Raw genomic sequence first — 144,179 nt, forward strand, 5'->3', positions numbered from 1 at the left:
TTGGCAGCCCCCCACCCCCCACCCCTACCCTTAGTGTGTCCTTCTTGATCCTGCAACCTCATCAATGACACCCTGCCTATGGACTAACTGGGACTTAAATTGCTGGGCCTCTGTTAAATCACATGTTCAAGAATCTTATTACACTGTTTGCATGTATAACCTTAAACTATGTTGTATAACTTTGTGCTACCTCTCTGACTGTCGCACCATGTTTACATTTTATGTATCTCTATTTATTGTCCACCATTGCATAACATGTTGAAACTTTATAAATGCAATAAATAATCACAACAACAATAATAATAATTTTTTTGTGTGCAAAAATAGACCAGTTCGACAAATTCATAAAGCCAATATGGGAAAAAATCTCACTGTCTATGACTATGAAGCTGGATAAACATGCACAGAAGTGGGCCATAAATAGCATGACCAAATGGAAGAAGTACTTCGCAGAACAACAACTAGTAGAGAAAATTTAAGCAGGTCACTTAGTTGTGTGTAAACTAGTCATCAACGAAACATGGAGGTCATCACACATACTACTATTGCACGAAACCAATATGCTTTTATCTTGAACTACAAAGAACCTCCTCAGAGATGAAAGCCAGAGTGCACCAAATGCAAGCTACCACAGGAAAACCTAGTGCATTGTTTATGGAACTGCCCCCAAATTACTCACTATTGGGACAAAGTAACAGAATTCATAGACAGACTATGCAAAAAAAAGATAACTTAAGATCCTCTGCAATAATGTCTCTTCAATTACTCTACCTCTGCCACTGAGGGAACAGTGAAAGAAAGTGTGATATCTGATCTCGCACATGTTATTCTGACTGCAGCAATAAAAACAATATTTAACACATGGATATATTAAACATATCCCACAATATGGGATTTCGAAGAGGAACTGAGAGAGCTTTTTTTTCATGGACAAACTGGAAGCCCTATTTCATAAAGAAAAAGGAACCAAAAAATCCCTTAAAAATAGAAGCCATTTATAGTTAAATAATTCACTAGAACAGAGATTGACAGTCGGATGGACCCATTTAAATATACATCCCGGTATGCTACTGCACAGCTGGCAGGTATACTAGGAACTCTACAAATCTCTACTGAATTAAAAGATTGGTCAAGACTCTAAAGCCGGGTCTACACAGAGTGATCCGGCGGCTCGATTAGCCGCCGGATCAACTCTGCCGCATCCCCGCGCGTACCCGCGCGTGCATTGGATTTGATCCCCCCTCGTCCCCGCCGGCGCCGCTTATTTTCCGCTCGATTCCCCGCTATTGTTCGCTCGCGGGGAACGAGCGGGGAATCGGCCGCGGCGAGATCGGACCTGTCAGATTTTATCAATCGAGCCACATCAGCGGCTCGATTGAAAAGACACATCGTGCCGTGTAGACCCGGCTTAACAGGATTACCTCATGACCATTCTGGGGATACAGGCACAACCAAAAACACCTAAATAAGTGATGACTGTTTTTGAGGGTAGAATGGGGAGGTGGGAGGATAAAGTTTACCTTGTTATCAAGGTATTTTCAACTGAACAAACTTTCCTATAGTCTATTAGCTGCGAGAAGAAGCAGAAAAAAATGTTTTGCATATAGCTATATATATACTATAGGGCAATTTTGTAAGACTTATTGAAAAATGTAAAGAAAACATTTATTAAAAAACAACTACTCTCTGGAAAAGACCACCCTTTATTGGGTTCAGCTAGGTGAGGTGACTACAAGACTCACCCTATTCCCAGTAAACCTGTGAAACCTAACATTACTAAACAGCACCAGCCATTCCTCCAATTCAGATCCCATCTTTCTAAATCCTGTATGCTTTTCCTGTACATCTTTTAATTAATACAATAAACAATAATTTATATTACTTTTTTATACTGTCAATTTCTGCTTTAAAGTGGACCTAAACTCTTGCACTATGTTTGCTCTATGTTTGCAGAAGGAAAACACAGATAGGTGCACCCTGTAGGTATTTAGAGAGTTTATCCTGTTTAATTCCCCCTCATTTGTGTCTAATCACAAGTTGTTATTTGATCTCTTCCCAGTTTTACATGAATGCCACGGCAGAGATGGAAAATAAGCTCATTTCAAAGCACAGGCTGTTAACAATATGTCTGCTTCTGTGAATCAGGAAGTAGAAACAGTGCAGATTTATTTTAGGATTTGTATCAGCTGTAACGTTAAAGGGCTCTTTCACACTAAGACGTTGCGTTTGATGCGATGTTAAGGTTGCATAATGTGCCGCTAACCCAACGCATGTTGGCTTTGAAGTTGGAACTTATATTGAACTGCGTTATGCATCTCTTGATGCGTACTTGATGCATACTTTTTGACGCATACTGATCGAACGAAAACGGTGCATGCGGCACATTTTTAAAAAAATGAAAACATTACTGAGCATGTCCAATGTAGCTAATAACGCAGACAACACACAGCATTCAGCACCTTCTACATATTGCTACACGTTATACACAACGCAATGTGAGCACTGTGAATGTAACACATACTTTGTGCTGCTGTGCGTTAGCCTGCGTTATTACTTTGTGTAACGTGCGGCTGTAACGTCGCACTGTGAAAGCAGCCATAAGGTTATTATGCTTTTGCCTATGTTTTAGAGCAGAAAGGGCGTTCTGAGTTCAGGTCGGTTTTAAAGGGACTCCGAGCAGTGCAGAAACTATGGAAAGATGCATATCATTTTAAAGCTCTCTTTCTCCTCTTTCCAATGATATATAAACCGCTGCCTTTTAGTTTTCGCTATTTTCGCGATTGAAATTGCCGCGGCCGCGACTTCAATCGCGAAAATAAAGAAAACGAAAAGGCGTAGGGCAACGATTTAGGGGTCACCAGAAAGAGGAGAAAGAGAGCTTTAAAATTATATCCATCTTTCCATAGTTACATTGTATTACACAGGCCAACTTTTTCTGCTGAATGGAGCTGCTGACACTGAGGAAAGTGTCGTCCTGTGTAATACAAGTAACTATGGAAAGATGGATATCATTTTCGCGATTGAAGTCGCGGCCGTGGCAATTTCAATCGCGAAAATAGCGAAAACTAAAAGGCGTAGGGCAGCGGTTTATATATCATTGGAAAGAGGAGAAAGAGAGCTTTAAAATGATATGCATCTTTCCATAGTTTCTGCACTGCTCGGAGTCCCTTTAAGGGGAAAAACAACCTACAGCCAAGTAGAGGAACATAATGCAGATATATTGGGGAAATGTAGAAAATAATATTTCTTTAAGAGCATAATAAAATTATGACTGATGATGCAGAACTTCAATAAAAAAGAAATCCTGGATTCATCAAAAGCAGTTCCATTAAACTGCTTTAGACCTAAAGCATTTCAGTTTTATATTGATTCAAAACTTGCATAATTAATTTTCAAATTTTCAGAATGAAGTGCCTGAAAAGCCTTAATATAGACACTTAGCTTTCAATGCCTAATGGAAATATTATTCATAATTTTAGTTGTCATTATAAATTACAAAGAGACACTGAGTGTGAATATCAGAGAAACCATTTTCAATTTTCTAAGTGCAATTTATTAAGAATATATTTACTATAAGATTATAGGAATAATTGAAAACTTTCATGACATGAATACTAGACATTCACACAAGTGGTATAAACTAACTTGGCTATCCTATGCCAATATTTTTCATTCTATGACAGTTTTTTTTTTTATTCTCTGAAAAGTACAGCTTAAAATGAAATTATATAAGCTTTGAATTTAAGTTATGTCTGTCAAATGTGAAAACTGTCATTGAATATGCTATTTTTATTATAATTTGTTATATTATATGATGATGTTTCCACTGAGAAAATGCTGGGGAAGACAAATTAGACTATATCTCTCTAATTAATGCCAGATTCTCAAATGCTCTTCTTCAGATGTTCACACTCAGCTTCTCTTTGCAATATCATATAGTGAAAATAAATGCTGTACATGCAGAATGCAACATTTTTTTTTTTTTTTTTTTACTATGTATGCATTTTCAATTTTTACACTACTATGTTAAACGTATGTAAAAAGTATCAAATGCAAAGATAACAAGCTTGTCCTGAAAACTGCAAAAACTGTGGAATTGACTGTGGACTTCTGAAAGTGCCCTCTCTCACTCAACCTGGTCTTCTACAAAACGGTCATCAGGGTACCAAGCATTCAGGTTCCTGGGCACAACCATCACTAACAACTTGAGATGCAGTGAGGTTACTATCAAAACCTGAAAGAAGGTTCAACAAAGGTTGTTCTTTCTGAGATACCTGACAAAGTTTGGTATGCCGCTGGAGCATTTTATCAGCTTCTACACTGCCACCATCTAGTCTATCCTCTGCTTCTGCATTATTGTCTGGTATTCAGGGGCAACCACAGGCAACAGGTATAAACTTCAAAGAGTAATTAATGCTGCAGAAAGGATCTCTGGGTCTCCCTTACCACCACTGGACCTCCTTCACGCATCTTGACTGAGAAATAGGGCCAAATGGATCACACCCAATTTCACCCAACCCAGTGGGCTGGTGGGTACCACACACAATTCAACTGTTGCACTCGGCAAATAAATCTGATTCTGATTCTGAAACAGATGACTGAGATTACATAAAAATACCTTGCATAGCTTTAAGTCAGTGTTTTACTTACCAACAGCAGATGACACAGCATATCCACCCAGGATATGGAGTACAAGAATCCTGAGGAGTTCTTAACATTGAGTGTAATCTGCAAGCAGGGGGTTGTAAATTATCTCCTAAAAAATCTCATTTGTCTAAAGCCAAAGACAAGGAAGATGGCAGCAATTACCCTAAGGCATTTGAGGAGTGATTTATGGTGAAATCTTAAAGCCCCCATTAAACAGGGAGACCCAAAATATTGCTACTCCAGGAAGAATTAGTACAAGAGTACATGAGTACCACTCATCCATTTCACAAACTATATACAGTGAGTGAAGCATGAAAATATTTCTTTTTTATACAATATTTTAATAAAAATTAACCAAAAATTAAATAGACAGAACATCCAGCGTAGCATTGGCCAATTTTTGAAAATAATTGAAAGCAATTTTAATATACACATATGCACTCGCCATCCGGTAAGTTTGGTGCAGGGTGAGCTGATTAACAGCTCACCCTGCTGCCGCTGAAATACTGGATGGCTATAAATACTATTCTCCCTCTGAGTCATAGCAACTTGGAGGGAAAAGTAATTTGGGGTCCAGCTGTCACTGGCACCTGAATTACACTTAAATCCCGCTGCACTTCTATAGGTGTAATAACAAAACATGTATGGCGGCACCCAGACCAGGCGCAGTGAGCAAGCGCCAAAATGACCTACTTCAATTTTAATATGCCACAGAATGAAGAAAACCACATTATGTGAGATAGCTCACACCATCATAACCAACTTCCAGTTTTATTACAAATTTTAGGTGACATAAGCATGGTTGTTGTGTATTAGAACTTACTTTCTTGAACCATCCAGAATGCTCTATATAGTGGCTGACCTCTTTCACGTAAGGTCTACCAATGGAAGGTTTAGAGCTACCCATGTCAGATCAAGAACCCAGGCTACCCAGGTACACAGCTGTGATACAAATATCTGGCTTTTCTTTTAAAATGTATGCAGTTTTTATGTAAGTTCAGAGCACGTTTGTATTGATAAGCAGACAGACACTATTGGCATTGTTGGGGACATGGTGAAGCAATGGGAACATGACTGTAATAAGCTGTTTATTCACAATGAAAGGCATTGTTGATATTGATAACAGTGGTTGGTGTGGGTTCTCCAAGAATGCAGAGTCTAAGTAGCTATAGCTCTTCACCAATGCAACCCCAACAAGGGATGAAGGGGTGTCACCATAATTGGGCATCTAAAACATTTTACCTCCTAGTTTCCAACAGGTTGCAACTCCGGGGAGTACCCCACCACAGGCAGAAAAAAAAAAGATGATCCACAGGGCATAGAGTGGGCAGATGTACAGAATCAGATACCTGTTTGGAGGGTGTAGTTTGGAGCATGCTTACTGATTAGTGCTGGCAGTAAGAATCATAAATGGTAGACAGACTGGAATTGGGTCAAGTGGCAAACCAGTATACTCAGAAGCCAAAAGTCAGGGCATTCAGAGTTTAAGAAGAGTTGAGAACAAAAGCTAGGTTGCAACAGGAATCAAATTATTATCATGAGTCAAGTTACAGAGGCATGAACACACTTTAAGCTGCAGATTAAGCAGCACTGCAACAGTGCCCTGCTGTCACCCTTGCCCTTAAAAAGGAACCGTCGGGAATATCTTAAAATTTAAAACACATACAAATAAGTACATTTCTTCCAGAGTAAAATGAGCCATAAATTACTTTTCTCCTATGTTGCTGTCACTTACAGTAGGTAGTAGAAATCTGACCGACAGGTTACCGACAGGTTTTGGGTTAATCCATCTCTTCATGGGGGATTCTCAGCATGGCCTTTATTCTTTATAAAGACATTCCTTGAAAAAGATTTATACAAAGATGCTGGCCAGCCTTCCTGCTCACTGCCCACTATTCTGGTAGTTGGATGGAGCAAATGCCATTCAGTAAGTGCTATTAAAAATAAAGAAAACCCTGAGAACCCCCCATGGGAAGTTGGGCTAGTCCAAAATCTGTCAGTAATGTCAGATTTCAACTATTTACTGTAATTGACAGCAACATAGGAGAAAAGTAATTTATGGCTTATTTTACTCTGGAAGAAACATACTTCTTATTTGTATGTGTTTTAAATTTTAAGATTTTCGTGACAGTTCCTCTTTAACCACTTTCGGGTTTTGGGTGGTTTTGGTGATCTGTGCTGTGGGGGCTCTTCAGCCCGCAGCACAGATCAGATAGCAGCCACGGCGATCAGACTTCCCCCCTTTTTTCCCCACTAGGGGGATGTCCTGCTGGGGGGGTCTGATCACCGCCGGCTGTTTGCGCTTGCGGGGGGGCTCTCTTCGAAGACCCCCTCCGCAGCGCTTTCTGGCCTCCTCCCCCTTCCCTCCCTCTCCCTCCACCTGTAAGCGGCGTAGGACGGATTTCCGTCCTGCGCAGCCTCAGATAGGCTTCAGCCTATCAGATTCCGGCGATCCCCGGCCAATCAGAGGCCGGGGATCGCCGATCTCCTCTACGGCGCTGCTGCGCAGCAGCGCCGTATGTATGTAAACAGCGGGGAAGATCTTCCCCGCGTGTTTACATTTACCCTGCGAGCACCAATCGGAGGCTCGCAGGGTGTTCACGGAGACACCCTCCGTGAACTGACATGGAACGTTTCCATGGAAACCACTTCAGGATTCAGGGGCGTACTTATGCCTACGCAGAATCCTGAAGTGGTTAAATAAGCTAGGTGAAAGCTGGATGGGGAATTACCTGCATTTGGGCATGTTTGAAAATGTTCACACTGATTTCATTTCCTGCATGGCAAAGAGTACACCTGCACATTCTCAATACAAAATTCTATAAAAGACTGATGATATGCAGAGTGCATGAGCAAAGATGGACCTGTGTGACCCAGGCATCTCTGACAAATAGGGATGGTCGGAAATTTCTGCGTGGAAACGATTTACCACAGCTTTTAGGCCATTCAAAGCCCTTTGTTTTCCATTTTCCATTTTATCATGAAGATCCGGAAAATCAGAAATTTGGAAAATTGGAAATCGCATTACCATCAGTATACTGAGATAACGGAAATCGGCATTTGCGGAACTTGGAATTTGTGCGGAATCGGAAATTGGCATTTCCGACCATCTGTACTGACAAGGTGAATCATGGCATCCTCATGATGGATTATACCATTCACCACCTTTGGGTCAGTGAATGCTGCATAGTATTTTACAGGGTAAAAAGAGGCCATCAAAGACTATTAACCTCCCTGGCGGTAAGCCCGAGCTGAGCTCGGGCTATGCCGCGCAGGAGGATTTCTCAGGGCCTGCTGGGGCGATTCGCCCCATTCAAAGTGCTGTGCGCGCAGCCAGCACTTTGCTAGCCGCGCGCACAGCTCGATCGCCGCCGCTCTGCAGCGATCGCCCGCATGCAGCAGTGGAAGAGCCCCCCCCCCCCGCGCCAGAGCCCTGCGCTGCCCGGATCAATGAGTTCCGGGCAGCGCTATGGGCTGGATCGAGTGCGCATGACGTCAGGACGTCGGCAGGACGTCGCGCTCCCCTGTTAGCTATTGATGCCGGCGACGATCGCACTAGAGGGCCACATGCGCCCTCTAGTGGTGTTTCATGTAGCTACCACTCTGGTAGCTTTACATGAAACAAAAAAAAATACAAAAAAAAGGATTTTTGCCCATTTTAAAAAATAAATTAACCGCCAGGGAGGTTAAGGATTGAGGTTCGCATCAACATATCGGGATTTCTGGGTTTGTGAAATCACGTGTCTGTGAATAATGATTCACCAGTTTGCCATTCAGCAGACAAACGATAATGCAAGAAGTTTGACTATGATTAGTCACAATGCACGGCAAGATGGAGGCATAATTTACATTTCAGCAGCTACAGGGGGCCTGTAGAGAGGAAAATGGATCAGCTGGACTAGCACAGAGAAATAAGTTCTGCTTGACAATGTAAAGAAACAGTAGGGTTTAATAAAATCAGTGCAAAGAAACTGAAGCAGGTGCAGACGTCCTGATCAAGGATTCTGACTCTCTACACCTGTTTTCCACAAGCTGTGATTTAATTCTCCCTGCACTGGTTTTGTGTAATTCTGTCCCAGTGAGTTTATAGCACAGCCTCTACTGAACTCCTGTGAAATACTTTTGTGAGATACTGTACTAAAAAGCACCTGAAAACTGATAGTTAATCAGAGCAATGCAGTATGAGGATTACAGTGTACTGTGCTGATTCTTCAGCCAGCTAGGTAGAACATGGTGCACTCTGAAGGCCAAGCTGAGTCATCGCAACCTCCTCTGCTTTAGTACTAATAGCATTAGTGTAGCTGAGAAATAGAACATATGATTTCCCTATGTATCATTAAAGGGGTCCTTCAAGAGACACTTTACTGACTTTTAGTAGAATCTCCATCAGCAACATCATAGAATGTAATACTTAATTCAGGATTCCCAATTGTATGTTTATTATCCTGATTTCATCATCAGAAATGTTTTCCATATGTATATATTGCTGTATATTGGTATGTAACTCTGCCCTCCCAGTTAGCCTAGTCTACGATGTCACAGCGTTCTACTCCAGAGATCTCTGGGAGACCAGAGCCCTTATTCAATTCACTTCTAGAAGATACATTTTCATCTTCTGTTTAAAATAGCTTGTCAGTACTCTGCAATTGTAAAAGTAGCAAAAAGTGGGTGAAAACGTACTGTAAAAAATTATTTGGAGCATTTTCTTGCTTGATGGTGGGTTAAAAGGCATTTTATTGATAATGGGCAATATGCAATTACCTTTTACTCCTTAGTTTTCTCCAAGTTGATATTTTCACAACTTATATAAAATGCATTTTAAACCCCCAAAAAGCAAGACAATCCGTACAAAAAAAAAAAAAAAAAGATATACTGTAACTTTTTTTATTCCTTTAGGTATTTTTTCGATTGTGAAATGCTGAGTTATTTTAAAGAGAAGATGAAAAATTATTACATTGGAGAAAACTTAGGAGAAAGGGTAAATCTTCTTCTACTCCCTCTAAAATCTTAGCCTCAAGCCCTCCATGTAAGTGTCAAGAGATGAGAGATTTCTCATCTTGTTCACTGGGCGAGATGCAACAGGGGAGCACAGCACACAACTAAATAAAACATTCAGTATGAATGTGTCAGGAGGTATATCGGAGCCCTTTTCCCCTGACCTGGTCCACCCAATTTTGCTTATCTGAGGCAGTGCTGGTCGTAATGGAAAAATCTACGCTTACGGATCATTACGCATTACGCAATTACGGTTACGGCGTAGGAAATTATCTATGGTTCATCACTGTAATTACGCGTTAACTTACGCAGTTACGCGTAAGGATACCGTCATGTAGGCGCTTACGCTACGATGTTACGCGTAGTGCCTTAATACCCATTAATGCGTACTTTTTGATGCATACGGACGATGTGTATGCAATAGCAATCAATGTGACAGCTATTGCGTACACATCATTCGTATGCCTCAAAACATATGCTTATATACTGAAGGGCGGGAGGAGATACTATTGGTTGCTTAGAATGTTGACTGATTGGCTACTCTTAGAAAAGGGGAGTTGTACATTAGTAATTACGCGTTAAATTACGCGTAAGTCATCGTAAAATTACGCATACCTAGCAATTACGATAGACAGTGTAATTACGATACTGCTTTACGGCTTACCCGTAAATAATTACGCGTAAGACCGTAAGTTACGCGTAGCGCTTACACGTAATTTTTCATTGAATTAAGATGCGTAATTACGCTCATGCGTAATTTCGGCCCAGCATTGATCTGAGGTCATTTTAGCTGTTGACTGTAACCAGGCTGCTCGGGGTGACCCAAAACTACAAGGAAGGAATAAGGGACTTAAAGAGACAGAAAAGCCTTCCTACTAAAAAGCAATGCTAAGTGTGGTTTGCTTTCTTCAAACAGAAGGTATTTTTAATAATTCAGCTTAAAGTTAACACCCATGGTTACCCACAAGGCACCGCTACTGAATATGCAAATTATCTCTTTATTTCCCCCAGAAGCCAAGCTTGCATCCAGAACCACTAGTGTCTAGCAAGCCTATAGCTTTACATTTTTTTTAGAGTCGTACCAACCCCACATGCAGACAGCCTGTTTTGGACTTTTGGTCCTCTTCAGTGCATGGCAGGGATTGATATGGCTGTATGGGATAGGGTTTGGACCAGTACAACACAGTAACAAAGCAGCTAGGGTTGACCCAAAACCACAAGGAAGTTTTAGGGGACTTAAAGAGACCGAAAACCCCTTTAAGTCCCCGATACCTTACTTGTGGTTTTCAGTCACCCTGAGCTGCTTGGCTACTGTGTTGTACTGGTCCAAACCCTGTCCCATAGAGCCATATCAATCCCTGCCATGCTCTGAAGAGGACCACAAATCAGAAACAGGTTGTCTGCATGTGGGGTTGGCATGGCTCTGTAAAATGTAAAGCTATAGGCTTGCTAGACACTAGTGGTTCTTGGTGCAAGCTTGGCTTCTGGGGCAAAATAGATAATTTGCATATTCAGTAGTGGTGCATTGTGGGCAACCACAGGTGTTCACTTTAAGCTGAACTATACCAAATGACTTCTGTTTTAAGAAGGCAAAGCACACGTAGCAATGCTTTTAACTGTAGGACCAACAAAGCTTCACTTCAAGACAGCAGATAAAGCCATGCAAATCACTGAAATAAATAACAGGGGGGTACATTCCCTACTAAGATAAAATGAGGGCACTGGTCAATGATTACATGGAGTCATAACCTAGTATAGATATATATGCCTTATACATTTATTTCTAACTGTGCAAGGGGAACTACAGCATCCAGTTAAAATGTATTTTCATTAAACTATAAATATCAGTTAAAATTGAACTGGATTGTGAATGCCTTCTCTAAACAATGCTCTTGCAGGTGTATTATTTTAATGAATAAAACCATTGTACTTTTTAGTCTTTAATTGTTATTATTTTTTTTACTACTTTCTTATTTGTTTTGTGTTGAATATAATTTAGTTATGCCTGTTAATGAATACATTTTGTCTTGCATTTTTATATATCAGCATGTTTCTTTTAGTTGCTATATAATTAAACTGACACCTGTTTGACATGACTTGTTAACATTATTTTTAGATGGAAAGCCAAAGCAAAGTTGTCATCATTATCTGTCATATTTTCACTGGAGCACAAAATTAAGATTGATGAATGTGATGGCTGAAAGTTGGTTATCACTATCTAGGTATTAAACAAAAGTTTCTATATTTCTGTATTTTTAACAATTATTGCGAGTAAGGAATTGCTGAAAAATTCACATTTAACACTGCTGAGTCAGATCAGGGGAAACATAGGATTTTGCATAAGCCTGAAAATCCTTATTGCTGCTTATTCACAATTAGATAGGGCTGCGCTGTCCAATGATCTCACACCGCTTGTGGACTCCTCAGGGGCTGACGTCACTAGCGCGTCACGTTCCTCTTATACTGCACTACGCTCCGCCTTCTGTTCTATAATCTATGCGTCTCAATAAAATATATAGATTATAGAACAGAAAGCGGAGCTTAGTGCAGTATAAGAGGGACGTGACGCACTAGTGACGTCAGCCCCTGAGGAGTCTGATTGGACGAAACGCGTAGGTCGGAGCTACGTCCGTGTGCGTCTGACGTCACTGCAGTAGAGCGAAGCCGAAACTATCTCACTGGTTAGTGGGAAATCGGGAGTCAAAGACGGAAGGAATCTGAGGGAGTGTGGGACGCCGTGCCCAGCCAGATGCCAGGACAGACCCCACTGCCAGGACATATGATGTGCAATATTTCAAGACGAATTATGTGAGTGCGCAATTATAGCGCGGATGGCTTTTTATTCTAAGGCATAATACGCTATGATGGTCTTATGTGTTTTTATGTTCCATACATGGTGGAAACTTTTATTCGAGTATTAAAGGAGCATTGAAGATTCAAAGTGCCAGTGGGGTGATTTACACCATAACATGCTAGATCCACCTGGTTTTTGAGGTGGCAACAATTTAGTGAGCGCAATCTATTATTGGGGAGCAGACTCACAAGCAGTGCACATTTTCCACTATCACCTGGGTGCTTTATCATACTGCGACATAATTACGCTATGTACAGCGACCTTTTGTCTTATAGGTTTTATTGGTGAGCGCAGCTCAGCGGAATAAGATATTGCTGCTTATTGCTGAATATGAGGTAACCTTTCAGAATATGGTAAGCATGTGCAATTATTTCTAAATTATTTCTAAAACGTACAGTGGAACCTTGGTTTGCAAGCATAATTCATTTCGGAAACATGCTTGTAATCCAAAGCACTCTTATATCAAAGCGAATTTCCCCATAAGAATTAACCTCACTGGCGGTGCATTTCTGTCTGGAATTATGAGTCAAAAGCTGTGCATTTTTTTCAAGAATTTTAGGCCTCCAATTCTTAAGTCATAACTCACCAAAATATGCCAGAATAAAAGCCTGCTAGACATTCTACATATAAATAAAAGACTAAAGCACAAATTTGTTGCATTAATTACATTTATAAATAAACGTAAAAAATTGTAAATCTACAAATAAGGCAGGCAGAGAGAAGTCAAAATCCAGGCAGAAGTCGGTGCAGGCGGCAAGCAGATAGTAGTCAAAATCCAGGCAAAGGCTGGTGAAGGTGGCACAGAGAGTATTCAAAATCCAGGCAGAGGTCGGTGCAGGCGGCAGGCAGAGAGTAGTCAAAATCCAGGCAGAGGTCGGTGCAGGCAGCAGAATATATATATATATATATATATATATATATATATATATATATATATATATATACACTGTATATATATACTGTATATATATATATATATATATATATATATATATATATAGTCACATCCCTACAGCTTGCTTGGTAAGCAGAATGCACTGCTTCCTTTGTGAAGATGTAGTCACACTACGGTAATTGACTAATTGGATGGATTCCGCAGTAAAATCCCTTGGCTTAGTAAATCAGCTTCTAGAAAGCAATGGTGGCTTGTGCAAAGAAGCACATTGAACTGTGTAGAAAATATAAAGTAAGAGGTAGCACTTCAAAAATATTCCTTGATATGTGATAATTGCTTTTCTAATTTTATTGCAATTTATGAGAAACAATGCAAATGAAACTTGAGAAGCGCAGTGAAAGGTAAAATGCCTGAGTGTGTTTGACTGAAATTAATTATGTAAGGTAATGAACCCTTTTACATTTTACCGTGGCACTGAAATGTGCAGAATATTCCAACTTGTCATATCTGAAGTGTCTACAAGGAGTGGTAATAACATCATGAAATTGCACAATGTACTTCAGTTTGGTGGTGATAAATGTTCCTTTGTATGAAACATATGAGCACCATATCCAGCTTCTCATGTTTCATAATTCAAAGCATTTGTAACATTTATGATTTTTAATGAAGCCAGGTTATCTCATATTTCAAATGAGTGTGAAGCTGTGCTTGGGAAGTCTTTATTTCATAATATACTATAATTTGTAATAGAGGCTATCTAATGGATAAAGGAAATAAACAGGGAATGGAATTTACCTTTCAAAGAAATACATATTACATGCTATGCGGCAACTGCTATTTACTCAGCACATTAAAAATCCACTTCCTCAACCACTGTACACAAAGAAAAAGAATAACCATGTTTTTAAGGACCACTATCATGAAATCTGGTATATTAAAATATAAAATAGATAGTATATAGAATGGTAAAATTTAGACTTCATATGTGTGAATATCTATACAATTTACATTTGTCCTAGAGTAGATGAACTATAAATTACTTTTCTTCTATTTTGCTGTTATGGTAAGCACTGACAGATGTTGTATATTTTGGATTTGTCCATCTCCTCATTGGGGATTCTCAGTGTTTTCTTTGTTTTCAAAAACATGAATTGAATGGCAGTTGCTCAGTCTTACTGCCAAAATAATGTGCAGACGATTTGGGGAAACTGGTTGGCATCTTTTATACATACTTTCAGGGAGTGTTTCTTGTCAAGAATAAAGGTAATGTTGAAAATCCCCCATGAGGATATGGACTAAATGTCAGAATTTTACTGCTTACTTTAAGTGACTGCAAGGTAGGAGAAAACCATACAGGATTGGAGTGGCACACCTTACCCAAGTGCAGGTGCTGAACCTGGGTGACGGGCCAGGTCACCCTGATATCAACAGCACAGCATACACACAAAGTTTGGTTCACACACCTTAGTCAAGTGCAATTCTTCTGTGTTTATTGCATGATTAAGCACAGGTTATGACAATTGTTTCGGGGCCAAGAGTGGTCCTCTTCTTCAGAAAAGAGCAAAACATACAAAACATGTATGTTTTGCACTTTTCTGAAGAAGGGGACCCCTTGTGGCCCTGAAAAAATTATCATAACCTGTGCTTAATCATGAAATAAACACAGAATAATTGCACTTGACTTAAAGTGGACCAAATTAAAAATACAAGATTTCAGAAATAAAATCTATTTTCTAAATTATAATAATAAATAATAATAATGCCTTTTTTCAGATGCATGATGACAAATCTAAAATATTTTACATTTATTGGAGGAACTCCTCCTTTCCTTTCATATTGCCGGGACAGAATGCGGCAGACTGGTGGAGTAGGTGGTGTCCGGCAAAGGAGGAATTGCTAATGGCTGCCACCTGTATATCCCTAGTTATGGAAAGAGAATGGTGAAAAGCATGCACTGAAATGCTCATAGGCTTGAAGGAGTGTTTATTTAAAAATAAAAATTTAAAAAATGTCAAGACCCCCAAAAATCATAATACAGCAGCGTTTCACCAGAAAATCAGAAAATACACTTATTGCGGCATGGGTTCACCAGAAAATAGTTGTAATGCAGCAGAGTGTTTCACCATAAAATATACTTATTGCAGCATGCACTCACACACAGAACACACACACTATACCCACACACACACACTATACACGCACACGACACACACACTATACACAGTACACACACACAGTACACACGCACACTATACACACACGTACACACTATACACACACAGCACACAGTAGACATACACTATGCTGCTATCAGGGGAGGACTGGGACCTTTTGGCCTGGGGGGAAACATAGACATAAGGTCCGTTATCATGGCAGCCTCAGCCCAAATTATCAAGTCGCATTTGCAAATTGCTAGCGATTGCTATTGCGATTTTGTCGTGCACTAGCCCAGATAGAGGAGGAGTGGAGTGAGACTGAGAATAGCTGGAGATGGAGCAGAGAGCTTATCTTATCTTATCTCACACAAGTCAGAAAGCAGCCTCCTAGAGTCTAGGGACTGTCAAAACTTTTCAACCTGTTTAACACCTTATCTGCACATGCAGTCATTATAACAATGGGGAGAGACCAGACAGATTTTTTTCCCATGGACCCTCCAGGCAAGCTCTGCACCATGCTGTGTATATTTACCAGCTTGTCTGCCCTCTAATTGCACTTTTATCAGCTAGCCTAGTGTTTCACATTGCTGTACAACAACAAACCTGAATACACCAGACACCAGACCAGCCCTAAATCACTGAATAAAAGGCAGCCTCAGTCTCTAAATTCACAAAGTTACCAGTAGCAGAGAGAGAAACTGTATGTATTAGTGAATCAGTTAAGAGTGAAGAGTCAGGACTCAGGAGCTGATGCTGTACTTGGAGCCTTCTCTCACTGACTCATTACTGTGGTTCTTTGAATCATTGAGCTGAAGGAACTGAATGAATCAGTTATGAGCGGAGTCAGGCACTGCTGTTAGCTGCTGCTGTAGTATAAACTGATACCTGAGTGAGCTGAAAGGCATTTCTTCTCTCACTACTCAGCAGCGCTCCTGGCTCCTCCTGCCGCTCTAGGCAAGAATTTATAGCTGCCTGGTGGGTGAGACGCCGCTGATTATTTGTATTACTTTCTTTTGATCTATTAATTTGCTTCAGTTACACATTATAATGTATTCTAGACACCTCAGAGTTCTCTAGACCGTATCATTGGCCATCCACCCATTCAAACATACAACATCATTCCAGGGTTGTCCAGCTCACATCGTTTTGTCATGCCAGTATTTTGGTATTGACAAATACATATTACTTGGTGAAGCACATCTTACTTCATTCATTTTCATCTGTTAATTTAAGCTACCCCAAAATGTGTGAGGACCTCCCAAGCCTACATTACAAGGGACAGTTTCATTTTGCCTTACTGTGCATTTGGTGATTGCCTATAAGTAACCTGAATTTATTGATTAAAGTTGGGTTGAAACTCTATATATAATGAATAAAAAAATGGGCTTGCTATACGTTTTACATTTCTAATTCTTGTTTAACCCTTTTTTTTAACCCTTTGTGTAAATGTATAGACGGTAGTGATGGGCGAACACCTGGATGTTCGGGTTCTGGAAAGTTCGCCGAACATGGCCGAGATGTTCAGCATGTTCGGGCCGAACCCCGAACTTCCCGAACATCCTGCTTTTGGGGGCCCTATGGGGTCGCAGGCATAAGGGGGGAGCATGCCCCGATCGCGGGGGGGGGGGTCGGAAATTCCCCCCACCCCCTCCGCTAGCGCTCCCCCCTCTGCCCGCTTCCCCATACAAAAGTGTAAGCAAAGTACCTGTAATAGTGGATGGCCTGGCAGTGGCACTGTGGAGTGAGGAGGAGGAGTCCGGAGAGTGACGCGTTGAGGGAGGCCGGGCAGCGGGCGGTTCAGCGGTAGTACCCTTGTGGTACTTCCGCCCTTTCTCTGACCTCACGCTCGCTGCCCGGCCTCCCTAAACGCGTCACTCTCCGGACTCCTCCTCCTCACTCCACAGTGCCACTGCCAGGCCATCCACTATTACAGGTACTTTGCTTAAACTTTTGTATGGGGAAGCGGGCAGAGGGGGGAGCGCTAGCGGAGGGGGTGGGGGGAATTTCCGACCCCCTCCGCGATCGGGGCATGCTCCCCCCTTATGCCTGCGACCCCATAGGGGGGCCGTATTTGGCCGAACAGAGCCCTGTTCGGCCGAACAGGGGCCCTGTTCGGCCAGGTTCGGCCAGGAATTGAGCCGTTCGGACGAACGCGAACAGTTCGGCCGAACACCACCAGGTGTTCGGCCGAACTCGAACATCACCCGAACAGGGTGATGTTCTGCAGAACCCCGAACAGTGGCGAACACTGTTCGCCCAACACTAATAGACGGCTCCCAACCTCATCCTGGGCAATGGAGGTGGAGAATAGCCCCTTGTCCATGGATTGGAAGAGGGAACTGAGGGAGAGGGTGAGGCTTGGCTGCCCTCTCTTCCAGAGTCCTTCCATACCATGGACAGTGTGGTGCTGGTATAACTCATATACAGGCTCCACAATCTGGCAATCTGGCTATCCCAGCCTGAATGGGTGACAAGGGGTTAATGACTGGAGCTGGGTGGGTGGATCCAACATCATTTTTCATTTACATTTTTGATGGCCAAATCACAGCTGAAGTTGCCAGGGATCCTTATGCAGTAATCCCTGGCCAAAGCATTGCAAGTTCCACCGAGTTTCCAGGTGGTCATTACGCAGTGTGTACCCTGCAAATTTGGTGATTTTTGCATGTAAGGGAGCTTTGCTATTAACCACAAAATTTGGTGGCTTTTGCCACTTTTTAAAAGAAAAAATATTAAAAAAGCATTTGTGTAAAATACATATTTGGTGACTATTTTACACATTGAGTGCCCTTTGTGATGTTATGGATTTTTGGACACTTTGTACACTTTTTTTTTTTAAAGAAATTGTGGCTGCAGAGATGCCCCAAAGGTTTTGGAAGTTGCTCTACCATTAAATTCAATGGAGCTCATCGCAAATTATTCTTTTGCAGATTAAATGCATTCTCAAATGCAAAATCGGGATGTTCTTCAGTCCCCACACCCCACAATGAGAGCTCTACTTCCTTCTAATCAACATTGGTCACTAAGAGGCTACAGGACAGGTTCAATCAGTTTCAGGGCTGGCGCTACCATAGAGGTAAAGGAGGCAATTGCCCCAGGGCCCCAGAGCCTGTAGGGGCCCCCAGTGGCTACAAGAGGAAAACATTTTTCAAAAAGACAATAGTTTTTGAGAAAATCGTTTTTAAAGTTTCAAAGGAAAAAATACACATTTAAAAACCTGATGACTTTAACCGTTAATAGAAAATTCACCTTAAATGCTAAAAACCCTAAATTTGCAGGATATGTTAAGGAGATCATTGGGAATAAGAGGAAAAAACAATTTTTCAAAAAGACCTTATAGTTTTTGAGAAAATCGATTTTAAAATTTCAAAGGAAAAAAGTATACTTTTAAATGCAGTAAATGTCACTTTTAGTAGTAAACCTAACGGTAGTGTAATTTTACATGTATCAAAAGAAAGAGCAATGAATTTTCTGATGGGGTTTCCAGGGGGTCCATATGCAGTATGTATGGACCTCCTGGAAACCCCTCCGCAGCCACATTGCTTTGGCCAGGGATCGCTATACAGCCGCAATATGGCTGTATGAAGATCCCTGGCATTTTTTCCCATTTTCACCAATTTTTTTTTTATGTTTAGAGTGTAGGAAATAAAAAAAACATTATGTGGGGTCCCCCCTCCTGAAACTTTTTAACCCCTTGTCTCCCATGCAGGGTGGGATAGCCAGAATGTGGCGCTCCGACCGATTGGGGCTTCACACTCTGACTACACCAGCTGCAAAAAAAGGTCCCTTAATGCTGATTTTTTGTTCCGGGGGTATCTGTTGCTCCCCCCCCCCCAGGTTTATTTCGCCCTGGGGCCCTATTGTTGCTAAAACCGGCCCTGATCAGTTTTAATGCCATTATTTATTGGGGGGTTTTCTTGTGTGACAAAACAGCAGCATTAACCTGTAACATACTTCACCTTAGTTGGCTCTTTTATATCCACCCCCCCCCCCCACTTTATTGAAAGCATTTTAGTCAATTACTATTTTTTACATTGCATAATAAGCCATAGGGCTTTACGCAAAGTCATGTATTAATATTTGTTTTTATTTGTTTCTGGTTGAACTTGATTGACAGATGTCTCTTTTCAACCAAACTATGATACTATGTTAATTTATTCACAAGTAGAGATTAGAGAATAGTTCTTATACAGTGTGAAATTGCATTTTTTTATGTTATTTTGTTAATATTAATTTCAGTCTGTTCACTTTTAGCTTCCAGTCAGGTGAGTCAGGTGAACACAAGATTTTATACTTTTGGGTTTCATCAAAATTGGTATTTAAAGGAGAGCATGATGAACTTTCACTTCTGTTCATTACATTAAGCTTTAATAATTCCTCTAATTTAAAATCTAGTTAAAATAATATTCTGCAATTATGTTTTTATCTACATATTACATTCAGTTAACCATTTCCTTATTTGCTGGTAACAAAAAATCACTGTTCACTAGTTTGTTTATACAATGATGAGAGCATGAAACATCCTAGAATGACATTGAATGTTGTATTAATACAATTATGTTATGAAATTATAAGGTCAGACTGCAGCTATAAAAAAACCTCTAAACAATTACGTATCCACCTCAAAACTTTGCAGTTAGCACTATGCATGTATACAGGTAGAATTATCCAGGAATCTGCAAACTTAGATTTCCCCTCATACTGCCAGATGGTGAACTACTGCTATACAATATTTGTTTGTTTGTTTTTTTTGCTGCCTCATATTGCAAAGGTGTCTTGCTTTACACCACTGCCTGGGACTCTTGGCATTGTGCATGTTAATTTCGTGTAGTTTATGAACTTGATGAAGAACATTTTTTTTCCTGCCCTTGCTTCAAGCTACAGTGCTGCAGCTGAAAACAGATTATTTTTATATTCAACATGTTATTTTTCTGAGATCTTCCTTGACTTCCCTCTTCATGGTTCAGCTGCTGTAGCTTCTAGACATTTCCACTTCAAAACAACAGAGCTAATGGAGCAAGTCTTGTCGGTCTAGTTATAATTCTCTGAAGTATTTAGTATGACAAATTCAGCTACAACTAAGGTGATTGTATGGCTGTTTGAGTTTGATATTTGAGACCTCTTAGTAATTAAGACTAGTATTACACAAATTTCAGTGTATATTAAAAATACTGCAGCGGCAGCTGATATTTACAATAAATAAAGGAAATCCGAAGCGAGAGGGCTATGGATGCTGCCACATTTGTTTCCTTTTAGTTGCCTGGCATCCTGCTGATTTTTCTTGTATCATTAATGACTGAATCATACACCTGAAACAAGCATGCAGAAAATGCAGTTTAACTTAAATCAAACATCTGACCTGCATGCTTGTTCAGGGTCTATGACTAACAGTATTAGAGGCAGATGATCAGCAGGACAGCCAGGCAACCTGCACTGTTTAAAAGGAAATAAATACGGCAGCTGCCATATCCCTCTCACTTTAGTTGACCTTCAAGAGCAGATTTTTTTTTTTGTAAATACTCTTATACACAACAATCAGCTGCACCCCAAAATATTATTTTAAGAAATATCAATCACATTAAAAACTTTTCTCTTGCATGATGAGATGGAGGAAGATTATGAAGATGTGGAGTCCGTTTGGGTAAATATTCATGGTGAAAGTAAAAGTTGCCAATTGATTATTGGGGTATGCTACAGACCACCTCTTATTAATGAAGCTGCAGAACTGCGATTACTACAGCAAATTGAAAAAGCTGCAAGTAAAAATGAGGTCATAATTATGGGCGACTTCAACTTTGCAGACATTGACTGGGGTATTGAGGCTACCCATTCTGGTAAAAGCAGCAGATTTCTGGCAGCACTACAGGACAATTACTTGACTCAAATGGTAACGGAGCCAACTAGGGGGAATGCGTTACTGGATCTGATCATTTCTAATAGACCAGATAATGTATCAAATGTGCAGGTTCAAGAACATTTGGGAAATAGTGATCACAACATGATAACGTTTGATCTGGTGACTGATAGGCCATGGGGCAGCGGGACCACTAAAACTATGAATTTTACAAAAGCAAAGTTCAATGAAATTAGGCAGGCACTAACTTTGGTGAACTTGGATAATGTACTACAAGGGGAGCACACTGAAGGGAAATGGCAAGCTTTTAAACTTATTCTCAATCAATATTGTAGTATGTATATCCCATATGGAAACAAAATGTCTAGGAATAAAAAAAGGCCTCTATGGATGAATAGGAAAGGTTAGGGATAAAATGAAGAGAAAAAAGAATGCCTATAAGGTCCTAAAACAGGAGGGAACCGAGGCTGCACTAAGCAATTATAAGGAGTGCAATAAAAATTGTAAAAAATAAATTAGGCTGGCAAAGATCGAAGCTGAAAATCAAATCGCTAGGGATATCAAATCTAACCCAAAAAAAGTTTTACAAGTACATCAACTCTAAAAAAAGAAAGGTAGACTGTATAGGACTCCTAAAGGATGAGGGTGGTAACTCAATGGTGGATGACTAAGGTAAGGCAGAGTTATTAAATGCTTTCTTTGCTTCTGTCTTCACAAAGGAAACAGCACTGTTGCAAATTACAGAGCCAGAAGAGTCTCAATCTTCTAACTGTAATATTAAATACCTAATGCAGGAAGAAGTGAAGGCACGACTAAATACATTAAAAATAGACAAGGCACCTGGCTCGGATAGCATGCATCCTCGGGTCCTAAGGGAATTAAGTTCAGTTATAGATAAACCCCTTTATCTTATCTTTTGTGACTCTCTTTCAACTGGCAGAGTCCCAGTGGATTGGCATACAACCCACGTTTTCCCATTATTTAAGAAGGGCAAAAAATCAGATCCAGGAAATTATAGACCTGTAAGCTTAACATCAGTTGTATGCAAACTATTTGAGGGGTTACTAAGAGATACTATACATGACTTCATAGTAGAAAATAATCTTATTTCTCAGCATCAACATGGGTTTTCTAAATACAGGTCCTGTTTGACTAACATGCTCAGTTTTCATGAGGTAGTGAATGCTAATATGGATATTGGGAATGCTGTAGATGTGATATACTTGGACTTTGCAAAGGCCTTCGACACTGTTCCCCACAAAAGTCTGGTGCAAAAGTTGAGGGTGCAAGGACTGGGGAAGAGTCTGTGTGCATGGATAGGGAACTGGCTAATGGAAAGAAAACAAAGAATTGTGGTTAATGGATCGTACTCAAAATAGGAGACTGTTAGCAGTGGGGTCCCACAGGGGTCTGTACTGGTTCCGGTGCTCCTTAATTTATTTATTAATGACCTAGTAGATGCAGTAATGAGCAATGTTGCTATTTTTGCAGATGATACAAAATTTTGCAGAATCATCAACTCTCAGGAAGATAGTGACATATTGCAACAGGATCTGGATAGGATGGCTATATGGGCACATAAATGGCAGATGAAATTCAATGTTGAAAAATGTAAAGTCATGCATTTTGGTCGTACCAATGGTCTAGCACCATACAAAATAAATGGGATACAGTTGGGGACATCAAACTTGGAGAAGGACTTAGGAGTACTCATCGACAACAAGTTAAATAATCATACTCAATGCCATGCCGCTGCAGCTAAAGCTAAAGCTAACAAAATTTTGGGATGCATTAAAAGGGAAATAAAAACTCGAGATGCTAGCATAATATTGCCCCTGTTTATCTCTCTAGTAAGGCCACATCTGGAATATGGAATTCAGTTCTGGGCACCACATTACAAAAAAGATATTGCAGTTTTAGAGTAGGTGCAGAGACGAGCAACAAAACTGATACGTGGGATGGAAGGTCTCACTTATCAAGAAAGGTTAGATAAACTGGGTTTATTTAGTCTAGAGAAAAGACGCCTGTAACGGTCTGCTCAGCTGTCTGCACGGGCAGATGGCTGTTTGTCCATTTCTTAAGTCTGAGGGCTGCAGGTCTCTGGAAAAAAAGACCTGCCAGTGCTTTGCAAGTTTCAGACCTGCTCTGCTGCTGGGCAGTTTGCATACACTTGTCATGCAAACGGCCTAGCTGCCTCCTTTGAAGGCTTTCAGTATAAATACCATGTGATCCCAGAGTCCTTGGCTGCTCATAGAGGTTTGTTCCTGGCCTGCTGGACTCACCTGGAGTGTCAGCCACTGCTATCTTAGTATAGTTAATTCTTGGGGAGTGCTCCTTGCATTCCTAGTTAGTGTAGTCAGTTTGTGTATATTTGTACTGCCTATTCTGTCCTGTCTTGTCTGTCGCGATTGCGCTGTCGCCAGCGGCGGTTGATATCGAATCGCTCTGTCTTGTTTGGATCGCACTAGCCTCTAGCGGTAGCGGCTGTGGATCCTTCTGATCTGAGTTCCTGGAGTGTAAGCTGGAGCAGCGGTTGCTACTGGCTACCTCATCTGTCTGTCTTGTTTAGATCACACTAGCCTCTAGCGGTAGCGATGGGGATCCTGCTGATCTGAGTTCCTGGAGTGTAAGCTTGCAGCGGTTGCTACTGGCTACCTCATTTGTCTGTCTTGTCTGTTTGTGCTCATTTGTGTTATGTGTGGCTAGTTAGGGTGGCGTGCTTGTCTCTTTTGCGCTTTTCATGCGGAGACCGCGCTGTAAACGCGTTCGCTGTTGCGAATGAGTGCGGTGTTCACGTTTAGCTAGTGTTTGTTATTTTCCTTATCTTTTATTGTTGTTTGCTGTGCCTTTGCTACTCTCGTGCTCTGTCCTGCTCAGTCTGGTGTCACTATTTGGCAATCGCCATTCTTGCGATTGCATTCCCACTTCGTTTCCACCGTTGTGTGTTCACCGTCGCTGGGTGGCGACTACTTTGGTGGTCACACATTGATTCTGTCTCGATGCTCTCTCTCTTTGGGGGCTATCTTGCCTTGTGTTGCTTCTCTTCGTACAATTTCCATCTGGCATTTGTGGCAGCGCAGAGGGTTTATTCCTCTGCACTCCACAGCTCCATCTGCCGGTGGGAATTCCCCTCTACTGGTGCTTGCACCAAAACCTGGGTTTTAGTATCTTGACACGCTTGTGGAGGACTTCCGCAGTGTCAGCGCACATCTTGTGCGCTGACCATGGAGATATCCCACAATCGTTACAACGTCTTAGAGGAGATCTAATTAACATGTATAAATACATTAGAGGGCAATATAATAGCTTGGCGGATGAGCTTTTTGTCCCTAGGCCTTCTCAAAGGACTAGAGGACATGATGTGCGCATGGAGGAAAAACGTTTTAGCCATTTATTTAGAAAAGGGTTCTTTACAGTAAGAGTGATTAAAATGTGGAATGCATTGCCACAAGAAGTCGTTATGGCAAACTCTATACCTGCATTTAAAGGGGGCTTAGATGCTTTCTTTGCGTTGAAAGACATCCATGGCTACAATTACTAGGTAATGCCTAATGATGTTGATCCAGGGATTTTATCTGATCGCCATCTGGAGTCGGGAAGGAATTTTTCCCGTTTGGGGCTAATTGGACCATGCCTTGTAAGGGTTTTTTCGCCTTCCTCTGGATCAACACGGGTATGTGAGGGGGCGGGCTGGAGTTGTACTTTGTACTGGTTGAACTCGATGGACGTATGGCTTTTTTCAACCAAAATAACTATGTAACTATGTAAGTATGCACTTTAACTAATGTCATTTAAGCAATTAATATAAGCCGTGCATTGGTCTGTTCCACAAAGATGTTATAATTGTCAAATCCCATTTTATACAACCCATTGATAAACCTATGATACACAAAGAGATTTTTCCAGTAGTGGTCTATTGTCTTAAAAAAAATTCAAAACTACTGCCATTTGATACAAATGCTATAAAGTGTACAATTATAGAAAGTACTTCCACCTGAGAGCCTAGGAGAGGGATATGGGACTAACCTTTAACCTAGAGAGCTGATCTAAGCAATTTTCTCACTATATGCACCTTGCTCCCTAGCTTTTGGGAGCTTGTGCAAAAACTTGAGGTGCTACCGTACCCCAGACATGGTTGCCAGATATGATAGTTCACAGACATATAGATGTTGGAGAAATTGTAAATGTGTGGGCTACATGTTACATATACTGTATGCAGGGCCGGCCCGCTCATGAGGCGGGGTGAAACTTTTGCCTCAGGCGGCAAAATTCCAGGGGCGGCACCCGCCCGTCCGTGTGTGCGGGGAGCCGGCCGCCGAGCTGGAGGGGTAGCTGGCAGGACGGGGGTATTGGGCCTAGCGGCGGGGAGGGGGGTCGGACCCCCCCCTCCCTCGCCTGGGTCCCCCGTGCTCCGCTCCCCTCCAGCCTTAAATACAAGCAGCCGCTATGTGTAAGAGGCACGGGCGGGTAGGACTCACCTCTTCCTCGTTCCAAGCGTGCGCTCCACTGACGTCACTTCCTGCAGCGTTGCTGCAGGCTGGAGGGGAGCGGAGCACGGGGGACCCAGGCGAGGGAGGGGGGGGGGGGGTTACGACCCCCACCCCGCCGCTAGGCCTAATACCCCCGTCCTGCCAGCTACCCCTCCAGCTCGGCGGCCCCCCAGAGCGCGCCCCCCACCGGGGGGGGGGGGGGGTGGCGGCGGAAATTTTTTTTATTGGCCCAGGCGGCAAATAGTCTAGGGCCGGCCCTGACTGTATGGTGATAATGTCCTGTAATTGTTGATTTCTGAGTTAACATCAAACAATGTATATATGTAATTACAGGTACATGGTTAACTTTAGCTCCTGAAGTAATGTTAATTCACTTAAAAATTGATAAGATTTCGAGTAATCCAACTGTTGGATTGATGCCTTATCAGTCTTATCAGTGGTTTGAACAATAGCAAGCATCTTTTTCTGGTTGTTTTAATTTGTTTCACAACAAAAATTTGTGATAATTGTGCTGCATAAAAGACTGCTGTTAAGCGTGTGTATGGGGGTTAAGGTTTGTAATACCATACTAAATTTACTGCACCAGCAACCAGACTGGCTGCACTTAGCGGCTTGACACTCCACAGTCTGGCAGATATCTGGCAGTTATCTCTCTAAGTGGACAACGGATGTCACAAGCAAATAAGGAGAATTATTTGCCAAATGCAGGAATACAGAGTCATAAGCCATCAGCAATCTTTGTTACCTCAGCAAAGCAAGAATATGAAAACCATCTTGGCGTTGCATTGCTGTCTTGAGTCAGTCCTATTGATCTGGTTCCTCTTATGAATAATCTCTATCTATGTTACACTACAAGAAACTACAGCATAAATAGATAGTGAAGATGGAGGAAAGTTGAAGAAGTGAAGTACCCCAAAAGCCATGAGTTTCTGATAATATAACAGAAAACCCTCCAGCTCACCAAGGGTCACACCTTGACATCACCCTGTGGGTGTAGGCCAGCTACACCTCACATCCTGCGCTGTCTATTGGCTCACAGTAACATGTGATGATGTGGTGTGCAGAGGGCTCACTGTCCAAGTGTGAATGTTCCCTGTCTTCCGGATTACCACAAAATAATGTTTTCTGTTCCTATTGCAATTGTACTCTGTACTTATAAAAGATGCAGAGACCATCACTGGCTGTTAGGTTAATCTGTGACAGAGGTTCCTAGCGTTCATTTAGACCTGCATTAGTTTGCTCCAGTTATTGCCTGATGAAGAAGGATTGAACCTGTGAAACACCTTGCATTGTGGCATACTCAAATAAATGTTATTGTTGACTAAACATTAACAGAATATGTGTCTACTTACTGGGGAGGTAAGTCCACCACTACCTCCCTTTTAACCGGTTTATAAATATTTTATGATTTTGGCGCCTATGCTAGCATGATGCCTATGATGCCATTCATGTCAGAATGTAGCTAGGACATTTGATCATTTATTCAATAGCTTATGAGAAATGTAGTCAGAAAACTAGAATTTTATTAATAGCAGTCAATATAGTATTTCTCACAGACCAACATTCCTTTAACCACTTAAGGACCAGCCTATGCTGGTCCGATCTGTGCTGCCTGGGCTCTCCAGCCCACAGCACAGATCGCTTTGAAGCCAGGGCGACCAGACTTCCCCCCTTTTTTCCCCCCTAGGGGGATGTCCTGCTGGGGGGTGTCTGATCGCCGCCGGCCATCTGCATTTTGCGGGGGGGGGGGCTCCTCAAAGCCCCCCTCCGCAGCAGCCATTTCCGCCCTCATGCTCCTTACCTCCCTCTCCCTCATGCAGTGTAATGCGCAGGACGGATATCTGTCCTGCGCATCCTAGGATAGGCTTCCGCCTATCAGATGCTGGCGATCCCCTGCCAATCAGAGGTCGGGGATCGCAGATCTGCACAGCAGCGCCGTATGATGTAAACAGTGGGGATTTCTTCCCCACACGTTTACATTTTGCCGGCGAGCCGTGATCGGCGGCTCTCCGGCTGTTCACGGAGACACCCTCCGTGAACTGACTTGGAAAGGCCGCTCGAGCGTCCGTTTCCATGGCAAACCACTTAAGACCTGCCGATGCCTATAGGCGCTAGCTGGTCGTTAAGTGGTTAAAAGGCAACATTGCTACATAGCACATACCACCACAATTTGCGGCCATATGACAGTTTAGCCAGTGCCTATATGCACCACACTTCTACAAGTGCCCTTCCCTTTTTTATTCTGTAGATAACAATTAAGTAGTAGATCATTGTTCTAATATGTAAAGCAAGTCCTACTTCCAGAGACTGCGTGATGTGCAGCATTAGTGTGAATTGAATAAGGGATGTGTATGGAACTTGTCAACTGATCTGGAATTTGTATTTGATAATACTGATGGCATAAATATGTTTTAATATTCTAAAGCTGATGGCAGTTAGCATTTCAATATGTGTTATTAGATTTCAGCACATACAGACCACAGTTGTTTCAGTTGCTGAAGTGCTTTCTCCTTTACAAAATGAAAGTCACTTTACATGATGTAATGTTTTTGTACAGCATAGCCTTGGTAATAATGTCGGTACACCGAGCGTCTAGACTGTAAATCAGATACTATTACGGTACCTTATTCAGTAATAAAATTTACATTGTGTTATTAAAAATTTATAATGTGTTATTAAAATAGTTGAGAGTTTGTTTCTGATTTGCAGTGTGAAGTCATAATAAAGCACTCAGAGTTGATAAACTGCTGTTTTATTTTCAGTATAGGAAGTAGTGGCATTTTGAGAAAGATGTAATGACCTTGATGTAACTTCTGCCTTGTTACTGGCAAGAAATCAATATTTTTAAGCCTTTTTTTTTTCTTTTTTTTTAAGGATCTGTATTTCAGTATTATTGGTTTAAAATATAATAAACCAGAAAATACATTTTCATAGAACGGTTACAGTAACAGAACGTACTTACTTATCAAAGCTTTCAAGACAATTAAAAAAAGTTGTAATATTTATTTGAGATTGGTGGTAGGATCCAAGCAAATAATTGAAGTATACCTCTATATTAGGAATGGTCAATGAGATGCTAAACATTCTGAATGGACCAATCAAATTGTACCTTGGCAGGATGTGATTGGTCCATTTTCAAGCTGCATAACTTTTAATACAAAATGTGCATAATCTGGCATCAACTCAGAATTATTTGCATCTAATTGAACATATTTACTCTCTATAAAGGAACTAATGAAATATATAGCATATACTGTATACAGAATAACTAAAAGCTTCAAAATGTTCCTTCACACAATACACTCAAATTCTCTCAGTTGAAAGTACAAATAGCCAGCATGACTTATTACACCAATGTTACAGCTTTTCACAGGGCAGCAGCAGGATTGTCATCTTTAAAATACAAAGCAGAGTTCATTTTACTTTGCAATGCTGTTTGCATGCTGAAAATATTGCAGGTAGTTGACCTCTGAAAGGGTCTTAAAAGGGAATCTGAAGCAAGAAATACATTTCAGTTTCATTGCTTACCTATGTAGAGGGAAAACTTGGGATACCATAGAGCCTTCCCAGTCCTCACTCCATCCATCATTCTTGTGCCATCCCCTGCAACCTGCAAGTTTGGATAGTCCTTTGGCACTGCTCGCGCAGCCTTGGGAAGTACACACATCCCCAAGTACTTCCAAAGATCCAAAGATGAATGCATCTGTACTGCACATTGGAGAGTCAAGGCTTGTGCATGCACAGTGTGGTTGCACCCATTTTTGGAAGGGTTCAGGGGTGTGTAAGAAGCGATCTTATGGATCAGATTCTTGCCGTAGAGAATCTCCTATTAGATTTAGTAAACCATGCTCAAGTGCTATGAAACGCTTCAGATGACCTACTACAGTTAAATTGCTTTGCTGAGGTAATGAACATGTAACCAAGATAACTGATGCCCACACCAGTATGACTTTATTTGCCAAATGAATTCCTTAAAGAGAAACTCCAACCAAGAATTGAACTTTATCCCATTCAGTAGCTGATACCCCTTTTTACATGAGAAATATATTGCCGTTCACAAACAGACCATCAGGGGGCGCTGTATGACTGATTTTGTGCTGAAACCCCTCCCACAAGAAGCTCTGGGACCGTGGTGCTTTTGGCAGTTTGTTACAATGGAACAAGGTTCACAGACAGGAATTAGCTGTTTACAGCTGTCTCTAACAGCCAAAACAGCTAGCAGCAGATACATAACCTGCCCACAGTAAAAATGTCACCATGTAATAAATGTCAGAATGTAAATCGGGGAGAGGAAATATTTTACAATGAGCAAACACTGACTAAATCATTTATACATAATTATTGTAAAAATTAAGCACTTTTATATTACATTATTTTCACTGGAGTTCCTCTTTAAAGCTCAAGGCATCTGGAATCCATTTTAGATAAGTTATCTGTGCTGGCGGTGGGAATGTCGTATCGTTGTGTGCAGCTTTAAGCTGCTGGTGATGAACATGTGTGTTATTGCCCATAGCAACCAACAAATTACATTTCTACAGGGTGCAGGTACTTCTGAAGGCTACTTAAGCAGTACAGCAGACCTCTACATGGGTATGTATTACAACTGAAGTGCTTTTTTTCACTTTAGATGTGCTCTAAATGGCTGAATGGAGTAATGGTTAAGGGCTCTGTCTCTGACACAGGAGACCAGGGTTTGAATCTTGGCTCTGCCTGTTCAGTAAGCCAGCACCTATTCAGTAGGAGACCTTGGGCCAGTCTCACTAACACTGCTACTGCCTATAGAGCGCATCCTAGTGGCTGCAGCTCTGGCGCTTTGAGTCCGCCAGGAGAAAAGCACGATATAAGTGTTCTGTGTCTGTCTGTCTGTGTCTCTAAAGCCCAACTAAATGATTAAATAATACCAACACAGTGCTCCTTATGTTGAGGATTTTTTTTTAACTTGGCTGGAAAGTTATGAATAACTATTGAATAACTATTGACTTGAAGATGAGTGCAATGGAGTTATTACAACAGTCCTGTCTTAACATTCCTGCCCAGAGTTTGACTTTAAGACCTCTCTTGGAGCTCTTACAGATGGTTTCCTTTCAATCTGCAAAAAAAAAAAAGTGATGGGCCTTTAAATATTGAAAACAATGAAATTTTACTTTTGGAGGATGTTATGCATATTTAAGTGAAGGGTTCTAATAGATGACATTAGTGATAAGGATTAGTTCTACTTACTTTCAATGTATCTACACTTTCTCAAAAGTGTTTCCTAAAAATAATGAGAAATGACTACAAATTCTTGTTAATGGTTGATGCAAAATTTAGATGAAAGTACTGTAACTCCTTTTTAGGACTAGGAGCTTGTAGGTAAGGTAGGCAAAAATATTTATGATAATTAGCTGAAACTATGATTTACAGAAAAAAAATAGTGATTAGTTTTCAGGCAATCTTAGCTGCCCAGCTATGACCCATACCTATTTCTGCACCTTCAGCACACAATGTACAGGTTGAACCACTTGTCACCCATACCGGGTGGTATAGCCAGTATTTGGAGCTTGGACTGCATGTGGATGCTGCATCCTGAGCTATACCAGCCTGAATGGACCATGATATGGGGCTTCAGAAGAGAGCCTCCCTTTCTCCCCCCAAAATCTTGTCCAATCCATGGACAAGAGGCCCATCCTCACCTCTGTTGCCCAGGAGCTTGTGGGTGTAGTCCCCAAAGGGGGTTCAACAAGGGGACCGCTAGATGCCTGCCCCTACCCAGGTTAAATGGGTATGGGGTGCTTTTGTAGCCCTTCCCCATTTTCACAAATATTTAAATGTGAAAAATGCTACAATGAAGAAAGTAATGTAATAACCTTAATTGACAATAAATACTTACCTCTAATCAATTATCCAATGCCATTATCCTTGGAAATGCCCCACACAAATATCCTATTGGTTAACTGTTAACAGACCATAGAAAGCCCTGGCGTCACATTTAACCATTTCAGCCCGCTGGTATTTTTCATCTTATGGACAAGAGGAATTTTCCGCTATCAGCGCTCCTCCCTTTCATTCCCCAATAACTTTATCACTACTTATCACAAATAAATGATCTATATAAGTCTCGGCTCTGCCTGTTTGTAGCGCCATCCTCTGTATTAACTTTTTTTGCTCCAAGTATTGGAGTCTCGGCTCTGCCTGTTTGTAGCGCCATCCTCTGTGTTAACTTTTTTTGCTCCAAGTATTGGAGTCTCGGCTCTGCCTGTTTGTAGCGCCATCCTCTGTATTAACTTTTTTTGATCTATACCTTGTTTTTTTTCGCCACCAATTAGGCTTTCTTTGGGTTGTACATTATGTTAAAAATTATTTTATTCTAAATGAATTTTGACAGGAATAATACAAAAAAAAGAAAGAAAAACAAATCATTATTTCTCAGTTTTCGGCCACTATAGTTTAAAAATAATACGTGCTACCGTAATTAAAATCCACACATTTTATTTGCCCATTTGTCCCGGTTATTGCAACATTAAAATTATATCCCTAGTATAATGTATGGTGACAACATTTTATTTAGAAATAAAGGTGCATTTTTTCAGTTTTACATCCATCACAAATTTTGAGCCCATTATTTAATAATAAGATGCCCTCTTGACATAGATATTATTTTTATTCCCCTATAGTCAGTAGGTGTACTTTACTATTTGGCCACAAGATGTCCCCGCTGAGCAAAATTCTATGTAGCATACAATTACGCTACATAGGATACAATGTATTGTTACATTGTAACAAGTGGAAGTGACGTAGGCTTCCATCGGAAGCCTCCGATCACAGCGGCGGAGATTATGAATGGACACATTGTTTCCATTCATAAATTTAACGATCAAGTAGCGGAAACCGGCGAAAATGACAGCGGGAGATAGCGCGGCAGCTCCATTTACAGAGTAAGCACTGTTTATTCTCGGTGGACATGCTCAGATTGGCACAGGGGACTTTTGTCCCCTGCAGCCAATCCCCTCTGCTAGCAGCAGCAGCGCAATCGCGGGCATCTACCCGCAGGATCGCTTACAGACCCCCCAAACTGCAGGGACGTGACTAGCGCGTCCCTGCAGCTCTAGCACGTGCCGCTGTGGACGTGAAGCTCACATCCGCGCGGCTGAAATGGTTAAAAATGGCATGGAGCAATGTGTGCAGGAGTTGTTTCTTGGGGATCTTCAATCTAGTTTTGAGAGGATATTAGTGTAGGACATTTCAGAGGATATTAGTGTGGGATCATTAATTAAATGGTTGATTAGGAATGTTATTTAACTGTATCCCTTTCTGGAAATGGGCAAGGAGAACATAAGTACTTCTATACCCATTTTATCTATGTTGGGATGAGCATCTGGGGGTCCTCTTGTTACACACTAGTGTCTACTCTACACAGGAAAGGAGTGTAGAGGATACGGCTGTGGCAGGAAGTGGTGGTGGCTGTAGTAACCCCATGCTACCTGCTAAAAAGAAGTCCCACTCACCACCTGGAAAGCCTGTAGCTGTAAGATCTTGCCTTCCTGGCACCAGTGACCAAAGCAGTTTCCTCTTCCACCCCCCGTGATCTCTAGGACCCCAGTCACCTTTTCCACCCCGACAACCTCTCCCAACCTCTCCAGCACCCCCAATGACCTGTTGCAACCCAAGTGACCTCTCACATCCTACTACATTAACCCCCCTGTGTCCTCTTGTACCCCCTCCAACACACCCAATGACCTCTATCACCCACTCCTGCACCCACTAGTGACTTTTTTCAACCCCTTCAGCACCCACCAGTGATCTCACGCACCCCTATAATAACCATTGACCTTTTCCACCACTCCAGAACCCCCATTTACTTCTTCCACCCCCCAGCAATCCCAGTGACCTCTATCACCCTCTCCAGCAACCACCAATGCCATCTCTCATCCTCATCACCACCAATGACCTTTCCCACCTCCATAGCCACCAGTGACTACTTCCACTCTCAGCATCTCCAGTGACCTCTAACACCTCCCCCAGCAAAACCACAATTTTTTTCACTCACCTCCCCAGCAACACCCACAATGACCTCTACCTCAGCCCACCAGCATCCACAGTAACTTCTTCCACCCCAAGTAGCACCCAGTGGGATCCCCCCCCCCTCACCAGTAACATCCGCTGTGTTATGTACATATGATTAGTCTTTGCCTATTTTTTAAAATGTTATTATAATAATAACTAGAGATGACCTGAACCTCTGATTTTAGGTTTGCGAACCCGATTTGCGAACCTCCGCAAACGTTCGCAACCTTGTGAACGTTCGCGAAACCACCATAGACTTCAATGGGGAGGCGAACTTTGAAAACTAGAAAAAATTATGCTTGCCACAAAAGTGATGGAAAAGATGTTTCAAGGGGTTGAACTCGATGGACGTATGTCTTTTTTCAACCAAAATAACTATGTAACTATGTAACTATGTCTATGGATGAGTTGGATAGATGCCTAAAGTCCCGGGGAAAAATCTGGATTTGACGCAAAGCAGCGTTTTAATCTCCTTGGCGGTAACCCCGAACGTAGTTCGGGGTAAGCCGCCGGAGGGTGCCGCTCAGGCCCTGCTGGGCCGATTTGTTTAATTTTTTTTTGCTGGATGCAGCTAGCACTTTGCTAGCTGCGCCAGCACCCCGATCGCCGCTGCCGCGCGCCTGATCGCCGCTATCCGGTGCGGCGCGCGCCCCCCCCCCCCCAGACCCCGTGCGCTGCCTGGCCAATCAGTGCCAGGCAGCGCCGAGGGGTGGCCCGGGACTCCCAATGACGTCCCGACATCAGTGACGTCGGTGACGTCATCCCGCCCATCGCCATGGCGACGGGGGAAGCCCTCCAGGAAATCCCGTTTTTTGAACGGGATTTCCTGATCGGAGATCGCCGAAGGCGATCGAAGAGGGTGGGGGGGTGCCGCTGAGCAGCGGCTATCATGCCCTGGGCTCGCTACATGATATAGAAAATTTTTTTTTAAAAAAACTGCTGCGCTCCCTCCTGGCGGATTTTTTTATACCGCCAGGAGGGTTAAGGGCAGAAATCGCATTCAATGCTAAATTGCAGGCCTAAACTACTGCATGTGTATACATCAATAAGGGAGTGTAATTCTTCCACCTTCCTTCTCTCTCTCTCTCTCTCTGATTTTGTCTTCCAGGGATTTGTAGGCTGTCAAAAGCAAGCTCACATACATTGGCCAGGAATTGAACCCAGGTCAACTGCTTGGAAGGCAGCTATGCTCACCACTATACCACCATTGGCCAGGAATCAAACCCAGGTCAACTAACATTGCAGGCTGAAGCCAACCATTTCACTCATCTCTTCAACTACAAGAAAGGCCCAGGAGTAGTCTTAGCTACCGTAATATCTATGTTACGGCAGAGCCCATATTACACTTTCTCTTACAGAGCTATGGAAACCATTTTACCCATGCGATAAAGCGAGGTGCAAAAATTAAATCGTGCCTAGCAGAGGTTGGTTTCAATCCATCAACCTCTGGGTTGTGCTATCCCTGGAAGACAAAATCAGAGAAAGAGAGAGAGAGAGGGGAAGGTAAAAAAAACTGCAAGAACAAGATTAGCTTTGAAAAGAGCAGTTGTGGGGTGCTATTTTAGGAATAACAATCAGCCAGGAGCAAGCTAACAAGCTTACAAGAGCCTAACTAATCTTTCCCTATGAGAGTCTACCAGCAGCTTTCCCTTCACTAATTACTACAGGGACACGAACGACTATAATGGCCAGCTCTGCCTGCCTTATATAAGAGAAAAAAATACAAAAATCTATTAACCCTTTGCACTCTCGCATGCAAATGTTCAAACAAATGCATTCACAGATTCACTCATCCAGGCACAACTGTTATCCCTACAGCTAAGCTATATAAGGGGTGGGGTGGCTCCAGGATATAGTGTAGCCTGATTGGCTACAACGGGTCTGTTGACTGTGATGTAGAGGGTCAAAGTTGACCCTAATGGTGCACTGTGGGGGCGAACCGAACTTCCGGAAAGAACCCAAAGTTTGCCTGGAACCGTTTGCCGACGAACTGTTCGGGTCATCCTTAATAACATCGCAGGGTAATGGAGTGGCTTTGGACTGATGGCATGTGGTGACTGGGGGCATCATAAAAAAAATTGCTATGGGGCCCAGCCATTTCTAGCTATGGCCCTGCCCACAGCGGTTGCATTTAGCAATTCTGTTCCCAAAATGCACCACAACAACCGAGTGACAGGTTTCAATGCCAAATGCTTTTCTGTTCGGTTGCAGAGAAGCGTTTGGCATTGGCTAAATGCATCACCCGTAGAAGCCTATGTGAACCAGACCTTACACTGTCATACAAACATACAGTGACTATGTTACATTGTAGCAAAGTGTCATATCGCCAGTGTTGTCCCACAAAAGGATATAATAAAAATGTGAGAAGTGTACTCACTCACTAGTGATGAGCACAAATTTTGCATCGTAATTCATAATTGCAATGCAAAATCATAATGCAACATTTCAGAAAAAAAACATTATTAATTTCTTATGTAAGAAAGAAAAAAAGGCTGCAAGGCCGAAAGCTTGCTTCTTTTTATTCATTTTTAGTTAGCCAATAAATGGTATCATCCTGATTTAAAACTTCTTTCTTATGTAAAAGTAATCAGGAACCACAATTTCCCAATTTTGCGTAATTTTTACCGTAATTTTAAGCGGTTAATAGCAAGTTCCCATACATACTATCATCACCAAAATTACTAGGTATGTTAAAGGATATAGGGCCATATGCAATTCACTTTTTCTCCTGAGTTTTCTCCTAGGTGATATTTTTAAACTCGTGAATAAAATGCCTTTTAAGCTACCAGAAAGCAAGATAATGCTCAAAATAAATTTGATAGTACCTTTTCACCTACTTTTTGGTACTTTTTTAGTTGAAAAGTGCTTTAAAGTTATTTAACATTGAAGATGAAAAATTATCTCCTAGGAGAAAACTCAGGTGAAAAAGAGAATTGCATGTGGCCCATAGTGAGAGAATGGTTTTTAAACCGTCTTTTTTTCTGAGTTTAAAAACTATTTATCCTTTGCATTTTTAAAAATCAGCTTTCTCAAAAACTTTTGTAAAAATGTTGTTCTTACTTATTCCTACAATTCCCCTTAACAGACCTAGCAATTTTGGTGACAATAGCACGTATGGGGGGTTTGCTATCAACAGCTAAAGTCGCTACACAAAATTACACAAAAACAGCGCAAATTGGTGGATTAATGGATTACACAAAACAAATGGATTAATGGATTAATTGTGCAATAGAGATGGCCCGAACGGTTCGCATGAAAACTGATTTAGGCGAACATCGGTGGTTCGCATTCGCGTCGAATCGCAACCTTTATGTGAGTTCGACCTGCCCCCTATACTACATCATTGGGCTAAACTTTGACCCTCTACATCACAGCAGACACATGGTAGCCAATTAGGCTACACTCCCTCCTGGAGCCCCCCTCCCCTTTGTAAAAGGCAGCTACGTCGGCCATGATATCACTCTGTGTGCTGTGTAGTTAGTGAGAGAAGGGAAAGAGTTACTGCAGAGATTAGGGAAAGCTTAGTTAGGCTGTAGTTAGGCTTGTTAGCTTGCTCCTTGCTGATACTTATTGCTAAAAAGCATCCCAAAACAGCTCTTTTGAGAGCTAATGTTGTTCTTGTGATCTGTTTTTTTTTTGTGTGGCCCACTGACACTTGCATATATAGCCCTGTCAGTCACAGCTGGCCCTTGCTAATTGCTATACTGTGCCAGGCCCAGCACATTCAGTGCCTACCTTTTCACTGCACCTGTGTGTGACAGCTGCACATTTGTAACACCAGTCCGACCATGCATACCTGTTCATGTTCACTGCACCTGCGTGAAAGCACACAGTGTTATATATACCAGTCACTGCATAACTGTTCAATGCACCTGTGTGTGTGACAGCTGCACATTGTATTGATACCAGTCACTGCATACCTGTTCACAAGGCCTGCGTGACAGCACTGAGTGTTATATACCAGTCACTGCATAACTGTTCACTGCACCTGTGTGTGTGACAGCTGCACATTGTATTGATACCAGTCACTGCATACCTGTTCATGTTCACTGCACCTGCGTGACAGCACGCAGTGTTATATACCAGTCACTGCATAACTGTTTACTGCACCTGTATGTGTGACAGCTGCACATTGGATTGATACCAGTCACTGCATACCTGTTCAATGCACCTGCGTGACAGCACACAGTGTTATATACTAGTCACTGCATACCTGTTCATAGTACCTGTGTGTGTGTGACAGCTGTACATTGTATTGATACCAGTCACTACCTGTTCACTGAATCTGCATGACAGCACGCAGTGTTATATACCAGTAACTGCATACCTGTTCACTGCACCTGCGTGTGTGACAGCTGCACATTTGTAATACCAGTACGTGCATACCTGTTCATGTTCACTGCACCTGCGTGAAAGCACACAGTGTTATATATACCAGTCACTGCATACCTGTTCACAAGGCCTGCGTGACAGCACTGAGTGTTATATACCAGTCACTGCATAACTGTTCACTGCACCTGTGTGTGTGACAGCTGCACATTGTATTGATACCAGTCACTGCATACCTGTTCATGTTCACTGCACCTGTGTGACCACACGCTGTTTTATATACCAGTTCATGCATACCTGTTAACTGCAACTGTGTGACAGCTGCACATTGTATTGTAATACCAGTCACTGTATACCTTTCACTGCACCTGTGTGTGACAGCACGCATTTTTATATACCAGTCACTGCATACCTGTTCACTGCACCTCTGTGTGACCGTACGCTGTTTTATATACCAGTCTGTGCATACCTTTTCACTTCATCCCCCCCAATATGGACAAAACAACAGGCAGAGCCAGAGGCATCTCACCCGGCATGTCTGTTCAAGGTTGTGCTGTCGTAATTTCATGTGGCCCTCGACCAAAGTACAGTATTCAGAAGAAGGCACATGCCATCAACCCCTAATATTGTCAGGACATTGTTGACTATTTAACACAGAACACCTCATCTTCCTCAGCTTACGCACGGAAGTGTGACATATTTTCCTCCTCCTGCTCTGATTCGGACACCCCACTTAACACTCCGTCGGCGCCCATCTCCAAAGTGCTATCATCCCAGGGCTCAGCTGTGTGGACAACTACCTTACGAAGGCACATGATTACAAAGCACAAACTGCAATGGGATGACCACCTGAGGAAAAGCAGCACACAAAAGCAAAGCCACACACCGTAGTGGACGATACCATGCTCAATTATTTCTCAAAAAAGGCGATACCCAAACTGTACCGTGATGTTGAAAGGCAAATAGTGTCATCTCTGGCACACAGCGTCGGGTCAAGGGTCCATGTGACCACGGATGCCTGGTCAACATGGTCAGGCCAGCCCAAAGACAGTTCCCACACACAGCATCTTTGCCTGCACGCTGTGTGACTGCCTGTCCAAAGAATAAGTCGGCCCCCACACAGCATCTCTGCCTGCAGGCCGCTTGACTGCCTTCTCCGCTAGAGATGTCCCGAACGGTTCGCCGATGAACGGTTCCCGCCGAACTTCGGTAGCTCGCGTTCGCCTGCCAAAGGCGAACTTTCCCGGAAGTTCGATTCGCCCCATAATGCTCTATTGAGCAGAACTTTGACCCTCTACATCACAGTCAGCAGGCACATTGTTGCCAATCACACTTCACTCACTCCTGGAGCCCCCCTCTTATAAAAGGCTAGGTCCTTGAGCCATTTGACTCACTCGTCTGCCTATACTAATTAGTTAAGGGACAACTGCTACACACACTCTGCTAGGGAGAGTTTAATTAGCCTCTTGTAGGCTTCTACCACCTCCCACCCTTCTACCTTATCCTCTCCTCCCGCCTACCAGAGGGAGGTGGGTCTCATCTGCCAGGGAATTACAGTATTTCAAAAGCCAGCTTACATACCGTGGCTGGGAATTGAACCCAGGTCTCAGTGTATGGTAGGTAACTAACATATCCATTATACCACCAACACTACTAGCTGAAGCTAGCCTAGCATGTACCATTTATGCTCAATCCAAAAGAAAAATTAGACAAGACAAATAACATTTATATCACACTTTCCTCCTGGCGGACTCAAAGCGCCAGAGCTGCAGCCACTAGGGCACGCTCTATAGGCAGTAGCAGTGTTAGGAAGACTTGCCTAAGGTCTCCTACTGAATAGGTGCTGGCTTACTGAACAGACAGAGCCGAGATTTGAACTACATGCTAGGCTGGCTTCAGCATGTAGTGTTGGTGGTACAGTGCCACTGTACCACCAACACTACATGCTGAAGCCAGCCTAGCATGTACCATTTATGCTCAATCCATTTATGCTTAAAAATACAATTCCGCAGAAAGCGGTGACCATCCCTACTAGAGAGAGGGAGAGAGAGAGAGAGAGAGGGAGAGAGAGAGGGAGAGATGAATCTACCTGGCTATCTGGGGTTCTCTTTGGACAACTGTTAAACACAAAAGGCAAGGCCATGCCTGGCTACAAATCCTTAGGCAGTGGCTGGATGGTGTAATGGTCAAGGGCTCTGACACAGGAGACCAGGGTTTGAATCTCGACGCTGTCTGTTCAGTAAGCCAGCACCTATTCTGTATGAGACCTTAGGCGAGTCTTCCTGATACTGCCTATAGAGCGTGCCCTAGTGGCTGCAGCTCTGGCGCTTTGAGTCTGCCAGGAGAAAAGCACAATATAAATGTTATTTGTCTTGTCTAATTTTTCTCTTGACAACTGTTGAACACAAAAGGCAAGGCCATGCCTTGCTACAAATCCTTAAGCAGTGGCTTAAAGATGTAATGGTTAAGGGCTCTGCCTCTGACACAGGAGACCAGGGTTCAAATCTTGGCTCTGTCTGTTCAGTAAGCCAGCACCTATTCAGTAGGAGACCTTAGGCAAGTCTTCCTAATGCTGCTACTGCCTATAGAGCATGCCCTAGTGGCTGCAGCTCTGGCGCTTTGAGTCCACCAGGAGAAAAGTGTGATATATATGTTGTTTGTCTTGTCTAATTTTTCTCTTGGATTGAGCATAAATGGTACATGCTAGGCTAGCTTCAGCTAGTAGTGTTGGTGGTATAATGGATATGTTAGTTACCTATCATACACTGAGACCTGGGTTCAATTCCCAGCCATGGTATGTAAGCTGGCTTTTGAAATACTGTAATTCCCTGGCAGATGAGACCCTCCTCCCTCCTGATTTTTCCCTGGGACTTTTGGCATGTATCCCAATCCGCCATACCCCAATCAAGGTGTTAGACGCGTTGAAACATTTTTTCCATCACTTTTGTTGCCAGAATTAATGTTTGAAGCTTTGAAAGTTCACCTGCCCATTGAAGTCCATTGCGGTTCACGAAGTTTGCGTGAACGCAAACTTTTTCGGACGTTCACGTTCGAGGTTTGCGAACCTAAAATCTGAGGTTCGAGCCATCTCTATTTTGCAAATGGATTACACAAAGCCAATTGAATGTTTGATTTTTGAATCGTAATTACGCATGGCTGTAATTGGGAAACACTTGGAAATTTTGTGTATTCGCAATTAGCAGATTATGATCATCACTAGTACTCACTTTTGTGAGAATATACTGTATAATATTTTTTTTTTGTCGCTGCATTTGGCCAGGATCTTGTGTAGAGCAGGTTTTTATTTCATTTGTCATGCACACATACCCTGGAGAAAGAAAAAAAACATTAAGGAACATTGTTTATAACTGACTTTTTAACACAAGACTGTGAATTGTATGCTAGACCAGTTTTTTGGCAAATGACTATGTGGGACAGATGGTTTTTCATTATCTGTTATACAAAACTACAAGACTTGCAACAGTGTGTTTTGTATTGATGCTTATTCATCTGCAAGGGAGTCATTTTCGGGCTGCTTGTCCAGAACACGTTTTAAATCTTTCTTTGCTTCAGCGGAACATCTGTTAAAAGTAAGATTGTCAGTGTCAATATTTTATTGGTAGTAAGCTATTGGCTGTCCTAATCCTCAGGCAAAGCCAGAAGAAATGAATGTGAAATAGGATTTTAGGGCTGGTGTCCAGGGTGTGCTATCTAAATTTGTCCTCCACTTTTGAGCAATGTGAAATCTTACTCAGTTCTCATTTAGTTCTTCTTGATAACATATGGTAAGAACAATTATCATTGGAAACAAAGCATGCACACACACGCATGGACACAGCCACTATTTCTCAATTTTATACTTTAGACGCTCTGCAAAATGGTAAAATACCAATATGTTTATTCAAAGAGTAAAGCAATCAATTGGCACAGTAATGCACCCTGTCCTCATTGCTCTCTGTCAGAGACCAGAAGGGATGGACTTCCTTACAGTAGCGCTGTAAAAACAAGACATCAAATATATACAAAGATTTCCTTAAAGTAGTACTTAAGACTAAAGGGTACATTTTCCCCACCCTCTCTCTTTGCGTGTGTGTGTGTCTTTTATTGGGAATCACTACTATATATCTATATCACTACTATATATATATATATATATATATATATATATCACTACTATATATATATATATATATATATATATATATATATATATATATATATATACAGAGGGGCTGCAGCACACAACAGGAAAGCAATGACAGGGGCTCTCGGTTACGCTTTAATGCGTTTAAGCTCACCAACTACGCCAAAGTGTCCCCAATCTGGTGAGTCCTACTCTAAATATGCTTATAGTTCAGTGAGTTGCTAGTAGAAGGTGAGGTGTTTTTAATTTCCTTTCTCCCATTTAGTTGACCATTGGGCTTTTGGCATGGTTCCCACTAGAACGCTGATTTAAAAAAAAAACCTATTTGCCTGGTTTGAGTAGGACTCACCAGATTGGGGACGCTTTGGCGCAGTTGGTGAGCTTAAACGCGTTAAAGCGTAACCAAGAGCCCCTGTCACTGCTTTCCTGTGTGCTACAGCCCCCCCCCCCTCTGTATTTATATATTTCTTATGGAGACTGGGGGTCTCCAGTGCTGCATGCATGCTTTGCATAGTATTGCATATAATTTGGTTTGTGCTGCTCATCCCCTGGTATATGCAGAATACACACCCACACACACACATATATCCTATCTAACAATATCCCTGTGTCCCTGCGTCATCCTGTCCCTGTGTCCATTGTTGTTGCTACTGTGCATGTGCAGGACGGACAGTGACCGGGACAGGAGGAGGGGGCTATGGAGTCGGGCTGACGCTTGCACACGTGTGCGTGGCAGATGGGTGCGGCGGATGGGTGTACGCGCATGTGACTGGCGGCGGTGGTGGCGTGAAGAGACCTAAAGCCCGTTTTTAAATGGGCTTAGGTCAACTAGTATATATATATATATATATATATATATATATATATATATATATACATACATATACAACAGGGATATCCATTGAGCGGGTGGCATCACGACCAGACGACCAGGCGTGTAATCATTTTGGTAACATGGTGCTCCTACAGGTTGAGCCTGGTACTGCAATGACTCAATGTACCAATGAGAGTAAACATGGATTTAGGAACTAGGCTGAATTTTAGAAAGGCAGTAGTTGGCAACAGATCAAGTACTTAGACAGGCAGGGGTTTGACAACAGATCTGGTAGTCAAGCAGGCCAGGGTCAACATCCAGAATATAAACCGGGCAAAACTAGTCAAGTTACAGGAGCACACACTTACAACAAGCTGCCATACTACAGCACAGAGAGTGGCACTTGGCACAAACTGTGTAACTTGTCACGCATATGCGCGTACATGCAAGCATGCACATGTACATACACAACTACACATGTATTCAGGAATATGCACAAAGTAGATTCCTCATGCACGCACACAACACTACACCAATGGTCTCCACCACCAAGGTTTACGCCGTGCAAAGAGGCATGCGTGTACACAAAATGCCAGACCCTCATGCCATTATTATGGTAGGGCAATAGGCTATTACTTTGCTGTATAAATACTTATAATAATTATGGTGACACACTAATGGAATTATTTTAGAAAGGGAGACATCAAGAGGAAATAAAGTAAAGATAGGGTGAGAGGAGTAGAAATTTTAGAGACTGGGGCCCATATGCAATTAACTTTTTCTCCTGAGTTGTCTTCTATGAGATAATTTTATCTCATATTATGTATTATTATTATTATTATTATTATTATTAGTAGTAGTAGTAGTAGTAGTAGTAGTAGTAGTAGTAGTAGTAGTAGTAGTAGTAGTAGTAGTAGTAGTAGTAGTAGTACGTATTTATATAGCACTGACATATTCTGCAGCACTTTACAGAGTACACCACCATATCACTGACTGTCCTCAGAGGAGCTCACACTCTAATCCTACCATAGTCATACTCAGTCATACTCTATTTTCCTGCATTATTATTATGTAATTATGTAGCACTGACATCTTCTCTAACACTTTACAGAGTACATAGTCATGTCACTGACTGCTCTCAGAGGAGCTCACAATCTAATCCTACCATAGTCATGGCCTAATGTCTTACCGTATTATTATTATGTATTTATATAGCACTGACATCATGTATCTTTCATGGGGAAACACTACTTTTTTTGGAAGGGGGCAGGGCAAGGGAGTAAGGGGAACCCAGTAAGATTGACCAGTAAGGGGCTCACAAATTTTTCAGATTGCCCTGCATGTATAGTCTATATCCTGTATACCCTTTACAATTGAATCTGCTAAAACATATCCATTATTTTCTCAGCTGTAAGTAGTCTAGTGTAGCAAGGGCAGTGTAAATTACAGAGTGACACAGAAACTGATAAGCAGTAAGTGCTATAATTTACTGGAGAAGACAGAGGTTTTCTTTTAACAGATTTGTTTACTTTTTTACTAACTGTCCATAACTTTACTGACAGTTGGCAACACTGGTCAGCACTATATTAATACACAATAAGCATTTTTGTCATCCAGTTCTGTAAAATAATAACTACAACTGTGTATTTAGTCAGCTCTATTAGGCTGTTGCACATCCTAACCTTTGGATGTGAAATATATAAATGCTTTTGGTTAAAAGATATTCTAAAATTGTTTGATCATTCTGTGTATGCGGTATTACATTATAGATACATTTTTCCCTCTCAGTTTTGTATTAATTTATTTCGACCACAAATACATGGTATGCAAGTCAAAATATACAGGTATAACAACAAGTATACTTTGCATTCAAACGTTGCCGTAACAATGATGTTCTTCTAACATTGAGAGAACAAATCAGTTAAATGACTTTTCCCAGTAGCAGTAACTTTCAACGTCAACTTCTGAAACATTTATCCTTGTGCACCTTTCGGTTTTGATTTTAATTACATATTCCTATTTACATGAATTTAGATAAGGCTACATATGAAAACTGACAAACAATAAGAAGGTGTTGTGCTTGTATTAGATAGAAATTGAGTTATAAATGTTCTCCATTGTTGTAGTCATCATCATTATGTGGCTTAGAGAAAATATTTCAATATCTTATTATTCTGTCTCAGTTGAATATGAACTTTCTGAATTATTAGGTACATACTTCCTACAAGTTTATGATGTTTTGTCTTTCTGAATTTGTTAAATTTACAACTTCAGCAAGATTCAACATTATATGTTTTGGGCAAACTGCCTACATTTCCTATTCTACTGTTTACAATTCATTTGCTTATTAGTTTTAATGTTTTTTGTTTTCAATAGATCATTCTCGCTGCAACATCATTGCTTGAAGGACAAACAATAAACCACATGCAAATTTTAATAGATCTATTATGCAAAGATATACCAAAAAGAAAGGGAATAGTGTGTATTTTCTTTGAATTAGATTCAGATTCAAAATAAACTCATTTATTTGCATATCATTCACAATTATAGAATTGCTGGGTAAACAAAAGAGTGTAACTAAAGGCCTAAGGACATGTTTGATGAGAGAAAATCAAATGGTTTTGTTTGAACAGTTTTTATTCCTTTTGTATTTATGTGTTGCCACTGGGGCTGACATAATAAAAAGTTCTATAAATTTAAAACAAGTTGAATTTCTGAAAATTTGAATATTTTCCTCTTTGAGAATAGTAGTTTGTTTTGTTTTATATTCTTTTGAATAGACTGTATAGTGAAGTCAAGAATACCCTTTAATACTGTGATCATATTTGGTATTATATCCTTTTGATATTTATATTAAAACATTATGATCACTTTGCTGTAAATTGTGTAGTGAAAGGAAAAGGTTTATCTTTTCTTTATTTAAATACGATTCAGAGAGGATGGTTAAATCAAATTTACATGCTTGATGAGTTACAATACAATATAATGATAACACAATTCTTTAAAACGCTAGTGCATTTGCCTTTATGAATCATGACTGTGGCTGTCAGACTCCTGCAATACATTGTGGGACTTGTAGTTCCTTAAAAGCTGGAGAGCCAAGTTTGCAGATCACTGGGTTAGGTGCATGATTGCTAGTGAGCTAAGACCTATGAAAGAGGCAGTCAGAGAATTCACAGGAAGGATTGAAGCTACTGAGGATAAAATTGAACAATTAACCCAAATTAAAAATACACGATTTCATAAATAAAATCTACTTTCTAAATTATAATAATAAATAACATCCTTTCATATTGCCGGGACAGAATCCGGCAAACTGGAGGAGTAGGTGGTGTCCGGCAAAGGAGGAATTGCTAATGGCTGCCACCTGTATAACCCTAGTTATGAAAAGAGAAGGGTGAAAATTATGCAATGAAATGCTCATAGGCTTGAAGGAGTGTTTATTTATCTTTGTATGTGTCAGAGTGGTGCAACTAAATATTTTGAATTAAAAAAATGTTTGGTTTGGGTCCACTTTAAGCACAGAAAATGATAAAATAACAAAAAATGTAAATTCCAAATTTAAGATCTCACGACAAAAATTCACGATCTAGAAAGTAGATCAAGATGTAATAACAAAATAAGTGGGCGACCCTTGTCTCTGAAGCACAATGAGCTAGTTACTGCAGCCAAAGAGATTTTTTTGTCACATTCTTTAAGATGAAGCTCTCAAAATTTGAGATAGACTGAATACATAAAAGCGGAAAACCACTTTCCCTGAATATTGGACCACCTACCGATATCCTGTGCAGGGTAAATTTTTTATCAAATTTAAAAAAAAAATAGTCTACAAAGCTCGACAGACAGGGACTACAAGGTTGAACCTTACAATTATGTTCTTAACGATGGAGGTACGCTAGCCCCTTTTCTTGCTTGCTTAGGGCTGCCTGCCACTGCAATTCCTAATTGGGAACTCAACCTACCTTTAATATAAGATATGGAATAGCAGATCAAGAATGCTGTTGTACTATAGCAACAAGAGGGATGGGAAGCAAAACAATGTTCTATATCTTTCCTACCTTTTTCTGTTTTATCCTATGTTTTTTGATATTTTTATTTCTCCTTTTTATCTGCGATAAAGGCTCATTGACTTTATTTATCAATGAAGTCAACGGCCACCATCTTTAGCAGTTAATAGCAAAGCCCCCCGTACATGTTAGAATCACCACATTTGCAGGGTATGTTGAAGAGAAAAGTGCAGGGATCAACACGTTTGACATTCTACATCATTCATCGGGAACAAGAAGATTTGCGCGGGATAATTTCTTATGGTGCTGTCATGGGAGTAACAAAAGGTAAGTATTTAGGGTTGATTAAATACATTTCTTTTTTTGTGGTTGTTTTTTTTATTTCATTCTAACTCTTTGTAGACATGGGTAAGGGGTACTTCAGTACCCCATACTCATTTCACCAAGGGAGGGGGCAGGTATCAGGGGGCCCCCTTATTAAAAGGGACTCCCAGATGCCTCCATGAACTTTTCCCCCAGGATGTCAATGGTACCCTCCTCCTCCTGGGCACAGGAGGTGGGGAAGAGCTCCTTGTCCACCACAAAAGAGTAATGAACTTGTCTCTGTGATGTAAGAGAGAATCATTCTGTGATGTAAGAGTGATCAATAGTGTAGCAATAGGGAATGCAGAGGTTAAGACTGCACCTGGGCCCTTGTGCCAGAGAGGCCCTTCCTCTACCACAGTATTAGCTCTCTATTTGTCCTGTGCTGTTAATAATCACTTCTATAGATGCTTTGAATAGCATTAATCATTAACAAGCTGCTCCCGATCCCATTTTTGCACCTGCCACTGGCTGTCCTTGGCAGGTTTTGGTGTGCTGTATCAATAGTTATGCATAGAGTGCTTGGGGGGCCCAATGTACAACTTGTACTGGGGCCAATAGCTCCTTAGCTATGAGAATAATAGAGAGACTCATCAATGTGATTCCTATAGTAAACAAACATTTTCCTAAGTCAGGAGGACCATAGAAAAGTATACAACCAGTCAAACAAAACTAGGCAAGTCCAGGTTTAGGACTCGGTGGTGGATGAACTTATACCCAAAATAGAAAGTAATATGTCCCAGGTGGAGGAATAAATGGAGAGGTTGGGAAAAGCCCAACACATCACACTGGACCTGCCAATGGCATTCACAGATACCATTGACCAAGGAAGAAGGGCAAAATAAATCTGTTTGGGATACATACTGCCCCTACAATCTTTAAAAGTATTAAAATTTAAAACTGGAAGTTCATATTTTTTATGTATTTTATCACTAGGTTGGGTAACACTAAGGGGCGCATTTACTAAATATTGTTAATGTTTCTGTGCTCTCAATAAGATGGAACAGCACCTCTGCAATCCTAAATGGGTGTGTGAAAACCAACCCCTTGTACCAGCAGGGTGAAAGGGGAACTTGTTTGAAGAGAATGGTCCGCACCACATCCAAATTATGAATCAGCTTTTGAAAAACTTATACATCAAAGAAACAGTCAGAAACATGGTCATCAGCTTAGCTTGTTTTATAGTTTAAAATACAGAGTGTGGCTTGTAATTGCAAATATGACAGAATTATGCAATGTTATAAAAAAACTATATATCTGAACATGAAAATATTAGACTATTTTCTTTGCTACTAATGTTCTATTAATTATTAGTACTACACATACAATTCATTATATCATAAGGGTTGTTTTTTTTGCTTCGGTGTCACAGAAAACTGCGGAAAACACAATTTCTATAACCAACGTTAAGCAAACAATGTGTAGATTGATTATATAACATACATAACATTATTTTGTGAATCACAGGTTTCAGAAGCAACAGATGTGTTGTGTGTGTTACACACGTCGTACTTTTGCAAACGGTGGGTCTGTCAGACCCTCCCGCGGAGCGGTCGTTCTGCCGGGAGTTTCATGTGAGTACAAGCTATCTCTGATGAGGTGTGCTATCTCTGATAAGGCGTGTTATTTGTCATGGCACAGTTTAGTGAATCAACTACTATGTGTTTTAAAAGTGTTTTAAAAGCTAAAAGGTTGTACAACAAAAATAGGTTAGGACTTATATGGTGGAAAACATTATATCTACCTATATTTTCATCCACAGTATCTATCTATTTTATCTTCTATCCGCCGAGCGGATCAGTCAAAAACGTATCTTATAAGTCTTATCAGTCTGCCGACAGCTTGTAGTCACGTGCAATTGTCGGCAGAACGACTGCCCTATCGGACCCGTCGTTTGCAAAAGTTTGGCGTGTGTACGCGCCTTTGCAGAGCTTACTATACTTAGTAGCCACACCCCTGTATGTGTACTTAAAAACACTGATTACTATTATCTGATGCTTGGTTGCTTCAGCAAATATTCTTTAGTAAATCTGATCTTTTGCATGTGTACACTGAGGATAGATAGATAGAGAAATAGATAGATAGATAGATAGATAGATAGATAGATAGATAGATAGATAGATAATATAGATAGATAGATACCGTGGATGAAAATATACTTAGATATAATGTTTTCCACCATACAAGTCCTAACCTATTTTTGTTGTACACACACTTTTAGCTTTTAAAAGACTTTTAAAACATATAGGGGTTGATTCACTAAACCGTGCTATGACAAATAGAACGCCCTATCAGAGATAGCATGCCTTATCAAAGATAACAGGCCTTATCAAAGTTTACACACCTTATCAGAGTAGCATAGCAAGCGCTACCAACCGCAGGGGCTCAGGACAGGACGAGTGCCATTGCCAATTAGCAGGCATACGTTTGCAGCAATCTCTATGCTACTCTGATAAGGCGTGTAAACGTTGATAAGGCATGCTATCTCTGATAAGGCGTGCTATTTGTCATAGCACGGTTTAGTGAATCCACCCCATAGTAGTAATGTTGCCTACATTTGTGGCTTTTTGCAATGACATTAATTGGACAGTAAACGGTATGCACTAACATTAAATAATAATAAAAAGCACAAGTAATCCTAATACAGAGTAAAAAAATATAAAAAATGACCTTTACAATAAAACAATATAGAGAATTTAAAGTTTGTCCACTACTATAGCAACCTACTGTGAGAAATGATGAACGACAAATGTCAACATGTCACCCTGATGTTAAAGCTAAACTGTGACACACAATGACATACACAATTGCAAGCAATATGAGATCATCATTTAGGTGACATACAAGAACATCCAGTGACAGATAAACACTTATCTCTGTGGGAGTTATGTGAAGAAACAATGTTCAAGGATGCATTTGAGGAATCAAAATATGTATATTTATACACAGGTAGCAAGCTATGCCTTAAATGGTTTATTTAATGTCATGGCTGACTTCACTGCTAAAAGGGCTACACATGTCAAAGTGTGTCAGTGTGTTAAAACTGCACCAAAGCCCTGCCCAAAATAAGGTGCGTGCAAAATTAACACCATGAACTAAAAAGAGATCTGCAACTTTATCAATATCCATATAAATGTATAAAAATAAAACAGACTACCACAGTAGAAATAAATCAAAAATCACCCAGTATTAGTTATAGTACATGTCATGGCCAATTGCAGAGACTAACAATAACCTGTAACAATTCCATATTAAAGCAGACCTGAAATAAACATTTCCTCTCTGCTCTATAAGATACACAACAGCATATTAACCTTTAAAGAAAAGCTTTTATTTGTTACAGCTGATACAGACTACACAGCAAGTTCATGGTGAACCAGAACTCATTGGAGTGTGTAAGTGGCTAAAAGGGACCAGAAAGCCCTCTTACTAAAATGCCATGGAAAACAAAAGTTTTCTTTCTTAAAACAGAAAGTATTTGCAATGATTCAGGTTGGAGGTTCCAAGATTTCTCCCAGTGCATCACTGCTGAAATATGCAAATCAATCATAGTCATCCCTAGAAGCTAAACACACCTCCAGATCTGCTGAAATGTAATGATGTGTCAACTTGCTAATTGTACAGAGCCACAATAACCCAACATGCATGCAGACTGTGTTAGATTGGTTAATCCTCATCAGTGCATGGCATACACTAATGAGGCTCTATGGAGTAGAACTTAAAACACCCAGAGTTACAGACCACCCAGGCAAGCTCATGGTGGTCCAGAACTCATTGGAGTGTGTAAGGGGCTACAATGGACCAAAACGCCCTCTTACTAGCCCTCATACTCTTACAGGAGAAGGTGAAAACAGCATTCTAAGGAATGCTGCTGCCACCACCCATTTCTTGTTGTAAGGGACATGGCAGGAGCAGGATCTGAGAAACAATTTCGGTAAATGTCATGGAACCTGCTGGGTTCAGTACTCATACATGGCTATATGCTGACTGTCATTTTGGTGCAGGGTGAGCTGAATGATGGCTCATCTTGCTGCCGGACAATTCCAGGCGGCATATATTACTATTCCCCTCATTCCAACTCAGAGGGAGAAGTAATTTGGGGTCTGGCAATCACCGGCACCCGAATTACACTGCTGTGTGGCCATAGACATACTGTAATAACCGTATGTCTATGGCAGCGCTTAGGTCAGGCACCGTGTGGGTTAAGGGGCCCAAACACCGGTCGATTTCTGCCATTGATCGACAGCAGATTTGCACGCTCTGATTGAATTGGCTAGAAATCAACGCAGCAAGAAGCATGATCGATCGGCTGATCAATTGATCGGTTTCTGTCCGATTTTTTGATCAATTTTCTTGATCGGTCTGGATGGAAAATCTAGGTCGATAGGATGCTGGCAGCAGATCGGTGGCCCATAGAGTTGCATTGGATTGAATGGAACAATAATGCATTTTGATCGATCTTCAATAGATTTCATTCTGAAATCTATTGGAAATTTGTTCCTTGTGTGTGGCACACATCAGAATCGACCTGACAGGCACCTGACAGGAATCTATCTGATGGTCGAATCTTCTGCAAATCTATAAGCGTATGGTCACCTTTACAGTGCACGGCTAAATGACCTGCTTTGTTGAGTACAGCCTCACTTTGAGTCTATAAATATAGGTCAGTACATACATTTACAACTTTTTTTTTTAAATGTAAATTAGCAGAGTAAGGAGTGCAGCCTTGCCTTAGCACCTGATTGAGTTCTAGCTATAAACTATTGGTTAACTTTTGAGTATAAATAAAATTATTTCAATATAAAACCTATTTGCAGCACACTTCGTGGTTTTGCTTCTAGTATACAAAATAAGAAGGCTTTTACATACCTCTGTTTGAAATGAGACATATGTCGGATACTTTGCTCTTTGTAATGTAGACAGTTATATAAGCCTTACAGTTCTTTAATCCCCAGTTATTTGTTCTCTCCAAAGACCAACGGCTTGGATCAAATAAAATCTTTTTAATACTCTGGTCTACACAGCTGGTGACTTTGAAAGGGTAGCTCTAAAGCTTATGTTACATTAACCTTAACCAGAACCTTGCAGAGGAAGGATTACATCCTGAAGGCATGCTTTAAGTTTGTAAACCAGCTTCAGTACATCTATATTTTACAATGAATGTCCAAGACATTGAATGTTCTGAACTAACAAACTCTTTTCTTTTGATAAAAGAGAACATTCAATGTAAATACGATGAAACTGCAAGCCAGCTTGGAAACTGAAAATAAAATGCTCATGGAAACTTTCAAACATTTTTCTTTGTAAATGCAGCACACTGTCATGCTACAAAAAGCAATTTGTTCACGTCATTAGCTAGTGTCTCTATAGAAATATCCCTCTTCCATATTCATCTTAAATATGGATGTGGGCAAATGTTGTGCTCTGTGTAAGGTTCTTTGCGTTTAACAAAATGTCATTTTTTTGTTCTTTTACACCTGTTAAAAATAACAAAATATGAGATTAAAAAATGTAAATTTTAGTGTAGAGCAGGCTATTTCATAGGAACTTGGTTTTCAATGACATCTTGCCAAGTACAGATAAATCATATTAAATTAACAGATTTGATTAAAGTGAACCTCCGGACTAAAAATCTACTCAGCAGAACTGAAAAGGCTTGGTGTTTCTTTAACAGTCATAGCATCAGAACTTTGTTTTTCTTATCAAAGCATCATTTTTAGCTGCATTTTTAGCTAAGCTCCACCTTTAAAGAAAAAAGCCTGGGCTTTTTTCCCTGATGCTGTGCAGAGCATGATGGGATTTCCTATGTTATTCACGTTGCATAGCAACTGGGAGAGGTGCTCAGGACACAGGACAGTTGGAACTGTGTCTCATGCTCTGTCACCTCCTTTCAAGCAAAAAGATGGCTGCCATCATGAAATGAAACATTTGCCTGTTCTTTTAAAACAGTGTGGGTAAGAGATTATATTACCTATCTATTTTAATTAACATAACTAATGTAACTTAATGACAGTATGTTTGTTTAGGCTGGAGTTCCTCTTTAAAGTTTCATGGACCACACAGTGTTTTTTTTTCAGTAAGATGTTAACACTCTTTGTACCTCTTCGAAAAGTCTGTCACTAATTAAAGAAACTTGAAGGTTTCACAAATAATAAAGGAATTAGCAAATGTCCAAAGCCAAGCTAGGACATAGAAATAAACATTCCATACATGTGTAGAACAAGAGTCTCCTCCTGTACTATTATAATAGCTCATGCTATAAATTATCAATCCATATAAAGAGAAAAACCGAGAGCCCAATATGGTGTAGTATGTATTGGATCAAAGGGAGATTATGGTTAGTAAGTATTATACTCACAAGCATGGGTTACCGCTCAGGTAACCACTGTATAGGCAGGTGGGGAGATTAGACCTGTCCCCACTCAGGAATAAGATGTCACTCTCTGAAGAAGGAAAGAGGGTTTATCACCCTTTCACCAAGGGTGGAAATCTTGACAAAAAGATGTACAGAGGCGCCAATAGGATAAAAGATACTAAAATGTTTAAAAAAATTCGGGTGGCGGTGGTGGACCTGCCACTCAAAAAAGGACTTCATGCTGTCACTTGAAAAACAAGATAATTTATTCACATACTCCACGAACAAATATCGCTGTGTATCGTTTTGTTCGTGGAGTATGTGAAGAAATTATCTTGTTTTTCAAGTGACAGCATCAAGTCCTTTTTTGAGTGGCTGGTCCACCGCCGCCACCCGAATTTTTTTAAACATTTTAGTATCTTTTATCCTATTGGCGCCTCTGTACATCTAATTATCAATCCATATTCCTGGAAAACATTTGTTTTATTTTAACCACTTGAGGACACAGTGGTAAACCCCCTTAAAGACCAAGCTGTTTTTTTTAATAATTGGCCACTGCAGCTTTAAGGCCGAGCGGCAGGGCCACACAACACAGCACACAAGTGATCCCCCCCCTTTTCTCCCTACCAACAGAGCTCTCTGTTGGTGGGGTCTGATCGCCCCCCAGTTGTTGTTGTTTTTTTATACAAATATGTATTCCTATTTTTTTTATTAAATAAACGTATTTTTATTTATGTATTTTTTTCCTCTCCCTCCCACCCACCCCCGCCAGCCAATCACGGCAATCGGCTGTCATAGGCTTCTTCCTATGAGAGCCGAATGCTCTCTTGTCCCCCAGGGGGACAGCCATGTCACACGGCTGTCCCCAGTACAGCTCTGCTGCTGATCGCAGAGCTGTACTGTGGAAATAGACTGCGATCACGCTGTCCAACAGTCTCCCGAGCAGCTATTGCCGCTCGGAGACTGAAGACGGGGCAGAGCTCCGCCGCCCACGAAGGAGATGTGTGCGCACCCTGCACGAGATCTCCTTCAGTAGCTGGCTCCAGGACCTGACGCCAATAGGCGTTAGGCAGTCCTGGGGCTGCTGCTGCGAAGACGCTCATTGGTGTGGGGTGGTCTTGAAGTAGTTAAAATGATAAAAATTGGTTCCCACTAAAAGACCCTACCCCCATCTTCCTCCTGGATCTGCCCAAAAACCTGAGGCTACTTGCCCTTTCTTCCATAAAATGAGGTTGTTGTTATTATCTTGTATTTCAAGTTTAATTCATTGAACTCTAATAAACAGGATTTTGTCACTCCAGAGAGTTTCCACTACTCTAGAGTCCAGTGGTTGTGTACTTTACATACTGCGTCCAATGCTGTGCATGACACTAATTGATGTAATGCACTGCACAGACATGGAAACGTATTCCATAAAGATCTATGGACCAGATTTATAAAGAGTGTCTGAGACAAAATGCTGGTAGGTTTGTAGAAATCCATGCAGAACTGTCTCAGACACCTTAAGAAGCCACTAGATGTGCTGTTTCCTTACTAAACTGTTCTAAATGAGGAGGAGCTAGAACAGTGTTTCAGACAAACTCAGTGTATGACTTGTTTGTTTATCCATCTGGGACACAAGCAGCCCAGGCTGTATTTACTCTTCTAAACTTCCAATCTCAAATAATCCCTACGTCTGCTCTGTCTTTTACACACATTTTTAACATGCTCTGAAGGCGCGTACACACCGTGTGTACGTTCAGAAACAGCCTTATCAGTCTGCCGACAGCGCGTACACATGTGCTACTGTCGGCAGAATGTCCGCACAGCGGGAGGGTCTGGCGGACCCGTCGTTTGCGGAAATATGGCATGTGTACGAACCTTAACCAGTCAATTCTCCACACATTTGTCCTGCAATTCCCCTCCTTCTCTTAAACAAATAAACATCACCAGGGTGAAGGGGAGTTCACCTCAGTAACAAATGAGGGTGGGTAGATGGCAGTAAATCAAAAGGGAAGCTATGAGTGAGGTGTCAGCGAAAACCTGCTCTGCGGGGTTAAGAAGTGATATTAGCCACTTATTATTCAGGGACAGTTCTGCACCTTTCTTAATCTAAAGAAAACACTCAGAACTGCCACAATTTCCCTTCACTTAAGTAAGCATTGGGAAGCTTCTTACAAATGCGCAGAATACTTCCCCCTGCTGGTAAGGACAGTTTAAGAAGAAAAAACTGTCGGTAATGCTTTGATAAATCTGACCCTATGTGCACTGTTCTTGAGCTTAGCTAAAGGACATATGAAGTTTGGAGGTCTGCAGCTGTTGATTTGGCAGAAAGTTAGTGACTATGCATTGACCTAGCTCCATAATGTTATGTGGCCTACTATTATGTGGCCAGGTTGCTGTTATTCCTAATTCACTTAACTTGCAATGGCAGTAGCAGTTGACTGTGGAATATTTAATAGCGAGCAGGTTTTATGAATGGACATTGTACAGGCCGCATTCTATCACAATACCACACTGGAGGTAACTTGGCTCCTGAGAGTTTTCCATCCTTTCACAAATGTTTGTAGAAGTAGCCTGCAGGCCTAGATGCTTGGTTTTATATACCAGTGGCTATCGGAATAGTTGTAACAACTCAATTTAATCGTTTGAAGTCAATACTTTTTTTTTCAACAAACGTTTATTAAAACATTATAGCATGATACAGAATTGCCATACATATAAAGAGGTACAAGATTGACATATATCAGTTACATATTACTCTATTTAACAGAGTACAGTATAAAGTATCATCCAGAGAACCCAGCTGCTTCGGTATGGCTGCAGAGCATGTCCCAATACACAACATAGTGTAGTTGGGTTTAATTAGAGGATGAGGGCTTTGGAAGGCAAACCAGGGACAGCATGAGCTGCTCAAAAGAGAAAGAGTTATATATATATATATATATATATATATATATATATATATATATATATATATATATATATTGTAAGGGATTAGTAGGTAGCGGGGTGCTGAGCTCCCTGGGATGAGCTTGAAACACAAGCATAGCAGGCTCCAATGGTGTTCAACAGCAAACATGGTGTTTATTTACAGCTTTATACACTATTTACAGGCAAGTAGTAAACATTGCCAAAACAAAACAGCAAATGAAATCCTGCCACTCAGGCTGCTAGTCTAAACACAGGTAACTTCCCTGTCTAAACCACTGTGAAGAGCCGAACAGTACCCACAGTATTATAACTTTCAGTCCAAACAAAGTATTTTTTTCAGATTACCTTGCATTCAGCAAGCTCTCCTGACCTATCTAGGTCCTTCCCAGGCAAAGAGCATTTTCAAACTGACAGCCTGCAGCGTATATCAAGGTTTTTTTTTTTTTTTTTTTTCTTCTGCAGGAGATCCAGCCCTGCTCAAAAGCTGGCCTGGATTAAGGGAGCAGGGATTCAAATGGCCTGAACCTGGGTGAGACATAAATCCCGTCCTGGACTTTTCCACCCAAATCCTCCCGATATCTGTCACAATATACATATATTTAACCAAAGCAGGGGCATAACTAAGACCCACCGGGCCCCCTGCAGAAATTTTGAATGGGCAACCTACCCCCCCGGACCCGCTCAGGGCCATTTTGGGGGGCTGGAGTAGTCGCAGCATGAGGGGAAAGCCATGCTGCACTTCAGCAGGGAGGGGGGACGGTCCCCCCCTCTCCTCTGGCTCTTCCCTCCAGCATCAATACCTTTATCTGTGCAGCGGCGGGCAGCGGTAGCTACATACCTTCCGTGCACTCCAGCGCGGACACTTCTCTCTCTAGTGTCTGACGCGACTTCCTGTTTATGCAGGAAGTCTCTTCAGAGGCTAGAGAGTGAAGTGTCCACGCTGGAGTGCATGGAAGGTATGTTTGTCTGCTGCTGCCCGCCGCTGCACACGTATGGTTATTGAAGCTGGAGGGGAGCGCAGAGGGGAGAGCCTGAGGTGAGGGAGGGGGGGACCGCCCCCCCCCCGCCGAGTATGGCCATAGATTTCCCCTCATGCTGTGACCCCTCCAGCCCCCCAAAACGGCCCTGAGCAGGCCCCAGGGGGAAGCCCGGGCCCCCCCGCAGGCGCATGGGCTGCAGCCCCTATTGTTATGCCCATGAACCAAAGCCAAAAAAGGGCCAAAGAAATTATGAGTGACCAGTATTGTAAAATAGTGTCATGGATATAGATGGTGTTCCTTTGTTTTATTGTTTGCTATAGTTGAGGGTGTATTATTATTTCACACTATCGCTGGAGGAATACCAAAAGCGATTTGGTTGTACTTTGATACCTATATTGACAATTGTGGCATGGCCTCTTACTTATTTGTTTTAATTTTTCAAAGGCATATTCTGATCAAGCGCTTATTTTAATTGGTGTTTTGAGTAGTCTATATTTTTAGTATGAAGAACGCACTAACACTGCTGATGGTTCCAAAGATGGAGCATGTTCATGAGCAAATGTGGCTCTTCCATTTACAAATGTAAACTGTACAAAACACTTGTTTTAAATATTTACATAATAATAAACTGATATTCACATATAAATAAACATACAATTCAAGATATTATGCTTTGCTTTGCATAGTTATATAAAATGATGGGCAGGCACTGAGGCTGATAATAGATCATTCAGTTTCAATATATTTTACATAGTTCATGCTTGAGAATTGGATAGCAGAAATGCAACATGATACAGTCAAAGGGCTTCTCTGAGCGATGATAATGTTAATAGGACATCAATTTACTTTTAAGTTACTTCAGTAACTGAATATATTCCCTTGTGTTAGCTTACTGATCAAATTTTGCTGAATGTAGCCTTTGCATGCTTTCACCATGTAATATGAATCTTTTATTAATACTGGAATGTATATATTACTTCCATTAGTATCTTTTACATTAATAAGATTCAGCATTAAACTTTAAGCTCTCAGAATAGAATCGTAATACATTCTGTACATTCTCTTGCGGCAACAGAGCTTATAACAGATTGCCTTAATTTCTTGTTTCAATACTACTTTTTTTCTAAAATATACTGCATTTATTAAAGTAGGCCTGCACCCCAAAGATAAATCTATTCAATCTATTAAAGGGTTAGGTTGTGTAAGTACTTTACCTTCCTGCCCTTACTGAGCCCTGCATGTGTCTACTTGTGCTCACTTTGACATCCTGTGTGTGGCATGTACATAAATGACTCAGGATAACCAGGATCCGGTCGGCACAAGACTCCGCAAAAATTAAGCAAAATAGTAAAATTTAGGTTTGCAAACAAAATTAATTAGGATTTGTCCCCGAAATCACAATTTTGGATCATTATTACAAATTATGATTAGAGATGGGCCGAAGTATTCGCCAGGCGAATAATTTGCAGTGAAGATTGCAGATTTGCATTCACCTCCTCAGGTGAACACTTGGGCTTTAATTCATCAAAGGCTGTTTGATAACAAAATTCAAGTCATTAAAATACTGCATTCGGTATTTTACACTTGTGTATGATGCTAATTCATCAAAATTTTCACATGTGCGGTACATGTTCGTTAACCACTTGAGGACCGTGGGCTTTACCCCCCTTAAGGACCGACCACTTTTTTTCCATTCAGACCACTGCAGCTTTCACGGTTTATTGCTCGCTCATACAACCTACCACCTAGATGAATTTTGGCTCCTTTTCTTGTCACTAATAAAGCTTTCTTTTGATGCTATTTGATTGCTGATGCGATTTTTACTTTTTATTATATTCATCAAAAAAGACATGAATTTTGGCAAAAAAATGATTTTTTTTACTTTCTGTGCTGACATTTTTCAAATAAAGTAAAATTTCTGTATACATGCAGCGCGAAAAATGTGGACAAACATGTTTTTGATTAAAAAAAAAACCATTCAGCCTATATTTATTGGTTCGGGTAAAAGTTATAGCGTTTACAAACTATGGTGCAAAAAGTGAATTTTCCCATTTTCCAGCATCTCTGCCTTTTCGGACCACCTGTCATGTTTCATGAGGGGCTAGAATTCCAGGATAGTATAAATACCCCCCAAATGACCCCATTTTGGAAAGAAGACATCCCAAAGTATTCACTGAGAGGCATAGTGAGTTCATAGAAGATATTATTTTTGTCACAAGTAAGCGGAAAATGACACTTTGTGACAAAAAAAAAAAAAGTTTCCATTTCTTGTAACTTGCGACAAAAAAAAATGAAACCTGCCACGGACTCACTATGCTCCTCTCTGAATACCTTGAAGTGTCTACTTTCCAAAATGGGGTCATTTGTGGGGTGTGTTTACTGTCCTGACATTTTGGGGGGTGCTAAATTGTAAGCACCCCTGTAAAGCCTAAAGGTGCTCATTGGACTTTGGGCCCCTTAGCGCAGTTAGGCTGCAAAAAAGTGCCACACATGTGGTATTGCCGTACTCAGGAGAAGTAGTATAATGTGTTTTGGGGTGTATTTTTACACATACCCATGCTGGGTGGGAGAAATATCTCTGTAAATGACAATTGTTTGATTTTTTTTACACACAATTGTCCATTTACAGAGATATTTCTCCCACCCAGCATGGGTATGTGTAAAAATACACCCCAAAACACATTATACTACTTCTCCTGAGTACGGCGATACCACATGTGTGGCACTTTTTTGCACCCTAACTGCGCTAAGGGGCCCAAAGTCCAATGAGTACCTTTAGGATTTCACAGGTCATTTTGAGAAATTTCGTTTTAAGACTACTCCTCACGGTTTAGGGCCCCTAAAATGCCAGGACAGTATAAGAACCCCACAAATGACCCCATTTTAGAAAGAAGACACCCCAAGGTATTCCGTTAGGAGTATGGTGAGTTCATAGAAGATTTTATTTTTTGTCACAAGTTAGCGGAAAATGACACTTTTTGAAAAAAAAACAATAAAAATCAATTTCCGCTAACTTGTGACAAAAAATAAAATCTTCTATGAACTCACCGTACTACTAACAGAATACCTTGGGGTGTCGTTTCAAGACTACTCCTCACGGTTTAGGGCCCCTAAAATGCCAGGACAGTATAGGAACCCCACAAATGACTCCATTTTAGAAAGAAGACACCCCAAGGTATTCTGTTAGGAGTATGGTGAGTTCATAGAAGTTTTTATTTTTTGTCACAAGTTAGCGGAAATTGATTTTAATTGTTTTTTTTTCACAAAGTGTAATTTTCCGCTAACTTGTGACAAAAAATAAAATCTTCAATGAACTCACCATACTCCTAACGAAATACCTTTGGGTGTCTTCTTTCTAGAATGAGGTCATTTGTGGGGTTCCTATACTGCCCTGGAATTTTAGGGGCCCTAAACCGTAAGGAGTACTCTTGAAACCAAATGTCGCAAAACGACCTGTGAAATCCTAAAGGTACTCATTGGACTTTGGGCCCCTTAGCGTACTTAGGGTGTAAAAAAGTGCCACACATGTGGTACCGCCGTACTCAGGAGAAGTAGTATAATGTGTTTTGGGGTGTATTTTTACACATACCCATGCTGGGTGGGAGAAATATCTCTGTAAATGACAATTGTTTGATTTTTTTTTACACACAATTGTCCATTTACAGAGAGATTTCTCCCACCCAGCATGGGTATGTGTAAAAATACACCCCAAAACACATTATACTACTTCTCCTGAGTACGGCGGTACCACATGTGTGACACTTTTTTGCAGCCTAGGTGCGCTAAGGGGCCCAGCGTCCTATTCACAGGTCATTTTGAGGCATTTGTTTTCTAGACTACTCCTCACGGTTTAGGGCCCCTAAAATGCCAGGGCAGTATAGGATCCCCACAAGTGACCCCATTTTAGCAAGAAGACACCCCATGGTATTCCGTTAGGTGTATGGCGAGTTCATAGAAGATTTTATTTTTTGTCACAAGTTAGTGAAAAATGACACTTTGTGAAAAAAAAAAACAATAAAAATCAATTTCCGCTAACTTTTGACAAAAAATAAAATCTATGAACTCGTCATACACCTAACAGAATACCTTGGGGTGTCTTTTTTCTAAAATTGGGTCACTTGTGGGGTCCCTATACCGCCCTGGCATTTTACGGGCCTAAAACCGTGAGTAGTCTGGAAACCAAATGTCTCAAAATGACTGTTCAGGGGTATAAGCATCTGCAAATTTTGATGAAAGGTGGTCTATGAGGGGGCGAATTTTGTGGAACCGGTCATAAGCAGGGTGGCCTTTTAGATGACAGGTTGTATTGGGCCTGATCTGATGGATAGGAGTGCTAGGGGGGTGACAGGAGGTGATTGAGGGTGTCTCAGGGGGTGGTTAGAGGGGAAAATAGATGCAATCAATGCACTGGGGAGGTGATCGGAAGGGGGTCTGAGGGGGATCTGAGGGTTTAGCCGAGTGATCAGGAGCCTACACGGGGCAAATTAGGGCCTGATCTGATGGGTAGGTGTGCTAGGGGGTGACAGGAGGTGATTGATGGGTGTCTCAAGGTGTGATTAGAGGGGGGAATAGATGCAAGCAATGCACTGTTGAGGTGATCAGGGCTGGGGTCTGAGGGCGTTTTAAGGGTGTGGGCGGGTGATTGAGTGCCCTAGGGGCAGATAGGGGTCTAATCTGATAGGTAGCAGTGACAGGGGGTGATTGATGGGTAATTAGTGGGTGTTTAGGGTAGAGAACAGATGTAAACACTGCACTTGGGAGGTGATCGGACGTCGGATCTGCGGGCAATCTATTGGTGTGGGTGGGTGATCAGATTGCCCGCTAGGGGCAGGTTAGGGGCTGATTGATGGGTGGCAGTGACAGGGGGTGATTGATGGGTGGCAGTGACAGGGGGTGATTGATGGGTGATTGATAGGTGATTGACAGGTAATCAGTGGGTTATTACAGGGAAGAAGAGATGTAAATATTGCACTGGCGAATTGATAAGGGGGGTCTGAGGGCAATCTGAGCGTGTAGGCGGGTGATTGGGTGCCCGCAAGGGGCAGATTAGGGTCTGATCTGATGGGTAACAGTGACAGGTGGTGATAGGGGGTGATTGATGGGTAATTAGTGGGTGTTTAGAGGAGAGAATAGATGTAAACACTGCGCTTGGGTGGTGATCTGATGTCGGATCTGCGGGCGATCTATTAGTGTGGGTGGGTGATCAGATTGCCCGCAAGGGGCAGGTTAGGGGCTGATTGATGGGTGGCAGTGACAGATGGTGATTGATGGGTGATTGATGGGTGATTGACAGGTGATTGACAGGTGATCAGGGGGAAAGATGCATACAGTACACAGGGGGAGGGGGGGTCTGGGGGGGTCTGGGGAGAATCTGAGGGGTGGGGGGTGATCAGGAGGGGGCAGGGGGGGTAAAAAAAAATAGCATTGACAGATAGTGACAGGGAGTGATTGATTGGTGATTAGGGGGGTGATTGGGTGCAAACAGGGGTCTGGGGGGTGGGCAGGGGGGGTCCTGAGGGGTGCTGTGGGCGATCTAGGGCGGGGGGGGGATCAGTGTGCTTGGGTGCGACATAGGGTGGCTGCAGCCTGCCCTGTTGGTCCCTCGGACACTGGGACCACCAGGGCAGGAGGCAGCCTGTATAATACACTTTGTAAACATTACAAAGTGTATTATACACTTTGTATGCGGCGATCGCGGGGTTAACATCCCGCCGGCGCTTCCGTATGGCCGGCGGGATGTTGCGGCGGGTGAGCGGCGGCAGGCGCCGGCGGAGGATCGCGTCACGGATGACGCGATCGCTCCGCCCATGCCCTTACAAGGACCGCCGCCTCTGTGGGTGAGCCGGTCCTTGCAGGGCACACTTCCCGGCCGCCTCTGTGCGTTAGGCGGTCGGGAAGTGGTTAAGTTACCGAACTACTACGGCTTCAATTCATCAAAGGCTGTTCGATAACAGCAGAGCCTTCTATTGTAAGAGGTTGTAGCAACACTGAGACACTCCAAGCTGCTTTGCACTAGAGCAGCTTGGAGTGTCTCTGTGTTGCTACCAGCTGCCGTGAGGCATTTACAATATAAGGCATCCCGACATCCCTTTAGATGTAAACATTTGTTATATTTACTGTTTTTTATACTGCCTCTGCTGCTCTGAATCTGTCCATCAGTCTTTCTTAACATTTGATTCAATTGCCACAACGTAAATGAACTTCCTGGAGACATTACAAATGCTTGGTGATTTCACCACTAGCAACTTTGCATTTTCAAACAGGGACTCAAAGGGTTACACCACCAAAGGGTGCTTGGAAAATATCTGTTGTCCCGTTCTCCCTGCTCACTGCCTGGGGGGTCTAAAAGCCCAGTGCGTATGGTGTGTTCAGAGTGATGTGCAGTGTTAGTTTTCCGCCACACATAGCGTTTTGCATTTTGGCCAAAACATTCCATTTTGGTCTCATCTGACCAGAGCACCTTCTTCCACATGTTTGCTGTGTCCCCCACATGGCTTGTGGCAGACTGCAAACGGGGCTTCTTATGCTTTTCTGTTAACAATGGCTTTCTTCTTGCCACTCTTCCATAAAGGCCAACTTTGTGCAGTGTACGACTAATAGTTGTCCTATGGACAGATTCCCCCACCTGAGCTGTAGATCTCTGCAGCTCGTCCAGAGTCACCATGGGCCTCTTGGCTTTATTTCTGATCAGCGCTCTCCTTGTTCAGCCTGTGAGTTTAGGTGGATGGCCTTGTCTTGGTAGGTTTACAGTTGTGCCATACGCCTTCCATTTCTGAATGATCTCTTAAACAGTGCTCCATGGGATGTTCAAGGCTTTGGAAATCTTTTTGTAGCCTAAGCCTGCTTTAAATTTCTCAATAACTTTATCCCTGACCTGTCTGGTGTGTTCTTTGGACCTCATGGTGTTGTTGCTCCCAATATTCTCTTAGACAACCTCTGAGGCCCTCACAGAGCAGCTGCATTTGTACTGACATTAGATTACACACAGGTGCACTCCATTTAGTCATTAGCACTCATCAGGCAATGTCTATGGGCAACTGGCTGCACTAAGACCAAATGGGGGCTGAATAATTACGCACACCCCACTTTGCAGTTATTTATTTTTTTGAAATGTTTAGAATCATGTATGATTTTCGTTCCACTTCTCACGTGTACGCCACTTTGTATTGGTATCTCACGTGGAATTCCAATAAAATTGATTCATGTTTGTGGCAGTAATGTGACAAAATGTGGAAAACTTCAAGGGGGCCGAATACTTTTGCAAGCCACTGTATATAATTGTATTTATGTAGTGCTGACGTCTTGTACAGCGCTCTACAAAGGAAACCCTTGTCACTTAACTATCCCTCGGAGGGGCTCACAATCTAATCCCTGCCATAGACATTTAATGTGTAGCGTAGTGTATGGATCATAGTCTAGGGCCAATTTAGGGGGAGGGAAATAAAAAATAGTTTTTGGGGGGCAAAATGTAGCTTTTTTTTTGTTAATAAAACCAAAACTAAAAATAGCGTCAGCAATCAAATACCACCAAAAGAAAGCTCTATTAGTGGGAAGAAAAGGAGGTAAAATTAAATTGCGTGCTAAGTTGTATGACCAAGCAAAAATCCATTAAAGTTATGAAGTGCTAAATTGTAAAAAATGGCCTGGTTACTAGGGGTATAGACTTCTGGTCATCAAGTGGTTTATTTAGAATGGACAAAACATTTGAAACATATTTGCGCTAAACTTTATCTGCAGGATCGAAGGAAAACAATTACACAACAATAGTTTATTGGATTTCAGGCCTAGTCACTTTGAAATTCGTACTGTACCTTTTCTGTGGCTAGAGATACACTTTAAAATCATTTGCACTGTTATACACTGCAACATATAATATATGAACTTAAACCCAGTGCGGTTATATACTGTTCATTTTAAAATGCAAAATAATGTGCTTTTCAGAATGATACTCCCAGAGGGGATGTTTCTACAAGCCTTCATTTTTCCAGATCTGGTTTTTGCATTAATGGATGATATAACATTTCTAGTTGTACAATGAATTATTTATTTAACCTTTAATTGAAATCTCTGTCTTGTAGTGTAATATAGATATCCAAAACATTACAGGATCAAATTCTATGGTATAAGCGTAAATCGGGAAAGTAATAAAACCATAGCTAAACTGTAGTTTGTAGAGTTATATTGCTGTATAAACAATACAAGGAAAAAAACTGAATCAGAAATCTTTTCCCTGATACATTACCACCTGATAATGTCTTTGACTTCTAGATTATTTTTGGTGTAGGCTAGGGACACTTATTTTTGTCATTGTTAGCCACTAAGCAGAAATGTTTACTTTTCTTCTGAACCTTTGTTGCCAAGTAGTTAAAGGACTTGCGAGGCCAAAATCCGGCCCCCAAATGTAAAAAAAGTTATCTACCTGTATGACTTTCTAAGGCACGGAGGACGCCGTCCGCGCCCTCCGTGCCGTTCCGCCGGGTCCCCGCCTCTCAATATGACCCCGAATGGCTCCCGACCCCACGGCCAGGGTCGGGCTCTGCTGCCTGTATAAAGATGGCCGCCGACCCTGGCCGCGGCTGCGCACTCCGCATGGCCGCTACTGCGGCTGCGCAGCACTAGGGCCAACCCCCCGATCCACGCTACAGGAAACAGCCTGTTGCGTGGATCGGGGGGTTGGCCCTAGTGCTGCGCAGCCACAGTAGCGGCCATGCGGAGTGCGCAGCCGCGGCCAGGGTCGGCGGCCATCTTTATACAGGCAGCAGAGCCTGACCCTGGCCGTGGGGTCGGGAGCCATTCGGGGTCGTATTGAGAGGCGGGGACCCGGCAGAACGGCACGGAGGGCGCGGACGGCGTCCTCCGTGCCTTAGAAAGTCATACAGGTAGATAACTTTTTTTACATTTGGGGGCCGGATTTTGGCCTCTGAAGTCCTTTAAAGAGGCACTGTAATGACATATATTAAAATGTAATAAGCTATTCAGGATACCAATTTTACATTAATTATCTTTTTTTCAGCTTTAGAAATAGAGATTGCCCGAACTGTTCGCCCGGTGAACAGTTCCCAGTGAACATGGGTTGTTCACCATTCGCGTTTAACACAATTTAAGAAATGTGTTCGCATTTTATACTTTGAAGTCACTGGCCGCCGATTTTAGAGGTTAAGAGTCAAGCCCCCTTACGTGCTAGAAACACCAAATTTGGAGGGTATGTGGAGCAGGACAGTGGGTACAAAAGAAATTTCATTTTAAAGTTCTCCTTCAAAGGGTGGGAAATGTTTCAGCGACTGCCGACTTTAGCAGTTAATAGCAAGGCCCTCATAAGTGCTAGAACCACTAAATTTGCAGAGTATGTTAGAAGAATAGTGGAAAAAAAGAGGGGGAAAAAATCAAAAAGACTGAACAGTTTTTGAGAAAATAAATTTTAAAGGAAAAAAATAGGAAAGTATAGCAAAGTAACTGCGCTTAAATGACAGATAATGTATTAACATGTATATAAATGTATTTTTTTATGTTCAGAATGTGGGAAATTTAAAAAAAATGATGTGGGTTCCCCCCTCCCGAGCCTCTTTAACCTCTTGTGCCCCATGCAGGCTGGGATAGCCAGAATGCCCACCTCTCTCCCAGGAGAAATGAGTATAGGGGTGTAAAGTACCCCTTACCCACTTACACACAGGGTTAAATGAAATAAAATCACAACAACGAAAAAAGTCCTTTATTTTTCCTAATTAACCAGAAATACTTACCTGTACCTTTAAGAAAATTTTCCCACACTAATATTCTGGGAAATATTCCACGTCAATATTCTCTAATCTTGCAAGCTGTATTAAGTTGATTGATACTAAATATAGCTAGAGCTAAAGCATCTTTAAATTTTGCTCAGAGGCTCCTCCTTGGTAGAGATGGGCTGCAGTATTTGCTTGTCAAATACTTTGCAGCAAAGATGGGGTATGCGAGCTCCCCCCCTCGGGCGAATGCATAGCGTCTTCGATCCGCCCCCTATACTTCATCATTGAGGTAAACTTTTATCCCTTGCCTCATAGTCAACAGACACATGGTAGCCAATCTCCCTCCTGAGCCCCCCTATAAAAACGCTAGTGTGGCAGCCATATTGGATTCATTCTTGGGCCGCTGTTAGAGAAGGGACAGAGCATTGCCTGAGATAGGGAAAGCGTTAGTTAGGCCTCTGTTATGCCTTGCTAGCTATTTATACAACATCCTGAGCACCCAAAGAGTTCTTCTCAAGACTGGTATTGGTTCATAGGTTGTGTTTGCACAGTGTCCTGGCTCCTGACACTGTGCCCAGTGCATCCAGTGTATTGTATCTGAGCTGTATGTCACAGTGATTTGTGTAGACTTCCAGTGACTCTGAGTGCAGAAGTGAAATACACCACAACATCATTCATAAGTGCCATTCTTGATGTATTTTGATTATATCACAGCTCTCTTCGTCCAGTGCAGTGTGTCTTGAGCTGTATATCACAGTGATTTGCTTAGACTTCCAGTGACTCAGTGGGCAGAAGTGCAATACACCACAACATCATAAGTGCCATTCTTGCTGTATTTTGATTATATCACAGCTCTCTGTATCCACTGCAATGTATTTGTGCAGACTTCCAGTGACAGAAGTGCAATACTACCAGAAGTCCAATCCCCATGAGAAAATGGGGATTCTGCACAAGGATTATATTCATAGATTTCAGCTCTGCATTTAATACCACAATGCCATCCTTGCTACTAGTGTTGGGCGAACAGTGTTCGCCACTGTTCGGGTTCTGCAGAACATCACCCTGTTCGGGTGATGTTCGCGTTCGGCCGAACACCTGATGGTGTTCGGCCTTTTAAGTTCGGGTTCGCCCCGAACTTCTAATGGCCGCCGAACAGGGCCGAATAGGGCCCCTGTTCGGCCGAACAGGGCCCTGTTCGGCCGAATACTGCCCCCCTATGGGGTCGCAGGCATAAGGGGGGAGCATGCCCCGATCGCGGGGGGGGTCGGAAATTCCCCCCACCCCCTCCGCTAGCGCTCCCCCCTCTGCCCGCTTCCCCATTCAAAAGTTTAAGCAAAGTACCTGTAGTGGATGGCCTGGCAGTGGGCGGCACTGTGGAGTGAGGAGGAGGAGTCCGGAGAGTGACGAGTTGAGGGAGGCCAGGCAGCGGGCGTGAGGTCAGAGAAAGGGCGGAAGTACCACAAGGGTACTTCCGCTGAACCGCCCGCTGCCCGGCCTCCCTCAACTCATCACTCTCCGGACTCCTCCTCCTCACTCCACAGTGCCGCCCACTGCCAGGCCATCCACTACAGGTACTTTGCTTAAACTTTTGAATGGGGAAGCGGGCAGAGGGGGGAGCGCTAGCGGAGGGGGTGGGGGGAATTTCCGACCCCCCCCGCGATCGGGGCATGCTCCCCCCTTATGCCTGCGACCCCATATGGCCCCCAAAAGCTGGATGTTCAGAAAGTTCGGGGTTCGGCCCGAACATGCCGAACATCTCGGCCATGTTCGGCGAACTTTCCCGAACCCGAACATCCAGGTGTTCGCCCATCACTACTTGCTACACAGTAAGCTCTCCCAGCTACACATACCTGAATCCATCTGCAAATGGATAACCAATTTCTTAACAGACAGGAGACAGCATGTTAGACTTGCGAAACACAATATGGGCTCGATTCACAAAGCGGTGCTAACCCAGTTAGAGACTTTAGGCGTGATAACCATTTTTATCATGCCTAAACTCAGTTTAGGCATGATAAGTTTAGGCATGATAAGTTAAGGCATGATAAGTTTAGGCATGATAAGTTTAGGCATGCTAAGTTTAGATAAGTTTAGATCGCATGCAAAGTCCCGCACGCAAAGCAGCGCCATTAAACTCTATGCAAAGTGCACCAGACTTTGCTAGCGCAAAACTTTTGATCAGCTGTGCACTACGGTGCTAAGCAAGTTGGTTCTTAAACTTATCACGCCTAAAAACTTATCACACCTAAACTTATCATGCCTAAACTTATCACACCTAAACTTATAACACCTAAACTTATCATGCCTAAACAGAGTTTAGGCATGATAAAGGGCTTTTCACCACGGTGCTAACTGTTAGCACCGCTTTGTGAATCAGGCCCTATAAGTGTGTTTCGCAAGTCTATAAGTGTAAGTGTCCTTATAATTTTTTTTTTTTGCACAAGGAAGCAAATTTGTATTCTAAGGACTCTTACATGCTATTCGGTGTATTGTTTTGTTAAGTGGTAAAGTCCTGAACTGATGTGACATGATGAGATAAGCATGGAGGCATACACCACTAAGCTTTGTTAGCATTTGCCTGTAATTAGCGGTGGCTGAACATCATGAAATGTTCGTTCACCGTGAGCCCCTTTGACTTTAATGGCAGGTGAACTTCTAAAATATTCAGGGCATCTCTGCAGCCACATGTTCTGTGTATAACGTGTACAAAAACCTAAACAGTGGCATGGCAGCGGGGATCAAGTGCAAAATGTTTACACAAAATACATATTTTACGCAAATGAAAAAAATTGTGACTCTACTGCGCAGGCACTTGTGCTTTGTCCTTTGTGCCTGGGCAGTAGAGCGGTTACAATAGGGTTCGGCTATTTCCGCCTTACCCAAACAAAAGCCGCTAGTGCGCCTGCACAGGATCACGGTAGGTAAATATTTACATTGCCGCTCTTCAGGGGTCCCAGGAATTGAACGGAGGGCCGCAGGAGGACTGGGGAAGCCTCGTTAGGATTGCAGAGAGGTAAATAGATCATCCCTTGTCAAGATTGTCGGGGGAGGTTTCTTGGGAGCCAGCTCTGGATTCCTCTAAGCTTCAGAAGTCAGCAAAGCCTCATTGGGACCCTGTGGTTTCCCCTCCTGAGGTAATTATCCCCCAGAGTCTCTTTAACATTGTTCCAAGCAGAGACAATGACAATGGAGTATACAAGTTTGTTTGGATTATTATGTGTGAAATCTCTGTGCAGCTAATTAATCATGCAGGGAGAATGGAAGTCTCCATGCAGTCCATACTCCAGAAAGGAAAATAGATTCCAGGCTGAATTTTAGCCACAGCCAGTTTTAGAAATTAATAACTGGTAGCAAATTGACATAAGAAAGATACATTTTTGTAAATCTGACAGAACCTAACGGGTTTAGATGAGTCCTTCTCCTCATGGGGGATTCTTAGGGTTTTCTATGTTGTCAAAAGCATTTTCTGAATGGCATTTTAACTGCCAAAATAGTAATGTACCTGCCAGACTCCCTACTCATCGCACACTATTTTGGCAGTTAGGCTTAGCAACTGCTGTTCAGGAAATACTTTCGAAAACAAAGAAAACCCTGAAAATCCCCCATGAGAAGATAGACTATTCCAAAACCTGTCGGTTCTGTCAGATTTCAACTCCTTTCTTTTTTCATTGGAGTGTATAATAATAGTAATATAATAAGTAAATAATTAGATGCCACCCTAACATTTTTCACTAAGGAGGGCTTATTAGATCAAATGTAACCCTAGCCCCATATAAAGTTATTCATATGTGCTGGCATGTTGCTAAACAAAGGCTTGGAGAGAGCTATGGGGATGGTTTGTCCAATGTAAAGAAGTCTGGAGAGAATGTTCATTTTGATTGCAGTCATATGGTCAAACCAAGAAAGGTGTCATTTGAGCCCATAAGTCTTTACAGCCTTCACCAAAGTCTTAGCTAAATGGAGAAAGTTGAGGGTATATAGGTCAGCCAGATTTGTAGGAATCGAGATTCCCAGGTACTTAATGCATTGGTTTGCCCATGAAAAGGGGAAATTGTGCTTACTGACTTATCTTTTATTTCCAGGGCAGATAGATGTTTAAAGCCTGCAGCTTGGTGGTGTTTATTTTGAAATTAGATATAAGGTTAAAAAAGCCACAAAGTGCTAATGAGATTAGGGAGGGAGGCATCATGTTTCTGCAGAAAAACAATTAATAATCTGCAAAAGAATCTACTATAACTTGTTCCCACTAGTGATGCAGCTTACTTAAGAGTGCATCACTGTTGCAGAACTGCTGGCAGTCTACAGACTGAAACCAGTGGTGTAGCTACAAATCATGGGGCCTCCCTGCCAACCTTTGATGGGGCCCCCTGTTCACATACTTCCCATTGGTAACATGGGGGCCCATCTTGCAAGGGGATATAAAACAAGTGAGGACATCATAATCTTCAAACCTTTAGCAAATTTAATTCAAACCAGTAAATAACACCCAAATACTGTACACATACACGGGAAAATAAATCCTACATTGATTAAAAGAGAGATTCAAATGAACCAAGCATTAAATAACACCACACAAATGTCTTTAGTGGACAATTAGAACAGTGGGGTGCTCCTCCTAGATGCATGCAGTAATCCTTCTCCCATGTCCACGCAGGCAAGGACAGGACGCTCCAGCGATCTCATGGTGATGTCGGTCATGCGGACATTCTTTAGTCCAACGCCTCGCCTTAGCGCTTTCGGATCCACCCTCCACCAATGCCTGGACCGGCAGGTAGCCGACTACATGGCCTTAAGTGTGAATGTAGACACTGTGAGTAGTGTTGGGCGAACAGTGTTCGCCACTGTTCGGGTTCTGCAGAACATCACCCTGTTCGGGTGATGTTCGAACTAAGAGCGCATGGCCGAACGTTCCCCGAACGTTCGGCTAGCGCTGTGATTGGCCGAACGGGTCACGTGGTTCGGACCCGAACGCGCTCTGATTGGCCGAACGGGTCACGTGGTTCGGGTAAATAAATACCCGATCCACGTCATTTCTCCGCCATTTGTCTGTGGGTTCAGCTTTGGGTAGGCAGGCAGGGTAGTTCTCTCTCCAGCCAGGCTAGCCAGGGTCCTCCCAGTCATTGTGTCGCTGCTGGGAACAGTAGTACACCGCTCACCCACACTATATAGCATTGTGTTAACTGCCACTCAGTGTATACCGCTCACCCACCACTGTATAGCATTGTGTTTACTGCCACTCTGTGTCTCTTCTGGGAACAGTAGTACACCACTCACCCGCCACTGTATAGCATTGTGCTCTGTGTCGCTGCTGGGAATAGTAGTACACCGCTCACCCACCACTGTATAGCATTGTGCTCTGTGTCGCTGCTGGGAACAGTAGTACACCGCTCACCCACCACTGTATAGCATTGTGCTCTGTGTCGCTGCTGGGAACAGTAGTACACCGCTCACCCACCACTGTATAGCATTGTGCTCTGTGTCGCTGCTGGGAATAGTAGTACACCGCTCACCCACCACTGAATAGCATTGTGCTCTGTGTCGCTGCTGGGAACAGTAGTACAACGCTCACCCACCACTGTATAGCATTGTGCTCTGTGTCGTTGCTGGGAATAGTAGTACACCACTCACCCACCACTGTATAGCATTGTGCTATGTGTTGCTGCTGGGAATAGTAGTACACCGCTCACCCACCACTGTATAGCATTGTGCTCTGTGTCGCTGCTGGGAACAGTAGTACACCGCTCACCCACCACTGTATAGCATTGTGCTCTGTGTCGCTGCTGGGAATAGTAGTACACCGCTCACCCACCACTGTATAGCATTGTGCTCTGTGTCGCTGCTGGGAATAGTAGTACACCGCTCACCCACCACTATATAGCATTTCTGTACTGCCACTGTACTGCTGCCAGTCAGCATGTACTTTAAGGATAAGTGAAATGAAGAAGAAATCCTGTGAAAGAGGGAGGGGCAAGGGAAGAGGTGTTTCCCCTGACGGTTCACGTACAGGCCACAGTGGAGCACCGAAGAAAACCCACTCAATACCGCCCATGTTGTCCAGGAAATCAACCCTCACAAATCCAAAAGAACAGGACCAGATAATTAATTGGATGACCTCTCAAGCGTCCAGCAGTGGGTTAAGCAGCACCAGCACATCACGCACGAGGTCCGAGTCCTCAGCCAGTTACAAGGAGCCAGTGGGCACAAAGCTGACACAACCGGCAGCGACACCACGCACACAACTGCCAAATAACCAGTCAGAAGAATTTCCTCAGGACACAATGGGGTATTCGCAGGAGCTATTCCCAGCCCAACAAACTTCCACCTTTCAAAGGTCAATGGAACAGCCAGAAATGTTGTGCCCGGATTCACAACCATTTACTGTGGGAAATGCACCGCGCACTGAAATGCAAGGCGAGTCCGAGGACTTTGAAACCCAAATCCCAGAGCAAGTTGGGCAGGAGGGGTTTCAATTGCAGGAGGTCGGCCGAGAAGATCTGGAAGACGACGTTGGAGTGAGCTGCGCAGAGGTTGTTCTGGGGAGCTCTACTCCACGGCGGCGGCCCACAATCACATATGACGAGTTTGAGGAGATGGAAGAGGAGGGTTTGGACAATGTGGACACAGACCCAGATTTTGTATGTGAAGGAGAACATCGCCGTCGTAGCAGCACAGATGAGTCTGTTGAAGAACCCACTGCTGCACGAGTTCGCCTTGTGCCACAAGGTAGGCGGCGCGAAATTTCAGGCACCACAAGCGTGGAAGTTCAAGCGAGACGCAAAAGAGGCGCAAACAGAAATCGCCAGCCAGGCAGGTGCTCCAAAGTCTGGCCTTTCTTTGAAGACTGCAGTGAGGATGGTACCATGGTGATTTGCAAGGTGTGCAAGACCCGCCTGAGCAGGGGGAAAAATATTAACAACCTCTCCACCACCAGCATGACCCGCCACATGGTATCCAAACATCCCACTCTGTGGGCAAACGCGGCAGGACAGGGTACCAGCAACACTGCCTCCCTTGGGGTCACCAGACTCACCACCAGACCCTCCTCAGCAGCAGCAGTAGCCCAGCCATTGCGTGGTTCACAACAACATTCACAAACATCAGACGACGCTGACACTGTCACTTTCCGGAATAGTGCTCTTGAGGTCTCCCAGTCTTCATCAAACACAACAACCAACAGCCCTTTAGTGTGCAGCCCTACGGTTCAGTTGTCTGTCTCAGAGATGTTTGAGCGCAAGAGGAAATTGCCAGCAAATGATCCCCGGGCCGTGGCACTAACAGCCAGCATAGCCAAGCTTCTGGCCTGCGAAATGCTGCCATATCGAGTGGTGGAGACAAACAGCTTCAAGGGCATGATGTCAGTGGCCATCCCACGTTACGTGGTTCCCAGCCGCTACCACTTTGCGCGCTCTGCAGTGCCTGAGTTGCATGAGCACGTGGTCAGCAAAATAACCCGAAGCTTGAAGAATGCCGTTGCCTGCAAGGTTCACCTCACCACTGACACCTGGACGAGTGCGTTCGGCCAGGGTCGATACATCTCCCTTACCGCGCACTGGGTGAACCTTGTGGAGCCTGGCAGTGATTCCTCACCTGCTACGGCGCGGGTGTTGCCCACGCCGCAAACAGCTGCACCGCCGTCCCTCCCACTGGATAACAACAGCAGCACCTACCTCTCTGACTCCTTCTCCTCCAACGCATCTCAAAGCTGTACCTCATCCGGAAACGCTAACCCAGCAGCAGTAGGATCTAGGAAGCAGTGCAGCACAGCTGTTGGCATGCATCAGCAAGCGTTGCTGAAGCTGATCTGCCTTGGGGATAAGCAGCACACAGGGGAGGAAATTTGGAGGGGAATAAAGGAACAGACGGATTTGTGGCTGGCACCGCTGGACCTGAAACCGGGCATGGTTGTGTGTGATAATGGGAGTAATCTCATTCGCGCTTTAAGGTTGGCTAAGCTGACACACATCCCTTGCCTGGCGCACGTGATGAACCTAGTAGTTCAGCGGTTCCTGAGGACATACCCAGGCGTGGCCGATCTTCTGCTGAAGGTGCGACGAGTGGCCAAACATTGTAGAAATTCCAGTACTGCTTCGGGGGCACTCGCCAAGATGCAGGAGCGCTTCAATCTCCCCCACCATCGCTTGCTGTGTGATGTCCCTATGCGCTGGAATTCTACGCTGCACATGCTAGCCCGCTTTTGCGAGCAGAAGAGTGCAGTGGTCCAGTACATGACGGCGCAGTACCGAGGCGCATCCGGACAGCTGCCAAGCTTCTGTGGATCCGATTGGGCCAACATGTTGGACCTCTGCCAAGTCCTCCAAAATTTTGAGCAATCCACGTTGCTTGTGAGCAGTGACAACTCTTCAGTCAGCATTACCATACCACTGCTGTGTTTACTGAAGAAGTCAATGTTGAAAATCAAGGAAACAGCTGTCATGATGCAACTGGGGGAATCTGAAGGAGAAAACGATCAGTGTGATGATACCAACATCAGGCCATCTGCCTCCGGAAAAGCTGGCCCCAGCAGCTATGACGAAAAAGAGGAGGAGGAACAGCTAGAGTTGAAACAGGAATTTCATGCCACCACTGACGAGGGCCAGAGCGGTGCACGTTGGACTTCCACAATTCAGCGCGAATGGTCAGCAGAAGCAGACCAGGAAGAAGGTGACGACTATGATGCATCACAACTATCACAACGCTCACAAGAGGATGATGAGGATTCTGGCAGGACTCTGGCACACATGGCTCAATTCATGCTAGACTGCATTGAACGCGACCCACGCATTGTGCGCATTCTGGACAACACCAGTTACTGGGTTTATACCCTTCTGGATCCACGGTACAAACACAATGTTCCAAAACTGTTTGAAGAAAGAGTCAGACAGGTCAAAATGGAAGAATACCAGCAGGCCCTTGTGGAGACTTTAGAGAGGAGATTGACATCCTCCCCCTCCTCTAGCCAGTTGTACGCCGACAGACTGACTTCCGCAAACCCAGGATGACCAGGAGGGCAGCAAACAACACAAGCCACAGCTAGTGCCAAAAAGGGAATGGTATCGACAGTGTCCTTGGAGTGGGAACATTTTCTGACACCCATGCAGCAGCCCACAGAACAGCAAGCGTGCAGATCCACCTCCAACACCGATCGCCTGGAGAAGATGGTCAAGGACTACATGTCAGATGGCGTAGCTGTGTTGAACAATCCATCTGCACCCTTCAACTATTGGGTATCGAAGCTAGACACCTGGCACGAACTGGCAATGTACGCAATAGAGGTGCTGGCGTGTTATGTCGGAACGCTGTTTCAGTGCTGCCGGAGGCATCGTCACAGATCGGCGTATCCGCCTGTCCACAGAAAATGCAGACCGTCTGACTCAAATTAAAATGAATCAATCCTGGATTGGAAACGACTACGAAACACTCCCGGACCCCAACCAAGTAACATGAACAATGAACATCTGTGATGGGTTAGCGTTTCCGGTCCCTGTTTATTGAACCTCTCATCTGTATTACATTTATGACTGCATGGCGACAAAATGCATTGCTATCCGCACGCTTCTTGTCCTCATGCAAGGCCTGGGTTGTTGTGTCTCAAAGCGTGGCCTTCTCCTCCTGCGCCGCCCTCCTCCTGTTCCATCACATGTGCTGCTGCTGGGTTAGCGTTACCGGTCCCTTTTCCTGGAACCTCTTATCTGTATTACATTTATGACTGCATGGCGACAAAAAGCATGTTACCTGTGCAAAGAAAAATGACATTTTCCGCATTTAAAAGACATTTTTTCCTTTGAAACTTTACAATCAATTTTCTCAAAAACTATAAGCTCTTTTTCAAATATTTTTTTCCCTCTTGTACCCACTCCCAAGGTGCACATACCCTGCAAATTAGGGGTAAGTAGCATGTAAGGAAGCTTTACAAAGCACGAAAGTTCGGGTCCCCATTGACTTCCATTATGTTCGGAGTTCGGCGCGAACACCCGAACATCGCGGTCATGTTCGGCGAACGTTCGTGAACCCGAACATCCAGGTGTTCGCCCAACACTAACTGTGAGCAGCGGTGAACCCTTGGACTACTGGGTGCGCAGGCTTGACCTGTGGCCAGAGCTGTCCCAATTTGCCATCCAACTTCTGTCTGGCCCTGCCTCAAGCGTCCTGTCAGAAAGGACCTTCAGCGCAGCTGGAGGCATTGTCACTGAGAAGAGAAGTCCCCTTAGTCACAAAAGTGTTCAGTACCTCACCTTTTCAAAAATGAAGGAGGCATGGATCCCGGAGGGCTACTGCCCGCCCCAAGACTAAGTCAGTCCCCACACACAGCATCTCTGCCTGCACGCCGTGTGACTGCCTGACCCAAGTCTAAGTTGCTCCCCACATAGCACCTCTGCCCGCAGGCCGCTTGACTGCCTTCTCCGCCACCACCAACAGGGTCCAGGACTCCAGGTGGATTCCTGAATTTTTAAGACTGCTGCTAGCAGCGGCCGCTATAATAATTTTTCTAGTGCGTGTACATGCCTGCCTAAATTTTCTGGCTGCACTGCAGCTGCAACAACAAAACAAAAGGCATGTACATGTGCCAATTACCCTTCATGATCATTACTTTGCCACGGTAAAGGGGCTTGCGTATCACAATGAAGCAATGACTGCCGGCTATATGATTGTCTGGGGGGGGGGGGGGGGCACACCCACTATAATAAGGTCGTTGCTTCATTGTGGACAGATCAAATTTGATCAACTGGACAGTCACTGTTCTGTCATTCAGCTACCTCAGCCCGGCGACCATACGGACTGGAAAGCCGCCATCACCAGCACTCTCATCATGGTGCGCACCAGTCTAGCACGGCCGTCACTACACAAACAGCTGTTTGCAGTTACTGCATCTGTGACTGCACATTGCATTATACCTGGCAGTCAGTGCATACCTTTCACTTGAATAGATGGCAGACTTGCCCAATGCCCTCCACAACAGATTCTCGTTAAAGGATTTAAAGTTGATTTGTCTCATATGCAGCAGGGCCTCAAAAGTCCTCCTGTATTGTTATTTTTCGCCACTACCTCCCTGAGTCGGGACTTGCATGTTATGCCTGCTGCCTTCCTTGAATTTGTGGTGGTAGCCGTTCCTGCTCCTTTGCCCACAGCATGCCTGCTGTCTTCCTTGGATGTGTGGTGGTGGTAGCCATTTCTTAGGCTCTCACTCCGGACCGGAATCTAACCAGGATTCCCCGGACATTACCCGTGGTCACCATGCTACTGAGAAAGTACCATCGAAAGTTTCACACAGTTGAATTAATGGCAGACTTGCCCTCCATAACAGATTACTGTTAAAGGCAAGTGGTGTCATCTCTGGCACACAGCGCTGGGTCAAGTGTCCATCTGACCACAGATGCCTGGTCTGCAAAGCACGGTCAGGGCAGGTACATTACTTATACAACAAATTACTTGGATGTGTGGTAGTGATAGCCGGTTCTCAGGCTCCCACTCTGACCCGGAATCAAACCCTGATTCCCCGGCCATTACCCGTGGTCACTCACAATAGCCGACTTGCCCTCCATAACAGATTCTCATTACAAGTAGTGAACAGCCAGCAGAAAATGTAATTAAAAAAAAATAGATGTAAGCTTTAACAATGGTAGAGAAAGAACCATTGGAAGTTGATAAGACAGTCAGACATTACCTGATATCACTGAGGAAGAGCAATTGCGCCATGGTGCGCACTAGTCCAGCACGGCCGTCATTACACAAACAGCTGTTTGTGGTGCATTACACAGTGAGTTTAGTGTGTCAGTGTGAAGCAGTACTCTAATTATGCTCCCTGATTAATGTATACACATGCAAGATGTTTTAAAGCACTTTAGACCTGCAATTTAGCACTCAATGTGATTTCTGCCCTTAAAACGCTGCTTTGCGTCAAATCCAGATCTTTCCCGGGGACTTTTGGCATCTATCCCACTCCGCCATGCCCCCCTCCAGGTGTTAGACCCCTTGAAACATCTTTTCCATCACTTTTGTGGCCAGCATAAGTGTTTCTAGTTTTCAAAGTTCACCTCCCCATTGAAGTCCATTGCGGTTCGCAAACATTCGCGCAGACCAAACTTTTGCGGAAGTTCGCAAACCGAAAATCGGCTGTTCTTGCCATCTCTACTCCAGAGCTGTGTGTACAAACAGAAGCTGCACATCACGTAAAAGTCTACTGTTTTTATTGTAAAAAATTCTACTGTATCACAAAAGATTAAAAACCAATGCCAGCCAGACCCTCTATTCACAAACATAGACCGCTAACATAGCGGATGAGGGAATGCAAAGGATAATCTGCACTTGGCTAGTGGCTATATATGCCACTGTAGAACTAGCCTGCCCGCCTCTCAATGTGCAGCTACCTGCTGGCTGATAAAAAAATCAAAGCTCCCGCATAGACAATCCGGCCACGTCTGACCAGCATTATGCATATTGACGTCACTTCATGACTCCTCACCACGGAGACTCATGGTGGCTCACAAGACTCAGTGGCTGATGTCTTTTGGGTGGTGGAAGAGAAACAGGAATCATGATCCTGCACCCAGGGACCAAGCGTGCCGCTCAGCTGCACAGCAGCCGCCAGTGTTCTCCATCTGGGTGGCGATAGAGGAGAAGGGACATCGGCGGCGAGGAGCAAATGCCTGCTGGAGTCACTGCAAGGACCAAAGTCACGTGAGCAGTTCCAGCTGATGGCTCATGTGACTCAGCAACCAATGTCTTCCATCCAGGGGATGGAAGAGAAGTAGGGAGAACCGCCAGTCCAGCACCCATGGACCAAGGGTGCAGCTCAGCTGCACAGTAGCAGCCAATGTCCTTCCTGGTGGCTTTACAGAAGCAACAACCTCAGAAGAAGAGCAAGAGTGTGGACTAGGAAGGAGGAGAGCCGATGCATGGTGGAAACGGAAGCAGGATGCTGGACATGGATCCCGCGGTTGGATAGGTGAGGGCTTCCAGTACGTCTTGCACCTGCTTGCAGAGGACATCTTTTTTTTACTCATAGTTTTCAGAAAAGAAGGCCAACAAAGTTTATTTTTCATGTGAAATTGACATATAATTAAAAATGAGAACGCTGTTTGACTGCAACAAGCCCAAACAACTGATTAATAAACTAATCCTCTAAGATCCAAAAAAGGCCAGAAAGTAAAAAATAAACAAGATAAACAGCTGTGAGTCACTGATAAAACATTAATAAGGTTAAACAGAAAGAGTAGTTATTCAAGTATTCAATAAATGCTTTTTCATAAGAGTATTTCAGAGTGCCATGTATTACACTGACAGTTATACTGTAAATTGAATTAACATCAGAAAATACATGATCATTCTACGTATAGTTAGTTATTTCATCATCCGTATTTTTTCATTTGGAGCTCAATCTGTTTATTCATCATATAGTGTAAAGAATTATGGTAAACAGATCCATAAATAATTAAGAGCATATTATTTCTCTTCACTTTTCATTCCATGTAAATGGATACTCACAAACTGATATTTCACAAAGCACTCCAAAGCTGAATACATGTAGTTCATCTTCATGAGAACTTCAAAATCTATTACATTTATGAACCACTTGAAGGTCACTTGATGAATCAGTTTACATGGCGGAAGCCCTGGGAGATTTGGTTTTCGTATCTTACTTTAAATATATCACAACTTGAGAGTATGGTATCCTTCTTACATCTAATAAATGAATGAGCTGAATTTAAGTTCAGGTGGATGGAGTCAAATTTATATACTTGATAGCTGTTTTCCTCTTGCATTTTATGTATGTAAAGGAAAGCTGAAGTGAGAAGAGTATGGCCAGAGTTATTGTTTTGGAAATGTTATTTGGTTAGCTATTGTTCTGGTCATTTACCTCTAATAATGTAATAATTTCTGACTCAGAGTAAGTATGCTGCCTATACTGTATAGTGTTTTGATAAAGTGGAAAAAAATAAAATAAAAATAAAAATAAATATATATATATATATATATATATATATATATATATATATATATATATATATATATATATAGTTACTGTATATATTGGTAACACAAGAAATGGATCACACGTGCTTCTAAAATACAGTTAAATAATAATGCTGCCCAGCTTTATACTAAGTAAAGGTTTGGATCTGTAGTAGAATATACACTGTAGAAAACTATAGCATACTAAATGTATATCCTACTCTGCTTGCAAAAAAAAAAAACCTGCAAAATTACATCTCTTGTATCCTCATCTATTTTATTTTTGTAGTTTTTTATTTTATTTGTCACAATAGAAGGAAGCCTTTGGATAGTCCAAATGCTTCATACACCCCTCTGTGCTGGGATTGATTGAATAAATTTGAATATATATATATATATATATATATATATATATATATATATATATATATTTGACAATATTGTAAAATATGTTGTTCATGGATGCGCTCCCCTCCATGTACAAGCATGTCTACACTGCACAGGCAATGCACAATTCCACACTGTAAACTCGGAATCTACAAAATTAAAAATTCGTTCAGAGCTTTATGCAAATTTTCTGAATTTTGTCAGTTTTGAAATTCAGCAATTACAACTATCCTTAGGCCCGGTTCACATTAGCGGTCGCCGCCCGGAATCGCCGTGCCGGAGCCGGACCGCTTGCAGAACGGACGGAACGGACGCATGGCATAGCAATGAAAGCCTATGCGTCCGTTCACATGCGTCCGTTTCGTCCGGACCGGATCCGGACCGGATCCGGACTCCGGCATAAGACCCAACATGCGCTATTTTTTGGTCCGGCTCCTCCGGCAGCCGTATCCGGAGCGGAGCCGGACTGTACCCTCCGGCCAATACAAACCAATGAGAACCGGAGAGCGCACAACACACTGGCTAAAAATCCGGATGTTCTACCCCACTTCCTATGCGTATTGAAGCGGCGATTTTGAATGGGGACACATGGGCAAGCATTTTGGAGTGGAGCAGCAGTGATTTTAAACGTGCTGGAGATGTTGGCAGTATGTCGGAGGTGGAGGTGAGTGCTAAACAGCGGAGGGCCTGATTCCACAGGTCCACCTTCTGCTGACCTCCCAGACCCCAACATTTTTATTCCTTTTCTACTATCTTTTGCCAAACGGATCCGGATCGCATCCTGATGAACACCTGATGCAAACTGACCGGATCCGGATCGGATCCGGATCAGAACCGTACGGTTCCGATCCGGATCCGGTCCGGATCCGGTCAGGTTATCCGGTCCGTTTGGCAGAGAACCGCAAGTGTGAACGGGGCCTAAGTCCACACATACAGATACCAAACCTTGCCTCCTCTCTATCAGTCTTTTCTCAACCAACTAAGCACACCGTTTACTCTTTCATTTGTAAATCCTATTTCACCATCTGTCATTATGACCCTGTCCCCCCTCACCTCATTACTCACCTTTTCTCTTCCATCATACCTGCCATAACCTCACCAACATTTCTCAATCCACTGTTACTTTTCCATCCACTTACAAACAAGCTCTTGTAACACATATGCTCAAAAAAACCTTCTCTGGACTCCCACTGTCCACAATTATAGACCCATCCCTCTATGTTCAGGATCTTGTTCTCTCCCGGCATTGCACCAGAAAGAAGACACCAAGACATCTACCAAAAACATCAAGGAACGCTTAAATGTCATTAGAACTAGCTGACATGAATTCAACCAAAAAGTAATAATAAGTAATAATAATGTCTAGCAGACAACAAGGAGAATGTAAATTCCCTCCAATCTGATATAAATGAGATTGGCTCAATAAGCAAAACACTACAATGTGGAGTAGATGCTTTTGAAAAGTGGTTGCTGATGAATAAATTTGCATTTTGTGGGCATACCTAAGAACATTTTTCCTTAAAGCGGAATATAACCCTGCATTTCAACTTTGCTCTAAAACATTATTTACAGCATATTATATGCAAAAAGCATTTTTTTTTACTAGACCAGCATTGGAAGGGTTAAACACAGAGGTTTTAAGTTCCGTGCAGACGTTCAGATAGTTACATTCTATTTAGTTAGATGTATCTATTGATAAACAGTTACACACTCTTTGGCTGTCCTCCAAGCTCCTTCTCAGTGAGAGAGATGAGTCACAATAAACACTTAAAAGATACATATTTGTAAACAAAAAGTATCTAACTGAAGTTCGGATGCGTCTGCAGAAATCTCTAGGGACTTTAAAGCCCTGTGTAACCCTTCTAATGCTGGTCTAGTAAAAAAAAAAATGCTGGTTGCATATAATATACTGTAAATAATGTTTTAGAGCAAAGTTGAAATGCAGGGTTATATTCCGCTTTAAGAACTTATTATAATTACAACTAAGGAAATACTTACACTTCTCGGTCAGGAGTTCAATTTAATCCCAAGTCTTGGTCTCCCTTTAACCCAGGGAAACCCCAAATCTTGCACGGATATTACAAAATTTCTAGACCTCTCAGTAAAAATGCACATATTTATTTGGAGAAAGAAAAAGGGTCTTATCTAATACAAAGGGAATACGATTATGGCACTTCAGGATTGCTAAGAAGAGATTGTATTGTATAAGTTGATTGGGTTGTACCACCTGTATACTGGCTAACAATTCACTAGGGGCTGGCTAACAATTCTAGTTAGACCCATTATCTTTATGAGTAGTGTTTGCTTGGCAGCTTAGCATCTCTTTCAGTTATTAGAGTCTCTAAAAAAAACCTACCATTTTAATTTATTGACTCAGAAAAAAATAGTAAAGGCAGGTAATCAATCAAATTGAAATTTGCAACAGGATATTATTACATTGTTACAAGTTATTATTATGCATGTATGTCCTTAATCTTAAATCATTATTTGAGCTTGTAAGAGATGAGCTCAGAAGGTTTTCTATCAGCAATTTGATAGCTGCTGGAGACATGGATGAGGTAGGTGACAGGTAGTGTTGGGCGAACAGTGTTCGCCACTGTTCGGGTTCTGCAGAACATCACCCTGTTCGGGTGATGTTCGAGTTCGGCCGAACACCTGTCGGTGCTCGGCCAAACCGTTCGGCCACATGGCCGAACTAAGAGCGCATAGCCGAACGTTCCCCGAACGTTCGGCTAGCGCTGTGATTGGCCGAACGGGTCACGTGGTTCGGACCCGAACGCGCTCTGATTGGCCGAACTGTCACGTGGTTCGGGTAAATAAATACCCGAACCACGTCATATCTCCGCCATTTGTCTGTGGGTTTAGCTTTGGGTAGGCAGGCAGGGTAGTTCGCGCTCCAGCCACGCTAGCCAGGGTCCCCCCTGTCATTGTGTCGCTGCTGGGAACAGTAGTACACCGCTCGCTCAGCCACACTATATAGCATTCTGTTTACTGCCACTCTGTGTACCTCGCTCAGCCACATTATATAGCATTCTGTTCACTGTTCTGTGTCTGCTGGGAATAGTGGTACACCGCTCGCTCAGCCACACTATATAGCATTCTGTTTACTGTTCTGTGTCTGCTGGGAATAGTGGTACACCGCTCGCTCAGCCACACTATATAGCATTCTGTTTACTGTTCTGTGTCTGCTGGGAATAGTGGTACACCGCTCGCTCAGCCACACTATATAGCATTCTGTTTACTGTTCTGTGTCTGCTGGGAATAGTGGTACACCGCTCGCTCAGCCACACTATATAGCATTCTGTTTACTGTTCTGTGTCTGCTGGGAATAGTGGTACACCGCTCGCTCAGCCACACTATATAGCATTCTGTTTACTGTTCTGTGTCTGCTGGGAATAGTGGTACACCGCTCGCTCAGCCACACTATATAGCATTCTGTTCACTGTTCTGTGTCTGCTGGGAATAGTGGTACACCGCTCGCTCAGCCACACTATATAGCATTCTGTTTACTGTTCTGTGTCTGCTGGGAATAGTGGTACACCGCTCGCTCAGCCACACTATATAGCATTCTGTTTACTGTTCTGTGTCTGCTGGGAATAGTAGTACACCGCTCGCTCAGCCACACTATATAGCATTCTGTTTACTGCCACTCTGTGTACCTCGCTCAGCCACATTATATAGCATTCTGTTCACTGTTCTGTGTCTGCTGGGAATAGTGGTACACCGCTCGCTCAGCCACACTATATAGCATTCTGTTTACTGTTCTGTGTCTGCTGGGAATAGTGGTACACCGCTCGCTCAGCCACACTATATAGCATTCTGTTTACTGTTCTGTGTCTGCTGGGAATAGTGGTACACCGCTCGCTCAGCCACACTATATAGCATTCTGTTTACTGTTCTGTGTCTGCTGGGAATAGTAGTACACCGCTCGCTCAGCCACACTATATAGCATTCTGTTTACTGCCACTCTGTGTACCTCGCTCAGCCACATTATATAGCATTCTGTTCACTGTTCTGTGTCTGCTGGGAATAGTGGTACACCGCTCGCTCAGCCACACTATATAGCATTCTGTTTACTGTTCTGTGTCTGCTGGGAATAGTAGTACACCGCTCGCTCAGCCACACTATATAGCATTCTGTTTACTGCCACTCTGTGTACCTCGCTCAGCCACATTATATAGCATTCTGTTCACTGTTCTGTGTCTGCTGGGAATAGTGGTACACCGCTCGCTCAGCCACACTATATAGCATTCTGTTTACTGTTCTGTGTCTGCTGGGAATAGTGGTACACCGCTCGCTCAGCCACACTATATAGCATTCTGTTTACTGTTCTGTGTCTGCTGGGAATAGTGGTACACCGCTCGCTCAGCCACACTATATAGCATTCTGTTTACTGTTCTGTGTCTGCTGGGAATAGTAGTACACCGCTCACCCGCCACTGTATAGCATTGTGCTCTGTGTCGCTGCTGGGAATAGTGGTACACCGCTCACCCGTCACTGTATAGCATTGTGCTCTGTGTCGCTGCTGGGAATAGTGGTACTGTATAGCATTTCTGTACTGCCACTGTACTGCTGCCAGTCAGCGTGTACTGTAAGATTAAGTGAAATGAGGAAGAAATCCGGTGAAAGAGGGAGGGGCAAGGGAAGAGGTGTTTCCCCTGACGGTTCACGTACAGGCCACAGGGGAGCACCCAAGAAAACCCACTCAATACCGCCCATGTTGTCCAGGACAACAACCCTCACAAATCCAAAAGAACAGGACCAGATAATTACTTGGATGACCTCTCAAGCGTCCAGCAGTGGGTTAAGCAGCACCAGCACATCACGCACGAGGTCCGAGTTCTCAGCCAGTTACAAGGAGCCAGTGGGCACAAAGCTGACACAACCGGCAGCGACACCACGCACACAACTGCCAGATAACCAGTCCGATGAATTACCTCAGGACACAATGGGGTATTCGCAGGAGCTATTCCCAGCCCAACAAACTTCCACCTTTCAAAGGTCAATGGAGGAACAGCCAGAAATGTTGTGCCTGGATTCACAACCGTTAACTGTGGGAAATGCACCGCGCACTGAAATACAAGGCGAGTCCGAGGAGGACTCGGAAACCCAAATCCCAGAGCAATTTGGGCAGGAGGGGTTGCAATTGCAGGAGGTCGGCCGACAAGATCTGGAAGACGACGTTGGAGTGTGCTGCGCAGAGGTTGTTGTGGGGAGCTCTACTCCACGGCGGCGGCCCACAATGACATATGACGAGTTTGAGGAGATAGAAGAGGAGAGTATGGACAATGTGGACAGAGACCCAGATTTTGTTTGTGAACGAGAACATCGCCGTCGTAGCAGCAGCACAGATGAGTCTGTTGAAGAACCCACTGCTGCACGAGTTCGCCTTGTGCCACAAGGTAGGCGGCGCGCAATTTCAGGCACCACAAGCGTGGAAGTTCAAGTGAGAGGCAAAAGAGGAGCAAACAGAAATCGCCAGCAAGGAGGCAGGTGCTCCAAAGTCTGGGCTTTCTTTGAAGACTGCACTGAGGATGTTACCATGGCGATTTGCAAGGTGTGCAAGACCCGCCTGAGCAGGGGGAAAAGTATTAACAACCTCTCCACCACCAGCATGAGCCGTCACATGCTATCCAAACATCCCACTCTGTGGGCAAACGCGTCAGGACAGGGTACCAGCAACAACACTGCCTCCCTTGGGTTCACCAGACTCACCACCAGACCCGCCTCAGCAGCAGCAGTAGCCCAGCCATTGCGTGGTTCACAACATTCACAAACATCAGACGACGCTGACACTGTCACTTTCCGGAGTAGTGCTCTTGAGGTCTCCCAGTGTTCATCAAACACAACAACCAACAGCCCTTCCGTGTGCAGCGCTACGGTTCAGTTGTCTGTGTCGGAGATGTTTGAGCGCAAGAGGAAATTGCCAGCAAATGACCCCCGGGCCGTGGCAGTAACAGCCAGCATAGCCAAGCTTCTGGCCTGCGAAATGCTGCCATATCGAGTGGTGGAGACAAACAGCTTCAAGGGCATGATGTCAGTGGCCATCCCACGTTACGTGGTTCCCAGCCGCTACCACTTTGCGCGCTCTGCAGTGCCTGAGTTGCATGAGCACGTGGTCAGCAAAATAACCCGAAGCTTGAAGAATGCCGTTGCCTGCAAGGTTCACCTCACCACTGACACCTGGACGAGTGCGTTCGGCCAGGGTCGATACATCTCCCTTACCGCGCACTGGGTGAACCTTGTGGAGCCTGGCAGCGATTCCTCACCTGCTACGGCACGGGTGTTGCCCACGCCACAAACAGCTGCACCGCCGTCCCTCCCACTGGATAACAACAGCAGCACCTACCTCTCTGACTCCTTCTCCTCCAACGCATCTCAAAGCTGTACCTCATCCGGAAACGCTAACCCAGCAGCAGTAGGATCGTGGAAGCAGTGCAGCACAGCTGTTGGCATGCGTCAGCAAGCGTTGCTGAAGCTAATCTGCCTTGGGGATAAGCAGCACACAGGGGAGGAAATTTGGAGGGGAATAAAGGAACAGACGGATTTGTGGCTGGCACCGCTGGACCTGAAACCGGGCATGGTTGTGTGTGATAATGGGAGTAATCTCATTCGCGCTTTAAGGTTGGCTAAGCTGACACACATCCCTTGCCTGGCGCACGTGATGAACCTAGTAGTTCAGCGGTTCCTGAGGACATACCCAGGCGTGGCCGATCTTCTGTTGAAGGTGCGTTGAGTGGCCAAACATTATAGAAATTCCAGTACTGCTTCGGGGGCACTCGCCAAGATGCAGGAGCGCTTCAATCTCCCCCACCATCGCTTGCTGTGTGATGTCCCTACGCGCTGGAATTCTACGCTGCACATGCTAGCCCGCTTTTGCGAGCAGAAGAGTGCAGTGGTCCAGTACATGACGGCGCAGTACCGAGGCGCATCCGGCCAGCTGCCAAGCTTCTGTGGATCCGATTGGGCCAACATGTTGGACCTCTGCCAAGTCCTCCAAAATTTTGAGCAATCCACGTTGCTTGTGAGCAGTGACAACTCTTCAGTCAGCATTACCATACCACTGCTGTGTTTACTGAAGAGGTCAATGTTAAAAATCAAGGAAACAGCTGTCATGATGCAACTGGGGGAATCTGAAGGAGAAAACGATCAGCGTGATGGTACCAACATCAGGCCATCCGCCTCAGGGAACGCTGGCCCCAGCAGCTATGACGAAGAAGAGGAGGAGGAACAGCTGGAGTTGGAGCAGGAATTTCATGCCACCACTGACGAGGGCCAGAGCGGTGCACGTTGGACTTCCACAATTCAACGCGAATGGTCAGCAGAAGCAGACCAGGAGGAAGGTGACGACTATGATGCATCACAACAACTATCACAACGCTCACAAGAGGATGATGAGGATTCTGGTAGGACTCTGGCACACATGGCTCAATTCATGCTAGACTGCATTGAACGTGACCCACGCATTGTGCGCATTCTGGACAACACCAATTACTGGGTTTATACCCTTCTGGATCCACGGTACAAACACAATGTTCCAAAACTGCTTGAAGAAAGAGTCAGACAGGTCAAAATGGAAGAATACCAGCAGGCCCTTGTGGAGACTTTAGAGAGGAGATTGACATCCTCCCCCTCCTCTAGCCAGTTGTACGCAGACAGACTGACTTCCGCAAACCCAGGACGACCAGGAGGGCAGCAAACAACGCAAGCCGCAGCTAGTACCCAAAAGGGAACGGTATCGGCAGTGTCCTTGGAGTGGGAAAATTTTCTGACGCCCATGCAGCAGCAGCCCACTGAACAGCAAGCGTGCAGATCCACCTCCAACACCGATCGCCTGGAGAAGATGGTCAAGGACTACATGTCAGATGACGTAGCTGTGTCGAACAATCCATCTGCACCCTTCAACTATTGGGTATCGAAGCTAGACACCTGGCACGAACTGGCAATGTACGCAATAGAGGTGCTGGCTTGCCCGGCAGCCAGCGTTATGTCGGAACGCTGTTTCAGTGCTGCCGGAGGCATCGTCACAGATCGGCGTATCCGCCTCTCTACAGAAAATGCAGACGGTCTGACTCAAATTAAAATGAATCAATCCTGGATTGGAAATGACTACGCAACACTCCAGGACCCCAACCAAGTAACATGACCAATGAACATCTGGGATGGTGTAGCGTTTCCGGTCCCTGTTTATTGAACCTCTCATCTGTATTACATTTATGACTGCATGGCGGCAAAAAGCATTGCTGCTATATCCGCACGCTTTTTGTCCTCATGCAAGGCCTGGGTTGTTGTGTCTCAAAAACCGTGGCCTTCTCCTCCTGCGCCTGCTCCTGTTCCATCACGTCTGCTGCTGCTGGGTTAGCGTTGCCGCGTGGTCCCTGTTTATTGAACCACTTATCTTTATTACATTTATGACTGCATGGCGGTACAAAGCATGCTATCCGCACGCTTCTTGCCCTCATGCAAGGCCTGGGTTGTTGTGTCTCACAAAGCGTGGCCTTCTCCTCCTGCGCCTCCTCCTGTTCCATCACGTCTGCTGCTGCTGGGTTAGCGTTGCCGCGTGGTCCCTGTTTATTGAACCACTTATCTTTATTACATTTATGACTGCATGGCGGTACAAAGCATGCTATCCGCACGCTTCTTGCCCTCATGCAAGGCCTGGGTTGTTGTGTCTCACAAAGCGTGGCCTTCTCCTCCTGCGCCTCCTCCTGTTCCATCACGTCTGCTGCTGCTGGGTTAGCGTTGCCGCGTGGTCCCTGTTTATTGAACCACTTATCTTTATTACATTTATGACTGCATGGCGGTACAAAGCATGCTATCCGCACGCTTCTTGCCCTCATGCAAGGCCTGGGTTGTTGTGTCTCACAAAGCGTGGCCTTCTCCTCCTGCGCCTCCTCCTGTTCCATCACGTCTGCTGCTGCTGGGTTAGCGTTGCCGCGTGGTCCCTGTTTATTGAACCACTTATCTTTATTACATTTATGACTGCATGGCGGTAAAAAGCATGCTATCCGCACGCTTTTTGTCCTCATGCAAGGCCTGGGTTGTTGTGTCTCACAAAGCGTGGCCTTCTCCTCCTGCGCCTCCTCCTGTTCCATCACGTGTGCTGCTGCTGCTGCTGCTGGGTTAGCGTTGCCGGTCCCTGTTTATGGAACCTCTTATCTTTATTACATTTATGACTGCATGGCGGTACAAAGCATGCTATCCGCACGCTTCTTGCCCTCATGCAAGGCCGGGGTTGTTGTGTCTCACAAAGCGTGGCCTTCTCCTCCTGCGCCTCCTCCTGTTCCATCACGTGTGCTGCTGCTGGGTTAGCGTTACCGGTCCCTTTTCCTGGAACCTCTTATATGTATTACATTTATGACTGCATGCCGACAAAAAACATGTTACCTGTGCAAAGAAAACAGACATTTCCCGCATTTAAAAGACAGTTTTCCCTTTGAAACTTTAAAATCGATTTTCTCAAAAACTATAAGCTCTTTTTGCTAATTTTTTTTCCTCTTGTACCCACTCCCAAGGTTCACATACCCTGTAAATTTGGGGTATGTAGCATGTAAGGAGGCTTTACAAACCACAAAAGTTCGGGTCCCCATTGACTTCCATTATGTTCGGAGTTCGGGTCGAACACCCGAACATCGCGGCCATGTTCAGCCTGTTCGGCCCGAACCCGAACATCTAGATGTTCGCCCTACACTAGTGACAGGCCTCTAGATAGATCCTGAAACCACAATTCACCTTCCCAACTCAACAACAGGAACGTCTGCAACTTGCTAGATTTAATAGATATATGGTAAACCTTTAATCCAGTCACCAAAGCCTACACTTTTTTCTCTGGAACTTCTCTGGTATTCTCATAAATTAACTATGTCCAGTCCTGCTAGCAGCACAGCTAGTACCAAATGTTATCCATACACATATAGATGACATTCTCCATACCAATTATGCTCCTGTCTATATCAAACTTAAAATGTCCCTTGGAAATCACCAGATCACTTATCAAGCTCTCCAAAATAAGTCAGCTGGCTCAAAGATTGCTTCCTGATCTACCTATCAATCTAGTGACAGGATATGTTACAGCCAAATGTAAGATGTCCATTTACAACAGGTACAAAACAGCACAATGGACTGTTGCCATTTCGGACAAACTAAGCATCCTTTTTTAAGTGGCAGGTACACCGAACTACTGACAAAACTTACGGAGTGCAAACTGGAAGTAACACAAGAACTTGTGAGTAAATACTTCTGCCACCAATTGACAGATGCTGAACTTGGAGTTTTGGTGGCAGAAGGGCTTATCCTTGTGCTCTGTTGGTCCACCTGATTTTCGAGATATATCTTGAACTCATTGCCTAGGTTTCTTCTTTTAACCGTGAAAATACTCCAGTAAGTGATGTGGCTCTCTCAATAAAGGACTTTGCCTTAGACAATGCAGTAAGGTGGTGATGCTGAAGTTCCCCATCAAGTCCATACAGCCATGCAATTGGCTATTTCTTGTAGGTTTAATGGTATATGTAAGGAAGGTTTTGTCAGGATTTTTAGTTCCTCTAAAATGGCAACAGTCTGTTGTGCTATGTAAATGGCACCTGACCTTACATTTAGCGACATTTAGTGACATCTTCTTCTATCTACTGCAGCATAAGCTATTTAACAAACTACTGAGTTGTATTTACATGGGTCTGTAATAGGTCTCACAGCTGCTATTCAATATGCCTCCAATGCTGGTCATCAGAAGTTCCTACTCACAATTCATCCGCATGTATTGTTCCACAGCTTTTGATTTTGACAGCATAGAGAATTTTTTGAAACCATGGTAGAGCCCCACATTGTCAGGCCAACATCTCAAAATGTTGAACAAACCTGTAGTTGTCAGTTTGGACAAGACGGTTTGATTGTTAGAAGAATGGCTGGATGTGAGCTTTTGAATGGTGTGTCAGTTTGTTGTCACCTACTTTGAACTGACCTGTCGACGCTGTCCAGCCCTCCTGCTCCATCTCGCGCAGCTCCTTAATAAATAAAATATTCACTATGACAGACAAGTCAAGAATTCACACACTTAATGTGCAAGGTGCTAACTCTGGATTTGAATGTAGTAGAATTATTGATGATGAATTAATAAAGAATAAAATTGATATAGCCTTTATCCAAGAAACACATTTTCAGAAGGGGAGAATCCTGAAATTCTTTGACAAAACATATAAAGAGTGGATCATTAATTTTAACTAACAAAAAAAAGCATGTGGTGGAGCGATTGCAATAAGAGGCGGTCTGAACTTCTTCATAGATCACATCTACAAAGATAAAGAAACCAGGGAACTGGTAGTATTGGGGAAGGTTATTGGTGAACAAATAACTTTAGCTAATGTATATCCCTCCAACAAAAGGCAAGTAAGCTTTTTGACAAACTTCCTCAACAAGGTCAGAGATAAAGCAGTGGACTTAACCACCATTGGTGGGGATTTTAATCTCACGATTAATCCAAAATACGATACCTCCAAAGGGCTTTCATGTATTCCCAAACGCGACATTGCGAATTTCAGTAACAAACTTAAAACGTTAAAACTTGTCGATATATGGAGGATTAAAAATCTAAACGTAAGAGATTATACCTTTTTCTCTAGTGTACATCAAAACTATTCCAGATTAGACCACTTTCTAGTTCCTAAAATTCTTATTACGTCAGTTTTGGATGTCTCAATTGGTCAAATTACTTTTTCAGACAATGCCCCAGTAATCATGACGATTAACATAGGCCCGAAGTCACCTAAAAAAAAAGTCTGGAGACTAGATAAAACGTTATTAGAGGAAGAAGACACCAGACACTTGATAGCCGAATCATTAAATGAATTTATTAAATTCAATTTATTGTCCGTCACTTCACCATCTATCCTCTGGGACACTTCAAAATGTGTTTTAAGAGGAGTCTTGATTCAGCTGAGTAGTAGGAAAAAGAAGGCTAAACAAAAAAGGATTGTTGAGCTCCTGGTCTGCCTACAGTTTGCAGAAGCTGAGCACAAAACTGTATATCTTCCAAAACTCTACTGAAGGCGCGTACACGCGCACGACAGCAGCCAACGACGGGTCCGTCGGCACCTCCCGCTGGGCGGGTTTTCAGCAGACTGTAGTGCGTGTGTACACACTGTCGGCTGACTGATAAGGCTGTTCCTGAACGATCCGCCAGGCGGATCGTTCAGGAACAGCCTTATCAGTCCGCCAACAGTGCGTACACTGCTCCTGATGAAACTTTGACAGTAAAACTGGTTGAGCGTGGCTTCTGGATGTTGGGTTGGACGGCGCTCTGTATATTTGAGATACGCTGTGAAATTTTGTGGGTCCCTGTACAAAGGGCCCATATGTGAGTGGTTTATCTTGCTTGTCCCTCTCTCTCCTGGTACCTGTTGCCATTGATGCCTCATACCAGCTTTTAATTTGTTTACAATAAAGGTCTATTTTACTGGATGTGCCCAGCCGCTTTCATCTACATTAGTATCTGGCTTGTTCAACTGTATCTTGGGTCTGGAGCACTCCGGAGTGACCAAGTGTGGTGGTCCTGTGCACCTCCTTCTTCATAACTGTGGGCCCATATGTGAGTACATGTTTTTATCTGTTTTTATGGAACAATAAATCCTTTGCTGCCTGAAAGATAGATACGCTTAGATATATTTTATTTATCTCTTACCCGCTTACAATATTTCAACCTGTGAGTGAAGACGGGTATAATCTATACAGAGGGAGGCCAAGCAGGGAAGAGACCGACTGCAGGCCCATATAAAGCTACATATAGACCCTGTAATTAAGGTCTATATAGATCTGGTAAGTGTATCTTCATTTCTATTGGTGAAGGTGGAGGAATATGAAAAATATCGCTGAAGTATTGTGATTTGTATTCTAAAAGGATTGCTGATGACATTGGACTTTTTAGCAGCTTTTTTTCATCTTGGACATTTATATGTTAGAGCGCTGATATCTTTTAGATATTTTAACTTCAAGATTAATCATATTAAAACCACAATCTTGAATTTGGGTTGTTCCCATGACACCGTACAATCGATTAAATTAAACAGTAAATTTAGATGGAGTGATCAGGCAATTAAATACCTCGGTATTACCCTCACTAGAGACCCTGATGAACTGTTCAGGGCTAACTTTTCTAAGACTGTTAAAGAGTATAAGGGGAAACTCCAATCATGGGAACATCCATGTTTTAATGTCATTGGGAGGATTAGCATTATTAAAATGCTGGTTCTACCAAAGCATATTTTTGGCTTGAGGAGTTTACCAATGGCTATCCCCAGTTCATGGTTCCAAAGCTGGCATAAAATGTTTCAAAACTTCATCTGGAGTAAATCTAGATGTAGAATCAGCTACAAACTTATTTCTAGGCGGAAAGAGGAGGGAGGCCTAGCTGCACCAAACATTATAAGTTACTACAGGGTTTTGGACTGGAAGATAGAATCTTCCCCCAATGGATCAGGTAAAGCTTGGGCTATCTTAGAAAAGGACAAATGTAACTTGATTTAATTTTCTCATGGATTCCAGAAAATATCTATAAAGGTTACTCTACTACAGATCATCCTTTGATAAAACAAACAGTAAAAACTCTTTTTTTGGCTTGTCTCAAAATGGCACAAAGATACAGGCCCGTCCCCCCTTGCCACCTTAAGGGAAAATCCGGATTTAATGCCCGGCATGGTGAGGTCCTGGTTTTCAAGAAATAGAATGTCTCGATTAGAGATGTGGCGAACGGTTCCCGAACTGTTTGCCGGCGAACATCTCTAAATCCTATTACTACTTCCGGGTCGCTCTGACCCGGAGTAGTACGCCTGCACTGCCCGGCGAAGCGCGTCCTAGATCGCGCTCCTGTTGCCGGGCACTCTCTGCGCATGTGTGTGCCGTCATGAGTGACATCACGCTCATGCGCAGAGAGTGCCCGGCAACAGGAGCGCGATCTAGGACGCGCTCCACCGGGCAGCGCAGGCGTACTACTCCGGGTCATTGCGACCCGGAAGTAGTAAGAGGCCCAGAGAGGTTCGCCAGGCAAACAGTTCGGCCCATCACTAGTCTCGATACGCGCATTATCAATCTATTGGGCAACCCTGCGTTGGGGATAGCTAGCCTATTCAACAACTGCAGGAACAATGAGACTTGGGGTCTAACCCAAGCAAGAAGTTTCATGCATAAAATAAATTTAAAATTTGTTAGACTAAGGAATGATCCAAACATTTTCGAAAAAAATATTCTCCTTGATAAAAAATGGACAAAGCACTATCAAACTTAATACGCTTATTTGCCAAGGAGAGAGCCAAATCTCCATTCCACACTATTGTGCAAAATGGGAAAGATCCCTCGACCAGTCACTTAAAAGCAAATGCCTACGATCTGGCATAAAAATTGGATGATCCAGGATATTGGTTTGCAGCTTACCCAGTACAAGACCACTGCTAGATGGTACATTACCCTGGGATGTATCCAAAAATTCTCCAGACAAAGAAAGGTCTGCTGGAGGTGCAGGCAGGAGAACAGATCCGAATTGCACATGTGGTGGACATGCCCCATAGTTAAGCCCTTTTGGAAAATTATAACATGCTTTAGTAGAGACCTACTAGAAGGAGACTTTGAACTTTCTGCAAGCAAAGCTATTTTCGGTATTTCTGATGCAGGCGATAGTAAAGGAAGTATTTTAATTAAAGAACTAGGAACAAAGGTCGCAAAAAGAATGATAGTAGAAAAATGGAAATATTTGACTCCCCCACACTTGGATGATTGGATAAGCAGAATGGATTTGTTATGTGACAGTGGCGCCATTTACGACATAGCAGGTCAGACACCTGACTTAATAGAAATACCTGGCATATAATTACAAAAAAGTATATGGATAAACAATAAGATACACATATTAAGAATGGTCAGGGGTGACACTGTAACAGATGAGCAGGGGTAAGTGCGAGAAGGGGCATGGTCAAGAAGATTGGGTTAGGTTAGGTTAGTCTGTGTGGGTTATGGGTTAAGGATGGGTATGGCTGGCTGAATGTAAGATTTCTGAATGACATATATACGCTCAGAATCTAGATCAACAGGTTAATGCACCGCCCTTTCACTGAGACATATGAAATAAAGTAGCTGGAATGACGTGGTTAATCCGGGAAATGGGAAGGTTGCGTAAGGGAAGAAAGGAGTTTATGGTATTTGAAGCACACATAGACATAAATAAAACTTAAAATTAAAGTTTAATTAAGTATGTTCAAATTAAGTATGTTGAACAAACTAATTATGTGCTCCTCTTAGATATCAATAAATTATTCCTGGAAAAGCAACCAGACCACATGGTTTCAACCCAGTTTTCTAAAAAATGTAGGACTAAGATGTCAGTCATACATTGTCACATGCATTCAATTACATATTGCAAACCACTAACTGATTTCCATCAAGCAAATTCTCTTTTATGGCCCTTTCACATAAAAAGGAAAAGGCCCCTAATTACCCAGCTCATCTAGACAAGTTGCTCTTGTAAAGCAGGATCTCAAACTACTGTCTAAAATATTATCGGATTGTCTATTTTGATTGTCATTTGTAATAACGGAGATCATCTCACATGAACAAACAGGCTTTGATAAAGAAAGATAAAGAACTCAGAATTTTAGAAAAGCAATTGGCTCCCTTACTTGTAAACCAACATTCATCCCTTCTGGCTATAGATGCTTAGAAGGCTGTTTATAGTGTCTGTAGGGATTATCTGATATGAATCCTCTACTGCAACGCCCTGTTCATCGGATCTACAGAAAAGGTTCTGCGCCCCTTACAGCTAGTACAGAATGCTGCAGCCAGACTCCTAGCCAATGCCCCCCGCAGCTCACACATCACCCCAGTACTGCAAACTCTTCACTGGTTGCCAGTAAAATGGAGAATCAATTTTAAGATCTGCCTGCTGACATTCAAGGCTCTACACCACATGGGACCCAAATACATAGCGGATCTATTGGAACTTTATGCCCCTCCACACACCCTCCGCTCTGCCAACAAGATGAAGCTGATTATTCCCAGGATACACTTAACATTTGGTGCTCGGGCCTTTTCCTACGCAGCCCCTACTCTATGGAACTCACTTCCACAATCAGTACGAGAGGCTCCCTCTCTGGACAGCTTTAAAAAAAGGCTAAAAACTCACCTCTTTTCCCTAGCCTTTGAGACTGCATAATGCAGGGTCACAGCGCTTTGATTCCCCAGGGAGAAAAGCGCTATATAAATATTATTGTTATTGTTGTTGTTATTGTTATTCTGTCTCAAAGATAAACTCATGAATTACAGCATGCTAATATAACTAATATGACAACTGCTTTACAAATCTGATCACTCTTACCTTTACCTCTAATGCTACCCAGCTTTTCTGGGGAACTTGCCCAGGCTGTCCTTTTCATCTTTATTGTATGACCTTTCATTAGAACCCTTTACACTGATCCTCAAAACTCTGCTCTTCTTTCAGGAAATCTCAATGGGCAATTTCACTAACACATTTCACAAACAAAACATAACTCAAAGTGTACCTGCGATGAAAGACATTCTCAGGCACCATACTCACCTGGGACTTCCTTCAGCCTCTTTGAGACCACTCAGTCCCACACCATCTTCTCGAGTGGCTCCTGTCCCTCGCAATATGGCCCTTAAGCCTGGCCAAGTCACGCTTTGTCATGCTTATGTTGCCCGTCCGCGCGTGATCCCCCATCGAGCTCCCATTGCTGCGCATGCTCGATGAAGCGTGACTTGGCTGAGCCACCAGGCCGTAATGTAGGTGAAAGTAGCCACCTAGAAGATAGTGAGGGATTGAGGGACCTCATGGGGGCCTAAGGAAGCCCCAGGTAAGTATGTCTTTCATATTAGGTTCACTGTAATACCCATGACATCCCTCTCACAATAAAATTCAACTGAAATTCCCAAATTACATATATAACTATTCATGCTTATTCCATTCCAGATCATAATATTAACAGACAGAACCTCTGATGATTAAAGATTCAATAAACCACACATTTCTCTTTAATTCAGGAATTACACTAACAGAACATTCAAATAGCTAGGTGTATTTATTTCTTCAGAAAACTTGAAGAAGAAGTAAATTGGAGTGGGCCCCAAAATCTATATATTTTTAATGAGTACTTTAGAGAGTGCCAGTAGTATGGTTAAATGTTAAATATAAGACAACAAGCTAACTGAGCTAGCAAATATAATTATTTTTGTGAGTCATTTAACATTCTTGCCATATTATGATTGATAGAGTTAATCATTTTATCATCAAAAGTTTGTTGTGCTTCTCAATGTCATTACCTTATACACATTGTATTAAGTACTGTTTGCATCTTTCCTTCACTTCATTGGTATATATGATATTAAGTAATTGATTTAATTGTACTTTATATTATATTGATTTTAAAATTAGCCTTTGTTAAAAGAGTCAATATTTCTTCTAATTTTACAATGATGATGTACATCTCTACAATAAATATTGTGTTTTTGTGCAAGCAATAACTGTAGAGCAATTTATCAGGTTATGAAAATACAGCATTTATCTCAGTTTTCAGTTTGTATATCAAGAACTAATTAGTTCTTATATAGGAAAATCTATAGCTCACAACTATGAAAAATAACAAAATGTAAATTATCTCAGATTTGCTACCAGTATATTCACTGAGAAATAATACAATTATTGTTTTCCATTATTCCCTTTACAGTTCAACTTAGACTCTTGGAGGTAATATAATAATCTGCCAACTTTTCCTCAATTTCTTTAAAAATAACCAAATATTGTATTTACTTTTAAAATGCACTGAGAGAGTGTCAAAATGATTTTGCTTAAAGGGAAGGTTCAGGGACGCTACAAAAAAAAATAAAAATCCACATCCCCTTACCTGGGGCTTCCTCCAGCCCGTGGCAGGCAGGAGGTGCCCTCGGCGCCGCTCCACAGGCTCCCGGTGCTCTCCGGTGGCCGACCCGACCTGGCCAGGCCGGCAGCCAGGTCGGGCCTCTTCTGCGCTCCATTGTGCGTTCCACGCCGGCGCGCTGATGTCATCGGACGTCCTCTGGGCTGTACTGCGCAGGCTCAGAACTACTGCTGCGCCGAGGGCACCTCCTGCCTGCCATGGGCTGGAGGAAGCCCCAGGTAAGTGGATGTGGATTTTTTTTTTTTGTAGAGTCCCTGAACCTTCCCTTTAACAAATTATGTGTTCTGAATAGGGATACCTAATTTTGCTAAAATTATCCAAAATCCACATTGTCTTGTTCTACCATATCCATAATTGAATGCTTATTGAAGAAGATCTTATTTGATAGTGATGGCCGAACATCAAAATTTGACAACCGATCATTTGCGGTGAGCTCCAAAGACTTTAATGGGCAGGCCAAGCTCCAAAACTTTCAGGTCATCTCTGCGGCCACAATTTCTTTAAAAAAGGTGTAAAAAGTGTACCAAAACCTAAACAGTGGCATGGCGGAGGAGGATCAAGTGCAAAATAGTTGCTGAAAAATATGCTTTTTTTAATGGTTATTTTTAAAGAACTGTTACTGGCCACTAATTTAGCGGTTAATAGCAAAGTCCCCGTACATGCTAGAAATGCAAAAATTGGCAGGAAATGTTAAGAAAGACAGTGGGAATAAGAGGAAAAGAAATTTCAAAAAGACCATTTAGTTTTGGAAGAAATCAATTTTGAAATTAGAGGACAAAAGTCTATATTTTAAGGACTTACGAGGCCAAGTATACAAAAAAAATAAAAAAAGTTAGCTACCTGGATCAGCTTGTAAGGCACGGAGGACGCCGTCCGCGCCTCCGTGCCGTTCTGCCTGGTCCCCGCCGCTGAACAGCCCCCCGAACGGTCCCCGACCGCGCGGCCCAGGTCAGGCTCCCCTTCCTGTACCAAGATGGCCGCCGGAGCTGGCCGCGGCTGCGCAGTCCGCTTAGCCACGAGTGCGGCTGCGCAGCTCTAAGGCCAACCCCCCGATCCACGCTACTGTTACGTGGATCAGGGGGTTGGCCTTAGAGCTGCGCGGTCGGGGTCCATTCGGGGGGCTGTTCAGCGGTGGGGACCAGGCGGAACGGCACGGAGGGCGCGGACGGCGTCCTCCGTGCCTTACAAGCTGATCCAGGTAGCTAACTTTTTTATTTTTTTTGTATACTTGGCCTCGTAAGTCCTTTAAATAAGGTAAAATGACAGATATTGTATCAACATGTATATAAATGTATTTTTTATAGGTTCAGAATGTGAGAAATCTACCCAAAAATGAAATGGATCCCCCCTACCGAGTATAACCGTTGTCACCCATGCAGGCTGGGACAGCCATAATGCGGAGCCCTGGCTGTGTGCGGCTTCACACCTTGAGCTATACCCACCCGCATGGTCCATGGTATGGGGGCGCTGGAGGAGGTATGGACAAGGGGCTCTTCCCCACCTCTGGTGCTCCAGGAGGAGGTGGGGCAGATGATGCCCTGGGGGGGGGGGGGTTCATGGTGGCATCTGGGAGTCCCCTTTAAGTAGGGAACCCCTATATACCAGCCCTCTATCCAGGTGAAATGAGTATAGGGGTTACCCTTTTCTACTAAGGGTTACATTGAAATAAAAATGCAACCTTGAAAAAGGTCCTTTAAGGTTCCTAATTAACCATGAATACTTCCCTTTAAAAAAAAGTTCCCAAGCCAAAATGCTCGGAAAAGTCCCACTCCAATATCCTTTTGCTACATTGATCGAAGATCTCCACTTGCCACCGCCACACATGCCGATCCCCCGCAAAACCATATATCTTGCAAAACGCTGTGTATGTTAATGAAATTTTTGATCGCAAAGAAATACATTTTTTTTGCAAATAGGACTTCAGTAGAAAACTAAGATTCTCTCTAGTTTTTAACCTCACGCTACATATCTGAGGGTTTTTTTCCTGCACCACCAGCTCCCTGCATATTTTTTTGCCTGCATCTTTGGATAATGGCTATTTCTATCTTCAGTTATTGTGTTGAAAAAGCATATGACATTTTTGGGCCTGATGCAGGAAACTCTGGTAAAGTTGACAAGCGTAGAGAGAACACACCAATTTTAGAGTTAATAGCACAGAATCAGCACTGGCCATTAACCCTTAGTGCCATGTGTGTCACCATGGTAACATGCATTGCTATGGTAATACATGTTACACCAAATGTTACAATAGCAACATGTGCTTCAGCCTAGTAACGCACATGGCAAAAAAGGTGCTCTCCTGCACTAGTAACAGTAAAATTGTAATGCGCTCCTTGTGCACGGCAACTTTACCAAAGTTTAGTGCATCAGGCCCTTTCTATGTACACAATCATTTTTAGATGGACCATGGTTTGTATTCTCTATTGCGCAGGACCATAGAAGATGCTGGCACTTAATAAATCCAAAATAAATAAGAGTAATAATAATAATAATAATAATACATTCCACACTGCTACCTTGTCCAGAGCCAACAGTTATTAATCTTCTAACTAGTTTTATGGTCAAATCTATGGGAAGCATGTAGGTCAAGTAAATGCTCAACACCCGGTATAAAGTTTTACTAATTTACATTCACCACATCATCCTGTGTATGTCAAGGAGTGAGGTGTAGTCATTATTATTATTAATTTATAAAGCACCAACGTATTCCGTGGTGCAGTACAAAGTAAGAAACAAACATGGGTTACATAATAATACAGACAATGGGGTACACCAATATACCAAATACATAATTGGTGTCAAAATACAAAATCGATACAAAATACAGAATTGGTAATGACAGTGACAAAAGTAACAGTCAAGTAATAGTCATCACATATCATTTCTCCAATAAAGTGGCTAGAAGGGTAAAAATAGCTGGCAAATCTGAACTGAATGAAGATGCAAAGACCAAGTGTATTTTCAGTTTTTCACAAGGATTTGAGCTTTAAGTCTAAACAACTGTCTGGCATATGCTGTGTAGCAGATTTGAGGCTACAGTTCCTTAAGGTATTGCTCTTTGCAATTGTATTTGTCCCTGCATAATCTTGGCACTTATGTTACCATGAGAATGAATCAAATCTTTCCCTAAGCTAAGTGTTTAGAATGAAAATAGCTGTGCTAGTGCAGAATCGGAGGCTGTCGGCTTGCTTGCATGTCTTACAGTATCAACCATAAATACTTTATTCAAGCTGCTAATGTAACTGTCTGGTATATGGTAAACCAGCTGTTGTAAAGTACAGTTATAACAAAGTACCTAATCAAGTAAACACAAGAAGGTGCTGCTCTTGGCAAATATGTTTGTTTTGGATAGCTAAAGAAAGGGACTGAAAGTTAAATGATGTATTACTAAGGAATTAAATGCTTATGGGATCATTTCGGGGTGTGTTTTTGCCTTTTTTTATTCTTTTTTAGTCACACACTGTCATGTTTTTATTGATTTTTGTTTGTGTATTTATAATTTAAATGTGTCATGATATATTTTATTGTTTTGATATAATCATTTGACATAATATAGCTTGTCTTTTTCATTGTCTGAAATTATCCGCAATGTGTGAAAAAAATATTTTTCTTGGCTATGGCTACAACGTTTGGCATGGCATTAATAGCGAATGTTATGATTTTAAACTATGTGTGTAAAAGCCCAATACTGAATTGAAAGAATGCTAAAACAAATGGAAAGTGCAGTACCTAATTCTCTGAGGACTCCTGATACAGGACCCCACTCTACATACATGCAAAAGTAGGTTTGCAGAGCAACTTGAAAGAAGGAGCTCTGAGAGCCACATAGTAAATTAATCAAAATCTGCTACAATTTAACCATTTGGGCACCGCCGCATGTAAATCCTATGCCGCATTTGTGGGTGCCCTAGGCGGATGCGGCGTAGGATTTACGCCATCCACCATTTCCATATGAACCCTGAAATACTGACCCTGAAATCACAGGAGCCTATAGGCACAGATGTCTTGGCAACCTAGATTTTGCACTCCATGAACCTACAAACCCCCATCAAACCGCACAGTAAGTGTTCTGGCTGACCCTGCTGTCATTTATCCCTTACTTAATTTGCCCTTCATAGGTAGCTACAGGTGTCCCTTAGTTTTAGGTAGCCAGAGGTACCCTCAGTAATAAGTTGCACCTGACTGAAGGGAGATCACGTCAGTGGATTGCCAAGAGCTGGGTGAGTAACCACTAATTTACACTTACATCAGGACTTGCATAGAGAAGGAGGGAGGGAGGCACTCGAGGAGCAGAGTGAGCCACCTTTCTATCATCAGGAGCCTGTAGGCATGTGCCTACAATGCCTTATGGTAAATCCAGTCCTGCTGACACCATAAAAATACAGAATAACTAGCAGGTTTTTTTTATAGAAAATCCCATAGAATTTATATTAACAGCAAAAAGAAAAATCTTCACAGGCTCACAGTAGAAAGTGAACACCTGGACACACCACAAGCCAAAAAAGCACAACCTAGTGACTTGAACAAACCTTCCCTATTAAATAAGGTAAAAGGGTATCATTCTCCAAACATCTGTTGCTCTGGGATCCCCATAGACAAGATTCTCTGCTGATTCTCTGCCTCTAATACTTTAAGGCATAGAATCTAAACAAGCATGCAGAACAGATGTTTCTTAACTAAAGGTTGACTGGATTTGCCACATGCTTGTTTCAGGTGTGTGATTTAGACACTACTGATGCATAAAAGATCAGCAGGACTCCAGGCAACCGGAATTGTTTAAAGGAAATAAATATGTCAGCCTCCATATCCCTTCAATGAATACAATAAATTCAAAGTGATTTTATTGTCCAGAAACCAAGAGAAAAATGCATAAACGTTTTTCTCAATGCAAGAAGTATGTAAAAAGATACACTCAGTTAAAAAATCTTTCCATGTATATAGCGAACACACTAGAGGTGACAACGTCAACTTGCTTCAGATTGTAGTGACCCTTCTTTAGGCCTTCATATACAGTGGTGTGAAAAACTATTTGCCCCTTCCTGATTTCTTATTCTTTTGCATGTTTGTCACACTTAAATGTTTCTGCTCATCAAAAACCGTTAACTATTAGTCAAAGATAACATAATTGAACACAAAATGCAGTTTTAAATGATGGTTTTTCTTATTTAGTGAGAAAAAAAACCTCCAAATCTACATGGCCCTGTGTCAAAAAGTGATTGCCCCCCTTGTTAAAAAATAACTGTGGTTTATAACACCTGAGTTCAATTTCTGTAGTCACCCCCAGGCCTGATTACTGCCACACCTGTTTCAATCAAGAAATCACTTAAATAGGAGCTATCTAACACAGAGAAGTAGACCAAAAGCACCTCAAAAGCTAGACATCGTGCCAAGATTCACAGAAATTCAGGAACAAATGAGAACAAAAGTACTGTAATTGAGATCTATCAGTCTGGTAAAGGTTATAAAGCCATTTCTAAAGCTTTGGGACTCCAGCGAACCACATTGAGAGCCATTATCCACAAATGGCAAAAACATGGAACAGTGATGAACCTTCCCAGGAGTGGCTAGCCGACCAAAATTACCCCAAGAGTGCAGAGAAAACTCATCCGAGAGGCCACAAAAGACCCCAGGACAACATCTAAAGAACTGCAGGCCTCACTTGCCTCAATTAAGGTCATTGTTCACGACTCCACCATAAGAAAGAGACTGGGCAAAAAACGGTCTGCATGGCAGATATCCAAGGCGCAAACCACTTTTAAGCAAAAAGAACATTAAGGCTCGTCTCAATTTTGCTAAAAAAACATCTCAATGATTGCCAAGACTTTTGGGAAAATACCTTGTGGACCGACGAGACAAAAGTTGAACTTTTTGGAAGGTGCGTGTCCCGTTACATCTGGCGTAGAAGTAACACAGCATTTCAGCAAAAGAACATCATACCAACAGTAAAATATGGTGGTGGTAGTGTGATGGTCTGGGGTTGTTTTGCTGCTTCAGGACCTGGAAGGCTTGCTGTGATAGATGGAACCATGAATTCTACTGTCTACCAAAAAATCCTGAAGGAGAATTTCTGCCCATCTGTTCATCAACTCAAGCTGAAGCGATCTTGGGTGCTGCAGCAGGACAATGGCCCAAAACACACCAGCAAATCCACCTCTGAATGGCTGAAGAAAAACAAAATGAAGACTTTGGAGTGGCCTAGTCAAAGTCCTGACCTGAATCCTATTGAGGTGTTGTGGCATGACCTTAAAAAGGCGGTTCATGCTAGAAAACCCTCAAATAAAGCTGAATTACAACAATTCTGCAAAGATGAGTGGGCCAAAATTCCTCCATAGCGCTGTAAAAGACTAGTTGTAAGTATCGCAAACGCTTGATTGCAGTTATTGCTGCTAAGGGTGGCCCAACCAGTTATTAGGTTCAGGGGGCAATTTCTTTTTCACATAGGGCCATGTAGGTTTTGGGTTATTTTTCTCACTAAATAATAAAAACCATCATTTAAAACTGCATTTTGTGTTCAATTATGTTATCTTTGACTTAGGCCCGGTTCACACTTGCGGTTCTCTGCCAAACGGACCGGATGACCTGACCGGATCCGGACCGGATCCGGATCGGAACCGTACGGTTCTGATCCGGATCCGATCCGGATCCGGTCAGTTTGCATCAGGTGTTCATCAGGATGCGATCCGGATCCGTTTGGCAAAAGATAGTAGAAAAGGAATAAAAATGTTGGGGTCTGGGAGGTCAGCAGAAGGTGGACCTGTGGAATCAGGCCCTCCGCTGTTTAGCACTCACCTCCACCTCCGACATACTGCCAACATCTCCAGCACGTTTAAAATCACTGCTGCTCCACTCCAAAATGCTTGCCCATGTGTCCCCATCCAAAATCGCCGCTTCAATACGCATAGGAAGTGGGGTAGAACATCCGGATTTTTAGCCAGTGTGTTGTGCGCTCTCCGGTTCTCATAGCTTTGTATTGGCCGGATGGTGCAGTCCGGCTCCGCTCCGGATACGGCTGCCGGAGGAGCCGGACCAAAAAATAGCGCATGTTGGAACGGATGCCGGAGTCCGGATCCGGTCCGGATCCGGTCCGGCTCCGGTCCGGCAGAACGGACGCATGTGAACGGACGCATAGGCTTTCATTGCTATGCCGTGCGTCCGTTCCGTCCGTTCTGCAAGCGGTCCGGCTCCGGCTCGGCGATTCCGGACGGCCACCGCTAATGTGAACCGGGCCTAATAGTTAACGCTTTTTGATGAGCAGAAACATTTAAGTGTGACAAACATGCAAAAGAATAAGAAATCAGGAAGGGGGCAAATAGTTTTTCACACCACTGTACATAATGGACATCTGCACAGCAAAAGCTGATGTCATACAGTACAATCCAGCTGGACAATGATAAAGCCAGGAAACACCACCCTCAAGATGTCTGAAGCAGGAGCCGAATAACAGCAGTACAACCAGGAACCAGGCCTGAAGAAGGGTCACCAGGATACAAAACAAGTCAATATCGTCGCCTCTAGTGTGTTCACTATATACAGTAGCAATAAAAAGTATGTGAACTCTTTGCAATCATATGGATTTCTGCGCAAATTGGTCTCAACAAGTCTCAACAATAGACAATCACAGTCTACTTAAACTAATACCACACACATCATTAAATGTTTCCATGTTTTTATTGAACACACCATGTAAATATTCACAAAGCAGGTGGAAAAGGTATGTGATTTTCAAGAAAAAGTGCTTTATTTTTCCAGTGAAAATGCGGACAATCGATTATTTTACAGTGAAACTCCCGAGAATAATATTTTTACTGCGACTATTATTCCACGAAAATGATATTTTACCACAAAAATTTGCGAAAAATATCTAAAACTTAAATTTTTGATGACATTTTTGCTTGAAAATGGAATTCTACATTATTTTCCTGAAAATGAATGAGAAAAGAATATTTTCGTTCATCACTACAACATAGCACATGCTCTAGGTCAGGGCTTTTCAACCCTGTCCTCAACTACCACCCACAGTGCGTGTTTTATGGAAATCCACAGAGGCAGTTAAAGGGGCACTATTGCTAATTTCATCTATTTTGGCCCCCTTAACATACATATGCCTTATTGGAGTTATGCTATTTCTCAGTATATAGTCCTATCAAAATGTAATTTTACACTTGTAATAAACATTTACAGCCAGGCAGTCACGTCAGTAGTAAAACCTTTCCGACGCCAGTTCAGCATAAACCATTCTGTAGCAGGGAGGCATCTGCTACTGGTTCTTGAGCTGCCGTTATTTTCAACCCCTCTGGCCAGCTCATTTATTCTTTTCCATGTTGTAACTGCACTAATGTGCAGTTACTGAGCCCACAGCAGCCGCCGTAAAGTGCAGCATGGCAGCACGCAGCCTCCTCCGTACAGCGCAGGATGTACCTGTACCGCTGTGTGATGATACGCTGCCCGGCTGCTAAGGACCCCTTTTGTGAAGCTGGCAATAAAACGGACAGCTATTGCTGTCCATTTCCATGGTAACCCGGCCGGCCTCTGAAGTGAGCTAGGCAGCGGCGGCGGCATCAAAGAGCAGACACAAGTGCTACAGCTGTGTCCTGCTTTGTATGCTTTGCCATAATCATGTTGCCAGCCGGGTTACCATGGAAACGGACAGCAATAGCTGTCCGTTTTATTGCCAGCTTCACAAAAGGGGTCCTTAGCAGCCGGGCAGCGTATCATCACACAGCGATACAGGTACCTCCTGCGCTGTACGGAGGAGGCTGCATGCTGCCGTGCTGCACTTTACGGCGGCTGCTGTGGGCTCAGTAACTGCACATTAGTGCAGTTACAACATGGAAAAGAATAAATGAGCTGGCCAGAGGGGTTGAAAATAACGGCAGCTCAAGGACCAGTAGCAGATGCCTCCCTGCTACAGAATGGTTTATGCTGAACTGGCGTCGGAAAGGTTTTACCACTGACGTGACTGCCTGGCTGTAAATGTTTATTACAAGTGTAAAATTACATTTTGATAGGACTAAATACTGAGAAATAGCATAACTCCAATAAGGCATATGTATGTTAAGGGGGACAAAATAGATGAAATTAGCAATAGTGCCCCTTTAATCAGCTCTGCTGAGACACTAATGACCTCACCTTTGAATGTGTGTGGTTTTCTGCAAAACATGCACTGTTGGTGGTATTTGAGGACAGGGTTGAAAAGCCCTGCTCTAGTTGTGCTTTCTGTTCAAGATAAGCTGTGCATGGAAAGTTGGTTACCCTTCAGATTCTAAATGTGTCATATTGGGGGATCTAAAAGGCCATATTGTAATGGATTCATGGCCAGTGTTACCCCTACGTGGAGCACACAGTGAGTACTATAATGTAATGGGCCCCAAATACAGAATCAAAGGTATTACCTGGGTCAGTGCACTCACTGAGTTTTTCAAACATTTGGTTTCCTCAAAGCTTTGTGAAACTAGCCACAGTAACCACAGATGTGAGTAGAAACTAATGCTTACCATAATATTGTCCCGAGTGAGATTTACAAACTGAAAATTGTTTAGGAAGTAGGGACATATAACTTCTGATGCTGAGACCTACATTTCATGATGAGATAATGGTGAAATAAAAGTAGATGAGATAATGATGCAATAAAAGAAGAAGTGCAATGTGCAATGTTTCTCATGTGCCTTGCTTAAAAAAACATCAACAAGTAGAGCAGAGAATCGCCACTAGAAGTCAGACCTGCAGTTTTGGATTTACAGGTGCGATTAGCTGGAAGACCTGCTTCTTCAGAGGCAAAAGATTATTTACGAAAAACATGGCAGAACAAACATTATATATACATACAGACACAAAACAGGTCTGACCGATTGCTGCAGCTGCCCCCCACTGCCGAATGCATGCCGAAGTTAGGCGCAGAGCGGAGCCAACCATTTGCCCATTGGAAAAAGTCATGCCCCTTGATTGGGTGCATGTACAGAGAATTCCCTCTATATACAGTATATATATATATATATAAATATATATACTGTATATGCACTTCACTATGCACGGTTGCACTTTGTATCTATACATCAATTGATCATTTACATCAGCAATCTGAGGTGTTTTTATGTGCACAATATGCACAGAGCACTTTTTTGAACCTTGCTTAATATCCTGCTTGTTATACGGCTTATTTATAGCTTTACTTGACTATATATAAATATGGACCGCCACCCTTGTACCATGATGTTTTTCATTGTTTTTAATTGATGTTGTTCAATTAATGATGGTTAATTGTGTAAAAATATATGCATACTTATGCACGTTTCCCAGTTTATGCTGGAAATGTTTTTTTTGGTCTTTTTTTACATTCATTGATTGGCCAAATACTTCTAAGGTTGACTGTGCATTCTTTGGTCCAGTGCTCACGACTCAGAGTTCTGTGATTTAACTAAAATTACAGAGTTGTGGTAATGCAGTATTTCTAGAAACTGTGTTGAATTGTGTAACAGTCCAAAATGGGACACATGTCTTAGTGAGAGAGTGATGGTATCGTTTGACATGTGCCGACGATTGGCGATAGATTGGTGCAAAGTGAATTCAGGGACATAAAAGAACCTGATTGGCTAACTCTGGCAAAACCTAAGGGCAATTTTCATTGCATTAACTGTAACCATTGCCACCAGTGTATTCCAGGCAAATTCATCCAACCTGGTGGTTTTAAGGCTAAGTTTGATTATGTTTACATTGGTAAGACCACTCGCCCTATAAATTAACAGTTTCAGGAGCATTACAGTTCCATAGAGTCTGGTAGATTAATTGCCAAAGTGCAAGATGCCCACACGGGCGGGGCAATAGAGATCAGTTTATGCAGAGAGAGGAGGCGAGAATGATTTCACTCACCGATGCATGTGGTAGAGTAGGTCTAAATGAATGTAATGAGCTTTGGTGCTTTTTAGATAAGCGCTAAAGGGGACACTGTTGTCTTAGTGGTCCTATGCTGCTGACCCTAAAGTTTACCTTGCTGGTCCTACCGCTCCTGCTTTCCTCCTTTATCTTTCTCTCCTCATTCTCTTCCTCCTTCTGGGTGGCGGTTTTTCCCTAGGCTTAAATATAGATGTCCACCCACCCCCATTCCTCACTGCTAATTATCTCCTCCTTCCCAATCAGGGCCGGGCCGAGGCATAGGCTGGGGAGGCTCCAGCCTCAGGGCGCAGTGTAGGAGGGGGCGCACAATTCATTCAGCTGTCATTCCTAATTGTGTTTGAAGCAGAAAGAAATAAGAAAAGGAGATACATGGAAGTGACTACAAGCCAGATAGCTAGAGATTAAGGTGTTGGGGGCCTTGGGGGGCCTCTTAGTCTAAGAGCAATCAGTGTGTGATGGCTGGGGATGAGGGATGGAGGGGCGCACTTTGGTGTCTCAGCCTTGGGTGCTGGAAGACCTTGTCCCGCCTCTGTTCCCAATCATTCTTTTCCCTCTTTTTTCCCCTTTCCTCTTCTTTTTTCTTTTTTGCTAGAGGGGGTCTTTAACTAATGTTAGTTACGGATGTCTCCTTATGCAGATTATCTTTGACTAGCCAACCCGCGGCGTAGCATACGCCACATAAGAGGGTAGAGGGCAGGAAGGGGGTATTGGGCACAGCAACAGGGAGGGGGGTTGGACCCCCCCCCCTCAACTGGGTCCCCCATGTGTGCTCTACCTCAAGCTTAAACTCAGCAGGAACCCCCCCCTCACCTGGGTTCCCCATGTGCACTCCCCCTCCAGCTTAAGCTCAGCAGGAACCCCTCTCCCTTCACCTGGGTTCCCCATGTGCACTCCCCCTCCAGCTTAAGCTCAGCAGGAACCCCTCTCCCTTCACCTGGGTTCCCCATGTGCGCTCCCCCTCCTGCTTAAGCATAGTAGCAGCCACCACTATTAGTAAGAGGCAGCGGGCGGAGATGACTCACCTCTTCCGTGTTCCATTGTGCGCTCCACTGTTGTCATTTCCTGCAATGCCGCACACTGTATTGGTGTAATTTGCCTTTTTAAAACAGAAGGAAATCTGCAATAATTCAGCTATAAGTGAACATTTGTGGTTACCTACAATGCACTACTACTAAATATGCAAATCCCCCCTTTTGTAAGCTAAGCAAGCATTCAGAACCACTGGTGTATAGCAAGCCTATAGCTTTAAATTTTACACAGTCATATCAAACCCACATGTGACAACCTGTTTCAGACTTTTGATCCTCATCTGTACATTGCAAGGATTGATATGGCTGTATGAGATAGGGCTTGGACCAGTACAGCAGAGGAACCAAGCAGCTCAGGGTGACCCAAACCACTCGGAATGTATAGGGGGATAAAATGGACCAAAAAAACCTCCTACTAAAAAAAGGAAAGCTTATTGTAATTTGCCTTTCTAAAACAGAAGGAAATATGCAATAATTCAGCTATAAGTGAACATTTGTGGTTACCCACAATGCACTGCTACTAAATATGCAAATAATTCCTTTTCACCCTTAGTAAGCCAAGCAAGCATCCAGAACCACTGGTGTATAGCAAGCCTATAGCTTTAAATTTTACACAGCCATATCAAACCCACATGTGAGAGCTTGTTTCAGACTTTCGGTCCTCATCTGTACTTGGCAAGGATTGATATGGCTGTATGAGATACGGCTTGGACCAGTACAGCAGAGTAATCAAGCAGCTCAGGGTGACCCAAACCACTCGGAATGTATAGGGGGATGAAAGGGACCAATAAGACCTTCTACTAAAAAATGCAAAGCTTGGTGTAATTTGCCTTCCTAAAATAGAAGGAAATATGCAATAATTCAGCTATAAGTGAACATTTGTGGTTTCCCACAATGCACTGCTACTAAATATGCAAATAATTCCTTTTCACTCTTAGCAAGCCAGGAAAGCATCCAGAACCACTGGTGTATAGAAAGCCTATAGCTTTAAATTTTACACAGCCACATCAAACCCACATGTGCTAGCCTATTTTAGGCATTTGGTCCTCTTCAGTACATAGCAGAGATTGATAAGGCTGTATGAGATAGGGCTTGGACCAGTACAACAGAGTAACCAAGCACCTCAGGGTGACCCAAACTACTAAGAATGTATAGGAGGATAAAAGAGACGAAAAAGCCCTCCTACTAAAAAAAAAGCAAAGCTTGGTGTAATTTTCCTTCTTAAAACAGAAGCAAATCTGCAATAATTCATCTGTAAGTGAACATTTGTGGCTAACCACAATGCACTGCTACTGAATATGCAAATTATCCCTCTTTGCCCTTGGTTTAATATGACACTACTTCTTCTTCTTGCTTGGACCAGCCCCTTCTTCTTGCTTGGACCGGCCCTGGGGGCAGGGCGCTACTTCTTCTTCTTGCTTGAAGGTTGAGGCACTTACTCTATTATATATATAGATACATTCTGTCCTATGGCTTGCCACAAGTACGTTTTGCAATCTCAATTGCCCGCTTTTGATCTTAACTGTCTGTTTTGTTTATTTCACAGGTCTGCCTTGGTTACCAAGCAACAGGCTGTGTTTGCAGCCTCTCACTGATACCAGCTGTCAATAGGCTTGGCAGGTCACATGATGCAGATTATGCAACATATATATATATATATATATATATATATATATATATATATATATATATATATATATATATATATATATATATATATATATATATATATATATATATAATATATATATATATATATATATATATATATATATATATATAATAGAGTAAGTGCCTCAACCTTCAAGCAAGAAGAAGAAGTAGCGCCCTGCCCCCAGGGCCGGTCCAAGCAAGAAGAAGGGGCTGGTCCAAGCAAGAAGAAGAAGTAGTGTCATATCAATCCAAGGGCAAAGAGGGATAATTTGCACCAATTACACCAATACAGTGTGCGGCATTGCAGGAAATGACGACAGTGCAGCGCACAATGGAACACGGAAGAGGTGAGTCATCTCCGCCCGCTGCCTCATACTAATAGTGGCGGCTGCTACTGTGCTTAAAGGGACACTTAAGTCAAACAAAAAAAAATGAGTTTTACTCATTTAGGGCTTCCAATAGCTCCCTGCAGCTGTCCGGTGCCCTCGGCGTCTCCCTCTGATCCTCCTGGCCCCGCCGGCAGCCACTTCCTGTTTCGGTGACAGGAGCTGACAGGCTGGGGACGCGAGTGATTCTTCGCGTTCCCAGACACATTAGCACCCTCTATGCTGCTATATGGTATATGATATATGCTATAGCAGCATAGATGGCGCTATTGTGGCCAGGAACGCGAAGAATCACTCGCGTCCTCAGCCTGTCAGCTCCTGTCACTGAAACAGGAAGCGGCTGCCGGTGGGGCCAGGAGGATCGGAGGGAGACGGCGAGGGCACCAGACAGCTGCAGGGGGCTACTGGAAGCCCCAGGTGAGTAAAACTCATTTTTTTTTGTTTGACTTAAGTGTCCCTTTAAGCAGGAGGGGGAGCGCACATGGGGAACCCAGGTGAAGGGAGAGGGATTCCTGCTGAGTTTAAGCTGGAGGTAGAGCACACATGGGGGACCCAGTTGAGGGGGGTCCAACCCCCCTCCCTGTCGCTGTGCTCAATACCCCCTTCCTGCCCTCTACCCTCTTATGTGGCATATGCTACGCCACGGGTTGGCTAGTATATATATAATAGAGTAAGTGCCTCAACCTTCAAGCAAGAAGAAGAAGTAGCGCCCTGCCCCCAGGGCTGGTCCAAGCAAGAAGAAGGGGCTGGTCCATGGAAGAAGAAGAAATAGTGTCATATCAAACCAAGGGCAAAGAGGGATAATTTGCATATTCAGTAGCAGTGCATTGTGGGTAACCACAAATGTTCACTTATAGCTGAATTATTGCAGATTTGCTTCTGTTTTAAGAAGGAAAATTACACCAAGCTTTGCTTTTTTTAGTAGGAGGGCTTTTTGGTCTCTTTTATCCTCCTATACATTCTTTGTAGTTTGGGTCACCCTGAGCTTCTTGGTTAATCTGTTGTACTGGTCCAAGCCCTATATCATACAGCCTTATCAATCCCTTCTATGTACTGGTGAAGACCAAAAGTCTGAAAAAGACTGTCACATGTGGGTTTGATATGACTGTGTAAAATTTAAAGCTATAGGGCCTGATTCACAAGATGGTGCAAACTGTTTAGCATGGGTGTGCTAAACAGTTAGCACTTGAGATACCGTTTGTGGACTTTTGCGCCCGCAAAGTGCCGCGATTCCCGCGATCGCTGACTTTTGCGCGTGCAAGGTGCCGCGTTTCGCCGCAAAAGTCCGCGAACGGCACTTCACGTGCTAACTGTTTAGCACACCCGTGCTAAACAGTTTGCACCGCTTTGTGAATCAGGCCTATAGGCTTGCTTGACTTACCAAGGGTGAAAAGGAATAATTTGCATATTTAGTTGCGGTGCATTGTGGGTAACCACAAATGTTCACTTATAGCTGAATTATTGCATATTTCCTTCTGTTTTAAGAAGCCAAATTACACCAAGCTTTGATTTTTTTTTAGTAGAAGGTCTTTTTGGTCCCTTTTATCCCCCTATATATTCCGAGTGGTTTGGGTCGCCCTGAGCTGCTTGGTTACTCTGTTGTACTGGTCCAAGCCCTATCTCATACAGCTATATCAATCCCTGCCATGTACAGATGAGGACCAAAAGTCTGAAACAGGCTGTCACATGTGGGTTTGATATGGCTGTGTAAAATTTAAAGCTATAGGCTTGCTATACACCAGTGGTTCTGGATGCTTGCTTGGATTAATAAGGGTGAAAAGGAATAATTGGTATAATTAGTAGCAGTGCATTGTGGGTAACCACAAATGTTCACTTATAACTGAATTGAAATCCAAAGAAAAAATCCCGCTGCACCAGATGGAGGGATATGATAAAAGAAGACCTTTATTTGTAATCCAACATCAAAATTGCAAGGAAAAGCTCATGCGTATCGGAGCAACGGCTCCTTAATCATAGCTTACAAAAGACAAACATTACACGGATTATATAGGTGAAAAAAGACACGCCCATAGGTGTCAACTCAATTCTTAAAGAGACATGATTAAAATGGTGTGAACCAATACAATACACCTAATAATAAAAAAACATACACAGTAGATGTCCTTTTAAAACATAGCATCAAACATCGCATGTTGACAAATATGTGCAAATCGAAAGTATATAAGAGAGGGAACAGGACTAAATTAGAGGGAAAAGAGGAGGGGTTTGGAGAGAAAAAGGGGGGGGGGAAGAGGGATTGGCATAGCAAAAGGGGGGGTATTACATGAACATATACATGTATAAACATATCAATGTGTAAAAATGCGTACATGTACACCCACAGTCTATATTGGTCGTTGGAAAATGTTGAAAACTATATGGAGACCTGCCTAAAGTACAACTAGGAGTGAACATGCATCACTGTTTGTTAAACATTATATATCGTACTTAAATCTAACCTAGAATTCAAACCTAAAGGTAAGCGGGTCCCCAATTTCCAAATCCAATAAGCTTCTCTTTTTAACAGCATCCTGTCTGTGTCCCCACCCCTCACAGAACTCACAATCCTCTCCACACCCTGAAACTTAAAGCTGGACATGTCCCCAGAGTGGACATGTAAGAAATGTTTGGAAACACTAGAGATCTTGGTGATATAGGACTTATCCCTAAGGCACCTACCCGCTCCATTATAATGCTCAGATATTCTTTGTCGCAATGGGCGGGTGGTACAACCAACGTACTGGACTTTACATGTTTGGCACGATATTAGATAAACAACATTACATGTATGGCAATTGATATATTGTTTCATATCGTGCATGGTAGATTTAGAATATGAGACAATTACCCGAGTCTGGTCGTGAACACCACAGTACCTACATGTGTTGTACCCACACCTGTAGGAGCCTTTATATGTTAGCCAAGTTGGGGTTTGTTTAGCTTTACTGCAATATAAACTCGGTGAGAGACTTGCAGCGAGAGTGGGGGCACGTCTTGAGGAGAAACCGCATCCTTCTGTTAATATTCTATGTAATTTTGGGTCCGCGTGCAGGACAGGCAAGTATTTTTTAATAGTATTAACAATTAGATTGTATTCTAAACTATAAGAGGTTACAAAGTTAACCCCTTTATTACGTTGTCTGTTCCTGCAAGCGGACCTCGGTGTCAAAAGATCCTGTCGTTTTTTATGAAGGGCCAAATCTTTGGCCTTTTGTATCTGATCTCGCTGGTAGCCTCGATTATGGAGTCTCGACTCTACTATTCCCAGCTCCTGTTGGAGCATATCAGGATCAGAACAGTTTCTCGCTGCCCTAACCATTTCACCATATGGGATGGATTTCAGTGTATGGCTAGGATGGCAGCTATTTGCCAACAGTAATGAGTTACCCGCACACGGCTTTCTGAAAGTTCTGGTCTGGATGCTCCTGGATCCCTCCCTGCTGGTCAATGTGAGATCTAAATAATCTATTTCCATTGTATTAGAGACCATAGTAAAGGAGAGGTTCAAACTGTTATTGTTACAGTACCCCAGAAAGCCGGGTAAAGCATCGCTGGGGCCCTTCCATATTAGCAGCAGGTCATCTATATAACGGGCATACCAAAACAAGAAATCAGAAAAAGGATTATCATCTCCAAAGATGCGGAGCTCCTCCCACCACCCCATATATAAATTCGCTAGGGATGGGGAGAATTTAGCCCCCATAGAAGCTCTGCATCTTTGGAGATAGTAAACTCCATCAAACATAAAATAATTATGACTTAAAAGATACTCTACTGCCAATATAAGAAAATCACCCACCGCTGGGGAAAAAGTGCTATATTTTTTAATATGGAAATCTAAGGCTTTTAAGGCCAGGTGGTGGGGAATGGAGGAGTATAATGAGGCGACATCCATTGTCACCCAAATGAAACGGTCATTCCACTCTAGGTTCTCTATACTAGACAATAGATGTGTAGTGTCACGCAAAAACCCAGGGAGACGGCGTACCAAAGGCTGGAGACATGTGTCCTCCCACTGTCCCAGGCGCTCACCCAAGGAGCCTTTACCCGCAACTATCGGGCGGCCCCTTGGGGGGACGTCCGGTTTGTGTACTTTGGGTAAGTGATGAAAAATAGGGACAATGGGAGCCCCCACCATAAGGTACCCCCTCTCTCTTTCACTAAAAACTCCCAACGAGACACCCAGGCTTAGTAACTGTCCCAGCTCCTTCTGGAAGCGTTGGGTGGGATCCCCAGGCAAGACCTGATAGGTGTTACTATCCCCCAATTGGCGCAGTGCCTCATCTTTGTAGGGCACCGCGTCAAGAACCACTACAGCACCTCCTTTATCAGCATTTCGAATAATTATTGTTTTATTATTTTGGAGGGACTGTAGTGCCTCTCTTTCTGTTTTGGTGAGGTCAGAAGGGGCCCTAGATGTTCTTTTAATCTGCATGAGTTCAGCTTCGACCAAATCTTGGAAGGTGTCCACCACCGGTGTCCTGGCCTGAATCGGGTAAAAATGTGGATTGGAGGCGGCCACCGGACCCGGGGCTGTCTCGGAGTCATAATTATTTTATGTTTGATGGAGTTTACTATCTCCAAAGATGCGGAGCTTCTATGGGGGCTAAATTCTCCCCATCCCTAGCGAATTTATATATGGGGTGGTGGGAGGAGCTCCGCATCTTTGGAGATGATAATCCTTTTTCTGATTTCTTGTTTTGGTATGCCCGTTATATAGATGACCTGCTGCTAATATGGAAGGGCCCCAGCGATGCTTTACCCGGCTTTCTGGGGTACTGTAACAATAACAGTTTGAACCTCTCCTTTACTATGGTCTCTAATACAATGGAAATAGATTATTTAGATCTCACATTGACCAGCAGGGAGGGATCCAGGAGCATCCAGACCAGAACTTTCAGAAAGCCGTGTGCGGGTAACTCATTACTGTTGGCAAATAGCTGCCATCCTAGCCATACACTGAAATCCATCCCATATGGTGAAATGGTTAGGGCAGCGAGAAACTGTTCTGATCCTGATATGCTCCAACAGGAGCTGGGAATAGTAGAGTCGAGACTCCATAATCGAGGCTACCAGCGAGATCAGATACAAAAGGCCAAAGATTTGGCCCTTCATAAAAAACGACAGGATCTTTTGACACCGAGGTCCGCTTGCAGGAACAGACAACGTAATAAAGGGGTTAACTTTGTAACCTCTTATAGTTTAGAATACAATCTAATTGTTAATACTATTAAAAAATACTTGCCTGTCCTGCACGCGGACCCAAAATTACATAGAATATTAACAGAAGGATGCGGTTTCTCCTCAAGACGTGCCCCCACTCTCGCTGCAAGTCTCTCACCGAGTTTATATTGCAGTAAAGCTAAACAAACCCCAACTTGGCTAACATATAAAGGCTCCTACAGGTGTGGGTACAACACATGTAGGTACTGTGGTGTTCACGACCAGACTCGGGTAATTGTCTCATATTCTAAATCTACCATGCACGATATGAAACAATATATCAATTGCCATACATGTAATGTTGTTTATCTAATATCGTGCCAAACATGTAAAGTCCAGTACGTTGGTTGTACCACCCGCCCATTGCGACAAAGAATATCTGAGCATTATAATGGAGCGGGTAGGTGCCTTAGGGATAAGTCCTATATCACCAAGATCTCTAGTGTTTCCAAACATTTCTTACATGTCCACTCTGGGGACATGTCCAGCTTTAAGTTTCAGGGTGTGGAGAGGATTGTGAGTTCTGTGAGGGGTGGGGACACAGACAGGATGCTGTTAAAAAGAGAAGCTTATTGGATTTGGAAATTGGGGACCCGCTTACCTTTAGGTTTGAATTCTAGGTTAGATTTAAGTACGATATATAATGTTTAACAAACAGTGATGCATGTTCACTCCTAGTTGTACTTTAGGCAGGTCTCCATATAGTTTTCAACATTTTCCAACGACCAATATAGACTGTGGGTGTACATGTACGCATTTTTACACATTGATATGTTTATACATGTATATGTTCATGTAATACCCCCCCCTTTTGCTATGCCAATCCCTCTTCCCCCCCCCCTTTTTCTCTCCAAACCCCTCCTCTTTTCCCTCTAATTTAGTCCTGTTCCCTCTCTTATATACTTTCGATTTGCACATATTTGTCAACATGCGATGTTTGATGCTATGTTTTAAAAGGACATCTACTGTGTATGTTTTTTATTATTAGGTGTATTGTATTGGTTCACACCATTTTAATCATGTCTCTTTAAGAATTGAGTTGACACCTATGGGCGTGTCTTTTTTCACCTATATAATCCGTGTAATGTTTGTCTTTTGTAAGCTATGATTAAGGAGCCGTTGCTCCGATACGCGTGAGCTTTTCCTTGCAATTTTGATGTTGGATTACAAATAAAGGTCTTCTTTTTTCATATCCCTCCATCTGGTGCAGCGGGATTTTTTCTTTGGATTTCTGGATGTTTGGCTTGAACTTCCCTGCTCCCATATGTGTCACAGACGTGAGTGTAGCAGCCTGTCTACCAGTTCTGTTCATATAACTGAATTATTGCAGATTTCCTTCTGTTTTAAAAAGGCAAATTACACCAATACAGTGGGTAGCATTGCAGGAAGTGACGACAGTTGAACGCACGCTGGAACACGGAAGAGGTGAGGCATCCCCGCCCGCTGCCTCTTACTAATAGTGGCGGCTGCTACTGTGCTTAAGCAGGAGGGGGAGCACACATGAGGGACCCAGGTGAGGGAGTGAGGGAGGGAGGGTTCCTGCTGAGCTTAAGCTGGAGGGGGAGCACACATGGGGGACACAGTTGAGGGGGCGTCCGACCCCCCTCCCCGACGCTGTGCCCAATACCCCCTTCCTGCCCTCTACCCCCTTATGCGGCGTATGCAACGCCGCGGGTCGGCTAGTATCCTACTAATATAATAAATGGGAAAGTGCGGATGTTTGGATGTTTGGATGTTTGGATGTTTGGATGTTTGGATGTTTGGATGTTTGGATGTTTGGATGTTTGGATGTTTGGATGTTTGGATGTTTGGATGTTTGTTTGGATGTTTGGATGTTTGGATGTTTGGATGTTTGTTACTCGATCACGCAAAAACGGCTGAACGGATTTGAATGAAATTTGGCACACACATAGTACATTACCTGGAATAAAGTATAGGATACTTTTTATTCCCATAACCAAAAAGAGACAAATACAAATTTCACTGGAAAATGTAAACTGCGGACATTCTTACACTGTTACACTGGAGGTGTGTTTAGCTTCTAAGGGTAGAATGGTTAATTTGCATATATTCAGCAGTGATGCACTGGGAGACACCTCAAGCTCACTCCAACCTGAATTATCGCAAATTCTTTCTGTTTTTAGAAAGCAAACTTTTGTTTTTCTTAACATCTTAGTAAGGGGGCTTTTAGGACCATTGTAGTCCCTTACACACTCTGAGTTCTGGGTCACCATGAGTCGGCTGGTTAGTCTGTACCTCTCGGTGTTACAAGCCCAACTGCATAGAGCCAAATTAATTCATGCCATGCACTGATGATGATCAAACAATCCAAAACAATATAGTTATTTGGTTTTGGTACGAGAGATATTCTAAGGGTCCTCCTTGTGGGGGCCCTGGATAAACGAGGGGAGGATGGCAGCTGCGTCGAGTGGAGGAGGTGGAGGAGGCATGCCAAAACTTCGGAACTCAGTTCGCTTTGTAGTAAAGACGGATTGGAGGAAGCATGGACCAAAGGCGTTCATCGATAAGGTACTGGTGGAGGGGTTGAAGCTGAATAAGAGCAAGATGTTCGCAATACAAGATTTTCCAGGACAAGGGGCCTATGATATTACTATGCATAATGAGGAAGATGCGCTAAAAGTGCTGGCAGATTATAGAGAGAGCAGGGAAGAGTATGTTAATTGGTTGGAGTCGGTCACGCCATTATTTAATGAAAAGGCAAGACAGATTTATGTACATATGTACAATCCATTCGTGGAGCCAGATGTGGTCAGGCTGTTTATGCTCAGATATTTTGAGGAGGTGAGTTATGCTGAAAAAATATATAACCATATTGGTGTTTACAGAAGCAAAATGAAGTTTTTTGTGAAGTTCAAGAGACAGGAGGGTTGCTGGCATGATGTAGTTCACCCGCCCCCTGTTTTCTCTATTGCTGGAGAGAGAGGTTATGTCACGTATCCTGGGCAGCCTCTCTACTGCCGGAGGTGCTATATGTTCGGGCATGGAGCCGGAAGTTGTGTTTCTGAGGAGCGGTGCAGACATTGCAAGGAGCCAGTGCACCCTGGCTCCAGCTGTAAGAAGGTGAAAGTGTGTGACCTCTGTGGTTTGGCTGGCCACTTGGCCAAAGATTGTGAAAGGCGTGGCAAAACAAGGATTTACACGTATGCTGCTGCAGCTGGTTCATACAGCAGGGGAAGGAGGTGGTCAATGGCTCCCCATGTGGAGCCCCGGGACCCTGAGGCTGTTACTGAGCCTCCCTTTGCTGATGCAGCTGGAGAGGGCACCAGTGTGTGTCATTCGAGCCCAACCGCTGCTGAGACCCCCCCTGCCCCCCCTGTGGATGATGTAACTGATTCCCAGATGCTGCAGGCAGAGGAGGTGTCAAAGCCGCAGCGAGTTAAAAAAAGGAAACTTGCCGAGGACGTGAATGAAAATGATGATGCTGTGGGGAGTGGGGGTGAAGAGGACGCCGTGCCTCTGTCTGCAGAGTTTCCCTGTGATGTGCAGAATGTTGCCGGTCCTGCCTGCAAGAAGGCTGCCGCGGCCGTGTCTGCAGCGAGTAGGACTGGAGAAGCTGATTTATGTGCTGTGACTGAGGTTGCCCAGAGTCCCCCCGCTGTGGAGAGTCAGGCTGGGGCTGTGCAGAGAGATTTTGTGGAGGAAACCCCCCCAGAGCAGCTCCCCAAAGATGTGCCAGGCTCTCAAGCAGAGCGGGATTCCCCCGATGCCAGTGACGTCACCAGCTCAGCTGTTGCTGAGCGGGACCCGCAGCGTGAGCCTGGAGAGCATGCTGAGGCTTCCCCAACCCCTGCCACCAGTACCGAAGCCTCCCCCGTGCTTCTCATCAGCCAGGCAGAGGTGCCTGATGTCTGCACAGACCCCCAGCGGCCTGCCATGGACGCTAGTAGCCGCAGGTCCGCTGGGAGCAGTAGTGCCACAGTCCCTGGAGCCGGCTCAGCCGGCGAGAATGAGAGGAATACAGGTGGGGAAACAGCTGTACAGTCAGCTGATCCCCTGCACAATCCTGACTCCACCCCTTCTTCTGCTCTCTCGCAGAAGACTCTGCCAGCACATTCCAACCCTGTGAAAAGCGCAGGGAAAAAGATAAAGGCTGACACTGCTGGGGGGAGATCCCAGCAGGGGACTCCCTTTTTTCCCTCCAAAAAAAACGGCTCCCCAAATTCAAATAAAGGAGGGAAATCAGCCAGCATGATGTCAGAGGAGGTGGGAGGAGGTTATGCAAATGAGGAGGAGGAGAGTGAGATGGACATAACTGACCCTGGGAAGGTGGAAGGGGAGAAAGAGGTGGTGATAGAAGAGAGTGACAGCGATCATCCACCACCTTATCAGGAAAGAAAAGATGCTGTGACCGAATCAGAGAGTGATGACACCCATGTGTCAAAAATGCGTATTGTCAGTGACATTTCTGAGGGAGAGTTAAAAGTTGACATGATGCAGTCTCCTGTACCCAGTAGCTGGGAAAACACCAAACCAGCTAGGAGGATTAACCCAGAGGTGCCTGGGCCGAGTACTGCTGGAGATTCTGGTCCAGAGGACTGGAATATGGCGGAGTCAAAGAAACAAAAAAGAAAGAAAAATAGAAAAGGAAAGCAGGAGCCCGCTACAGTGGGCTTAAGGAAGAGTCCCAGGGCATCCAAGAAGTGATGATGGCTGAGTGTAGGGTGCATAACACGTGGTGTCTTTTGGTGATGGTCCTGTCCCTGCTGTCTGTAAATGTGAGGGGGATCGGCTCCTCATACCGCCGGGCTGCAGTCCTGCAGGACCTTGCAAATTTTAGGGCGGATATTTTTTGTCTGCAGGAGTGTATTTTGAAGACGGTACCAGGCTCTGGGGAATGGGCAGGGGGCAATGCCATCTGGTCCCCTGCCTGCCAGAGTAGGAATGAGGGCATTGGCGTGCTGTTTAATAACTCAGGCATAAAGGTTTTGTCACATGCTGTCATCATTCCGGGAAGGATGATGGTTGTGAATTTTGATTTTTTTGGTTCCCAGTACCGTCTTTTTAACTGTTACGCTCCTGCAGACAAAAATGAGAGGGCAGAGTTTTTGGAGGTGCTCAAGTTCAATCTGCCAGGCCGCATTAAGACCATTGTGGCCGGCGATCTGAACTGTATAGGATCGGTTGGGGATCGAGTGGGGTCAGGAGAGACCAAGCTGGACTCCACCAGTAGGATCCTCAACCAGATTGTGACAGATTTTGGACTGCAGGATGCAGCTTTGGCGGCAGGCAGCAGGGACAGGGAATATACTTACTTTTCGGATACGGGCACGGTTAAGTCACGCATAGATTACTTTTTACTTTCTAGGTATGTGTTGGTTTCTGCTGTCTCTTATCACCAGGTCACTTTTTCTGATCACAGAGCCATTCTTTGTTCCCTGGAAGCGTCGGAGAGAGTGGTGTTTGGGAAGGGAGTCTGGAAGTTGAATGTGGAGTTGTTGGAGGATGTGGATGTACTTGAAAGATTTAGGGTGGAGTATGCAGGATGGGTGTGTAGGAAGAGAGGGTTTGTGGATTTGTTGGAATGGTGGGATTGGGTGAAGAGGAGGATTTCTGGCTTTTTTAGGAATCTGGCGTATGAGAAGAGGTGTTTGCAGAGAGAGGAGGAAGAAAGGTGGAAAGTGAGATTGCAGTATCTGGTGAAGATGAAGGAATGGGGGTATGAGGTGGAGGAAGAGTTGGAGGAGGCAAGACAGCGAATGAAGGGAATGTTGATGGAGCGTGGGAAGAGGATTGTGTATCAGGCGAAAGTGAGAGATTTGGAAGAGGGGGAGTCTTGCTCCCGTTTCTTCTTTAAGAAGGTGGTGTCCAGTAGGGAAGTGTTAGAGTCAGTGGTGGTGGATGAGAAAGAAGTGGTTGGTTCTGAGGTGGTGGAAGAGGTGCAGAAGTTTTATGTGGATTTGTATGGAGGAGGGAATGTTGGGTCGGATGTGGAGATGGAAGAGTATTGTGATGAGGTGTTGGAGGAGTGTTTGGATCCGTTGGAGGTGCAGCAGTTGAAAGAGTCGGTGGCCACGGAGGAGGTATGGGCGGCAGTGGGTGCCATGCAAACAGGCAAGACTCCAGGGAAGGATGGGCTCTCAGTGGAGTTTTTTAGGTGGGCCTGGCCTATCATTGGTGGGGAAGTGGTGGAGGTGGTCCAGGAGGTTTTTTCTTCTGGACGGTTGTCCCCATCAATGCGGGAGGGAGTCATCACCCTGATTTATAAGAAAGGAGACAAAAAATTGATGAAAAATTGGAGGCCGATTTCGCTGTTGAATGTGGACTACAAGATAGTGGCGAAATTGGTCGCAAACAGGTTAAGGAGTGTGATAGCATCTATGATTGGAGAGGGGCAGACCTGTGCGGTCCCCGGTCGAAGAAGCGTCGATAACCTGGTTTTGTTAAGGGACATGATAAATTTTTCACAGGAAAATAAAGTGCTGATGGTCATTGAGGGTATCGATTTGGAAAAGGCATTTGATAGAGTATCACACTCCTTCCTGTTCGGGGTGATGGCAAAATTAGGGGTCCCTGATTGTCTCCTAAAAGTTATTAGAAGTTTTTACACTGGAATTTCGAGCCAAGTCTTGGTAAATGGGGTTTTGTCCAGGTCATTCCCCGTTTTGTCCGGAGTCAGGCAGGGGTGTCCGCTGTCGCCTATGGCTTTTATTTGTGTGGTGGAGCCTTTGCTGAGGTATGTCCAGCGGGATAAAGTGGTGAAAGGGTTTGTTGTGCCAGGTGGTGGTGGAGAGCAGGTGAAGTATTTGGCTTATATGGATGATGTGTCGTTTGTGGGCGGGTCTCAGGCTGATATTGACAGGGTGAATTTGCATGTGAAGGTGTTTTGTGGAATGTCTGGAATGGCTGTGAATTGGGAGAAGTCCCAACTGGTTTCCTTTGGGAGGCCTGTACCTTTGAAAGTGGAGAAAGTGCCGGTGAGTCAGGAGATCAAGGTGTTGGGTGTGGTGTTTGATGCAGAGATGAAAGGTAGAAAGACTTTGGATGAGGTGAAAGGGAAAGTGGTAAGAAAGTTGAATTTGTGGAGGTTGCGGAAGTTGTCCTTTTCAGGGAAAGTGTTGGTGGTGAAAGCTGTGATATTGCCATTGTTGTTGTATTTTTGTTTGGTCTTGCCTCCTGGCAAAAGGTGGATGCAAGAGGTGCAGAGAATGTTGTTTGTCTTCTTCTGGGGTTCAAAGATGGAGAGGGTGGCACGGGTGACGGTTCACAAGGGTGTATCTCTGGGTGGTTGGGATTTCCCTGATGTTGCTTCCTTTTTGTCTCTGCACTATCTGGTGTCTGTCCGTAGAGTGTTGGAGTCAGAAGGGAGGGTGAAGGATTTTGTGAGATACTTGGGAGGATGGTTGTGGAATAAGTTGGGATGGGTCACTAAGGACCTGAGCAAGCCTGCCGCATTTACAACCGCGCTATGTTACCAAAAAGTCAAAGACATTCTGGATAACTTCAACATGACAGGAGCAGCCTTGACAGACATCAGCAAGCAAAACATAAAAAAGTGGATTACAAGGAATGATATGATCTGTTATATAAAAGGAATGACAAGTGTGCAAACAGAGGCAATATGGAAGAGAATGAGTATAAAAGGAATAACAAACAGGCAGAAGGATGTGGTGTGGATGGGCCTGGTATCAGCACTCCCTACTAGAGGTTTTTGCAAAAGGAGGGGTATAGCTGTCTCAGGAAGGTGCCCAAGAGAAGGGTGTGGAGGAGAGGAGGATGTGGACCACGTTTTCTGGGAGTGTGATTTTGCAAGGGATTTTCGGAGGAGGTTGGGAAGGTTTCTAGAGGTGGTGGTGGAGGTCAGGGTCACATCTTTTTCAATGGTGATGGGTGGAGTGTCACTGGGAGAAAAGGAGAAGGATAGGAGAGGGTGGATAGTGTTTTCTGTTTTCAAGGAAGTTCTGTGGGACGCAAGGAACCTAATTCAGATGACACACAACTGTATCTGTCCTTCAAGCCTGGCAACCAAGACCCATCAGCATCCATAAATGCGTGTCTAGTGGATTTACAAAATTGGATGAACACCAGCTGGCTGAGGCTGAACTCTGACAAAACAGAGGTGTTGGTGGTAGGTGGTCCACACATGATGGATAAAGTTCAAAACGCTCACCACCTCAAACTAGCAATTGGGGGAGATACTGTACAGTATAAAGACTCTGTGCGAAACCTTGGGGTGATCCTGGATGGAAATCTAAAACTCAGACAGCAGGTATCAGCTGTCGTCAAGTCTTCCTTCTTCCATCTAAGAAATATAGCGAAAATAAAACACCTAATCCCAGCTGAAGACCTACCTTCCCTGGTTCACGCATTTGTATCCTCCCGCCTAGACTACTGCAACGCCCTGTTAATCGGATCTACAGATAAGGTTCTGCGCCCCCTACAGCTAGTACAGAATGCTGCAGCCAGACTCCTAGCCAATGCCCCCCGCAGCTCACACATCACCCCAGTACTGCAAACTCTTCACTGGTTGCCAGTAAAATGGAGAATCAATTTTAAGATCTGCCTGCTGACATTCAAGGCTCTACACCACATGGGACCCAAATACATAGCGGATCTATTGGAACTTTATGCCCCTCCACGCATCCTCCGCTCTGCCAACAAGATGAAGCTGGTTATTCCCAGGATACACTTAACATTTGGTGCTCGGGCCTTTTCCTATGCAGCCCCTACTCTATGGAACTCACTTCCACAATCAGTACGAGAGGCTCCTTCTCTGGACAGCTTTAAAAAAAGGCTAAAAACTCACCTCTTTTCCCTAGCCTTTGAGACTGCATAATGCAGGGTCACAGCGCTTTGAGTCCCCAGGGAGAAAAGCGCTATATAAATATTATTGTTATTGTTGTTATTGTTAATTGTATTCAAAAAAGAGCAGTTGTCATTGGAAGCAGTATGCAATATATTTTTGGCAAGACTGTACGTGGTTTATCTAGCAGATAAAAGAGGTGTTGGGGAGGAGAAGGCGAAAGAATTGTGGAGACAAGAGGAATGGGGCTCTTTGCTCTAAAATGTATTTTTTTTTTGTTGTTTCTTGATTGATAAAGAACAGATTTGATTAAAGCCGGCATGATGATTAAACAGTGAAGGAAGGGCAATATCGCTGCCAACCTGATGGAGAGATCCGTGTGATGGCTGGTTTTTAAGTGATTTTAATCTGAAAGGCAAAAAAAAAAAAAATCCAAAACAGTCTGTATGCATGTTGGATTATTATGCCTCTGTACAAATTAACAAATTGACACATCATTGCCTTCCAGCAGTTCTGGAGGTGTGTTTAGCTTCTAAGGGTAACAATGGTTAATTTGCATATATTCAGCAGCGATGCACTGGGAGACATCTCAAGCTCACTCCAACCTGAATTATCGCAAATTCTTTCTGTGTTAAGAAAGCAAACTTTTGTTTTTCTTACACTGTTAACCCCCTTGGCGGTATGAAAAATACCGCCAGGGGGCAGCGCAGCAGTTTTTTTTAATTTTTTTTTTTTAAATCATGTAGCGAGCCGAGGGCTCGCTACATGATAGCCGCTGCTCAGCGGCATCCCCCCAGCCCCGCCGATCGCCTCCGGCGATAGGCGATCAGGAAATCCCGTTCAAAGAACGGGATTTCCTGAAGGGCTTCCCCCGTCGCCATGGCGACGGGGCGGAATGACGTCACCGACGTCAGCGACGTCGGGACGTCATTGGGAGACCCGATCCACCCCTCGGCGCTGCCTGGCACTGATTGGCCAGGCAGCGCTCGGGGTCTGGGGGGGGGGGCCGCGCGCCGCACCGGATAGCGGCGATCGGGCGCGCGGCGGCGGCGATCGGGGTGCTGGCGCAGCTAGCAAAGTGCTAGCTGCGTCCAGCAAAAAAAAAAATTAAGTAAATCGGTCCAGCAGGGCCTGAGCGGCACCCTCCGGCGGCTTACCCCGTGTCACACACGGGGTTACCGCTAAGGAGGTTAATGGTAGGGTTCTCAAACTTTGCACAGTTGGTCGATTTTCAAGGGGAATATTTCTGCCATTCTTGCACTGTTAATGGCTCAAGCCTCAAACCTGCCATTCTTGCACTGTTAATGGCACAAGCCTCAAATCTGGTATAGTTGATCATTGGGTGACTAGGGTTCAATTTCAGAAAGGGGGTGGAGCCACAAATAGACAATCAGATTTGTTTCATTCAAACGCAAATTTATTGTTGCCAAACACCGCAAAGCTCACAAACTTGGTAATTGAGTAATTGATTAATTGTGTGTTAGGGTTAGGAAAGTGGGCACAGCCAACACCAGCCAAATACATAAGCGGGCAACGCAGGGTCATAAGTGGGCGGAGACAAATACAAATTTTACTAGGAAAATTTAAACAGCAGCCATTCTTACACTGTTAATGGTCGGTTTCTCAAACTTTGCACAGTTGGTTACTGGGTGACTGGGATTAATATTCATAAAAGTGGGTGGAGCCTACAAAAAACAATAAAAAATTACCTATTGATTTTTCAGGGGAATATTTCATTGATGCCATTCTTGCACTGTTAATGGCACAAGACTCAAACCTGGTACAGTTGATCATTGCGTGACTGGGGTTTAAATTTATATAAGGGGGTGGAGCCCCAAACAGCCAATCTGATTTGTTTCATTTTAATGCAGGTTATTGATGCCAAAGACCACAAAGCTCACAAACTTGGTCATTGAGTAATTGAGTAATTGTGTGTTAGGGTTAGGAAAAGTGGGCGCAGCCAACACCAGCCAAATACATAATCGGGCAATGCCGGGTCATCAGTAGGCAGAGACAAATACAAATTTCACTGAGAAAATGTAAACTGCAGCAATTCTTACACTATTAATGGTAGGGTTCTCAAACTTTGCACAGTTGGTCACTGGGTGACTGAGATTAATATTCAGAAAAGTGGGTGGAGCCTATAAAAGCCAATCAAAATCCACCTATTAATCTTTAAGGGGAAAATTTAATTGATGCCATTCTTGCACTATTAATCACCTGTACCTGGTACAGTAGGCCATTGGGTGATTGGGGTTTAAATTCAGAAAAGGGGTGGAGCCACAGCCAATCAGATTTATTTTATTTCAATGCAAATTATTGATGCCAAAGACCGCAAAGCTCACAAACTTGGTCGTTAAGTAATTTTGTGTTAGAGTTAGAAAAAGTGGGCAGAGCCAACACCAGCCAAATACATACCTGGGCAATGCCAAGTCATCAGTGGGCGGAGACAAACACAAATTTCACTGGGAAAATGTAAACTGCAGCCATTCTTACACTATTAATTGTAGGGTTCTAAAACTTTGCACAGTTGGTCACTGGGTGACTGGGATTAATATTCAGAAAAGTGGGTGGAGCCTACAAAAACCAATCACAATTCACCTATTGATTTTCAAGGCAAATATTTAATTGCTGCCATTTTTGCACTGTTAATGGCACAAACCTCAAACCTGGTACAGTTGATCATGGGGTGACTGGGGTTAAATATTTAGAAAAGGGGTGGGGCCACAAACAGTGAATCAGATGTGCTTCATTTCAATGAAAATTATTCATGCCAAAGACCAAAAATCTCACAAACTTGGTAATTGAATATTGACAATTGTGTGTTAGGGTTAGAAAAAGTGGCCACAGCCAACAGCAGCCAAATACATACCCGGGAAACATTAGGACATCAGTGGTTGGAGAAAAATACAAATTTCACTGCTAGAGTGTAAACTGAAATTTGGCACACACATAGTACATTACCTGGAATAAAGTATAGGATACTTTTTATTCCCATAACCAAAAAGGGGGCTGAGACAAATACAAATTTCACTGGAAAATGTAAACTGCAGCCATTCTTACACTGTTACACTGGAGGTGTGTTTAGCTTCTAAGTGCACAATGGTTAATTTGCATATATTCAGCAGTGATGCCCTGGGAGACATCTCAAGCTCACTCCAACCTGAATTATCGCAAATTCTTTCTGTTTTAAGAAAGCAAACTTTTGTTTTTCTTAACATCTTAGTAAGGGTGCTTTTAGGACCATTGTAGTCCCTTACACACTCCAATGAGTTCTGGGTCACCATGAGCTTGTTGGTTAGTCTGTACCTCTCGGTGTTAGAAGCCCTACTGCATAGAGCCAAATTAATCCATGCCATGCACTGATGAGGATCAAACAATCCGAAACAGTATAGTTACTTGGTCTTAGTGTGAGAGATATTCTAAGGGTCCTCTTTGTGGGGGCCCTGGATAAACAAGGGGAGGATGGCAGCTGCGTCAAGTGGAGGAGGTGGAGGAGGCATGCCGAAACTTCGGAACTCAGTTCGCTTTGTAGTAAAGACAGATTGGAGGAAGCATGGACCAAAGGCGTTCATTGATAAGGTACTGGTGGAGAGGTTGAAGCTGAATAAGAGCAAGATGTTCACAATACAAGATTTTCCAGGACAAGGGGCCTATGATATTACTATGCATAATGAGGAAGATGCGCTAAAAGTGCTGGCAGATTATAGAGAGAGCAGGGAAGATTATGTTAATTGGTTGGAGTCGGTCACGCCATTATTTAACGAAAAGGCGAGACAGATTTATGTACATATGTACAATCCATTCGTGGAGCCAGATGTGGTCAGGCTGTTTATGCTCAGATATTTTGAGGATGTAAGTTATGCTGAAAAAATATATAACCATATTGGTGTTTATAGAAGCAAAATGAAGTTTTTTGTGAAGTTCAAGAGACAGGAGGGTTGCTGGCATGATGTAGTTCACCGGCCCCCTGTTTTCTCTATTGCTGGGGAGAGAGGTTATGTCACGTATCCTGGGCAGCCTCTCTACTGCCGGAGGTGCTATATGTTCGGGCATGGAGCCGGAAATTGTGTTTCTGAGGAGCGGTGCAGACATTGGGCTCTATTCATAAAAAAGTTGTTGCGAGAAAACTCCTGGAGGGAAAATACCGCAGCGGTATTTTACACTTCTGGGTGGTCATTCAAAGAAATCTTGAAAGCTGCGATGCAAGAGCGGAGATCTCCCGCTGAAAGCTGGCGGTAAGCTGTCGGAAGGTATGCGGAAACACTTCAGCCGGCAGAGTCCCTCCGTGCACTGCTCTCTCTGGGAGGTCTGTCCCATTCACTTGTATGTAATCCGCAAAATCAGAGGAAGCGGTATTTCCCGTCCACATACCGCTTCCTCTAATCTTTATGAATGGCCATTTTGTTACTTTTTTCTAGATAAATCTACAAAAACACTGGAGAAGGCGGAAATTTCTCGCTCTGCTGGGGGATTGTAGATTTTCATGCGGGAACAGCTTTTTTGAATGCCCACTTTGCTAAATGGACGGGAAAATCCGCTGTTTTGAGCGGAAAACTTGCGGGAAGGTTTTATGAATAGAGCCCATTGCAAGGAGCCAGTGCACCCTGGCTCCAGCTGTAAGAAGGTGAAAGTTTGTGACCTCTGTGGGATAAGTGGCCACTTGGCCAAAGATTGTGAAAAGTGTGGCAAAACAAGGATTTACATGTATGCTGCTACAGCTGGTTCATACAGCAGGGGAAGGAGGTGGTCACTGGCTCCCCATGTGGAGCCCCGGGACCCTGAGGCTGTAACTGAGCCTCCCTTTGCTGATGCAGCTGGAGAGGGCACCAGTGTGTGTCATTCGGGCCCAACCGCTGCTGAGACCCCCCCTGTCCCCCCTGTGGATGATGTGACTGATTCCCAGATGCTGCAGGCAGAGGAGGTGCCAAAGCCGCAGCGAGTTAAAAAAAGGAAACTTGCCGAGGATGTGAATGAAAATGATGATGCTGTGGGGAGTGGGGGTGACGAGGACGCCGTGCCTCTGTCTGCAGAGTTTCCCTGTGATGTGCAGAATGTTGCCGGTCCTGCCTGCAAGAAGGCTGCCGCTGCCGTGTCTGCAGCGAGCAGGACTGGAGAAGCTGATTTATGTGCTGTGACTGAGGTTGCCCCGAGTCCCCCCACTGTGGAGAGTCAGGCTGGGGCTGTGCAGAGAGATTTTGTGGAGGAAACCCCCCCAGAGCAGCTCCCCGAAGATGTGCCCGGCTCTCAAGCAGAGCGGGAGTCCCCCGATGCCAGTGACGTCACCAGCTCAGCTGTTGCTGAGCTGGACCCGCAGCGTGAGCTTGGAGAGCATGCTGAGGCTTCCCCGACCCCTGCCACCAGTACCGAAGCCTCCCCCATGCTTCTCATCAGCCAGGCAGAGGTGCCTGATGTCTGCATAGACTCCCAGCGGCCTGCCATGGACGCTAGTAGCCGCAGGTCCGCTGGGAGCAGTAGTGCCACAGTCCCTGGAGCCGGCTCAGCCGGCGAGAACGAGAGGAATGCAGGTGGGGAAACAGCTGTACAGTCAGCTGATCCCCTGCACAATCCTGACTCCACCCCTTCTTCTGCTCTCTCGCAGAAGACTCTGCCAGCACATTCCAGCCCTGTGAAAAGCGCAGGGAAAAAGATAAAGGCTGACACTGCTGTGGGGAGATCCCAGCAGGGGACTCCCTCTTTTCCCTCCCAAAAAAACGGCTCCCCAAATTCAAATAAAGGAGGGAAATCAGCCAGCATGATGTCAGAGGAGGTGGGAGGAGGTTATGCAAATGAGGAGGAGGAGAGTGAGATGGACATAACTGACCCTGGGAAGGGGAGAAAGAGGTGCCGATAGAAGAGAGTGACAGCGAATATCCACCACCTTATCAGGAAAGAAAAGAGGCTGTGACGGAATCAGAGAGTGATGACACCCATGTGTCAAAAATGCGTATTGTCAGTGACATTTCTGAGGGAGAGTTAAAAGTTGATATGACGCAGTCTCCTGTACCCCCTAGCTGGAAAAACACCAAACCAGCTAGGAGGATTAACCCAGAGGTGCCTGGGCCGAGTACTGCTGGAGGTTCTGGTCCAGAGGACTGGAATATGGCGGAGTCAAAGAAACAAAAAAGGAAGAGAAATAGAAAAGGAAAGCAGGAGCCCGCTACAGTGGGCTTAAGGAAGAGTCCCAAGGCATCCAAGAAGTGATGATGGCTGAGTGTAGGGTGCATAACACGTGATGTCTTTTGGTGATGGTGCTGTCCCTGCTGTCTGCAAATGTGGGGGGGATCGGCTCCTCATACCGCCGGGCTGCAGTCCTGCAGGACCTCGCAAATTTTAGGGCGGATATTTTTTGTCTGCAGGAGTGTATATTGAAGACGGCACCAGGCTCTGGGGAATGGGCAGGGGGCAATGCCATCTGGTCCCCTGCCGGCCAGAGTAGAAATGAGGGCATTGGCGTGCTGTTTAATAACCCAGGCATAAAGGTTTTGTCACATGCTGTCATCATTCCGGCAAGGATGATGGTTGTGAATTTTGATTTTTTTTGGTTCCCAGTACCGTCTTTTTAACTGTTACGCTCCTGCAGACAAGAAAGAGAGGGCGGAGTTTTTGGAGGTGCGCAAGTTCAATCTGCCAGGCCGCATTAAGACCATTGTGGCCGGTGATCTGAACTGTATAAGATTGGTTGGGGATCGAGTGGGGTCAGGAGAGACCAAGCTGGACTCCACCAGTAGGATCCTCAACCAGATTGTGACAGATTTTGGACTGCAGGATGCAGCTTTGGCGGCAGGCAGTAGGGACAGGGAATATACTTACTTTTCAGATACGGGCACGGTTAAGTCACGCATAGATTACTTTTTACTTTCTAGGTATGTGTTGGTTTCTGCTGTCTCTTATCACCAGGTCACTTTTTCTGATCACAGAGCCATTCTTTGTTCCCTGGAAGCGTCGGAGAGAGTGGTGTTTGGGAAGGGAGTCTGGAAGTTGAATGTGGAGTTGTTGGAGGATGTGGATGTACTTGAAAGATTTAGGGTGGAATATGCAGGATGGGTGCGCAGAAAGAGAGGTTTTGTGGATTTGTTGGAATGGTGGGATTGGGTGAAGAGGAGGATTTCTGGCTTTTTCAGGAATCTGGCGTATGAGAAGAGGTGTTTGCAGAGAGAGGAGGAAGAAAGGTGGAAAGTGAGATTGCAGTATCTGGTGAAGATGAAGGAATGGGGGTATGAGGTGGAGGAAGAGTTGGAGGAGGCAAGACAGCGAATGAAGGGAATGTTGATGGAGCATGGGAAGAGGATTGTGTATCAGGCGAAAGTGAGAGATTTGGAAGAGGGGGAGTCTTGCTCCCGTTTCTTCTTTAAGAAGGTGGTGTCCAGTAGGGAAGTGTTAGAGTCAGTGGTGGTGGATGAGAAAGAAGTGGTTGGTTCTGAGGTGGTGGAAGAGGTGCAGAAGTTTTATGTGGATTTGTATGGAGGAGGGAATGTTGGGTCGGATGTGGAGATGGAAGAGTATTGTGATGAGGTGTTGGAGGAGTGTTTGGATCCGTTGAAGGTGCAGCAGTTGAAAGAGTCGGTGGCCACGGAGGAGGTATGGGCGGCAGTGGGTGCCATGCAAACAGGCAAGACTCCAGGGAAGGATGGGCTCCCAGTGGAGTTTTTTAGGTGGGCCTGGCCTATCATTGGTGGGGAAGTGGTGGAGGTGGTCCAGGAGGTTTTTTCTTCTGGACGGTTGTCCCCATCAATGCGGGAGGGAGTCATCACCCTGATTTATAAGAAAGGAGACAAAAAATTGATGAAAAATTGGAGGCCGATTTCGCTGTTGAATGTGGACTACAAGATAGTGGCGAAATTGGTCGCAAACAGGTTAAGGAGTGTGATAGCATCTATGATTGGAGAGGGGCAGACCTGTGCGGTTGCCGGTCGAAGAAGCGTCAATAACCTGGTTTTGTTAAGGGACATGATACATTTTTCACAGGAAAATAAAGTGCCGATGGTCATTGAGGGTATCAATTTGGAAAAGGCATTTGATAGAGTATCACACTCCTTCCTGTTCGGGGTGATGACAAAATTAGGGGTCCCTGATTGTCTCCTAAAAGTTATTAGAAGTTTTTACACTGGAATTTCGAGCCAAGTCTTGGTAAATGGGGTTTTGTCCAGGTCATTTCCCGTTTTGTCCAGAGTCAGGCAGGGGTGTCCGCTGTCGCCTATGGCTTTTATTTGTGTGGTGGAGCATTTGCTGAGGTATGTCCAGCGGGATAAAGTGGTAAAAGGGTTTGTTGTGCCAGGTGGTGATGGAGAGCAGGTGAAGTATTTGGCTTATATGGATGATGTGTCGTTTGTGGGCGGGTCTCAGGCTGATATTGACAGGGTGAATTTGCATGTGAAGGTGTTTTGTGGAATGTCTGGAATGGCTGAGAATTGGGAGAAGTCCCAACTGGTTTCCTTTGGGAGGCCTGTACCTTTGAAAGTGGAGAAAGTGCCGGTGAGTCAGGAGATCAAGGTGTTGGGTGTGGTGTTTGATGCAGAGATGAAAGGTAGAAAGACTTTGGATGAGGTGAAAGGAAAAGTGGTAAGAAAGTTGAATTTGTGGAGGTTGCGGAAGTTGTCCTTTTCAGGGAAAGTGTTGGTGGTGAAAGCTGTGATATTGCCGTTGTTGTTGTATTTTTGTTTGGTCTTGCCTCCTGGCAAAAGGTGGATGCAAGAGGTGCAGAGAATGTTGTTTGTCTTCTTCTGGGGTTCAAAGATGGAGAGGGTGGCACGGGTGACGGTTCACAAGGGTGTGTCTTTGGGTGGTTAAGATATCCCTGATGTTGCTTCCTTTTTGTCTCTGCACTATCTGGTGTCTGTCCGTAGAGTGTTGGAGTCAGAGGGGAGAGTGAAGGATTTTGTGAGGTACTTGGGAGGATGGTTGTGGAACAGGTTGGGATGGGTCGCTAAGGATTTGAGCAAGCCTGTTGCATTCACTACTACATCATGCTACCAAAAAGTTAAAGGAATTCTGGACAATTTCAATATGGCAGGAGCAGCCTTAACAGACATAAACAAGCAGAATATAAAAAAATGGATCACAAGAAATGATATAATATGTTATATAAAAGGAATGACAAGTGCACAAGCGGAGACAGTATGGAAAAGAATGAGTATTAAAGGAATAACAAACAGGCAAAAAGATGTTGTCTGGATGGCTCTGGTGTCAGCGCTCCCTACTAGGATTTTTTGCAAATTGAGGGGTATGACTCCCTCAGGAAGGTGTCCAAGAGAAGGGTGTGGAGGGGAAGAGGATGTGGACCACGTGTTTTGGGATTGTGATTTTGCAAAGGGTTTTCGGATCAAGTTGAGGAAATTTTTAGAGGTGGTGGTGGAGGTTAGGGTCACATGTCTTTCAATGGTGATGGGTGGAGTGTCACTGGGTGCAAAGGAGAAGGATAGGAAGGGGTGGATTGTGTTCTCTGTACTTAAGGAAGTTTTGTGGGATGCAAGAAACTTAATAGTATTCCAGAAGGAGGAGTTGTCACTTGAAGCAGTGTGCAATATTTTCTTAGCAAGATTGTATGTGGTGTACCTGGCGGAAAAAAAAGGTGTTGGAGAGGAGAAGGCGCAAGAATTGTGGAAGCAAAAGGAGTGGAGCTCATTGCTCTAAAATGTTTTGTTTTCTTTTTATTGATAAAGAACAGACTTAATAAAAGGCGGCATGATGATTGAACAGTGAAGGAAGGGCAAGATCGCTGCCAACCTGATGGAGAGATCCGCGTGAGGGCTGGTTTTTAAGTGATTTTAATCTGAAAGGCTAAAAAAAAAAAAAAAAAAAATCCAAAACAGTCTGTATGCATGTTGGATTATTATGGCTCTGTACAAATTAACAAAATGACACACCATTAGTTCTGGAGGTGTGTTTAGCTTTTAAGGGTAACAATGGTTAATTTGCATATATTCAACAGTGATGCACTGGGTGATATTTTAAGCTCACTTCAACCTGAATTATCGCAAATTCTTTCTGTTTTAAGAAAGCAAACTTTAGTTTTTCTTACACTGTCTATGGCAGGGTTCTTAAACTTTGCACAGTTGGTCACTGGGTGACTGGGATTAATATTCAGAAAAGTGGGTGGAGCCTACAAAAGCTAATTAAAATTCACCTATTGATTTTCAAAGGAGTGGAGCCACAGCCAATTAGATTTATTTCATTTCAATGCCAATTATTGATGCCAAAGACCGCAAAGCTCACAAACTAGGTCATCCTTGAGTAATTGTGTGTCAGGATTAGAAAAAGTGGGCAGAGCTAACACTAGCCAATTACATACCCGGGCAACGCCGGGCGACCAGCTAGTACGTACACACACGCACGCACGCACGCACGCACGCACACACACACACACACGTATGGAGTTGATCAAGAAGCAAGAAGAGTCTATTCCAGCCGTACAGTGATGAATAAGAAAAAATGAGAAGCCCCAAGCAATAAGGAGGGGAGATGAAACCAGTGATAAAAGTGCAACTAAAAGAATCTCAGAGTGCCAGAGAACAGGTGAGAAGGGAACCTTACCAGAATGACTGCTGTTCAGTCCCCGCTGCTGCTACCCCGATTTGCCAATAACCATAGGCTTCCTCAGAGCTAATTCTGTGATTGCAGCAGCTCTATTAAATAGTAATGGCCAGTGGAGTGAAGAGGGAACTGGGGTCCACTCCAGAACTGGGGTCTTCCTCACATCAGCAGGCACGTCCTCAAGGACCAATCTGAAATAAAAAAAAGAGACAAGCATTAATGACATCAAATATAAGAGCTGAGATCATAATTAAGATTGAGACCATCATGATCCAACGCATTCAATTTCTTAATCCAATATGTCTCACGACGAATTAACTCTTTATGCCTGCTAATGTTCATGGGGTGCCCCATCAATAATTTGCACTCGCAATTGAGAGACTGTATATCATCCAGAGTTAAATGTATAGAAACCAAGTTAAGCAGAAAAAAAAATTAATTCTTCTTGATAGACCCTGCTTAAATCAACATGGTATGTTGCAACTTGGAAGAATGAACATACTGCATGTTGGGTGGGCTTACCTACATAACCTCCTTCCTTCTAGTCAGCTGAATAAGCTGTTTGGACAATACATGTAACTGAAAACATATCAACACTTTAACCACTTCCCGACCGCCGTATATACAATTGGCGGCCGGGAAGTGCACCCCGCAAGGACCGCCGTATAGACAAATGGCGGCGGTCCTTGTAGGGGCATGGGCGGAGCGATCGCGTCATCCGTGACGCGATCCTCCGCCGGGAGTCGGAAGCCCGGCATTTTGCCTCTGCTCGCCAGCCACTTAGCAGAGCCGGCGAGCGGAGGAATCCGCATATTCAGCCAATCCGGATGTATAAGGCACTTTGTTAGGTAAACAAAGTGCCTTATACGTGCTTCCCCCTCGCCTCGTGGTCTCATTGTTGCAGAGACCACCAGCGAGGAGGAAGCACTTTGTAAGTAGACAACACACAGCATTTTTTGCCTAACAGCCCCCCTGATCACCCACCCCAGGCCTCATACCCCCCCTGATCACCCCAGCAGACCCCTGCCTAGCACCCTTGCACCCCTGCAAAACCCCCACCCCCCCCGCCTGCCACTAACTAGCGACGCTGCCCCTTAGTTTAGGTCCCTAACTGCCTCCTAGTAACCCCTGATCCCCCCCTACCTTTAGATCACCCCCAGACCCCATCCCAGACTACCCCCCTGTATACTGTATACATCTGTATACAGCTACTTTACCCCCTGATCCCCCTCTGATCCCCCTCTGATCACCTGTCTATCACCTGTCCATCACCCCTCAGCACCCCCACCCATCAGAGCAGACCCTAACTGCCCCGCGGGGGTAACCGATCACCTGCCCAGGCCCTCGATTGCCCTCATACCCCCCTCCTGATTACATCCCCTGCTGTTTGTTTACATCTGTCCTCCCCAGCGATCACTAACTGATCTGCGATCAGTAACCCCCTGTGTCTGCCTCTCATCAGATCAGGACTCAGTCTGCCCCGTGCGGGCTCCTGATCAGCCCCCCACCCCCTCAAATTCGCCCTCAGACCCCCCCCCCCCCCTAATCACCGTCCAAGTGCATTGTATTTGACTGTGCTGTGATTGTATCGATTGTGCTGCGCTTGTATTCGATTGTGCTGTGATTGTATTTGATTGTCCCGTGATCTGCTTCGATTGTCCTGTGATTGTTTGATTGCCTCTGAGACCCCACTTCTCACCAACCCCCATCCCCACCACCACCCCCACCCCCCATCACCTTCCGAGTGCATCAGATTTGATTGTGCTGCGCTTGTATTCGATTGTGCTGCGATTGTATTTGATTGTCCCGTGATCGGCTTCGATTGTCCCGTGATTGTTTGATTGCCTCTGAGACCCCACTTCCCACCAACCCCCACCCCACCACCACCCCCCATCACCTTCCGAGTGCATCAGATTTGATTGTGCTGCGCTTGTATTCGATTGTGCTGCGATTGTATTTGATTGTCCCGTGATCGGCTTCGATTGTCCCGTGATTGTTTGATTGCCTCTGAGACCCCACTTCCACACCACACCCAACCCTACCCTCCCCCCCACCACACCCAACGCTCCCCCCCACCACACCCAACCCTCCCCTCCCCCCCACCACACCCAACCCCCCCCCACCACACCCAACCCCCACCTTCCGAGTGCATCAGATTTGCTTGTGCTGTGATTGGAGTCGATTGTGCTGTAATTGTATTTGATTGTCCCGTGATTGTTTGATTGCCTCTGAGACCCCACTTCCCACCAACCCCAATACCTCTCAAATACTCCCTTTTAGCTCGGTAGGTGCTCTTTTTTTCTGGGTACTCTCTGAGGAAAACCCCATAAATTTAGCAATCCACAATGGCAAGAAGGGGGCTTTCCGATGACGAGGTATACAGGTACATGGACCAGTCGGATGAGTTCTTTTGGGAAGAATCATCCGTCGAATCTTCCGGGTCCGAATTTGAACCTGTAGAAAGCAGTGGTTCCCTGACTGAAAGTGATGACGAGGCTATGGTCCCGGCTAGAGCCAGGCGTACCAGACCCCAAGTCGTTAGACCGCAGGTGGCGCAGGATCCGCCTCAAGGGCAGCAGGGTGGTGCTAGCGCTGTTGATAGTTTTCTTGGTGAGGCAGGCACCAGCAGCGCAGCATCTCCAGGACTTGGTACCAGTACTTCTGTAGACCCTGGCGAAGTGGTGAGCGTCAGCATGGAAGTTGAAACTGGTACGGTGGCAAGTGCAGTATTACCCCCGTCGCAGCCACCAAGAAGAAGACGGGCCCGTAGTACCCATAGACTCCCAGAGGTGCTGGCACAACCAGATTGGCAATCCCCTGATTCCGCCGCACCCGTAGTGCCCCCTTTCACCGCCCAGTCTGGAGTCCAGGTGGCGACAGCTCATCTAGGAACGGCCCTAGGCTTTTTGCAGCTGTTCATCACCCAGGTTCTCTTGGACTTAATTGTGGTTGAGACCAACCGTAAAGCCACACAATTCATCACCGAGCACCCGGAGAGCATGTATGCCCAGCCTTTCGGGTGGAAACCAGTCCAAGTTTCCAACATTAAAATCTTTTTGGCCCTTATCCTTCACTTGGGACTAATGAAACAGAATGTATTGCGGGCGTATTGGTCTACGAACCCAGTACATCATGTTCCCTTGTACCCTGCTGCCATGTCCAGGACACGATTTGAGTCCATCCTGTGCTTCCTGCACTTCAACGACGACGAAACCTGTCATGAAAGGGGAGACCCTGCTTATGACCGGCTCCACAAAATTCGGCCCCTCATAGACCACCTGTCCTCAACATTTGCAGATGCTTATATCCCTGAACAGAACATCTGCGTAGACGAGTCCCTCTTACGCTTTACCGGGCGCCTTGGCATCAAACAGTACATCCCAAGCAAGCGCGCCCGGTATGGGGTGAAACTGTTTAAGCTCTGTGAAAGGGCCACAGGCTATACATGTCGTTTTAGGGTCTATGAGGGAAAAGACTCAAAATTGGAGCCGGTCGGATGCCCTGACTACCTGGGGAGCAGTGGAAAGGTTGTGTGGGACTTGGTGTCACCCTTGTTCCGGAAGGGGTACCATCTTTTTGTGGACAATTATTACACAAGTGTGGCCCTCTTTCAGCACTTAAAGTTAGAAGGAATCCGATGCTGAGGCACTGCGCGGCCTAGTCGCCAGGGTTCCCCCAACGGCTCGTTACCACCAGACTTGAACGGGGGCAGAGGGCCGCCTTGCGTACTGAAGACCTGCTCGCGGTGAAATGGAGGGACAAGAGGGACGTTTACTTTCTGTCCACCATTCACACAGACACGACAGTCCAAATTCAACGGGCAACTAAGGTCATTGAAAAGCCCCTTGTCGTCCACGAATATAATGTCAACATGAAAAAATGTAAAGGATGGAAACCGAGAGCCCAATATGGTGTAGTAAGTCTTGGTAAATTGGACAAGACAAAACAACAAATAGGAAATATACTCACAAGTCTGGATTACCGCTAAGGCAACCACTGATGGTGTAGGTGGGGAGAATTATAACCTGACCCCACTCAGGTCTAAGAAGTCGCTCTCTGTAGACAGGACACAGTAGGCGCTTTATCTTGAACTGACACAGTCGTGTGTATCTCCAAACTGATTGCCTGATGAAGCGGGCTTTGTACCCGTGAAACGCGTTGCTTGCCTGGAGATTTTAAATAAATTATATTGGTTATTTATATATGACTCATTGGCTGGTCACTTTTTACTTGAGGGCGGTAACCACCAACCCCCCTCCTTTTAAGCGGTTTTTAAACCTTTACACTAATCTGGCGCCTCTGTTACTCCTCATCCCTTGATAATGTCAACATGGGAGGGGTGGACTTCAATGACCAGAGGTTAGCGCCCTATTTAATTACCCGGAAAACAAGACGCTGGTATAAGAAAGTGTCTTTTTATCTGATTCAATTGGCAGTTTACAACAGCTTTGTTCTCTACAGTAAGGCTGGGAGAACTGGATCTTTCCTCCAATTTCAGGAACAGATCATTCTGGACATCCTGTATCCAGGAGGTGCCGGGGCCGCCCCCCCAGATGCAACTAGCCGACTGCATGGTAGGCATTACGCCTATCAGATTCCGTGTGCCCCAGGTCAACGCATCCGAAGAAAACGTTGTCGTGTCTGCAGCAGGACTGGAAGAAGGAATGACACCAGTTTTTATTGTCCCCGCTGTCCTGACCAGCCTGGCCTGTGCGTAGGGGAGTGCTTTGAGAGGTACCACGAGCAGGTACACTATTAGAACCTAGGGAACTCCAGACATAGGAGTAGGCACACACTCAGTGGTCTTTCGCACATTGTCCCAGGTGGAGGAGAGGTGAGCTTGAAAACCAAAACAACGGGTAAGCATAAAAGTCGGAAGAAGGATCGGTTTCCATGCTTGATATTGCTGATCTGTCCTGGGTTGGCGATATAAGACGACATGTTTGAATTTCCCTTGAGTGTGGAGACCCCCGGTTTATATGTGATTTGGGCCTATGATGATGCTTTAATGCCACACAGAGTCATCTCTATTGGCAGGCATATTGCTGTATCCTACAGGCATAATGCTGTATACTAAAGTTCTGAGGCCCAGTCACATAAGTTGGTGGCTCACCCTGAGTGCAGGGTGGCACGGGGTGTCTCTCTCCTGAGGTTATCACTGCCATTGATGTGGAGGAAGTTTTGCCATTGATGTGGAGCAAGGTATGTTTGCCGTTCATTTTTCCTTTCAGCCCAGAGTGCATTACTTGTATACCCAATATAAGGAGTATAGCAGCAACTCCTAATACTGGCCATACACGTAATGATTGCAGAGACCCTAAAATGCCAGGACAGACTCCAAAAATGACCCCATTTTGGAAAGAGGACACCCTAAAGTATTATGTGAGGTGCACGGTGAGTTCATAAAAGATTTTAGTTTTTGTCACAAGTTAGCAGAATTTTTTTTTTTTTTTTTTTTTTTTAACAAAGTGTAATTTTCCGTTAACTTGTGACAAAAAATAAAATTTTCAATGACCTCACAATTCCCCTCATTGAATACCTTGTTGTGTATTCTTTCCAAAATGGGGTCATTTGTGGGGTTTGTTAACTGTCCTGGCAAGTGGGCGGGGTGCTAAATTTTGAGCACCCCTGTAAAGCCTAAAGGTACTCATTGGACTCTGGGCCCCTTAGCAGAATCAGAATCAGAATCAGAATCAGAATCAGAATTTATTATCGCCAAGTACAACGGTGGGTTGTACCCGGAATTGGTTTTGGCGCATACAGGGTCGTTGATGAAAAAGACAAGAAACAGCATATGGATAAGCATGGTACATACATAGACGGGACAAGCATACATAGGACAACATTACAGCTTGTGCGTACAATTAAGCAGAGTGCAGCATT

The sequence above is a fragment of the Hyperolius riggenbachi genome, chromosome 1, assembly GCF_040937935.1.
Source record: "Hyperolius riggenbachi isolate aHypRig1 chromosome 1, aHypRig1.pri, whole genome shotgun sequence".
NCBI classification, from domain to species: Eukaryota; Metazoa; Chordata; class Amphibia; order Anura; family Hyperoliidae; genus Hyperolius; species Hyperolius riggenbachi.